The 144179-nt window shown below is 47.9% G+C and overlaps 6 protein-coding genes across 13 annotated transcripts; 4 read left to right on the top strand and 2 right to left on the bottom strand.

Annotated features, from left to right (window-relative positions):
- The first annotated feature begins 11260 nt into the window (after positions 1-11260).
- Positions 11261-53490, top strand: PRLR (prolactin receptor). 2 transcript variants are annotated; one of them, XM_073543925.1, is made up of 10 exons: positions 11261-11675; positions 29247-29360; positions 29809-29941; positions 39887-40056; positions 41083-41252; positions 41437-41578; positions 41694-41793; positions 42913-42982; positions 44234-45076; positions 48574-53490. In XM_073543925.1, the coding sequence occupies exons 2-10, from the start codon at positions 29297-29299 to the stop codon at positions 48604-48606; spliced, it is 1725 nt and encodes a 574-aa protein (XP_073400026.1). In that variant the 5' UTR covers positions 11261-11675; positions 29247-29296; the 3' UTR covers positions 48607-53490. The 2 variants fall into 2 exon arrangements, with proteins under 2 accessions (XP_073400026.1, XP_073400025.1); XM_073543924.1 differs by having other exon boundaries at positions 44234-53490.
- A 2130-nt stretch (positions 53491-55620) lies between these two features.
- On the bottom strand, positions 55621-67729 carry LOC141048445 (uncharacterized). Its single transcript, XM_073543994.1, has 4 exons — positions 67725-67729; positions 56051-56763; positions 55745-55995; positions 55621-55644 (listed from the first exon to the last, which is right to left on the bottom strand). The coding sequence occupies exons 1-4, from the start codon at positions 67727-67729 to the stop codon at positions 55621-55623; spliced, it is 993 nt and encodes a 330-aa protein (XP_073400095.1).
- Positions 67730-69338: 1609 nt separating this feature from the next.
- AGXT2 (alanine--glyoxylate aminotransferase 2) lies at positions 69339-97469 on the top strand. Its single transcript, XM_073543923.1, has 14 exons — positions 69339-69462; positions 82481-82551; positions 82858-83042; positions 83499-83622; positions 84498-84592; positions 84782-84875; positions 87467-87560; positions 88597-88697; positions 90324-90416; positions 91497-91629; positions 92340-92428; positions 93829-93978; positions 96064-96162; positions 97197-97469. The coding sequence occupies exons 1-14, from the start codon at positions 69405-69407 to the stop codon at positions 97302-97304; spliced, it is 1494 nt and encodes a 497-aa protein (XP_073400024.1). The 5' UTR covers positions 69339-69404; the 3' UTR covers positions 97305-97469.
- A 4628-nt stretch (positions 97470-102097) lies between these two features.
- DNAJC21 (DnaJ heat shock protein family (Hsp40) member C21) lies at positions 102098-122403 on the bottom strand. Of its 3 annotated transcripts, none has more exons than XM_073543913.1 (12): positions 122270-122403; positions 117767-117860; positions 117374-117497; positions 116726-116848; positions 115447-115751; positions 114614-114756; positions 114355-114445; positions 112941-113123; positions 112093-112132; positions 108622-108791; positions 107609-107690; positions 102098-105499 (listed from the first exon to the last, which is right to left on the bottom strand). In XM_073543913.1, the coding sequence occupies exons 1-12, from the start codon at positions 122364-122366 to the stop codon at positions 105341-105343; spliced, it is 1611 nt and encodes a 536-aa protein (XP_073400014.1). In that variant the 5' UTR covers positions 122367-122403; the 3' UTR covers positions 102098-105340. The 3 variants fall into 3 exon arrangements, with proteins under 3 accessions (XP_073400014.1, XP_073400016.1, XP_073400015.1); XM_073543915.1 differs by having other exon boundaries at positions 102098-105496; XM_073543914.1 differs by having other exon boundaries at positions 108622-108788.
- On the top strand, positions 122325-128068 carry RAD1 (RAD1 checkpoint DNA exonuclease). 5 transcript variants are annotated; one of them, XM_073543917.1, is made up of 7 exons: positions 122335-122462; positions 122587-122733; positions 125448-125652; positions 126037-126145; positions 126288-126546; positions 126728-126826; positions 127082-128068. In XM_073543917.1, the coding sequence occupies exons 3-7, from the start codon at positions 125458-125460 to the stop codon at positions 127263-127265; spliced, it is 846 nt and encodes a 281-aa protein (XP_073400018.1). In that variant the 5' UTR covers positions 122335-122462; positions 122587-122733; positions 125448-125457; the 3' UTR covers positions 127266-128068. The 5 variants fall into 5 exon arrangements, with proteins under 5 accessions (XP_073400020.1, XP_073400018.1, XP_073400019.1 ...); XM_073543918.1 differs by having other exon boundaries at positions 122587-122766; XM_073543919.1 differs by lacking the exon at positions 122587-122733 and having other exon boundaries at positions 122325-122462.
- Positions 128069-130180: 2112 nt separating this feature from the next.
- Positions 130181-137712, top strand: BRIX1 (biogenesis of ribosomes BRX1). The gene is made up of 10 exons (XM_073543916.1): positions 130181-130444; positions 133537-133648; positions 134004-134047; positions 134450-134520; positions 134607-134656; positions 136077-136150; positions 136253-136303; positions 136383-136484; positions 137145-137273; positions 137383-137712. Exons 1-10 carry the CDS (start codon positions 130304-130306, stop codon positions 137632-137634), a joined length of 1026 nt encoding a protein of 341 aa, XP_073400017.1. The 5' UTR covers positions 130181-130303; the 3' UTR covers positions 137635-137712.
- Positions 137713-144179: the final 6467 nt, after the last annotated feature.

Raw genomic sequence — 144179 nt, 5'->3', positions numbered from 1 at the left:
GTTAGGAATGTAGAGACACTGACTCAGGAGAGTGCAGGAGGTCTCCACTTCCCCGTTTCCCTATCGCAGGGCCACCATTGTTATTGTTACCATCATAATGTTGACAAATAATATCAATATAATGTTCCCAAATAATACCACCATAAAGTTTCCAAATAATACCATCAGAATGTTCCCTCATAATACCACCATAATGTTCCCAAATAATATCACCATAATGTTCACAAATAATACCACCACAATGTTCACAAATAATACCACCATAATGTTCCCAAATAATACCACCATAATGTTCACAAAGAAATAAGAATACCACCATAATGTTCACAAATAATACCACCATAATGTTCCCAAACAATACCACCATATTGTTCCAAAATAATACCACCATAATGTTCCCAAATAATATCACCATAATGTTCACAAATAATACCACCACAATGTTCCCAAATAATACCACCATAATGTTCCCAAAGAATACCACCATAATGTTCCCAAAGAATACCACCATAATGTTCCCAAATAATGCCACCATAATGTTCCCAAACAATACCACCATATTGTTCCCAAATAATACCACCAAAATGTTCCCAAATAATACCACCATAATGTTCACAAACAATACCACCATAATGTTCCCAAATAATACCACCATAATGTTCACAAATAATACCACCATAATGTTCCCAAAGAATATCACCATAATGTTCCCAAATAATATCAACATAATGTTCCCAAAGAATACCACCATAATGTTCCCAAAGAATACCACCATAATGTTCCCAAATAATATCAACATAATGTTCACAAATAATACCACCATAATGTTCCCAAAGAATACCACCATAATGTTCCCAAATAATGCCACCATAATGTTCCCAAACATTACCACCATATTGTTCCCAAATAATACCACCAAAATGTTCCGAAAGAATACCACCATAATGTTCCCAAATAATACCACCATAATGTTCTCAAAGAATACCACCATAATGTTCCCAAATAATACAACCATAATGTTCTGAAAGAATACCACCATAATGTTCCCAAATACAGTAAAACCACCATAATGTTCACAAATAATGCAACCATAATGTTCCCAAATAATACCACCATAATGTTCTCAAAGAATACCACCATAATGTTCACAAATAATACAACCATAATGTTCTGAAAGAATACCACCATAATGTTCCCAAATACAGTAAAACCACCATAATGTTCACAAATAATGCAAACATAATGTTCCCAAATAATACCACCATAATGTTCCTAAATAATACCACCATAATGATTCAAAATAATACCACCATAATGTTCCCAAAGAATACCACCATGTTTCTAAAGAAAACCACCATAATGTTCCCAAATACAGTAATACCACCATAATGTTCACAAATAATACCACCATAGTGTTCCCAAATAGTACCACCATAGTGTTCCCAAATAGTACCACCATAATGTTCCCAAATAATACCACCATAGTGTTCCCAAATAATACCACCATAATGTTCCCAAAGAATACCACCATAATGTTTCCAAAGAATGCCACCATAATGTTCACAAATAATACAACCATAATGTTCCGAAAGTATACCACCATAATGTTCCCAAATAATACCACCATAATGTTCTCAAAGAATACCACCATAATGTTCCCAAATAATACCACCATAATGTTCCCAAATAATACCACCATAATGTTCACAAATAATACAACCATAATGTTCTGAAAGAATACCACCATAATGTTCCCAAATACAGTAATACCACCATAATGTTCACAAATAATACAACCATAATGTTCCCAAAGAATACCACCATAGTGTTCCCAAATAGTACCACCATAATGTTCCCAAATAATACCACCATAATGTTCCCAAAGAATACCACCATAATGTTCCCAAAGAATACCACCATAATGTTTCCAAAGAAAACCACCATAATGTTCACAAATAATACAACCATAATGTTCCGAAAGTATACCACCATAATGTTCCCAAATAATACCACCATAATGTTCCCAAATAATACCACCATAATGTTCCCAAATAATACCACCATAATGATTCCAAATAATATGACCATTATGTTCCCAAATAATACCACCGTAATGTTCTCAAAGAATACCACCATAATGTTCTCAAAGAATACCACCATAATGTTCCCAAATAATACCACCATAATGTTCTCAAAGAATAACACCATAATGTTCCCAAATAATACCACCATAATGTTCCCAAATACAGTAATACCACCATAATGTTCACAAATAATACAACCATAATGTTCCGAAAGAATACCACCATAATGTTCCCAAAGAATACCACCATAGTGTTCCCAAATAATACCACCATAATGTTCCCAAATAATACCACCATAATGTTCCCAAAGAATACCACCATAATGTTCACAAATAATACCACCATAATGTTCACAAATAATACCACCATAATGTTCCCAAATAATACCACCATAATGTTCCCAAAGAATACCACCATAATGTTCCCAAATAATACCACCATAATGTTCCCAAATAATACCACCATAATGTTCACAAATAATACAACCATAATGTTCCGAAAGAATACCACCATAATGTTCCCAAATAATACCATCATAATGTTCACAAAGAATACCACCATAATGTTCACAAATAATACCATCATAATGTTCACAAAGAATACCACCATAATGTTCCCATAGAATACCACCATAATGTTCACAAAGAATACCACCATAATGTTCCCATAGAATACCACCATAATGTTTCCAAATAATACCACCATAATGTTCCCAAATAATACCAACATACAGTGTGCAAATAATGCTGTAATCTAGTGTTCAAATACTACCCCCATACAGTGCAGAAATAATACCGCTGTACTAGTGACCAATTATTGTCACCTTACATCACCGAACCAATACAACTATACAATGACCAAATGTCACCATACAGGGTCTAAATAATTCAGCCAGAATAACACCAACATGAAGTGACAAATTAATGCTGCCATACAGCGCCAAAATAATACCACCATAAAGTGTAAAAAGTATTAAGTTACGTACCGGTAACGGTATTTTTCGGAGGCCCATGACAGCGCCACGAGAGAGGGGATCCGCCCTATAGGAACAGGAAACCTACAGATACAAAAAGGGCGGCACCTCTCCCACGCATCAGTTGGATTACAGAGCTTGAGAGGCTACCATGGTTAGTACACAACATATGATATATACAACCTATCTATCCTATTTAACAGAATTATTCCATACCATCTCCCACATAAGGTGATTCTATGAACAATCTTCTAAGGAGTGCACCCCTATATGTGAACAAGGGAGGGAACTAAGGGTGCTGTCATGGGCCTCCGAAAAATACCATTACCGGTACGTAACTTAATACTTTATTCGGACTCCCATGACAGCACCACGAGAGAATTACAGAGATGTAAACTAACTTAGGGAGGGACTACAGCCTGCAGCACCCTTAGCCCGAAGGTGAGGTTTGAGGAGGCACCCATGTCTAACCGATAGTGGTTAAAAAAGGTGGAAGGAGATGACCAGGTGGCCGCCTTACATATTTGATCAATTGATACTCCAGATCTCTCCGCCCAGGATGATGCCATGGCCCGAGTGGAATGTGCCCTCAGGTTCTGTGGAGCCGGACCGCCACCTGCTGTGTAGGCAAGAGAGATAGCCTCCCTAATCCACCTTGCTAATGTGCGTTTTGATACTCTGTATCCTTTCCTGGAACCTTGGAAGGATAGGAATAATGCGTTCTCCTTCTTCCAAGGATCCGTGGCTGCTAAATATGTCAGTAAGCATCTTCTAATATCTAACGCCTGGAGTTTCTGCTCTTTAGGGTTGGTTGGGTTAGGGAGGAAGGAATGCAGAACTATCTCCTGTGTCCTGTGGAATTGTGTTGCTACCTTGGGAAGGTATGCTGGATCTGGCCTTAGGATTACTCTATCCTGTAAGAACTCTGTGTAAGGAGGCAATCTGGAAAGTGCCTGTATATCGCTCACCCTACGCGCGGATGTTATTGCTACCAGGAATGCTGTCTTAAGAGATATAATCTTTAGTGAGGCGGAATCTAAAGGTTCAAACGGACTTTCTTTCATGGCTGTAAGGACTAAGTTTAAGTCCCACGGTACGCATCTGTCTTTGTGTGTAGGTCTCTATCTGGCCGCTGCTCTGATGAACCTTGCTACCCAATAATCCTTTGCAATATCAGCTGCAAACAGGGCCCCTAAGGCTGAAACTTGTACTTTTAGCGTACTTGTGGAGAGACCCAATTCGAAACCTTTTTGGAGAAATTCCAGAATATGTTTCGTGGGAATTCCATCTCTGATGTCAAAGTGAAAGGTGGACAGGAAGCGTTTCCAGGTCCTAGCATAGATATTAGTGGTGGTTAATTTTCTGCTTCTTAGGAGGGTGTCAATTAAGTTCTTGGAGAACCCTCTATTTTTTAATAGTGACCTTTCAAATACCACGCCGTCAAATGAAGTCCCGCTACTTGTGGGTGGCTGACTGGCCCCTGGTAGAGGAGATCCGGAAGGTTCGGCAGTACCCAGGGATCGCCTACCGACATGATCCTCAACCACGCGAACCAGGTCCTACTGGGCCAAAAGGGGGCAATCAGTATGACTCTTGCCTGATCCTCTCTGATCTTCCTGACTACCAGAGGAAGAAGATTCAATGGTGGGAAGGCGTATGCCAGAGAAAAATCCCATCTTATCAGTAGGGCATCCACCGCCAGGGGATTTTCCCTGGGGTTCAGAGAGCAGAACAATCTTTCTTTTCTGTTTTTTCTGGTGGCAAAGAGGTCTACCTCTGGCTGGCCCCATCTGCGGACAATCTGGCGGTAAATATCTTTGTTCAAAGCCCATTCTCCTTGTCTTAGAGCCTTGCGGCTTAAAAAGTCTGCTCTTACATTGTCCTTTCCGCTGATGTGGAGCGCGGTCAAAGATAGACAATTTCTCTCTGCTATCTGGAGGAGCCGTTCTGTTATCTGCATCAGAGCGCTGGAGCGGGTTCCACCTTGGTGGTTGACATATGCTACCGCTACCTGGTTGTCCGAGTGTATCCTCACATGATGGCCCTGCAGGTAGATAATGAGTTTCTTGACTGCCCGCTCTATCGCCAATAGTTCTCTCTGGTTGGATGAGATTTCAGAATTAGAATCTCACTGGCCCTGTACCACTATGTCCCCCATATGGGCTCCCCAACCGAAGGAACTTGCGTCTGTGGTTATAATACGGGTTATCTGTGTTATCCAGGGCACCCCTGACGCTAGGTTCTCGCTCTCAAGCCACCATCTCAGTGATGTAACAGTTGAGGGGCTTAGACACATCCGACCCTGTAAGGAGCCTCCAAGGGCCCTGCTATTAATCAAGACGTCGTTTTGAAGGGTTCTGGTATGGAACTGTGCCCACCTTACTGCTGGGATGCATGAAGTTAGAGAACCTAACAGGGACATGGCCTGTCTGAGGGTCATAGATGGATTATCCATTGCCCGAAGAACCTGCTCCTGTATTTTTTGTAATTTATCTAGTAGCAGGCACCGCTGAGTGTCTGAATTTAGTATCAACCCTAAAAATTTCTGTGTTTTTAAGGGCTGGAGTCGGGATTTCTCGTAGTTTAAAATCCATCCCAGGTTTTCTAACCTGGATTTAGCTTTTTCTATCTGGGATTTACAATGACCCACTGATTTTCCTACAATCAAGAAATCGTCTAAATATGGAATGATTAAGACGTCCACCTCCCGTAAGTGAGCCATAACCTCGGCCACTAACTTTGTAAAAACCCTGGGTGCTGCTGAGAGACCAAAGGGAAGGGCTCTATACTGAAAATGACGTACTGTGCCCTCTACTGAAACTGCCACCCTCAGGAACTGCTGGAAGTCTGTATGGATAGGTACATGATAGTACGCGTCTTTCAAATCTATGACTGCCATAAAACAACCTTTAAACAATATTTTTATTGTTGTATTAATGGACTCCATTTTGAATGTATGATTAATCAAAAACTCGTTAAGGGAACGAAGGTTTATAATCGTTCTGAATGTGTTATCAGGTTTCTGGATTAGAAACAGGGGAGAGTAAAACCCTCTTCCCCTTTCAGCCTCTGGAACCTCTACCAGAACATTTTTCTGACATAGGCTTAAGACTTCCGCTTCTAAAGCCGCTTGTTCGAGATGAGAAGATCTTAAGGGGGTCAGTTTAAAGGTGTCCCGCGGGATCTGGGTAAATTCCAACCTAAGCCCGGTGGATATTACCTTGCGCGCCCAGTCACTATTCGCAATCTGTGACCATGCCGGGAAGAAGGATGACAGTCTACCCCCCACGGGAACCGCTAGTCATTGATTTGGTTTCTTTTGATCTCTCGACGAGCGTGTAAACATATAGCCCGTACCTCGTCTCCTTCTGTCTTCCCATCTGGGTCGATCTCTAACAGGCGAAGAGTTGCGCCTTCTCCCCTGGCCAAATCTCCTTCTACCAAATGGGCGACGGTAGGACGCTGATGAAAGGTTTGGGAATCTTTTCTTGTCGTCCCCCGCCTTTTCAAGCAGCTCGTCTAGGACAGTCCCAAACAAATATTTGCCCTCACATGGAATCGCACAGAGCTTTGCTCTGGACTGGATGTCTCCCTGCCAGCACTTTAGCCACAGGGCTCTGCGAGCTGCGTTAGAGAGACCTGCTGCTCTGGCGGCCATTCTCACTGCATCCGCTGAGGCATCTGCCAGGAAGGCTGCTCCCTCTTGGATGGTCGGTAGGGCCCCAAGAATTGTCTGTCTTGATGTACCCTGTTTTAGTTGTGACTCCAACTGGTCCAACCAGACCATCATGGACCTGGCCGTGCACGTTGAAGCCACTGCTGGTCTTAAGGACCCGGCCGCCATCTCCCAGGTGTTTTTCAGGAAAGTATCAGCTTTCCTGTCTAAGGGATCTTTAAGGGATCCCATGTCCTCAAAGGGGAGCGAGGATTTTTTTGATGCCTTCGCAATGGCAGCGTCTAATTTGGGGGCTCTGTAACAAAAATTTACTGCCGGATCGTCGAAGGGGTATCTCCTTTTGAGGGCTGGTGGTAGCGACCCTCTTTTGTCCGGTTTTTTCCACTCTCTGTGGATCAGATCCTGTATCTTTTGATTTAACGGAAAGACTCTCCGCTTCCTCTGTTCCAGCCCACCGAACATGACATCCTGCATGGATAAATGGGGCTTAGGCTCCTCTACCTCCATTGTCCCTCTGACTGCTTTGACCAGCTTGTCTACCCGGTCAAGAGGCAGACAAAATCGCCCCGAGTCCTCTTCTCCTGAGGAGGACGAGGGAGATGAAGCCTGGGAGTCTCTGCTTTTTCTCCACTCTACCGAGGAATCAGACTCCGCCGGGACCTCGCCCCTTAGACTTTGCGGCTGAGACAAGGACTTTAGGGTTTCCCTCATTTCTACCCTGACAATGTCTCTCAAACTCGCCGCTACTGCAGGCGACTCTTCTGCCACCGTCTGCTGAATACAGGGGGGGCACAATCTTTTGAGGCACGCGTCCGGTAATGGGCATGCACAGAGTGCGCATTCCCTATGCCTATTTTTACTTGTAGCTTTTTTTCCCTAGAAAAAGAAAAACACAGAAGGGGGGTCCCGTCACTGAGTGAACTTTCACGAAGATCACTTACCAGTGCCACAATCAAGTACCGGAGAACGAGGGGGATTTCTTTCGGTCGATGCTCCTGTCTGCCTGGAGGAGCTCTTACGAGTGGACTGGTCACTTCGTCCCGCATTACTGTCACGGGACCCTTTCTTTTTCTGTTTGACCTGCCGAAGGTCATCCAGGGGCGGCAGTGATGTTTGCCGCTGCTGCCCTTGCTTCTGCCGCTGCTGCTGCTGCTGCTCTCGATCGCTTTCCATTACCACTGCTGCTGCTGCACACTGCTGCATGTAGTAATGTGGCCAAGGCAAGGTACCCTGCCCGGGTCCCGCCTAAATACCCCCTCCTCCGGTCAGCAGTATTCATGCCGCGCCCCTCCCCCCCCCTTAACGGAGCTCCCTACCCCAGCTGGCGCCCGACCCCGCGCCATCGGTGTTTCCGATGGGCGCCGCCATCTTGGAATCGCCGCGCATGCGCAGTGGCGCGCTGACCCGGAAGCGCCTCCTCCGCCCGCCCCCTGACGTCACCGCTACCCCGGAAACGCCGGAAGCCCCGCGGGACGCACGGGAGCTCTGGAGCAGCGCCCGGTCGCAGCCCCCTGCACAGCGCTGCCAACATATCTGCGCCGCCGGAGCCGGGAATCCCCGGGGGGGGTATACTTACCGGCGGTGGCTTAATTCCGGAGACGGACATCCTCCGGACGCCGCTCCCTGCTGTCCACGCCACCGCCGTGACACCCATCCTGGGCCACCGTGGCGCCTTCCAGGAGATCCGAACCAGGCCGAGGTAGGAGACCCCCTCGCTACCGGTGTCGGCTGGCCGGCCTGGGATCCAATTCTTCTGTAGGATCCCGTCCTATAGGGCGGATCCCCTCTCTCGTGGTGCTGTCATGGGAGTCCGAATAAATAATAATATGATAATTTAATGGCAACATATGGTAATATAGCTATAGAGTTCCCAAATAATACCGCCATACAGTTCCAAATTAAAACCACCGTACAGTTCCCAAATACATTTTAAAGGGATCATAACTATAAAATCCAATGCAGAAATAATACCGCTGAACAATGTACAAATAATGGCACTATACAGCTCCCTAAAAAACAGCTTTATAGTGTCTAAATGATACCACCAAACAGTGCCCAAATAATTCTGTTACACAGTGCCAAAGTAAGTCTATTTTAATGTTCTCAACTAATATTGCCATACAGTACTGAAATAAAACCGCCATACAATGCCAAAATAATACCACCTTAAAGTGCTAAATAATATTGGTGTAAAGTGCCAAAATAATACCATGATACACTGTAAAATAATGCTGCCATATAGTGCTAGAATAATACCACCATAAAGTGTAAACATAATACCACCGTACAATGCCAAAATAATAGCGCCATAAAGTGCAAAAATAATACTGCCGTAAAATGCCAAAATAATATCGCCATGTAATGCCAAAATAATACCCCTATAAAGTGTCTTTGCTATATTGCAGCACACAGCGGCTTTGTCTGTAATGTTTCTGAATCTCACATAATCTGCAGCTCCACTTTGGGGCTCAAGTTAAAACTGACAAGTTCAAATACCATGAAATGCCGTTAATCCGTTACCCAGTAACAGGCGCCGTCTGCTAATCCGGCACAAAATCACTATAGATGTGACACTTCACCGTCCAAACAAATCCCATTAGAAATAGTCTGATGTATCAGCAGAGTCACAGCGGAAGTCTCTGTGGGGACATCACTGACATGGTCCTGATCTATTTCACAACCTCTGCTACTGCCAGGGAATGCAAACATTGTCACTATCCCGGAGCTACAACCTCCTCCTCACCAGGGCCAATGCCGGAGCCGGGCTGATGGCAACAGGGATGATACAAGAGCCCATCTGCATCATGTGAGCAGAATAAAGAAAACCCTACACGTCCATCCACCCACCCATAAGCCACTCACCCATCCAATCAACCCTCCCACCCGTCCATTCACCCACCCATTCATCCATCCACCCAAACTTCTATCCATCCATCCAAATCCATCCCCCACCCTTCCATCCACCCACACTTCCATCCATCCATCCACCCACCCGTCCATTCACCCACCCGTCCATCCATCCACCCACCCACCCATCCATCCTTCCACCCATCCATCCACCCACCCGTCCGTCCATTCACCCACCCACCCATCCATCCATTCACCCATCCACCCACACTTCCATCCATCCATCCAAATCCATCCATCCACCCTTCCATCCAACCACCCATCCATCCATCCACCATTCATCCATCCATCCACCCACACTTCCATCCATCCACCCACCCGTCCATTCACCCACCCACCCATCCATCCACCCACACTTCCATCCATCCACCCACCCGTCCACCCATCCATCCATCCACCCACCCACACTTCCATCCATCCACCCACCCGTCCATTCACCCACCCACCCATCCATCCACCCACCCATCCATCCATCCACCCACACTTCCATCCATCCACCTACACTTGCACCCATCCATCCACTCATCCATCCATTCATCCACCTGGCACATCTGATTATGGCGTCACATGTTATCAGTACTTTATTTAAAGGGGCAGTTCCATCAAAAGGGATAGTTCCATAGAGGAATGCTGGTGAACATCCTCTTCCTCTTTTTAGCAAGGATTTATCACAAAATTGACTGATATTTGGATTTGTTCATAATTCCCTCCAATTTCACTAAAGTTCCAGCTGCCAAAAAACAGCCTCAAAGCACAATCTGCCCCCACCATGTCTCACTGTGGGTATGGTGATCTTCTGGTGATGCGCAGTGCTGGCTTTACGCCTTTGGGAATTATGGCCAATAGTACAACGTTGGTCTCCTCAGATGTAACACGTTCCCCACTTGCTTTTGGCAGCTTATTGCTAACACACAGCCGGGTTTTGATGTTTTATTTTTGTAAGAAGAGGCTTCCATCTTGCCCCCTGACCCCACAGGCCGGACATATGAAGAATGTGGGAGATTTTTGTCACATGCAGAACACAACCAGGATCGGCCATAAACTCCTGCAGCTCCTTTACTGTTGCTGTCAGCCTCTCGGCAAAAAATACAACTAAGATAATATTTTAAAAATCCTCCGACAAGATCGGAACACGCTCTGGGGTCACTCCGGATCCCTGCAAGTGACGGCACCACCACACCCCAGCTAGAAGAGGGCGCTCACACTTATGCAACCACATTATTTTAGTTTTTCTCTGGACCTGTACAGATTATGGGCGACATTAATGCTGGGGAAAGTTCCAAAATGATTCTTCCGTGACCAAAAAAAAACAAAAAAAAAAACGACCTTTCAACGGGGGAGTGTAGACTTTTTGTATCCAATGTAGCAGAGTTGAGTGTGCCATTGGGGCGCAATTGACATGACACTATATTATTTGAGGTTTACGTGGGACTGCAGTTCAAACGTCTCCCAATGATGCCAGTCTTATCAGCTGTGATTTTACATGGGACTGCAAGTAAGGTCTTGGAGCATTGTGCAGGCATGGCTACGGTCATCTGTCACACCGGATTACAATACGTTAGGAGTGGTTTACATAGGACTGCAGGCAAACCTACTACATTTTACATTCTAGCTCGGTCTTCTTTCGTAGCCTTACATGGGACTGAAGCTTTAGAGACTGAGCACAGAGAGGAGCCCGGAGACACAGTCAGTTCTGAGGGAGGAGGAGGAGGAGGAGGAGGAGGCTGCCAGCACCGGCACCGGCCGCAGGCTCAGCCCCTCCGCCGAGGAGGATTACACGGGAGGAGCCGGGGGCGGCGCGGGCTCTGCTGCCAGCACTGACGAGCCCGACACGGGCAGAGACAGACCGGGAGCAGCTGGAGGAGGAGAGCCGGCCAGGGAGAGAGCAGCACCGCCGGCCAGGGAGAGAGCAGCACCGCCTGCCAGGGAGAGAGCAGCACCGCCGGCAGCCTGGACATGGGGGAGCCAGGAGCGGACGCAGCCCGGGGTCCTGCGGGGGGACTCGGGGAGGGACGCCCCCTGCTGCCGCGGACAGGTAACGGCGCTGTATCTACTGTGCACGGCCGTGTATACACTCGGTATATAGCGAGGGGGGGATAGCGAGTGTAAGTGTGTATATATATATGTGTGTGTACGTGCAGTGCAGACAGTATCAGGGGGCAGTTTGTGTATTTTTATACTGTATGTGTACATGTACTGTGTGTGTAATCTATAATGTGTCTAACACTCTCAGGTGTATCTATCTATATCTCAGTAGTTACATTTCCTTACACCGTGATTGATTGTTGTGTCCCTGTATCTGTGTGAGACCTGAGAGCAGAGATATAGACTGTGCAGGTGTGTAACATATGTGTCTCCTCCCTGTCATGTGTGTAATATATATATATATATATAATGTGTGTATTCTCTATTTCTCAGTAGTCACATCTCCTTACACTGTGACCGGTCTTGTTCCTGTGTCTGTGTGAAACATGACAGCAGATATATATATATCTAACGGCTGCTCTATAGATCCAGGTGTGTCAGGGTGTATAGGGGTCTGTATACATTGTAACAACCAAGAGTAGAAGTCAGAAAACTTATCCCACCGCGACCCTCCTGCCCCCCGGGACCACCATCTCCATAATACCCCCCGGGACCACCATCTCCATAATACCCCCCGGGACCACCATCTCCATAATACCCCCCGGGACCACCATCTCCATAATACCCCCCGGGACCACCATCTCCATAATACCCCCCGGGACCACCATCTCCATAATACCCCCCGGGACCACCATCTCCATAATAACCCCCGGGACCACCATCTCCATAATACCCCCCGGGACCACCATCTCCATAATACCCCCCGGGACCACCATCTCCATAATACCCCCCGGGACCACCATCTCCATAATACCCCCCGGGACCACCATCTCCATAATACCCCCCGGGACCACCATCTCCATAATACCCCCCGGGACCACCATCTCCATAATATCCCCCGGGACCACCATCTCCATAATACCCCCCGGGACCACCATCTCCATAATAACCCCCGGGACCACCATCTCCCTCCTGCCCCCCCAGGACCACCATCCCTTCCTCCCCTGGGACTATCCCTCCTCGAGCGGACGGACTCGATTATAATATCACGTTACCTAGCAACAAGCCGACTTTGACACATTTTTCTCTTATTTTCGCTCTGATTTCCTCTTTCTCAAGTTTTGGGTCGGATTTGTTCCTGATTCTGGTGCCGGGGACAGATGTGTTCAGTGACCACCTGGGATTAGGGGTCTGCACCCCTGGATTGGGATTAGAATGAGCTGTCTGTGCCTCTCAGACTAAGATTAGTGTCCTGCCCCCCATATTGGGATTAGGGATCTGTAGTCCTTTCAGGGATTACTGTCTGGAACCCTTAAACATTGAGTTCTGCAGTTGTCAGATTAGGATGATCAGACTGTCCGTGATTCTTGGATTACCAATCTGCCTCTTTTCTTGTGATCGGCTGCTTTCGCCTTGTGGTTGGGATTGTTGATTTCCATGACTTTCAAGATTAGTGATCCAGACCCTCAGATTAGGATTATTTGCCTGCACTACCCAACTGGGATTAGTGAAGAATGAGAGAAACCTCTCACACCCCTTAGATTGGGGTCTGTGCCCAGGTGCTTTGGGATTAAACATTTGTGTCCTCAGATTATGATGAGTTGTCTGCACCCTCTGATTAGGATTAATGGCGGGTACTCCGCAGATTAGATTTACTGCATTGCCCCCCTGTATTATGATTAGCAGTCTGCACCCCCGGTTTATGAGCAGGGCTCTGCATCCTACCGTGAGGATTAGGGGCTCACACCCCTTCAATTTCAGATTAATCCCAAAATTGGGATTGGTGATTTGTACGATCAAATGAATATCGGTCTTCACCCCCCTGAGGTTATGCACCTCCAGACTAGGATTAGTGGTCTGTACCCCCAGATTTGCATTAGGGGTCTGCAGCTCTACACTAGGATTAGTGATCTGTTCTCCACCAGATTGGGATTGGGGGTCTTCAGATCCAGACTATCATTAGTGATTGGTACTCCGTCAGATTTGCATTAGGGGTCTGTTCTCCATCAGGTTTGGATTAGGGGTGTGTATCTCCAAACTAGGATTAGTAATCTGTACTCTGTCAGATTTGGATTAGGGGTCTGTACTCCCCTAGATTGGAATAAAGGGTCTGCAGCTCCAGACTAGGATTAGTGATCTGTACTCCCAGATTTGCATTAGGGGTCTGTACTCCCCTAGATTGGGATTAGGTGTCTGAACCTTCAGAATAGGATTAGGGGTCTGTACTCCCCTAGATTGGGAGTAGGGGTCTGCACCTCCAGACTAGGATTAGTGATCTGTACCCCCCAGATTTGCATTAGGCTGTGTGCACACGCTGCGGATTAGGTGCGGATTCATCCGCGCGGAATTTGTAAAATCCGCAGGTGAAACCGCAGGTCAAAATACCTGCGGTTTTACCTGCGGATTGCTCTGCGGTTTTGCCCTGCGGTTCTTCATCTCCTCAATGGAGGAGATGGCAAACCGCAGGAGAATCCGCAGAAAGAATTGACATGTCAATTCTTTCTGCGGATTGAAAACCGCAGACAATCCGCGCGGAAAATTCCGCACCGTCTGCATTGCGGTTTTTGATTCCCATAGGGAATCATTGTACTGTACACCGCAGCAGAAACTGCTGCGGGTCCGCAGCAGCCAAAACCGCTGCGGAACCGCAGCAAAATCCGCAGCGTGTGCACACAGCCTTAGGGGTCTGTACTCCCCTAGATTGGGATTAGGTGTCTGAACCTTCAGAATAGGATTAGGGATCTGTACTCCCAGATATGCATTAGGGGTCTGTACGCCATCAGATTTGGATTAGGGGTCTGCATCTCCAGACTAGGATTAGTGATCTGTACTCCCAGATTTGCATTATGGGTCTGTACTCTCCTAGATTAGGATTAGTGATCTGTACCCCCCAGATTTGCATTAGGGGTCTGTACTCCCCTAGATTGGGATTAGGTGTCTGAACCTTCAGAATAGGATTAGGGGTCTGTACTCCCCTAGATTGGGAGTAGGGGTCTGCACCTCCAGACTAGGATTAGTGATCTGTACCCCCCAGATTTGCATTAGGGGTCTGTACTCCCCTAGATTGGGATTAGGTGTCTGAACCTTCAGAATAGGATTAGGGGTCTGCACCTCCAGACTAGGATTAGCGATCTGTACTCCCAGATATGCATTAGGGGTCTGTACGCCGTCAGATTTGGATTAGGGGTCTGCATCTCCAGACTAGGATTAGTGATCTGTACTCCCTGATTTGCATTATGGGTCTGTACTCTCCTAGATTAGGATTAGTGATCTGTACCCCCCAGATTTGCATTAGGGGTCTGTACTCCCCTAGATTGGGATTAGGTGTCTGAACCTTCAGAATAGGATTAGGGGTCTGTACTCCCCTAGATTGGGAGTAGGGGTCTGCACCTCCAGACTAGGATTAGTGATCTGTACTCCCCTAGATTGGGATTAGGGGTCTGCACCTCCAGACTAGGATTAGTGATCTGTACCCCCCAGACTTGCATTAGGGGTCTGTACTCCCCTAGATTGGGATAAGGTGTCTGAACCTTCAGAATAGGATTATGGGTCTGTACTCCCCTAGATTGGGAGTAGGGGTCTGCACCTCCAGACTAGGATTAGTGATCTGTACCCCCCAGATTTGCATTAGGGGTCTGTACTCCCCTAGATTGGGATTAGGTGTCTGAACCTTCAGAATAGGATTAGGGGTCTGCACCTCCAGACTAGGATTAGCGATCTGTACTCCCAGATATGCATTAGGGGTCTGTACGCCGTCAGATTTGGATTAGGGGTCTGCATCTCCAGACTAGGATTAGTGATCTGTACTCCCTGATTTGCATTATGGGTCTGTACTCTCCTAGATTAGGATTAGTGATCTGTACCCCCCAGATTTGCATTAGGGGTCTGTACTCCCCTAGATTGGGATTAGGTGTCTGAACCTTCAGAATAGGATTAGGGGTCTGCACCTCCAGACTAGGATTAGCGATCTGTACTCCCAGATATGCATTAGGGGTCTGTACGCCATCAGATTTGGATTAGGGGTGTGTATCTCCAGACTAGGATTAGTGATCTGCACTCTCAGATTTGCATTATGGGTCTGTACTCTTTTAGATTGGGATTAGGGGTCTGCACATCCAGACTAGGATTAGTTATCTGTACCCCCCAGATTTGTATTAGGGGTCTGTACTCTTCTAGATTGGGATTAGGTATCTGAACCTTCAGAATAGGATTAGGGGTCTGTACTCCCCTAGATTGGGATTAGGGGCCTGCACCTCCAGACTAGGATTAGCAATCTGTACTCCCAGATATGCATTAGGGGTCTGTACGCTGTCAGATTTGGATTAGGGGTCTGCACCTCCAGACTAGGATTAGTGATCTGTACTCCCAGATTTGCATTATGGGTCTGTACTCTTCTAGATTGGGATTAGGGGTCTGCACCTCCAGACTAGGATTAGTGATCTGTACCCCCAGATTTGCATTAGGGGTCTGTACTCCCCTAGATTGGGATTAGCGTTCTGCACCTCCAGACTAGGATTATTGTTCTGCTGATTTAGGATTAGGGGACTGCACTGACATTTTTCACTGCTGAGATTGGGATTAGAGCCCTGCACCCCCAGATTTTATAGGCCGTTACTGACCTGTAAAACTAATCTGAGAGTTTCCTCCGCAGGACTAATAATCTGACGTCTCGTTCCCCGTGACATTGCAGCAATGTAAACAGACAGGATCCGCCACTCGCCGGCATCAAAGCAACTTTTAATTATGGAGCGAAGCCTGTATTTTAGGGCGATGCACCCACTAATGAGAGGGCGACGCTCTGCGATCAGACGATCAGCCACCCAGAAGTTGGAATAAATGTCGATCTCTTGGGGGGGATCCTCTTTAATTTAATAAAGCGTCAAATGAACGTTGGGATTTCCGCCGCGATGTCTCGTCCTCTGCGCGCTCGACAGACGCCACTATGCCTTACAATATGTCACTCAGCACCTGAGGGAAGGAAGGGGTTAATCGGGCCTCTGCCCAGCAGGCAGAATATCCCAGTGTCTTTGGCGCCACCCGGTGGCCAGTGGTGGTCTAGCACTCTTACAAGAGACAACTCTTGCCGCTCTGCTGTTCCTTGCGCCTTCTTTTTAAGTTCTATTTTCTGTGTTCGCTTTTTCCAGACTTTCGCATCCGATTCATCAATTGCAACTTTTAAATTAAATAAAAACTCGCAATATTTCTGCACAAATATTCTGGATTGATTTTTTTTTTTTTATTTTTTTTTTTATCTACAATTTATATTTTCCACCTTTAAGGCGATAACATTACAAGAAAGGGTTAAAGGGAAAAGTGCAGCGGACGATGGATGGCGCCTCCGCTCTCATTATTGTGATGTTCACATCCTTAGTGTAATTATTAGCTGTAATTAATGATGCGATCCATCCACAGATGTAGCAGAGCCAAATTGTTTTTTATTGATTTGTGCGATAATTGTTGGGTTAATGAAGCTGCGTGCAGTCCCATGTAAAACCATGATGTTTACAATCAGCTGAGCCCCCATGACTGTGGATGGATGATGATTTCGGAGGTCGCCGTTGGGTATTTTCCACAATGTCATCAGACTGCAGATGTGCGGCGCCACATTGTCTATTCCTCAGGTTCTCTGATCTGCAGTTTTCTAAGATGCGGATCACAATCAGTTTTGTTAAATGACATACTCGGCTCTACTACATCTGACGTCTTCTCGGCTCTCCTACATCTGACGTCTTCTCCTCAGCTCTGCTGCATCTGACGTCTTCTCCTCAGCTCTGCTGCATCTGACGTCTTCTCCTCAGCTCTGCTGCATCTGACGTCTTCTCCTCAGCTCTGCTGCATCTGGCGTCTTCTCCTCAGCTCTGCCGCATCTGACGTCTTCTCCTCAGCTCTGCCACATCTGACGTCTTCTCCACAGCTCTGCCGCATCTGACGTCTTCTCCTCAGCTCTGCCGCATCTGACGTCTTCTCCTCAGCTCTGCCGCATCTGACGTCTTCTCCACAGCTCTGCCGCATCTGACGTCTTCTCCTCAGCTCTGCCGCATCTGACGTCTTCTCCTCAGCTCTGCCGCATCTGACGTCTTCTCCTCAGCTCTGCCGCATCTGACGTCTTCTCCTCAGCTCTGCCGCGTCTGACGTCTTCTCCTCAGCTCTGCCGCGTCTGACGTCTTCTCCTCAGCTCTGCCGCGTCTGACGTCTTCTCCTCAGCTCTGCCGCGTCTGACGTCTTCTCCTCAGCTCTGCCGCGTCTGACGTCTTCTCCTCAGCTCTGCCGCGTCTGACGTCTTCTCCACAGCTCTGCCGCATCTGACGTCTTTTCCACAGCTCTGCCGCATCTGACGTCTTTTCCACAGCTCTGCCGCGTCTGACGTCTTCTCCTCAGCTCTGCCGCGTCTGACGTCTTCTCCTCAGCTCTGCCGCGTCTGACGTCTTCTCCTCAGCTCTGCCGCGTCTGACGTCTTCTCCTCAGCTCTGCCGCGTCTGACGTCTTCTCCTCAGCTCTGCCGCGTCTGACGTCTTCTCCTCAGCTCTGCCGCGTCTGACGTCTTCTCCTCAGCTCTGCCGCGTCTGACGTCTTCTCCTCAGCTCTGCCGCGTCTGACGTCTTCTCCTCAGCTCTGCCGCGTCTGACGTCTTCTCCGCAGCTCTGCCGCGTCTGACGTCTTCTCCGCAGCTCTGCCGCGTCTGACGTCTTCTCCGCAGCTCTGCCGCGTCTGACGTCTTCTCCGCAGCTCTGCCGCGTCTGACGTCTTCTCCGCAGCTCTGCCGCGTCTGACGTCTTCTCCGCAGCTCTGCCGCGTCTGACGTCTTCTCCGCAGCTCTGCCGCATCTGCTAGCGTGCTTGGACTCTACATATAGCAATTCCAGCTCTACTGCATTTGACTGACATATTTGGCTCTGCTGCATGCACTGGCTTCCCTACAACCGACATATTGCTACTCCCTGCCATATCTAACGGGACAAACTCAACTCTGCTGCATCTGACATCTCTCCTAGAACTTACATCTTACAAACTCAGCTCTGCTGCATGTGACAGCTGTGTCACCATCTAAACCTGACAAACACAACTCTGCATCTTTCCGCTCTATCACAACCAACATGCATCAGATATAAGTGGTAGCAAAGCGTTTGTCAGATACAGCAGAGCTGAGTTTATCAGATGTAAGTGGTAGTTGAGCATTTGTCAAACTCTGCTCCCCTACATGTGACAAGTCTCCTGCAACTTAAATCTGCTACATCCAACAGATGCTTTACTACCACTTGCATCTGACAAACTTAACTCTGCTACATGTGATGGCTCTGCTACAAGCTACATCTATCAAACTCTGCACAACTACATTTGCCAGTTCCTCTAGGACCTGATTCTGTCAATCTCCACTTTACTGCACCTGACAACTCTGCTTTACCCTACATATAACAGACTTGGCACTTCTTCATCTGACAACTCTGCTACAATCGACATCTGACAATCTCCGCTCTGCTGCATCTGAACATCTGACAAACACAGCCCTGCTGAATGTGACAACGCTACCTCTTCCTTCTGACAAACTTAACTCTGCTGCATGTGACGGCTCTACTACAATCTACAACTAACAAAATCAGCACTACTACATCTGATAACTGTTTTCCAACTTGCTCCTAACAAACCCAGCTCTGCAATGTACCTCTCCCTATAGTCGGCTGCGGTTCCTTGGGTTGTTCTTGTTCTCCTTCATCACCGCTCAGCCCTGTTGTAATGAATGTGTTTGTCGTGTCAGTCAACTCCATTATTAAGTGACGTATGATGGGTGTAGTCGTTCAGTCAATTGTACGGGGAGAAATCTGCAAAGTTTTCACATACCTCCGGCGGTGTAGAGGTACGCACACTCATCAGTTTATGTTCTTAAAGGAGCACTCAAGAGAGAACTGTAACATTGTGTTCTTTATGGTTCCAAAGAGGCGGGGCCTGACACAAGGATTGCACTGGACATGATACATAGTATCACATAGTTTTTATTTTGCTTTTGCAGGGTGTAATAAACCTGCCTCTCTGCTGTGGGGAGCTGATGGGTGTCACCGGTTTCTATATTTCTAGTACTATATATAGGATTTAAAGGGTTAGTCTTCACAGGATACATTATTGGGACATATGGATGTGACAGGGAGGGGTAGGCAGAATACCCTGTAATGAGCAGAATCCGTTGATTTCAGCGGGTACGGCTGACATTAGTCAAATATGTATAGGGGTGGTTAGGTATATACCAGCCTAAGCGACCATTCCTTCTTTTTATTGGCCATATGTGGTCTACCTTTATGGTATAGATGCCTTTTGACTGTGCAAATCCACATTGCCATCTTGTTCAATGGATTTGTCTTTAGCATATATAAGTAATATACTGGAATACATGTTAATGGGCTTCGTACTGACCCCATAGCGGTGCCCAATACTCTGTAAATCTGAATTACCACACAATATTCTTCATCACCTCCATATGACACAGTCTGCTGGCAGATATGTGAAAAGGCTGTTTATACACCAATGCTCAAACCTTTTTCACTATCCATATGGTTAAGGAAGTGTTTTCATAGCTTTCTTCACAAAATTTTCAGAGTTTGACTTCAAAGCATGTAGCTTCTGTACTCCTATTTTTTATGACAATACTTCCTGTCTGTCCTTGTTTTGCTTTGTCAAATGGCAGTTGTGTGTAGGTGCGTACATAGAGCACAGAGGCATCCCTGTGTGCAAAATCCCACCTGAAACAGATTGTGAGTCACAGTCCTAAGGTATAGACTAACCTGAACTAGATTCTTTTTCCTCTGGGTCCTACATGATCAACCCCTATTGCATGGACACCCCCTTAACTATGTAGGTCTACATCACTGTCCATTTCAGAGGGGTTTGTCTGCACTACGTATAAGTAATATACTGCCAAAACCTGTCCATGGGCTTAGTACTGAACCCATAGCGATGCCCAATCCTCTATAGATCACAATTATTAAAGAGTACACCCCTCTATACTTCCATATTTCACAGTCTGCTGGAAGCTATATGAGATTGTAACATTCTCACTAGTCCACTGTCGAGATAGTTTAGGAACTTTTTCGAAAGCTTACTAAAAATATTTCAAATCCCATAGCTCCTTTACGCCAATGTCCTCATGAAAACAAATCCTGTTTGGCTTTGATTGGCCTTATCACAGGAGAAACTTAAGTTCAGGCTCTTATATACAACAGAGATGTCCCCTTATTTTGCAACCTCCATGTAGGACAATAAGAGGGAATTATTCTGAGGTATAGACTGGCCTAAAAAAGTTTCATTTCTTTATTTGGGCCATAAATTATTGAGCTCTGTTGTATGTATACCCACTTTACCATATGAGTTTGGTATTGTCTTCAGTATGTAAAATTAATATATTGCCGTGGGCTTTCTAATGACCCCATGGCGGTACCCAATAATCTACAGATTTTAGTTACAACACACTAGATCTTTCTTTATGATATTGCCTGCTGGCCTCCATAAGCTATATGAAATAACTGCATAATATATACAAATATTTTCACTATTTATGTATCTAGGTAGTTCTGGAAGTATTTTGATAACCTAAATGGAATTGTTCAATTTTAACATCAATACATTATGTGCAGGTGCTTCCATACAACATCATTGTGGGCTCCTGTTTTGCAAACCTCAACTTAGGACAGTTTAGGGACATGACCCTGAGGTACATATTAGCTTAAACTAGATTCCCTTCTTCTAATGGGTCCATGTTGATTCTGTGTTGCTTGGGGTGTAGAAAGAAAGCAGTGATATGGGGTGATTGTATGATGGTCCATTTTCCCCTGTGTCTGTGTAAACAAACCCTCACAAAGTGTTAAAAGAGAATCTCTGCTGTAATCCAGCTTAACTTTATATACATGTATATGAGCTGGGTGTGAATAGCCGTTTGTCTTTGTAGCATTGAATGGTGCAACGGCACCCCCTGGTGTTCACCACAGCTTTTTTTTCTTTGGAAGGAAAAAAATTACTACTATAATAAAGCAGCATTTTTAAATCATTGGATAATACGATAGTATGGTATATGGTAATTGAGCCACGTGATTAACCCTTGTGATGCCATCTGCAGTAGCGACCACAGCCTTTGCATTGTGTTAGAAGGTTCCTTTTGTGACTCAAATGTCAGGCACACTAAATGCAAAAATGAAGGAGGGGTTTTCTGGACTTATGGCCATCAATATCAGTGGGGGTAGAATTCCTGGAACCTTCACGATCAGTTGATTAATGGCGCCATATTTTATTTATATTCTGTATTTATGAAATGAGCATAAATTAATTAGTGCAAGTGCCTAGGCAAATTTTGCAAAAGTTAAAAATATATGCATACTAGCTGAAGAGTGTAAAGCCCCGCCCACTCCGCATAGCCACATTCACTATAATATCCCACATCATCCCATCAGCCAGAGCTACCGGACAACAACCCCTAATTTCCCACATCATCCCGTCAGCCAGAGCCACCGGACTACTACCACTAATATCCCACATCATCCCATCAGCCAGAGCCACCGGACTACTACCCCTAATATTCCACATCATCCCGTCAGCCAGAGCCACCGGACAACTTCCACTAATATCCCACATCAACCCGTCAGCCAGAGCCACCGGACTACTACCCCTAATATCCCACATCATCCCGTCAGCCAGAGCCACCGGACTACTACCCCTAATATCCCACATCATCCCGTCAGCCAGAGCCACCAGACTACTACCCCTAATATCCCACATCATCCCGTCAGCTAGAGCCACCGGACTACTACCCCTAATATCCCACATCATCCCGTCAGCCAGAGCCACCGGACAACTTCCACTAATATCCCACATCATCCCGTCAGCCAGAGCCACCGGACTACTCCCCCTAATATCCCACATCATCCCGTCAGCCAGAGCCACCGGACTACTACCCCTAATATCCCACATCATCCCGTCAGCCAGAGCCACCGGACTACTACCCCTAATATCCCACATCATCCCGTCAGCCAGAGCCACCGGACTACTACCCCTAATATCCCACATCATCCCGTCAGCCAGAGCCACCGGACTACTCCCCCTAATATCCCACATCATCCCGTCAGCCAGAGCCACCGGACTACTACCCCTAATATCCCACATCATCCCGTCAGCTAGAGCCACCGGACTACTACCCCTAATATCCCACATCATCCCGTCAGCCAGAGCCACCGGACAACTTCCACTAATATCCCACATCATCCCGTCAGCCAGAGCCACCGGACTACTACCCCTAATATCCCACATCATCCCGTCAGCCAGAGCCACCGGACTACTACCCCTAATATCCCACATCGTCCCGTCAGCCAGAGCCACCGGACTACTACCCCTAATATCCCACATCATCCCGTCAGCCAGAGCCACCGGACTACTCCCCCTAATATCCCACATCATCCCGTCAGCCAGAGCCACCGGACTACTCCCCCTAATATCCCACATCATCCCGTCAGCCAGAGCCACCGGACTACTACCCCTAATATCCCACATCATCCCGTCAGCCAGAGCCACCTGACTACTACCCCTAATATCCCACATCTTCCCGTCAGCCAGAGCCACCGGACTACTACCCCTAATATCCCACATCATCCCGTCAGCCAGAGCCACCGGACTACTACCCCTAATATCCCACATCATCCCGTCAGCCAGAGCCACCGGACTACTACCCCTAATATCCCACATCATCCCGTCAGCCAGAGCCACCGGACTACTACCAATAATATCCCACATCGTCCCGTCAGCCAGAGCCACCGGACTACTACCACTAATATCCCACATCGTCCCGTCAGCCAGAGCCACCGGACTACTACCCCTAATATCCCACATCATCCCGTCAGCCAGAGCTACCGGACTACTACCCCTAATATCCCACATCATCCCGTCAGCCAGAGCCACCGGACTACTACCCCTAATATCCCACATCATCCCGTCAGCCAGAGCCACCGGACAACTACCCCTAATATCCCACATCATCCCGTCAGCCAGAGCTACCGGACTACTACCCCTAATATCCCACATCATCCCGTCAGCCAGAGCCACCGGACTACTACCCCTAATATCCCACATCATCCCGTCAGCCAGAGCCACCGGACTACTACCAATAATATCCCACATCGTCCCGTCAGCCAGAGCCACCGGACTACTACCCCTAATATCCCACATCATCCCGTCAGCCAGAGCCACCGGACTACTAATATCCCACATCATCCCGTCAGCCAGAGCCACCGGACTACTAATATCCCACATCATCCCGTCAGCCAGAGCCACCGGACTACTAATATCCCACATCATCCCGTCAGCCAGAGCCACCGGACTACTCCCCCTAATATCCCACATCATCCCGTCAGCCAGAGCCACCGGACTACTACCCCTAATATCCCGCATCATCCCCTCAGCCAGAGCCACTGGACTACTACCCCTAATATCCCGCATCATCCCCTCAGCCAGAGCCACCGGACTACTAATATCCCACATCATCCCGTCAGCCAGAGCCACCGGACTACTAATATCCCACATCATCCCGTCAGCCAGAGCCACCGGACTACTCCCCCTAATATCCCACATCATCCCGTCAGCCAGAGCCACCGGACTACTCCCCCTAATATCCCACATCATCCCGTCAGCCAGAGCCACTGGACTACTACCCCTAATATCCCGCATCATCCCCTCAGCCAGAGCCACCGGACTACTAATATCCCACATCATCCCGTCAGCCAGAGCCACCGGACTACTCCCCCTAATATCCCACATCATCCCGTCAGCCAGAGCCACAGGACTACTACCCCTAATATCCCACATCATCCCGTCAGCCAGAGCCACCGGACTACTACCCTTAATATCCCACATCATCCCGTCAGCCAGAGCCACCGGACTACTACCACTAATATCCCACATCATCCCGTCAGCCAGAGCCACCGGACTACTCCCCCTAATATCCCACATCATCCCGTCAGCCAGAGCCACCGGACTACTACCCCTAATATCCCACATCATCCCGTCAGCCAGAGCCACCGGACTACTACCCCTAATATCCCACATCATCCCGTCAGCTAGAGCCACCGGACTACTACCCCTAATATCCCACATCATCCCGTCAGCCAGAGCCACCGGACTACTACCCCTAATATCCCACATCATCCCGTCAGCCAGAGCCACCGGACTACTACCCCTAATATCCCACATCATCCCGTCAGCCAGAGCCACCGGACAACTTCCACTAATATCCCACATCATCCCGTCAGCCAGAGCCACCGGACTACTACCCCTAATATCCCACATCATCCCGTCAGCCAGAGCCACCGGACTACTACCCCTAATATCCCACATCGTCCCGTCAGCCAGAGCCACCGGACTACTACCACTAATATCCCACATCATCCCGTCAGCCAGAGCCACCGGACTACTACCACTAATATCCCACATCATCCCGTCAGCCAGAGCCACCGGACTACTACCACTAATATCCCACATCATCCCGTCAGCCAGAGCCACCGGACTACTCCCCCTAATATCCCACATCGTCCCGTCAGCCAGAGCCACCGGACTACTACCCCTAATATCCCACATCTTCCCATCAGCCAGAGCCACCGGACTACTACCCCTAATATCCCACATCATCCCGTCAGCCAGAGCCACCGGACTACTACCCCTAATATCCCACATCATCCCGTCAGCCAGAGCCACCGGACTACTACCAATAATATCCCACATCGTCCCGTCAGCCAGAGCCACCGGACTACTACCCCTAATATCCCACATCATCCCGTCAGCCAGAGCCACCGGACTACTACCCCTAATATCCCACATCATCCCGTCAGCCAGAGCTACCGGACTACTACCCCTAATATCCCACATCATCCCGTCAGCCAGAGCCACCGGACTACTACCCCTAATATCCCACATCATCCCGTCAGCCAGAGCCACCGGACTACTACCAATAATATCCCACATCGTCCCGTCAGCCAGAGCCACCGGACTACTACCCCTAATATCCCACATCATCCCGTCAGCCAGAGACACCGGACTACTCCCCCTAATATCCCACATCATCCCGTCAGCCAGAGCCACCGGACTACTAATATCCCACATCATCCCGTCAGCCAGAGCCACCGGACTACTAATATCCCACATCATCCCGTCAGCCAGAGCCACCGGACTACTAATATCCCACATCATCCCGTCAGCCAGAGCCACCGGACTACTACCACTAATATCCCACATCGTCCCGTCAGCCAGAGCCACCGGACTACTACCCCTAATATCCCACATCATCCCGTCAGCCAGAGCTACCGGACTACTACCCCTAATATCCCACATCATCCCGTCAGCCAGAGCCACCGGACTACTACCCCTAATATCCCACATCATCCCGTCAGCCAGAGCCACCGGACTACTACCAATAATATCCCACATCGTCCCGTCAGCCAGAGCCACCGGACTACTCCCCCTAATATCCCACATCATCCCGTCAGCCAGAGCCACAGGACTACTACCCCTAATATCCCACATCATCCCGTCAGCCAGAGCCACCGGACTACTACCCTTAATATCCCACATCATCCCGTCAGCCAGAGCCATCGGACTACTCCCCCTAATATCCCACATCATCCCGTCAGCCAGAGCCACCGGACTACTCCCCCTAATATCCCACATCATCCCGTCAGCCAGAGCCACCGGACTACTCCCCCTAATATCCCACATCATCCCGTCAGCCAGAGCCACCGGACTACTCCCCCTAATATCCCACATCATCCCGTCAGCCAGAGCCATCGGACTACTCCCCCTAATATCCCACATCATCCCGTCAGCCAGAGCCATCGGACTACTCCCCCTAATATCCCACATCATCCCGTCAGCCAGAGCCATCGGACTACTCCCCCTAATATCCCACATCATCCTGTCAGCCAGAGCCACCGGACTACTCCCCCTAATATCCCACATCATCCCGTCAGCCAGAGCCACCGGACTACTACCCTTAATATCCCACATCATCCCGTCAGCCAGAGCCACCGGACTACTCCCCCTAATATCCCACATCATCCCGTCAGCCAGAGCCACCGGACTACTACCCCTAATATCCACATCATCCCGTCAGCCAGAGCCACCGGACTACTCCCCCTAATATCCCACATCATCCCTTCAGCCAGAGCCACCGGACTACTACCCCTAATATCCCACATCATCCCGTCAGCCAGAGCCACCGGACAACTTCCACTAATATCCCACATCATCCCGTCAGCCAGAGCCACCGGACAACTACCACTAATATCCCACATCATCCCGTCAGCCAGAGCCACCGGACTACTACCCCTAATATCCCACATCATCCCGTCAGCCTGGGGTCAGAACCAGAATGTTGAGTGGATTTGCCTTCACCTCCGTACTGGGGATCCCTTTAAGAGGCCCTGGGGTCAGAACCAAAGCGCTGGATGGATTAGCCCTGACTTCCATACCAATGATCCCTTTAAGAGGGAAGATGTGCCTATGGATGGAGGATGTGTGATGGGTATATGGGCAGGGAGAGGGGATTCATTTCTGTCATGTGCTCTCTGCTCCTTTCTGGGGGGCAGACAATGGCTGGGAGCTTATGTTCCCGGGGATGCTTGATTTCTCCCACCATGTCGGTGTCAGCTGAGGTGTTGTGGAGAGGGAAAACTGTTGCTCATAGCAACCAATCACAGCTCAGCTTCTTTTGAACAGCTCTGGTGAAATGAAAGATGCTTCGTGATTGGTTGGTGATACACACGCGCATTCAGTTTTTTATATATATATATATATATATATATATATATATATATATATATTTATTAATGTTTGGCATGGTATAGAATCTCAGAATAAAGTTATGTTAAAGAGAACCTGGGACGTGAACGCTGCAAAAGAAGCCACACTTAAAAACAATGTCAGAATTGCTGCTGTTTTCCATGACCCAAAAATAAACCAGATAAACAATTTACACCCACAATGGTTCTGCTAAAAAAAGACGCCGTGTCCCACGATGATAGGCCCCTACATGGCCGCACATCGTCAGTGGGAAGATTCTGCAGAGAGGAAGAGTTACAAAGAAGTCGCAAAGTCAAAAAGTAGCAAACCGGGCGGCATCCTGATGGTTAATAGTGATTGCGCCATGCTTGTGTCTCGGTTCCCCGGTGTTGTCCTCGTGTTTCTGGTTGGGATTAGGGCAGGAATTTTTACAGGACACGGTCTTGTTACTGGAGAGCAGTCCGGGCCCTCCGGAGGGCGCCATCTGCATATTTTACCTTGTGCTGTCTTAGAAGTGACGGATTCTTTTCTTTTGTTTACTTTGGGCGTTTTTTTGGAGTTTCCAGAACCAAATGTTTCTTTTTAAAGGAACAGAAGAAGTATAGGAGGGAATATATTGTGTTTTTATACATTGGACGAATGAGACTAAGCACATTCCTGGAGGCAGAGTTTACAAGGGTCCCGGTCTTTTCATAAGAACAGCTGTAATGTCTCCCATACACCGCACACAGACGTGAGGGATTCCTGCTCTCCTTTCACTATGTAGTACATATGCAGAAGAAGAAGCAGCGCTACTGAGCAGTGTAGTTGTAAATCCAGCTCTGGGGAGAAATAAACCTCTACCAGAAAGCAGCATGAACATGGTCAGGATGCGGCATTTCTGAGCAGTATAGCTGTGAATGCAGCGACTTGGTGAGATAAACCACTTACTAAAAGCAGCAACATGGGAGGCATTATACAGCAGTACTGAGCAAATGTAGCTGTGAATCCAGTATTAGAAAGACACTCACTATAGAACAGAAGCACAAGTCTATGCCTGTACCTCTTTCTCAATCTGCTCCTCCCCTATCCGTAGACTTTAATAAGCAGCTGTAATCTGATCTCTGACAGCTGACAGTTCATCCTGTTTTAACCAAGATGGATTTTAGCTATTTTTTTTAGAGTGATTTAGGAATAAGTAAGAGAGTAGAAGTGGCTCCTAAGTGGAGGAAAAAAAATCAGATTTCTCTGATATGTGGTGGGAACCGGATGAGGGGAATGGCGCTGCAGGTGTTTACCTCTTTCCATTCATTTCTATGGGTGTTACAGAAACAAGCTTCCTGAGATTTTGGAACTCCCATAGAAAAAAAGTGGAAAGTACAGAGCTACCGGGTGAGAAATATTCCTGTAATGCATTTTCAGATAACATCATACTATAACCTGATACTTCATGTCAGACTCCTGACTACACCACATGGGTAAAATACATCCATGGAATCAGTTACTGCTCGAGTGTTCCGCATACAGGTAGCAAAAAACCCTCTTTTGGGTACTTTTAAGTTATTGTCACTAGAGGTCACTGTTTCCAAGTGTAATATGTAGACATTGGTAACAGCAGTGACATCTGTAGGTGGACTAAAGTATTACACCTGAATTTACTATTTAATCTGACGTATAGCCTTGAAACTTTTATTTATTTTTTTCTTTCTTGTCTTTAACATATTTCCATGTTTTTTTTTCTCTTTTAGCGAATCATTAATCGTCCAGTTTTGAACAAGGCTTAAGACTGGCTGCCAAAATGCTGCAGGAGGCGGTCTGTACACTGTTGGTTCCACTTTTAATTACAGCAACCGCTTTGAATGGTAAGTACTTTTCAAAAATAGTAAAAAAAAAGGGCCGTACTTTCCCTCCCCGGGTCCGGCATTGAGTCTACAGCACTGCAGTCAGTCGCTGAGTATTGGCTGAGCTACTGAGCTCTGTGATTGGCTGCAGTGCTGTGTACATTGTCACCACTGCAGCCCATCAACAGAGATCAGGACAGCTGTGGAGACATAGCGCTGGACCTGGGGAGGGCAAGTAAGGCTCAGTTTGTCTGTTTTACACCTAACGGTACCTACGGGAAAAAGTTAAATGAGCCCCTTTAATAAGGGTTGAAATTTTGAAAAGTTTTTGGGGGTTGCGCTTGATCTCTTTAAGGAGACCAGGTGACTTTGGAGTCTTATTTGCAGCGCTCACTGGGAACATGCAAGCGAGCAATCTCCGATAGTGAGACGTCCAGAATATAAACTGGTCCACCTGTATTCCTTACAGCGCACTCGCCACCCGGAGAACCAAGTGTCACCCACTGCCGATCCTACGAGAAGGAAACCTTCTCCTGTTGGTGGAAACCCGGGTCTGATAGTGGACTCCCGACCAACTACACCCTGCTGTACTGGACGGAAAAGTAAGACAGAGCAGTATTATAGTAGTTATATTCTTGTATATAGGAGCAGTATTATAGTAGTTATATTCTTGTACATAGGGGCAGTATTATAGTAGTTATATTCTTGTACATAGGAGCAGTATTATAGTAGTTATATTCTTGTACATAGGGGCAGTATTATAGTAGTTATATTCTTGTACATAGGGGCAGTATTATAGTAGTTATATTCTTGTATATAGGGGGCAGTATTATAGTAGTTATATTCTTGTACATAGGAGCAGTATTATAGTAGTTATATTCTTGTACATAGGGGGCAGTATTATAGTAGTTATATTCTTGTATATAGGGGGCAGTATTATAGTAGTTATATTCTTATACATAGGGGGCAGTATTATAGTAGTTATATTCTTGTACATAGGGGCAGTATTATAGTAGTTATATTCTTGTACATAGTGAGCAGTATTATAGTAGTTATATTCTTGTACATAGTGAGCAGTATTATAGTAGTTATATTCTTGTACATAGGAGTAGTATTATAGTAGTTATATTCTTGTATATAGGGGCAGTATTATAGTAGTTATATTCTTGTACATAGTGAGCAGTATTATAGTAGTTATATTCTTGTACATAGGGGCAGTATTATAGTAGTTATATTCTTGTACATAGGGGCAGTATTATAGTAGTTATATTCTTGTACATAGGGGCAGTATTATAGTAGTTATATTCTTGTACATAGGGGCAGTATTATAGTAGTTATATTCTTGTACATAGGGGCAGTATTATAGTAGTTATATTCTTGTACATAGGGGCAGTATTATAGTAGTTATATTCTTGTACATAGGGGGCAGTATTATAGTAGTTATATTCTTGTATATAGGGGCAGTATTATAGTAGTTATATTCTTGTACATAGTGAGCAGTATTATAGTAGTTATATTCTTGTACATAGGGGGCAGTATTATAGTAGTTATATTCTTGTATATAGGGGCAGTATTATAGTAGTTATATTCTTGTACATAGTGAGCAGTATTATAGTAGTTATATTCTTGTACATAGTGAGCAGTATTATAGTAGTTATATTCTTGTACATAGGGGGCAGTATTATAGTAGTTATATTCTTGTACATAGGGGGCAGTATTATAGTAGTTATATTCTTGTACATAGGGGGCAGTATTATAGTAGTTATATTCTTGTACATAGGAGCAGTATTATAGCAGTTATATTCTTGTACATAGGAGCAGTATTATAGTAGTTATATTCTTGTACATAGGGGACAGTATTATAGTAGTTATATTCTTGTACATAGGGGGAAGTATTATAGTAGTTATATTCTTGTACATAGGAGCAGTATTATAGTAGTTATATTCCTGTACATAGGGGCAATTTTTATTATAAAACCCAAACATAAATACAATTATAATAAAACAAAAATCATCCAGTATTACAAAACACAAACCACTTAGGTAATATATACACAGCACTAATAATCAGATCATATTCATAAATAAATTAAAGTGTCCACACCTGGGGATGGAAAAAGAAAGTTAGAGGGGGAAAAAAAAACAAAAAAAACATTATCATATTTTCTAACTGAATTTTACGTTTCTCCATAACGTTATGTTTCTTAGACTCCTTCCAACTTCTAGTGATTTTATCCACCGGAGTTCTGACATAACCTGATTGGCGGCAGCGGTGTGATCGAACAGCTCATTGTGCAGTGACACCCGGGTTCTCATGTGCCAGTGATAGTATTTGATGACACTGATTATAATGTACATTGTCTCTCTATTGATGTTACTAACAGTGGAGGGGACACCATAGATTATGTCAGGATACTTTAGAGTCCGCAGTCTGGGGATTTTTAGATTATCTGACACTTCCTCCCAGATCTTCCTCCCTCCCCAGCAATCACATATAAAGTGCTCCATAGTTTCCTCCTGCTGACAACCAAGGGGACACGTCCGATCAGAGACACACAAATGTTTCAGGTTCCCTCTGACAAAGAGCCGACTATGCAGTGAAAGCCAAGTGACATCAAACAGTTTAGGAGGTAGCCGTTTCCCGTTTAGGAACCTAAGGCTTTCCTGCAGGGTGGTGGTGACACAATCTCTCAGGGCCAGTGGAGAGTAGAAGAAAGTCCTACATACACGAGCATACAGGTCTCTTCTCGTACTGCTCTCAATGTAAGACTTCTCCAGTCCCCACCTCCTAACACACTTCAGTCCATAGTCCAGATACTGGGGGAGGTGGTCACCTGTCCATCTCCTCCTCTTGAGACTGCCGCCTCGCACCCAAGATTCTGCAAAAGGCAATATCCAGTACCTGATACTATTTACCCACAGGGAGCTACTGTTTGAGTCCATGTTCCCAAAATTCACCTTTAGAAACAAGGAGTCAAAGAAAACCCTTGGATTCAACATATCCAGCCCACCCTCTCTCCGCCGTAGGTATGTTATTCCCCTCTTTATCAGGTTCATCCTATTCCCCCACAAGAGCTGGAAGAACAGGCTGAAGAGCCTCGCCGAGAAGGATTCTGGCAAAGGGAAAATGACAGAGACATACAAGAAAATGGGGACCAGGTACGTCTTCAACATTGTGACCCTTTCTCTGTAGGTCAGCCTCCAGTTCTTCCATCGCTGAACCTTTGCATTTCCGGTTTCCAATTTCTCCTCCCAATTTAGCGTGGCATTATCATCCCTCCCAAATTTAACCCCTAGGATCTTAATATGGGTGGAGGCTTTGGAAAACTGCAGCAGATCAAAGCTGGGCTCAGTATCTAATGTCCACAGAGCTTGACTCTTTTCAAGGTTAACCAGAGACCCGGAGGCTTCTGAGTAGCTTCTGATGGACGCAGATAACATCTGCACCTCACGAGGATTGGAGATCACCAGCGTCACATCGTCCGCATAGGCAACAACATTCAGAGGCGGGCAGTGGGGGACCGGCACCCCCTGAAAATCGCACTCCTGCAGTGACCTCAGAAACGGGTCTAGGGCAAAAACATACAGGAGCGGACTCATTGGGCAGCCCTGTCTCACCCCCGCCCCAACTCCAAAAGTGTCACCCTGCCAACCATTAATCAGAGGAAAGCTCTCCGCCTCTCTGTACAACGTCTTCAACCAATCCACAAATTGTCCCGGAATACCGTACTTTGACAAAGTGGCCCACAGATAGTCGTGATCAACCCTGTCAAAGGCTTTAGCCTGGTCCAGACTAACAACATATCTCCCACACCGCAGAGCTTTACATCTCTCAAACATCTCTCGTATCGAGATGACTGCTCCAGAGATGTTCCGCCCTTTTACTGTGCCAAACTGAGAGCCTGCCAACAGTGCCGGGGACAAACAGACTAATCTAGAAAATAGGATCTTTGCAAGAATCTTCCTGTCCACATTCAAGAGGGCAATCGGCCTCCAGTTCTTGATGTCACTCGGCTCTTTACCTTTAGACAGCAGAATTAACGAGGACACTCTCATGGATGGAGGCATCAGGTGATTTTCTAGACAATTTCTATACACATCCACGAGAATTGGAGCCAGGAGGTCTCTGAATTTCTTATAAAATTCTGCCGTTATACCATCTGGACCTGGTGCCTTCTTCAGATGCAACTTATCAATGGCCTCCTTAACTTCCTCCACCGTTAATTCTGCTGTCAAAGGAGAAAAGTCCAGATCATTAGTATCAGGCACTGGAGTTGCCTCCAAGAATTGAGCCATCTTATCTTTATCCAAAACTTTCCTCTGAAACAAGTCAGCATAGTAAGATCTCACCACCTCCAGGATACCCTCCCGTGAATCCTGCAATACACCCTGGGAGTCAATGAGACCCGTGACCATTTTTTTGGCCACCCTCTCCCTGCAATTCTCAAAGGGATCAGGGGCCCCTAAGGACCCATAATCCCGTTCAAGAACCAGGGAGGTATACCTGCTATACTGATACTGCTTTATCTCAGATTTCAGCCGGTCGATCTTCACTTTGTCATCCCCGCCCGCCGAATACAGTGACTCCAATTCTTTGCGCAGCTTTAGGTACTGGCTGTACTTATTCCTCCCTTTATTAACTGACAGTCTCTTTAAGAGGGATCTGATATCCTCCTTGACGTCCTCCCACCAGTCGGTCATGTTGTCATAGAAGTCAACCCTGTCTAGATGAAGCTGGATAAGGGAGTGAACACGGCTCTGAACATAGGCATCATCCAGGAGACTGGAATTGAGCTTCCACAACCCTCTACCAATGTCCGGACGGTTAGAGGAACCCAAAGAGAAGCACAAGGCGAGGTGATCAGAGTAAGGGACGACCTTCTCACTCAGGGCGCCGACAGCCTCAGTAGGACTGACAAAAGCAAAATCTATCCTACTGCTCCTGTTGGAACATGAATACGTGAATTTTGGCTGTCGCCCACCCTGTGTGAAAACGTCGGTCAGTCCTGCCTGCATTATGACGCTATGCAGGACCTTACCGTCCCTGGTCACTGCCCTGCCCGAGGAGCTGTCACCTGATGTCATTATGGCATTAAAGTCCCCCGCCATCACCACTGGAAGAGAAGTGAAGAGGTAAGGCTTGACGTCATTAAACAGCTGGATCCTGTCCGTCACTGTCTGTGGCCCATAGATGTTAATAAGCCGGAGTCGCCTCCCATGGATAGTGACTTCCAGGACCAGACATCTTCCCATGACCACCTCCGTCATCCTATGCACAGTCACATCATTGGTGTTAAACAGGACAGCGACCCCGGCGTAAGGCTCCACAGCCAGTGACCAGAAAGAAGGACCAGACCGCCATTCCCTCTCAGCCTCTCTCATAAGCCCCAGAGATGTCAGTCGTGTTTCCTGCAGGAAGATGACATCTGTGTCCAGATATTTGAGATGTTCATACACCGCGTGTCTAGTTCTCCTCAGCTTAATGCTATTCACATTGCTCGAGGTCACTGTCAATGAGAACCCTGCCATCACAACACAATATAGAAGGAGCAAAGTAACAGCCATCATCATGAGTCAGAGATGTTCTGTCCACCACTGGTGTCCATGTCAGACTTTACCTGAGGGTCCACAGATAAGGGCTTCCGCTTTGGCGGGGGATGGTCCTCTATGTCCCTGTCACACTCAGCATCAACTTTCCTCAACTCTTCCTCATAATCGTCACCATTGGACTCAGATAAAACTCCATACTTGTTGGACACGACCATCACTCCTGCAGAATTCTGAACCTTCTTACTAGCACTCTGACCAGTGTCATATTCTGCCTCAGGTTTACGGGAGGATGTGTTCTTTTTCTTCCTTTTATTATTATTAATGCTCCAGTCATCAGATACAGACAGCGATGCTGAAGGGGGGGCTATCTGAGGCTGCTGGACCTGATGGACGACCTCCATGTTCCCCTCTGCACCCTGCTTCTCTGGTGCTGCCCGAGTGGACTCCTGGTGGGCATCTGAGCTGGTCAACATCTCTCCTGACATTAAACACTCCTCCTCATGTGTCCCTGCCACCACATCCTCATCCTCCTGAGCCTCTGCCCCTGCCAGCACTAACTCATCAGGGAAGACTCTGCAGATGTTGTGCCAGGCGTCTGGACAATCCCTGTGAGGGTGGCCCATCCTACCAGAGAGGTTGCACCTGACGTCCTGGCAGTCCGCAGCGACATGGCCGATTGCCCCACACAGACTGCACTTCACCACAGTACAGGCGTTAGCCAGATGACCTTTCCCACCACATTTGAAGCACTTTCTGGGTTGCCCGGGATAATAACACCTTCCCTTCTCCCTCCCAATGAAGAAGGAGTTGGGTAAGTGGGCAGTGATGTTATCACATTGCCGCAATTTTACCAAGACCCGCCACCCCATTGTCCAGATACCATCCTCATCTCTGACCTTGGTGAGTCCAGAGACGAGGTCACAGTGTCTCCGGAGCCACACCTCGATGTCCTGTGGAGGAACGGCCTCATTCCAGAAGGTGATGTTTACTGTGACAGTGTCTGGCCTGGAGATAGGAACCAACACAAACTTATTCCAGCCCTCAGCATCTCTGAACTTGGGGTAATTGGCCCAGAATCTATCCAGGTCAGACATGAGCTTGAAGCTGACCTCGTAGCCCTGCCTGTCCTGAAGATTAGACACTGCCAGTATCTCATTTGCCACAAACCCCATCTGGCCGCAGAGCAGCTCTCTCACCACATACCTGCGTTGTGGCAGATCCTCCTTGGCACCTATGTATTTAAACCGCACCACATTAATGCGCTTGAATGTCTGGCCGGTATACCTGGCGCTGGAAGTGAAGGATGGGGCGCCGCGGCTCCAGGCATTCCTGGGGGGCACCTGCCGGGTCACACTGGGCTGACTGACAGGGAGAGGGCCTGCAGCAGGGGGGGCTGTCACACCTTGTGGCCTAGATGGCAAAGGGGGATAGTCACACATATCATGCACATTATCATGAGCAGCATCATTATCATCAGACAGTGCGACGTCCAATACAGAGTGTGAAACCCCTCCAACCCTCGACCCCATGGGCACAGCATCCCCAGCCACAGTCTGTGCCTCAGCCTCAGCCTCATCAGCACAAACAGTCTCACATACACTGTCCTGCTCCTGTGTGGGGCATTCTGGGACCTGTGGTGCCTCTGCTGGAGTCTGCAGTGTATGCTCCTGCTCACACTGAGCTGCCTGCTGCTGCAGCTGTTTCCCCTCCTGGAAGCAGAAGCGGGCAGCCTGTAACACTGGCCGTGTCCGCTGCTGGGGGGTCCCGTCCTGAACATCAGGGGTCCTGGCCTCTACAGCACAGTCCTGCTTATAGGAGGCGAACCGCTCGCGGTTCCTGTAGGTCTCTGCCAGGGGCCCCATGCTCTCCAGCACAGATTCAGTGTCCTGCACAACACTCGCCAGCTGTACACCCAGTGTGTTCAGTCTCAGGTCATACGCCTCATTACTGGCAGGATTAGTGGTCTTTAGACTATAGATGAAGTCTACCTCCATTTGCAGCGCTTTTTTTTGCTGCTGTAACTCACCCAGTTTTCGGTCAAGTCCCGGTATCTCATCCGCTAGCTGCAGCTCGGGTGCACGCGCCGGCTCCACAGGTTTAGTCTTGACCACGGGTACAGGGGTTTTGAATCCTGTCTTGTGCGGGTCCACCACGGATGGTTTTGTGGCCCCTTGGCTGGATGCAGGCTCCGCAGCAGGTTTATCGCTGCCACCTGATTGTGACCGTGTGCGTCCTGACCGCGCCATACTGCCATGCTGCTGTAGGTTCTCCTGCATTGTCTGTCTTTCCAAAGACGTCCGTCTCTGCCTGGGAGCAGGAGAGGTGATCTGCACAGCTGGGGCCGATCTCACCTGTGCACCTGGCAGGAGCTGCTTACTGACTGGGGAGCTACAATGCTTCACACTCAGCTAGTTTCCATCACTCACAGAGACTTTTCCTTCTTGCTTCTTTGCTAGAACTGGAGAAGGTTTTCCTCCCAAAACTTTACTCACAACTGTTTCCTTCTTCATAGAACTGCTGCAGCTTTGACTCGCTGCATTCACTGGACTCACAGCGGCTTTGGGATTAACATTCCCATTAGAAGCCTGGGAGGCTAGTCCCAGTGTAGGCCGGGAAGCCTGGGCCTTGCCAGGGGAGCTTCCCCGCCCAGGGTGGCCCCTCCCTGGGCTTGCTCCAGGGAGAACCACTGACACACAACCTCACAGCTAGGAGGCAGTATTATAGTAGTTATATTCTTGTACATAGGGGCAGTATTATAGTAGTTATATTCTTATACATAGGAGCAGTATTATAGTAGTTATATTCTTGTACATAGGGGGCAGTATTATAGTAGTTATATTCCTGTACATAGGGGCAGTATTATAGTAGTTATATTCCTGTACATAGGGGCAGTATTATAGTAGTTATATTCCTGTACATAGGGAGCAGTATTATAGTAGTTATATTCTTGTACATAGGAACAGTATTATAGTAGTTATATTCCTGTACATAGGAGGCAGTATTATAGTATTTATACTCTTGTACATAGGGGCAGTATTATAGTAGTTATATTCTTGTACATAGGAGCAGTATTATAGTAGTTATATTCTTGTACATAGGGGCAGTATTATAGTAGTTATATTCCTGTACATAGGGGCAGTATTATAGTAGTTATATTCCTGTACATAGGAGGCAGTATTATAGTAGTTATATTCCTGTACATAGGAGGCAGTATTATAGTAGTTATATTCCTGTACATAGGGGCAGTATTATAGTAGTTATATTCCTGTACATAGGGAGCAGTATTATAGTAGTTATATTCTTGTACATAGGAGCAGTATTATAGTAGTTATATTCTTGTACATAGTGGCAGTATTATAGTAGTTATATTCTTGTACATAGGGGCAGTATTATAGTAGTTATATTCTTGTACATAGAGGGCAGTATTATAGTAGTTATATTCTTGTACATAGGGGGCAGTATTATAGTAGTTATATTCTTGTACATAGGAGCAGTATTATAGTAGTTATATTCTTGTACATAGGAGGTAGTATTATAGTAGTTATATTCTTGTACATAGGGGCAGTATTATAGTAGTTATATTCTTGTACATAGGAGCAGTATTATAGTAGTTATATTCTTGTACATAGGGGGCAGTATTATAGTCGTTATATTCTTGTACATAGGGGGCAGTATTATAGTCGTTATATTCTTGTACATAGGTGCAGTATTATAGTACTTATATTCTTGTACATAGGAGCAGTATTATAGTAGTTATATTCTTGTACATAGGAGCAGTATTATAGTAGTTATATTCTTGTACATAGGGGCAGTATTATAGTAGTTATATTCTTGTACATAGGGGCAGTATTATAGTAGTTATATTCTTGTACATAGGGGCAGTATTATAGTAGTTATATTCTTGTACATAGGGGCAGTATTATAGTAGTTATATTCTTGTATATAGGGGGCAGTATTATAGTAGTTATATTCTTGTACATAGGAGCAGTATTATAGTAGTTATATTCTTGTACATAGGGGCAGTATTATAGTAGTTATATTCTTGTATATAGGGGGCAGTATTATAGTAGTTATATTCTTGTATATAGGGGGCAGTATTATAGTAGTTATATTCTTGTACATAGGGGGCAGTATTATACTAGTTATATTCTTGTACATAGGGGTAATATTATAGTAGTTATATTCATGTACATAGGGGTAATATTATAGTAGTTATATTCTTGTACATAGGGGCAGTATTATAGTAGTTATATTCTTGTACATAGAGGGCAGTATTATAGTAGTTATATTCTTGTACATAGGGGGCAGTATTATAGTAGTTATATTCTTGTACATAGGAGCAGTATTATAGTAGTTATATTCTTGTACATAGGGGGTAGTATTATAGTAGTTATATTCTTGTACATAGGGGCAGTATTATAGTAGTTATATTCTTGTACATAGGAGCAGTATTATAGTAGTTATATTCTTGTACATAGGGGGCAGTATTATAGTCGTTATATTCTTGTACATAGGGGGCAGTATTATAGTCGTTATATTCTTGTACATAGGTGCAGTATTATAGTACTTATATTCTTGTACATAGGAGCAGTATTATAGTAGTTATATTCTTGTACATAGGAGCAGTATTATAGTAGTTATATTCTTGTACATAGGGGCAGTATTATAGTAGTTATATTCTTGTACATAGGGGCAGTAGTATAGTAGTTATATTCTTGTACATAGGGGGCAGTATTATAGTAGTTATATTCTTGTACATAGGGGCAGTTTTATAGTACTTATATTCTTGTACATAGGAGCAGTAATATAGTAGTTATATTCTTGTACATAGGGGCAGTTTTATAGTACTTATATTCTTGTACATAGGAGCAGTATTATAGTAGTTATATTCCAGTATATAGTGGGCAGTATAATGTTTGTTATATTTTATTGGTTTTTATGTTTTGCTCGTGCCTCAGCATCTAAAATGTAATTTTGGTTTTATATTTACTATTCAGAAATAAAACGCAGGTTGAGTGTCCAGATTATCAAACTTCAGGGCCAAACTCCTGCTACTTCGGTAAAGCGCATTCCTCCATCTGGATGTATTACTTTGTCGTTGTGAATGCCTCCAATGCTCTTGGATGGAACGTGTCTAAAGTATTTGACTTTGAAATAGTTGACATAGGTAAGATATCTATCTATCATCTATGTATTATCTATCTATCTATCTATCATCTATGTATTATCTATCATCTATCTATCATCTATCTATGTATCTGGCTATTATTATAGGGGCAGTTAGTTGCTCCTTGTGTCATGTGCTCTCTATGGATCCCGTCTCTTTCCCTGTACAGACATTCCCGCTGTCCTTCAGCCGTCATCTTACTTCTATACGCCCTTTAAATAGTCCAGAGCTTATCCGCTGAGCTGCACAATCCTATGTAGCTCGTGTATACTTATACTGTGGATTCTATAAATACGTCCCTGTTATATTAATCTGCATTTTTAGAATGACTTTCCCAGCAGTTGTAAATCTTGAGTAGGACGCCCTCGGATCTGCACATATTTGGCTTAGAGAACAATCTTCTCAGAAAATAAATGATCTTTTACATAGTAGCTAGAAATGTTAACCTGAAACATTCACAGTTTATTTGGGGTTTTGTGACTAACAAGCGATCACCGGTGATCTGCTGGCGATTATCAGTTCAGCCTAGAGAAAATCTGACACTAATTCAAGTGTCCAGTTTTGGTCTCATTTTATTCTCCCCGCTCCTCTGAGTATTTCGGTGTTGGTTTCTCTTAAATCGGCTTTATGGTTTTCGAGATATTGGCTTTTTTTTATTTAGTGCAAATTTTTCCTGGTCTTTTCAAAGTGGGCGTGGCTCATATGGTAATTATGCAGAGCAGCCTATAGACCCGCCCCTGAGGATCCGGTAGGCAACTATATAAATAAAATAGGCCAAATCTCTGGAATCGTATTGCGGATTTAAAAAAAACAAAAACCGGAATACTCAGGGGAGCAGCGGGAATAAAATAAGAGCAAAAACTTGTCACTTTTGACCCGGTGGCAGGTCAGTTTTTTTTTTTTTTTTTTTTTAAAGGGGTTTTCCACTTTTACAAAAGTAGATCTCATCCAATGTAGTATAGAAATTAGAGATCGGCCTAAAAAAAAATAAAACCATCATGAAAAAATCTTTGTTTCTTAATTTAGTGCAACCCTACCCCCCGAAAAACCTGTCCTTCTACTACGAGGGTAACGAATCCAGCGTGCCCTTTCTGATGGTAAAATGGAACCCACCGGAGATGGCCGATATCAAAATGGGATGGATGACCATAGAGTATGAAGTGCGCTTTCGAGAGGAGAAAAAGCAGACCTGGGAGGTGAGGAAAGGGCGCCAGCTCTGTGAACCTGGAAATCTCGGGGGCTCGTCCCGGATGATCATCGTTGTGTGTTGCTGGCTCGTCTTCTGCTTCCACCGGCGGAATCAACTGTTTACATTTATGAGATTTAAATCGTTCCATAACTGCAAATATCGTCTCATTTTTATTATTTTCCCCTTTTTAGGAACATCGTGTTGAACAACAAACCAAGTTGAAGGTATTTAGCTTAACCCCAGGAAAAAATTACATCGTCCAAGTGCGGTGCAAAGCCGATACCGGGAAATGGAGCGAATGGGGCGAGGAGGGATACGCTCAGATCCCTGCAGGTACAGCTGGGCCGTATGTTACGGTATCGGACCGTAAGGCTGTAGAGTTTTGTGACCTAGGTCCTACACAATCCATACAAATATTGATCCATCAATGACATTGTGTCTCCACCAGTCGCAAAGAAACAAGATCTGACGCTCTGGGTGTCGGTCGCGGTGTTGGCTGTCATCATCTGCTTGATTATGATCTGGACAATGACATTGAAGCGATGCAAGTAAGTAGCGGCTGCCAATGTACTAACCACCAAACACCATGAAATTAGAATCTGTGCCCACAATATCCCTAGAGGAAGATATTAAGTTCCTCCCTAACCACTGACCACCAGGGAATATATCCATACTCTATCCTGAATCCCTATGTCATCTGAACAAACCGCCGGACACCATGAAATAATATCTGTGCCCACAATATTTCTAGAGGAAGCATTAGCATTCCTCTCTAACCACTGACCACCAGGGAATATATCCATACTCTATTCTGAATCGCAGAGAAAAGTATTCCTTATGTCCACTGAACAAACCGACGGACACCATGAAAAAAGAATCTGTGCCCACAATATCCTAGAGGAATCTTTTAACTTTCCCCCAGTTCCTCCCTAACCACTGACCTCCAGGGAATATGCTTAAAATCTATCCTGATTCACAGACAAGATGATGGGGTATATCATCCCACTAGACATGAAGGAATATTGTTCTAGATACATAGTAATTCCTTTCCCTCCTGGACACCAGGGCATATAACCAAAGCTTTTCCTTACTACTGAGATTGAGAAATTTTGGGGGGGCATTTTAATCAAATGATAGAGTATATTACCCTTACTTCCCTGCCTACCCTCTAGACACCAAGAAATATTATATGTCTCCACTGTCCTCTCTGCCCACTAGCATCACAGGACATTACTTTCCCTCCCACCGGACACCAGGGAATATAACTCATATATTTTCCTTCTCAACTTGGTGTCAAGAAATATATTCCCTAATAATTACTTTCCCCCTTTTATCTAATCAGAAAAAAAACCTCAATACACCAGGGAATTGTATCTACCCCATTAAAAACACGGAATATGACTTCCTTACCCACTGGCCACCAGGGAATATAATCTAATGCATATTTAAACACTGAACTCTGTGTATAGTGTCACCAGGGAAAAAATTACACAGATTAAGTGAATATATGAATACCTAACCCCACATCCCTCACTATCCACTTAAAACCACCAAAATGGTTCCCACTAGACACCAGGGAAAATCATTTTTAGAATGATATTCGATATAGGTTTATGTAAATACAATCTTTTTAGCAGTCGTGTTTATTTTTTATTTATTTGCATTAGTTGGATGTCCTGTATATGTCCTCCTGTTCCTGGGCCAAAAATTATGGGATTTGATACCCAACTACTTAAGGTAAATGTGTTTTTTTTTTTTTTTTTTTTTTTTACTTTATTGCCAACGTTAAACATCATAAGCTATTCTATATATTTATTAGTCACTTTTTGGCATTGTGGTGGCTATAGAGCAAGGGAGTCCATTTTAGGTTTTGAGACAGGTTTTTGGGTCTTCTGGGGATGGGATCCAGGCTAGACGCCACTTCTATGATATGAACATACTTGACTATATGGTCTACTTATACAGAGCAGGAATGACCGGGGCCCTTGGTGCACCACTTCGTCGGTGACCTAAAGGACCTTCAACATCTATGGTCCATGTGGAGTCTAGTTCTTTGAATCACACCTTAACCAATTGTCTAAGCCCCATCATTCCCCTTGTAGATGTTTGCAGATTCGATTCAGCAAAGAAAGAAACAAGCATGGAAGTAACTTCTTCTGTGAAGAGCATCAGAAGGCCACCAAAGCAATATGTTGCTTTGAGAGGTTGTGTTGTAGTTTGGTGATGAGTCCAGAAGTGAGATGCTGGCCCCACCAAACTTTTTTCTAAGCTGCCACTACCAATCTTGTCCAGCTGCCGGCAGTAAGGTAGTAGGACAATTTGGACTGGATGAGGACCATGAGGTCTTCAGATACATCTATGATTTAAGACTGGTGATAATGTTCAAAAAAACTGTAAGCGCAATGCTTGTTTGGCCAACGGCTTTTCCGCTCAGCCCAACCTCTCCTATGAGCATGGTAAAATCAACGTGCCCATTCCAACACAACTATAAACATTAGATAGTCTGACAGCCCTTCCAAACAGTTAGATCAGCTGTCTACTCCCTTAAACTTCAGTGGAGAAGGTCAGAAGACCACCAAACCAATATGTTCAGGAACTTGTGTGGTAGTTTGATGGTATGACTCCCAGAAGTGAGATACTGGCCACTACCAAACTGTTTTCCAAGATGCCACCACCAATCTCTTTCAACTGCTGGCAGTAAGTGGGGCACCACTATTTGGAATGGCTGAGTACAATGCGGTCTTCAGAAACATTTGTGGTCTAAGAGTGGTCACAGACTTTAGAAAGCTGTTGACCCATTGCTCCCAGCCCAACTTCTCCCATGAGAATAAGAGGATTGCACATGTAGAAAACAACATGCCCAATCCAACACCACCATAAACATGTCTTCCAGCATGTCAAAAATTGGTAGACATTTATCTTATTTTGTGTGTATAACTTTTTTTTTTGTTGTTTGATCTTTTAAAACGTTCCTCTTCTCTTTACCAGAGTGGAAAATCTGAAGATTTGCTGGTGGCCCTTGGCTGCCAAGGATTCCCTCCAACCTCGGACTATGAAGACCTTCTGGTGGAATTTTTAGAGGTCGACGACAGCAAAGAGCACCTCATTTCCAGTCCCGAAAGAGAATCCCAGTGCCAACATATGAAAGTTTCCCCTGTGGATACAGATAATGACTCCGGCCGTGGAAGCTGTGATAGCCCCTTCGCTCCCTCTGAAGGAAATAAAGACCAAAGAGTACCATCACAGGGTTACGAAAGCGTCCAGAACAGTGTCCATGACCATTTGACACCAAAATCTCCGTGGCCCTCAGAAAACAAACCTTTGGATACCGAATTTTCAAATATTAATGATAACAAATCTTGCAGTTGGTCTGATGGCAAAGGATCCAACAACCATTCGCCAAAATCCAATTACCACAATGTCACAGATGTCTGTAAATTGGCGCTTGGGATGATGAATGCCAACATGTCGAAATTTGCAATGCCAACGGAAGACAAGAGGCAACCCATGTACTTCCGAACAATTGAGAACATCGATAATAAAAACTCGGATCAAGAGAATGACATGGGAGATTTGCATTCCAAGGGTGTCGAGGCCGACATGTTGAACTTGTTACTCAACGAGAAGATGCCCTTCATGGCTCCTCCAGCAATGGACTATGTTGAAGTCCACAAAGTGAACCAAAACAGTGCGCTTGCTTTAATACCAAAACACAAAGAAAATGTGAGAACTGACCAATATTCTATACTGGTTCCAAACCAGGAATATTCAAAGGTGGAAAGGGTGGAGGTCGACAATGCGTTAGTGTTAATGCCAACTCTCGAGCCTCAAGTAAGTGGTGGTGATGTCATGAAGGAATTAATTCAAAAGCCTCAGCAAAGCCAAGCGGAGAAGCTCATGGGCTTCATAAAACCTCTTGTAAATGAAGGTGAAATTAAGAATCTTGGAATGGGTTACATGGACCCATCAAGCTTTTTGCCCTGATCCCTTTGGAGGAGAACCAGACCTCTTACACATGGTGGAGATGGCCAAGTTATGGCTTGACTAATCTTCAGCTCACCAGGAACTTCACGCAGTCACTTTATTCCCTTAAGCATCAGTGATGTCATTTGTTTTGGGATGGGCTTAGTTTTTTCATGATGGGCCCACCCATACCTGAGGGGTAGACGGGAGCAAATCATGAAATGGTCTACTCTTTACTGGACTATCGGGTAATGTTATGGAGTAAGGGAAGTGAACCTCCCGTACGTCTAGCTGTTACACCGTGTTTTCCTGCTTTGACCATAAGGTTAATCCTATCTCCACTAGTCCAAGGCAGAACCTATTGTTTTCTGCCTCTTCGAATGTTGTCTTTTTACCATTTTTTTTTTTTTTTTTTTTTTTTTTTTACTGCCTTGTACTTTTTGTCACTTTATGTTTTGCAATATACACACTCCCACAAAAAAACAGGTCAGATCTACGTCATCAGTCCAAGGGTGCCGGCACAACCGTCCTGTTCACACCAGGGTGGGGAGAATTAGATTTCCTGCTGCCGTAGGATTGGTTGTCCTTTTTTTGGGGGCAGATGATCCTCCATAATCTCTCTAACACCTATAGTCTAAGTTTCGTTGAGCATTTTCTTCTTCAGGAGAATATGCCAGATACTTCTTGCAGCATAGAATAAATGATCGGGCATGTTGGAATTCAACATGTCCAAGCCTTCCTTCACCTGACGACGTCTGAAGGAGAGGCGGGATCGGCACACCTCCATACACATATAGTTGAGGAGTCAAGCAGTGGCTCATTTCCTTCCCCCCTACTAGAAATACAAGCACACTCGGCCAAACTGAGCATGCATTTGTATGGGGAGGTCAGGGGGGAAAATGAAGGTGTAATGGGCACTGTTAGTCCGATAAAAGCTGTTATCTGATTGGTTTTCAGTAGTGACTCGCGCATATTGTCCTTATTAATTACCAACTCCCATCTTCCTTAAATGGAGCTTAAAGGGAATGTTGATTTGCAATGAGTCTCTCGTGTGTTCCGTGATGGAATGTTCCAGAATGTCAATGATACTCAGGCTCTTACCCGTATTCTATTAAGTGCTCTAAATATATATTTTATTCTTAAACCTTCTAAGTCACCACATGCAATGAAACTACCAGCTGGATGTATTAACAGAATATTTTTATAAGATGTATAATATTAAGTGTAGCTTACTTTATTTTCTGTGTTCTACTTGACCGCCAACTCAAGGATGTTTTATATTGTTTTGTTTTTTTTAATCTGCATGTTAAAGAGATATGGAAATTTAGAATTTAATTGCTCTTTCCAGCATGCCATAAATTGTGTACTACGTTAAGCAGCAGTGACATCTGTTGGTAGTAAGAAGGTTCTGCAGGGAGTTGTCAATTTTTATGGATTGCTGCTAGAAAATTTGGCAGACGCAACCAACTTTATCCTTTTTCAATCCTTAAAGGCCCCTTAATGATTTGGGACCGTTTCAGAAATGAACCCCCCTGGTTTTTTTCATCTCCTCCCGTTTTGTAGGCACGACCTATTTTTACTATGATGAGGAATAACCGGCAAAGTAATTTATATCTGCCTCCATTGGTTCATGCACTTTATATAAAGTTCTCACATTTATTTTGGACAAGTTGGAAAGAAAAAAATAAGTTTAATTCAGAGTTTAAAGGTGATTACTCCCAAAAGATATTTTCAACTTGTAGGTATAAAGAGTAATTGTATAGTAAGTTCTATGCAGCAGTGTCAGGTATTTTTGCAGTGCGTCGGCTCTATCTCCCTCTCTCACAGCAGGAAGTCCCAGCACAATCTCAGATTATATTCTATCATCTATAATGATGATGATACTCAGGCTATTCCTGTAATCTTTTACTTTTTTTTTCTTAAAGGGATTGTCCAGTTTCACCCCTCCCCTATTATACACATAAACCTTAACAGGATATCCCCCTCTATCTCCCTCTCTCATAGCAGGAGGTCCCAGCACAGTCTCAGATTGTCTTCTATCACCTATAATGATGATGATACTCAGGATATTCCTGTAATATTTTACATTTTTTTTTTCTTAAAGGATTTGTCCAGTTTCCCCCTCATCCATTACACACATAAGCCCTAACAGGACACCCCCCTCTATCTCCCTCTCTCTCCCTCTCTCACAGCAGGAATTCCCAGCACAATCTCAGATCATCTTCTATCGCCGATAATAATGATGATACTCAGGCTATACCTGTTTTCTTTCACATGTTTTTTTTCTTAAAGGGATTGTCCAATTTGCCCACTCCCTACCCCCCATTATACACACAAGTCCTAACAGGACACCCCCCCTCTATTTCCCTCTCTCACAGCAGGAAGTCCCAGCACAATCCCAGATTACATTCTATCATCTATAATGATGATGATACTCAGGCTGCACCTGTATTTTTTTAATTATTTTTTAAGGGGTTGTCCAGTTTACACCCTCCCCTCCTTTATACCTATAAACCCTAAATGAACATCCCCTTTAACCCCTTAATTACTTATTTCACAGAGGCCCTTTTCACATGAACCTGCAAAAAAAAACCTAATGTCTTGTAGGTCATCCAACCATTTTCTAATAAGTGCCTGTATGAATGAGTCTTGTCCAGGATAATACCCCTATAGATTTAAAGGGGGTCTCTGGTTTCCAAAAATTACATTTCGATAACCTGACAGTCTGCTCTTCTTGATATAATATATATTGGAACTTCCTGTTCTCCTTTTGTTTTATCTGCCATGCAGGAGACTGCTTCTATGTCTTACACAGACTTGTTTCAGATTCTATTCCCTAGAGAAACAAAAAAAGGAAAAAGGATAAGAGCGAGATCCACTGATTTATACAGAATTCCTTTAATCCCGGTATCAATGGGACCTGATGGGATCCAGAACTTCCAGATCATCTGATCTGAATCAGGCCTTGTTCTATGCCACTGCCAATAACGTTTCAGCTGTAGCCTTACTGTAACCCAACCTGTCAGACTTTAATGGGTGTATGGACTTTTGCAACCCTCTTTTTATTTACCCCCTGAAGCATCTATTACAAAAAAATGACGCAATCCTAAAGAAAAATCTCCCGTTTTGTGTACACAGCTCCTGTGCAGACCTATGTAAGCTAAATTTGCCCAGGACTGTAAAACGACGGGATGTTTTTAATCAAGCTTCTATGCAAAGTTGGTTATATAGATGTACTGAAGCAATAAAAACATGGCTGCAAAAGTATACACACCCTTTTTTGCAATTATATATAGAGAGAATAGAGATCCATACATTTATGTGTTTTCCTAGTATTTGATTTTTTATATTTTTATTTTTTTTAGATCTTTATTATTACTCTCAAACATCCAGGTTAAGACGCCCGTTGCCTTCGTAGCAAAGTATTTGTTCCCTTCAGGTCGGAAACTTTATTTTACAGATAATTTATCATAACAGAGAAATATCTATATAAAAGTTATATTTATGGTACAGATTATGAATTATACAAATAGATGATATTTTTTTGTGCACAACAGTTATGCATCTTGAAGTAATTCTTACCTTTTAAATGGGTCTTGGGGGAAACTTCACACCTACTGATAACGTCCTAAATCCTAATAAATAGACTTTATTACTTTGATTTTATTCCGCAACTTTATACATTTATATTAGTTTCCCATTACATTTATTGCTACCAGAAGTAATCACTAGGGAGCACTCACTGCACTCATCATGTATCTCTGTATACAGGGAGCTCCCCCTAGTGGTGACTGCAGACAGGATCTTATCATGTATCTCTGTATACAGGAAGCTCCCCCTAGTGGTGACTGCAGACAGGATCTTATGTATCTCTGTATACAGCAAGCTCCCCCTAGTGGTGACTGCAGACATGATCTTATCATGTATCTCTGTATACAGGGAGCTCCCCCTAGTGGTGACTGCAGACAGAATCTTATCATGTATCTCTGTATACAGGGAGCTCCCCCTAGTGGTGGCTGCAGACAGGATCTTATCATGTATCTCTGTATACAGGGAGCTCCCCCTAGTGGTGACTGCAGACAGGATCTTATCATGTATCTCTGTGTACAGGGAGCTCCCCCTAGTGGTGGCTGCAGACAGGATCTTATCATGTATCTCTGTGTACAGGGAGCTCCCCCTAGTGGTGACTGCAGACAGGATCTTATCATGTATCTCTGTGTACAGGGAGCTCCCCCTAGTGGTGACTGCAGACAGGATCTTATCATGTATCTCTGTATACAGGGAGCTCCCCCTAGTGGTGACTGCAGACAGGATCTTATCATGTATCTGTATACAGGGAGCTCCCCCTAGTGATGGCTATAGACAGGATCTTATCGTGTATCGCTCTATACAGGGAGCGCCCCCTAGTGGTGGCTGCAGGAAGACAGTATCATTTCATGCAATTCTATGTCTATATATGGGATTTGGAACTTTATACCAGAAAAACTGGGTTTTGACTGCTGTGAATATTTATGAGGAAATTAATCGGTACAGGATATATATGTGGTGATTTTACCTCTAAAGTGATTGTATAGAGCTGGACTATATGACCGCTCCGTTATTATTTTCTTGGAATTCAGAGGAATGTATTTTCATTCTATTGATTTATTCATGGACCCTGTTTCCTTTAGGCTGAGTTCACACGTGGCTGTTTTTTCGCGTTTTCTCGGCGGTTTTAAACGCGCGATTTTGCCGCGAAAATGCGATAAATAAGCATCACATGCATTCCTATGGGATTACGCAATGTTGTGCTAATGCTGCGTTTTTTTCCGCGGCGGCATCGCTTCACGGTAAAAAACGCAGCATGCTCATTAATTTTGCGGAATCGCGGCGATCCCGCACCCATAGGAATGCATTGTTCTGCTTACTTTCCTCTTGTGGCTGTGCCCACCATGCGGAAAGTAAGCAGAACATTTGCGGATGGTACCCACGGTCCGGAGGAGAGGAGACTGTCCTCCGGGCTTTGGGCACCATTATCCCTGTAAAAAAAATAGAATTTAAAATAAAAAATATTGTTATTCTCACCTTCCGGCGTCCCGCGCAGCCTTCCCGCGCCTCTCCACGCTCCCGGTCCCAGTAATCCTTTGCGAGAATGACCGTGATGACGTCGAGGGAGCACGACGTCTCGCGGTCATTCGCGCAAAGGATTACTGGGACCGGGAGCGTGGAGAGGCGCGGGAAGGCTGCGCGGGACGCCGGAAGGTGAGAATAACAATTTTTATGTTTATTATTTTTTGCATCCTATCTTTTACTACTGATGCTGCATAGGCGGCCTCAGTAGTAAAAAGTTGGTCACACTCGTCAAACACTGTGTTTGATGAGTGTGAACAACCTGTCAATCAGTTCTCCAAGCGATGCTCCAGATCGCTTGGAAAACGCTAGCATTCTGCAAGCTAATTACTCTCGCAAATCGCTAGTTTTTCCGCGGGAAAATCGCGGGCATTTAAAATGCGATTTTTCCCGCAGAATGGAATTCCGGAATTCTCGCTGTAACTTCCGCGACATGTGAACGTAGCCTTAATGTCACTCACGTCTCTTGTGTTTCTGTGCTTTTCTTCTATTAGTCTTGTAACTTTTATTGTGCAGCTCATGACGGCAAAGCTATAACAATCTTTACACAAAAAGGGGTAGAAGGAGACAATCTGTCAGGTAGGAGGCTGTTACTCAGTGGCCATTTTTATTTGCATGGACCCTTTACTTTACACGATTACGCTTTCCTGCCTCATGTGTCTGGGGGTCTTCTTTTTGTTAAATAAAGCTATGAAATGTTGAATATTTTGAGAATAATAGTAAGTTTACGTGTCTTGTTCCATGTGTAGGTCAGAGAACAGAGGAGCAGCCGAGTGCGGTCTGAGAGCACCGTGCCAGGAAGGTGCCAGTAAGCCGCTGCAATTGGCCCATAATACAGTAATTCAGGATTAGGGAAGCAAACTGAATGTTTGCCCATGGGGTAATAGCTATCACTTTGTGAATTTACGTAATGCATGGTATTGTGATAAAAATATATATTTTTTATGTGAATGGTCATTTACAGTCTATAAAACCAGAAAATAAAATTCTCATTTCAAGTCTGATCACATTCTAAATATTTTCCCAAATTTATGATATGATCCATATGAGAGGCTGTAGAATACCCTGTGTTTTTGTCTGGGCAGCCCTGTACTATGCATAGTGATTATTACATTATTAATGAGTGCAATCCTCCACTTCCATCCACCCACACTAAAATACACCACTGCGCATCCGGTTGATTTTCAAATATATGGCTATTTACAATGTTAAACCTTTTTGGAAATGAAAGTGATGTCGTCGATATACCTGCCACACCTAATCTGTACTACTCTGCATACGGGTAACTTCTACAGTTAATGATGTCACAGCAAGTATAGTGTATATAGGATTACATTTTAACAAAAAATTGTTTTTATTTTTATTATTTTTTTTGGGGAGGTGGCACTTTTTGTCTGTATATTTTTGAGCAGATGGTGGCCGATCACACTTGAACACTATGTTGTATTCAATATGGTCCCCGTGCTCTTACACCTGATATATAATGGATTCTTTCTCATGGCTTGATGGGTTTACGAGTAAAGGGATTGGGTAGAGCAAAAATCTGCCTAATCCCTGCCTTTTTTTTCCACAAACACTAGCACTGGAGGGGGGAGCAGAAGAATACGTAGATGCTTCTTAGTACCTATATAGGAGGAGGACGCCATTGTACATGAGATTATATATATATATATTTTTTATAGAGATAAGCTTACTTTTTTGGACTTTAGTTGCAATATGGCAGGCAATGCTCGGCTCCATAGAGGTGACCGGTGCAATCATTGGTTAGATCCGATCGATTGAACCAATTTTTTTCCCTTATATTTTCTTATTAAAGGGATTTTTGCTCCAGGACAGACATTGATGGTATGTGGCTAGCATACGTCGCCAATGGCCAAATAGTTGAGGTCCAATAACTGAGACCATCACTGAGTGCTAGAATGTGACTCTCCTCCACTAATTGGACATTAGTGCATATCCCAAGGACGAGTCACCATGGTCTATCCTGGGACAACCCCTTTAAAGGGGATTTAAAATTAAAAAAATGGTTATTTTCTTCCAACCTGTCCACAGGCTATTCTTGGCATTACAACCCAGTCTCATTCATATTGATAGAGCTGAGCCGCAGTACCAGACATAACCTGTAGACAATAGTGGCGCTGTTTATTTTTGGGAAGAAAGACCTTTTTTTTTCTAACTTTATACAACCCCTTTTAATATGTAGATGACTCCGATTTTATTTTGCTTGTACAGAAAATAAAGGTGACTTTTATTCAGATTGTATAGTATATATAGATATATATGACCCACCCCATTGTCTCGTACCCTACATGGATGTACAATGTCGTTGCCATGCGGACACTTTACTGCAGAACTATGAATGTCGCCGTTTCACTCGATGTAATAATAAAAGGTCATCGGACCGCAGCCAAAGCTTGAAGTGGAAACGTCTGTTTAATTTTTATTTCATAAATCAATAATACAGATGAAAATAAACAACTTTGTGATATATCTTATCGGAGAAATCTGCTTCTTTCTTTTCCTGGACTCGTCATTCATTCTCAGTTAAGTGGTAGGATCTGTATAAAGTGAAGACAGATTTCCCCCATTGCTGAGATAAGACGTGACAGTTGGTGCTTTTAAAATTCGATGGAGGAGGAGGAGCTTGAGTTCCATAGAACTTTATCAGCACCAACTGTCATTTCCTATTTCAGTAATGTAACGATCCGTCTAAACTGAAGACACATTTTACCCATAAAATGAGAATTTTTAGAGCCAACGATCGATCCGGGAGGAGAAAGAAGCAGATTTCTCTGATAAGATATTTTATAAAGTTTCTTTTTTGTACGTATATTATTGATTTATGGAATAAAAAGAATTTAAATGACGGTTACTCATGAAATAAAGCGGTAATAGCACATAGACATTAATGCTATATATATATAGATACATACCGCTGTACGTGTATATAGCATAAATCACAGTATACACGGGGATCGTATGGGTTCCGTATATGTCTAAACTCGCGGTTCTTTGCATAGTTGCATGCATTCTGATGATACCTGATTGTATGAGCCACTAAAGCAGCGGGTGAATGGTTTTTCTGTTTTTTTAATTTTTTTTTTTTTTTTTTTTTCAGAGAAAATTCCAAATTTTATTCCTATTTGTAAAAAAATAAAAACTATTGAAAAATATTTCCTGGTGTTTTATCTTATTTTTTCATAAATTGATTTTTCCTTGCAGAAGAGTTCACGTAGGACAGACGGGACAGAAGAGGGTCGCGCTGTCTTGTGCTGAGCTCTCACGCCTTAATTTGCGCTATCATGTGCTGAGCTCTTGCTCCTTAATTTGCGCTATCATGTGCTGAGCTCTCGCGCCTTAGTTCGTTGGTCTTTCTAACCTTGCTGTCAATCTTTTACCTAAATCTGGAGACTATGTCAGCGGCTAAACTTGATTTAACCCTGACCGCTAATGATTAGCGCCATCCAGGCGAGGCTGCTGGGGTTTTGTTGTTTTTTTTTTTTTGCTTTTTATGTGTTACTTATGCTCTGTTAAAAATTGCATTCGACTTCGGGGGCAAATTCCATCAGAGCTGAATTTCCGTCAGGTCCGAGGCATAGCTGGGGGTCCGGGTGTGAGACACATCTGAGTGGTCCCCCACTAAGAAAATTAATATTTATAACTGCAGAGATGCACCCCAATTATAGGGAATAAAGGGGAAACGACGTCAGCAGCCAAAAGTGGTGAAGACTCGACGCTACACAAAGGCCAATATTACAAACACTGCTGCTCAGAGTGCCCTGCATAGTAAAATTGCCACTTCTTGTAGTGTAATAATGCCTGCTAGAAAATATGAATGCCCTCAACAAGTGAGATAGAAAGTAATACTGCCCGGTAATAACGATGAAAGTGCCACCTAGCGCTAATCTGTTCTGAGAAGCGACGGATCGTACTGTCACTGTTATAAAGATGCTGACTGCTGGCGCTGTTATGAGGGTGCTGACTGTTGGCGCTGTTATGAAGGTGCTGACTGTTGGCGCTGTTATGAGGGTGCTGACTGCTGGCGCTGTTATGAAGGTGCTGACTGCTGGCCCTGTTATGAGGGTGCTGACTGCTGGCGCTGTTATGAGGGTGCTGACTGTTGGCGCTGTTATGAAGGTGCTGGCGCTGTTATGAAGGTGCTGACTGCTGGCCCTGTTATGAGGGTGCTGACTGCTGGCGCTGTTATGAAGGTGCTGACTGCTGGCCCTGTTATGAGGGTGCTGACTGCTGGCGCTGTTATGAGGGTGCTGACTGTTGGCGCTGTTATGAAGGTGCTGACTGCTGGCGCTGTTATGAAGGTGCTGACTGCTGGCCCTGTTATGAGGGTGTTGACTGCTGGCGCTGCTATGAGGGTGCTGACTGCTGGCGCTGTTATGAAGGTGCTGACTGCTGGCCCTGTTATGAGGGTGTTGACTGCTGGCGCTGTTATGAGGGTGCTGACTGCTGGCGCTGTTATGAAGGTGCTGACTGCTGGCCCTGTTATGAGGGTGTTGACTGCTGGCGCTGCTATGAGGGTGCTGACTGCTGGCGCTGTTATGAGGGCGCTGACTGCTGGAACTGCTATGAGGGTGCTGACTGCTGGCGCTGTTATGAGGGTGCTGACTGCTGGAACTGTTATGAGGGTGCTGACTGCTGGCACTGTTATGAAGGTGCTGACTGCTGGCGCTGCTATGAGGGTGCTGACTGCTGGCGCTGTTATGAGGGCGCTGACTGCTGGAACTGTTATGAAGGTGCTGACTGCTGGCACTGTTATGAGGGTGCTGACTGCTGGCACTGTTATGAGGGTGCTGACTGCTGGCGCTGTTATGAGGGCGCTGACTGCTGGCGCTGTTATGAGGGCGCTGACTGCTGGCACTGTTATGAAGGTGCTGGCGCTGTTATGAGGGCGCTGACTGCTGGCGCTGTTATGAGGGTGCTGACTGCTGGCGCTGTTATGAGGGTGCTGACTGCTGGAACTGCTATGAGGGTGCTGACTGCTGGCGCTGTTATGAGGGTGCTGACTGCTGGCGCTGTTATTAGGGTGCTGACTGCTGGCGCTGTTATTAGGGTGCTGACTGCTGGCACTGTTATGAGGGTGCTGACTGCTGGAACTGCTATGAGGGTGCTGACTGCTGGCACTGTTATTAGGGTGCTGACTGCTGGCACTGTTATGAGGGTGCTGACTGCTGGAACTGCTATGAGGGTGCTGACTGCTGGCACTGTTATGAGGGTGCTGACTGCTGGCACTGTTATGAGGGTGCTGACTGCTGGCACTGTTATGAGGGTGCTGACTGCTGGCACTGTTATGAGGGTGCTGACTGCTGGCACTGTTATGAGGGTGCTGACTGCTGGAACTGTTATGAGGGTGCTGACTGCTGGCGCTGTTATGAAGGTGCTGACTGCTGGCGCTGTTATGAGGGTGCTGACTGCTGGCGCTGTTATGAGGGTGCTGACTGCTGGAACTGTTATGAGGGTGCTGACTGCTGGCGCTGTTATGAAGGTGCTGACTGCTGGCCCTGTTATGAGGGTGTTGACTGCTGGCGCTGTTATGAGGGTGCTGACTGCTGGCGCTGTTATGAAGGTGCTGACTGCTGGCCCTGTTATGAGGGTGTTGACTGCTGGCGCTGCTATGAGGGTGCTGACTGCTGGCGCTGTTATGAGGGCGCTGACTGCTGGAACTGCTATGAGGGTGCTGACTGCTGGCGCTGTTATGAGGGTGCTGACTGCTGGAACTGTTGAGGGTGCTGACTGCTGGCACTGTTATGAAGGTGCTGACTGCTGGCGCTGCTATGAGGGTGCTGACTGCTGGCGCTGTTATGAGGGCGCTGACTGCTGGAACTGTTATGAAGGTGCTGACTGCTGGCACTGTTATGAGGGTGCTGACTGCTGGCACTGTTATGAGGGTGCTGACTGCTGGCACGGTTATGAGGGTGCTGACTGCTGGCGCTGTTATGAGGGTGCTGACTGCTGGCGCTGTTATGAGGGCGCTGACTGCTGGAACTGTTATGAAGGTGCTGACTGCTGGCACTGTTATGAGGGTGCTGACTGCTGGCGCTGTTATGAGGGTGCTGACTGCTGGCGCTGTTATGAGGGCGCTGACTGCTGGCGCTGTTATGAGGGCGCTGACTGCTGGCACTGTTATGAGGGTGCTGACTGCTGGCGCTGTTATGAGGGTGCTGACTGCTGGCGCTGTTATGAGGGTGCTGACTGCTGGCGCTGTTATGAGGGCGCTGACTGCTGGCGCTGTTATGAGGGCGCTGACTGGCACTGTTATGAAGGTGCTGGCGCTGTTATGAGGGCGCTGACTGCTGGCACTGTTATGAGGGTGCTGACTGCTGGCGCTGTTATGAGGGTGCTGACTGCTGGCGCTGTTATGAGGGTGCTGACTGCTGGCGCTGTTATGAGGGCGCTGACTGCTGGCGCTGTTATGAGGGCGCTGACTGGCACTGTTATGAAGGTGCTGGCGCTGTTATGAGGGCGCTGACTGCTGGCACTGTTATGAGGGTGCTGACTGCTGGCGCTGTTATGAGGGTGCTGACTGCTGGAACTGCTATGAGGGTGCTGACTGCTGGCGCTGTTATGAGGGTGCTGACTGGCGCTGTTATGAGGGTGCTGACTGCTGGCGCTGTTATGAGGGTGCTGGCGCTGTTATTAGGGTGCTGACTGCTGGCACTGTTATTAGGGTGCTGACTGCTGGCACTGTTATGAGGGTGCTGACTGCTGGAACTGCTATGAGGGTGCTGACTGCTGGCACTGTTATTAGGGTGCTGACTGCTGGCACTGTTATGAGGGTGCTGACTGCTGGAACTGCTATGAGGGTGCTGACTGCTGGCACTGTTATGAGGGTGCTGACTGCTGGCACTGTTATGAGGGTGCTGACTGCTGGAACTGCTATGAGGGTGCTGACTGCTGGAACTGCTATGAGGGTGCTGACTGCTGGCACTGTTATGAGGGTGCTGACTGCTGGCACTGTTATGAAGGTGCTGACTGCTGGCGCTGTTATGAGGGTGCTGGCGCTGTTATGAGGGTGCTGGCGCTGTTATGAGGGTGCTGACTGCTGGCGCTGTTATGAGGGCGCTGACTGCTGGAACTGCTATGAGGGTGCTGACTGCTGGCACTGTTATGAGGGTGCTGACTGCTGGCACTGTTATGAAGGTGCTGACTGCTGGCACTGTTATGAGGGTGCTGACTGCTGGTACTGTTATGAGGGTGCTGACTGCTGGCCCTGTTATAAAGATGCTGGCGCTGTTATGAGGGTGCTGACTGCTGGCGCTGTTATGAGGGTGCTGACTGCTGGCGCTGTTATGAGGGTGCTGACTGCTGGCGCTGTTATGAGGGTGCTGACTGCTGGCGCTGTTATGAGGGTGCTGACTGCTGGCGCTGTTATGAGGGTGCTGACTGCTGACGCTGTTATGAGGGTGCTGACTGCTGGTGCTGTTATGAAGGTGCTGGATGCTGGCGCTGTTATGAGAGCGCTGACTGCTGGCGCTGTTATGAAGGTGCTGACTGCTGGCACTGTTATGAGGGCGCTGACTGCTGGCACTGTTATGAGGGTGCTGGCGCTGTTATGAGGGCGCTGACTGCTGGCACTGTTATGAGGGCGCTGACTGCTGGCACTGTTATGAGGGCGCTGACTGCTGGCAGTGATATGAGGGCGCTGACTGCTGGTGGGTCGCCCTCTCAGGGCTGTGGGGTATTCGGTACTGAGCCGGTGTCAGTGGGATGTGTCACAGCAGCGGTGACCCGGACCGTGGCCCTGGGCACCCAAGTAATAGGAAAATGTGAATGGTGGAATGTAGTTAGATGAATAGTTTGTGACGCCACCTGTGGTGCTCGGCAAGGGAGTTGCTAAGCCGACGCTGCATGCAGATCCGCTGGGACTGATGGTATGGTGCAGCAAACATGTAAAAGCTCCCCACAGGTGAAGCTATAGTCCCAGGGCAGTGTAGATGTGTTTGGTAGCAGTGCCGGAAAGGTAGGAAGCAGACAAGACACAGCGGGGTGCAATTTCTGTACCTTTACTTGACAACTGCAGTCCAGGGTCCTGATTACAGATGGTATTGGAGCAGGCTAGCCTGAAAGCAACTCGGGGAATCTCTCAGCAGACGGGCTGTGCAGTCTCCTTCCTAGCACTTGTTTGCGGGATCTCCAGTACCGAGTTACACTGAAGTTCCTCCTGTCAGATGTTCTCAAGAACCTCACTTGCACGGCAGACAGCTGTAGCCTATCTCGGGGACTCTCTACTCCTAAGTCCCGGCTCTCTATCCAAGCTGCTGTTGTGCCCTCAAGTCTTAGATGGGAGTAGGGCATTTATAGCCTCCTACTCCTCTAGTGTCTGTTGCAGGACCGTAAGTATCCGTACAACCGTGGAGACCAGGCACCAGTTCATGCGCTCTCTCCAGAGATGAGCTCTTCCTCCAGCTCTATCTCAGCGCTCCTTCCACACGTCTGCACACTTCACCCTCTGCAGACTAACTCCTCACTCCTTCCTCTTGGCCCTCAGAGAGCACTCCTCCCCTTAATCCCGGTTCAGAGTTCCCCCTGCTGGCTTGGAGTGGAACTGTGTTGCATGCATGGATTGACTGCGAGAGAGACCCATCATTGCCTCCAAGCCTGGCATTACCCTCCCCTGGAGGAAGGCAAAGCCACTGTGGCGACCATACTCCTGGGAGCGCCACATTCCCCCCTAGTGCAAGTCAGCACTCCTGGGCTGAAAAAAAAAACATGAAACGCATAAAAACAGTTGACAATATTATTTGTACAAGAGTTAAAAATTAAAAAGTTACAAAAACCAAGAGCTTCAAAAATGGTCCTATGATGATAAGTCCAAGCATCAATGTCCATGGTCCATTCCTGGGCAAATGGTTAACTATATACAGGAAAGTCTTTGACCACACAAGTCCTGTGGTACAATGTCCATAAAATAAAACTAGCAATTCCAAAGGAAACTCTAACCGGCTACCTGTAGGCAAAAAACTTGGAAAACAGTTACATATATACACATATAATGTCAACATTTACATTTATCTATATTCGATATCTAATGAGTGGTATCCCTTGTGTAATGCGGGTAGACCTACGTAATACTGGTGTAGTGGGTAATGTACTGGATACACTACTGGGGGTTCTGCATGGCACAGAGATCCTAGATTGTCTGTGAACTCTTAGACTCACCAGGGGCATAACAGGTTCACCACTGTCAGGGCGAGGTTTCTCTGGCTCCACTGCTGGTGTGGCATCTGCCTGATTTACCTGGTCCTCAGGATTTCCTTGAGTCACGTCTTCCTGTGCTACCAATTTGGGAAATATCAACACTGGCACCACTATTGCATCATTTACTTTAGTCCAATTCGCAGGGAATTCCCCAAGTATTGTGCTGACCTTCTCCCCTTCCTCTATGGGTTGGATGTTATCTGGTTCTTCCACTCTTTCCTTCAGCAGGTCAGGACATAGCTTCAGGTGATCTCTTGATATTGCTGCTGAGGTTTCTCCTCCATCTTTGCTAATAAGGCATACCTTGGTATTATCAAAGTTGGAGGGCAGAATGGTATAAAGTTCAGCTTCCCATTGATCATCCAATTTGTGCAATCTTCTCTTCCTTTTTAAGACTTGTTTTCCCGGCAACAAAGGAATGGCAGGTGCATTTTGATTATAAAGCTTTTCCTGCTTTTGTCTTGCCTGGGCTAGACTCTTTTCCACGCATTCTTGAACTCTTCTGTACTGTTGTTGTCTTTCTGTATCCCAGTCAGCATCTGGTGACGTTACTTCGGGTGTAAGGACTCCCATGTCCATGTCAATAGGCAGTTTACCAGGTCTTGCTCTCATTAAGTAGGCTGAGGTACAGTTGGTGGAGTTCACTGGGATATGGTTGTAGAGGTCCACCAGATCTGGCAACTTCTCTGGCCACAGATTCCTCTCCTCCAAGGGCAAAGTCTTCAGGAGCTCAATCACTACCTGGTTCATCTTCTCACACATGCCATTGGTCTGTGGGTGATACGGTGTTGTCCGGATCTTCTTACAACCATACAAGTTACAGAATTCTTGGAACACTTCTGCTTCGAAAGCTGGACCTTGATCTGTCAGCACTCTTTCAGGATATCCATGTGGTCTACAGAAGTGCTGTTGGAATGCTCTGGCTGCTGTCCTGGCTGTCTGATCTTTGACAGGCACAACTACCAGGAATCTTGAGTAGTGGTCCACAATGGTAAGTGCATAGGTGTAGCCTGACCGGCTTGGAACCAGCTTCACATGGTCCAGGGCTACCAACTCAAGTGGCTGCTTGGTGATGATTGGCAGTAGAGGAGCTCTCTGGCTGTTTTGATCCTTTCTGCACAGGTTACATTGTCCACACTCCCGGCACCACCTCTCAATGGCTTTCCTCATACCAGCCCAGTAGAACCTCTCCCGGAGCAATGCTTCCAACTTCTTCCATCCGAAGTGTCCAGCTCTAGTGTGGTATGCTTCCAGGACCATTGATGCCACTCTCTTTGGGACTATCACCTGCCAGACCAGCTCATGAATACGGGCATTGATACTCCTCCGACACAGCTTTCCTTCATAAATGAACAGTCGGCCTCTCTCCTTCCACAACTTCTGGGTTTCTTCAGGAGCATCCGACTCTGGGCATGAGTCAGTTTGTGACAGTAGCTCCTTCACCAGGCGGACTGCAGGGTCACTATCTTGCGTTTCTGCCCAGTCATGATGGGGCAATGGATTCAGGGTGACCTCCTTCAAGCCAGACCGTCTGTTTCTCACTCCTTGAGCACGCTGGGCCGGTGGAAGGGAGGTAACTTTATTTCTTCAAGAGCCTCAGGGTCTTCTCCTGCCTCTGGTAGGTTAGGCATTCTGGACAGCGCATCAGCATTGGCATTCTTGTGCCCTGCCCGGTACTTGACGGTAAACTCATAGTTAGATAGCCGAGCCATCCATCGCTGTTCCAATACACCTAGTTTTGCAGTGTCCAAGTGCGTCAATGGGTTGTTGTCCGTGAAGATAGTGAACTTGGCGGAGGCTAGGTAATGTTTGAACCTTTCGGTTACAGCCCAGACTATGGCAAGGAACTCCAGCTTGAAAGAACTGTAGTTGTCAGGGTTCCTTTCAGTGGGGTGCAGCTTCCTGCTGGCGTAGGAGATCACTCATTCTTTCCCATTCTGTACCTGCGACAGTACTGCTCCTAGTCCCACGTTGCTAGCATCTGTGTACAGCACAAAGGGTTTGTCATAATGTGGGTAGGCCAGAACTTCATCTCCTGTGAAAGCCATCTTCAATCTGGTGAAGGACCTTTCCAACTCTTCAGTCCATTCAAAGGTGGAATTTTTCTGTTTGGTCTTCTTGGACTGCCCCACCAGAAGATTTTGCATAGGGGTGGCTATTTCAGTAAAGCCTTTGATGAATCTTCGGTAGTAACCTACCAGTCCAAGGAATTGGCGTACTTCATGAAGGTTGCTGGGCTTCGGCCAGTCCCGGATGACTGTGACCTTATCAGGATCTGGTGCCACACCTTCTGCACTGTCCACATGACCGAGGTACTGCACCTTGGGCTTCAGGAGGTGGCACTTAGAGGCTTCACCTTCAGGCCAAAATTGGACAAAGCTTCAAACAATTCAGCCAGGTGTTCCAGATGATCTTCATAGGTTTTGGAGAAAACAATGACATCATCCAGATACAACAGGACCGTCTCAAAGTTCATGTGTCCCAGGCAGCACTCCATCAGCCGCTGAAATGTTCCTGGGGCTGTGCAGAGCCCGAATGGCATATAATTGAACTCACAGAGACCTATTGGAGTGGTAAATGCTGTTTTCTCCTTGTCTGCCTCTGCCACGGGAACCTGCCAATACCCACTAGTGAGATCCAAGGTGGAAAAGTAGTTAGCAGTTTTAAGTGCAGTTAATGATTCCTCAATTCTAGGTAATGGGTAGGCGTCTTTATGTGTAATGCTGTTAATTTTCCTGTAATCAACACACATTCTCATGGTACCATCCTTTTTCTTTACAAACACTATTGGAGCTGCCCAGGGGCTACAACTGTCTCTGATGACCTCTGCCTCCTTCATCTCTCTCAACATACTCTTAGCACACTGATACTGTGTTGGGGGTATAGGTCTGTACCTCTCCTTTATGGGTGGATGGTCTCCAGTAGGGATATGTTGAACCCCTTTTGCCTGCCCAAAATCTAGTGGGTGTTTGCTGAATACCCGCTCATACTCTTGTGTCACTCTGTAAACCCCATTTTTCTGGTAGGAGGGTGTAGAGTCAGTTCCCACCTGCAGTTGCTGGCACCACTCCTCCATCTGCTTCACAGAGCCATTGTCCTCCACCTGCTCGGATGAGACCAAGGGCTCTGCTGCCTGCAAAGTGTTGTTATTGACAGTGAGCAGTTTAGCAACTGTGGCGTACCGAGGTATTGTGGCCTCCTTCCCACAATTCAAAAGGTGTACAGGCACTCTCCCTTTACGTACATCAACCACCCCTCTGGCTGTCAGGACAGTGGGCCTGCTATCGGAGTATACTGGTTCTACCAACGCCTGGTAATCTCTTCCTCTAAGACCTATAGCTGCCCGACACCAAACCAACATTTCACATCTGGGGGGGTATTGCAATGGGGAAGGGGTCACTCAGTCTGACGCTGCCAATTTCTGCGCCAGAGAGTTCTACCTGTTGTCTTTGCATCAGGGCTCGGATCTCCTTCTGCAGGACTCGTTGTTCACTGGAACCAGCAGTCTCAGCCACCTGTTGCAACAAGACAATAACCTCGGAAAGACAGTTTTCAATTACATTTGTATCAAGAGTCATCATTGGATTACATTCACGTCAATCAATATCAACAACTATTAGACCCTGAGACTTTAGCTCTACCCGACCCACTTTAACAGTAATTTCTTTACATCCTATCTGCGGCAAAGACTGACCATTACTGGCAACTACTGTCAGTTCATCAGTTGGGCCACGGGTGAGTTCAGAATCAGCCCAATACCTCTTGTACAGAATGTAGGGCATAGTGGTCACCTGGGAGCCAGTGTCCAGCAAAGCGTTCATGGGGATACCGTCAATCACCACAGGAAGGATCGGTCTCCCTCCCACATACTTGGCTCTCCAGTTCCTTGGGCCTGGGGATCCTACTCCTGGGGGATGGCCCTCTGCCCCAGGGATTGCTCGTTTAAAGGACAAAATCTTGCAAGATGCCCGGCCTTGTAGCAGCGACGACAGATGGGACGTCCATCCTGGTCATAGCGATTGTTGGTCCTTCCACGAAGTGGCGGGGCTCTCCTCCTCCAGAGCCACAGGACATCCTCTGGACTGGAAGCAAGCTGGATCTTTTCCTTGGAGGACACCTGCAGGGACTGCACTGTTTTGGTAAGTGCAGCCATCCCTTTGGTCAACTCCTGGACCTGAAGATGCAGCTCCTCAGTTGGATCTTTATCCAAAGTCTGTGCATCAGCCTCTACCGGGAGGGAAGGGAAAAATGTTGCTTCCTGATGGTAGGTGATCGCTGGGCGCCTAGGGGGCGCTGGACGGCTGTCAGTGGACTCCTGCAGTACCCGAATAGCCCTGTCCTTAAAATCAGCAAAGTCCAGATCAGGGTTTTGCAGGGTTATAATACGCAACTGTCCTCTGTGGGTGCTGGATAGGAGTCCTTCAATGAACTGCTCCTTTAACAGCTTATCCTCGTCCTTCACACTATCAGGATCAACTTGCTTAACTGCTCGCAGAGCCTCCTGCAGGTTGAGAGCATAATCCCTGATACTGTCCTGCGCTCCTGTGCCTTCTGTTTCCAGCCAAAGAACCTCATCTTGATTTCAGCTGCAGTGCGTGTGTCAAAGGTGCTTCTCAGCTTGGCCAGGATCTTTGCAACAGTCTCTTTATCAGTGTCCTGCCAGGCTTTCACCTCTATCAGCGCTGCACCCATTATCTTATCTGTCCAATCAGGATATTCACTTTCTGGTACTCAGAGGGTAGACTTTAAACAAACTGCACAGTCTCTCTTTAAATTCACTCAGGGTGTGTGATTCACCCGAGTACTGCGGTAGCCAGGCCGCTCCTGGTATGTTTTGCATTGACAGAGGCATTATGGGGACCGCTGCGGCGGGCGCTCCTCCTTGCGGTGCGGCCGGGTTGGCGGTGGCGTCCGCCGCTGCATCGCCTTGTGGCGCGGACATTCTCTTCCTCCCCCCCCAGTTAACGTTAGCCAGGGCCGGGGGTTGTGTGAGCTCACCGGCGGCCGCTTCGCAGGCCCGATACTCTGGGCTGTAGGCCTCAGCTCCTCCCCTTCTCGCGCGTTGTCCTCTCTTCCCGCACGGCACTTCTCTTCTTCGCGCTCTGTGGCAGGCTCCACCCACGAAGGCCTGCCCCCCCTTCTTCCCGCACACGCCAAGCAGCGCGGCAACTGGCACCAATTTCGCACACAGTCTTTTACACAAATACAGGCTATGGCACACAGGACCCGGGGGATACCGGGCTCCGTAAGCATGTTTGTGACGCCAAATTGGGTCACCCTCCCAGGGCTGTGGGGTACTCGGTACCAGGCCGGTGTCAGCGGGATGTGTCACAGCAGCGATGACCCGGACCGTGGCCCTGGGCGCCCAAGTAATAGGAAGATGTGAATGGTGGAATGTAGTTAGATGAATAGTTCGTGACGCCACCTGTGGTGCTCGGCAAGAGAGTTGTTAAGCCGACGCTGCATGCAGATCCGCTGGGACTGATGGTATGGTGCAGCAAAGATGTAAAAGCTCCCCACAGGTGAAGCTGTAGTCCCAGGGCAGTGTAGATGTGTTTGGCACTGGGATGTAGCAGTTCCGGAAAGGTAGGAAGCAGACAAGACACAGCGGGGTGCAATTTATGTACCTTTACTTGGTAACTGCAGTCCAGGGTCCTGATTACAGATGGTATTGGAGCAGGCTAGCCTGGAAGCAATTCAGGGATTCTCTCTCAGCAGACTGGCTGTGCAGTCTCCTTACTAGCGCTTGTTTGTGGGATCTCCAGTACCGAGTTACACTGAAGTTCCTCCTGTCAGATGTTCTCAAGAACCTCACTTGCACAGCAGACAGCTGTAGCCTATCTCGGGGACTCTCTACTCCTAAGTCCCGGCTCTCTATCCAAGCTGCTGTTGTGCCCTCAAGTCTTAGATGGGAGTAGGGCATTTACAGCCTCCTACTCCTCTGGTGTCTGTTGCAGGACTGTAAGTATCCATACAACCGTGGAGACCAGGCTTCAGTTCATGCACTCTCTCAAGAGATGAGCTCTTCCTCCAGCTCTATCTCAGTGCTCCTTCCACACGTCTGCACACTTCACCCTCCGCAGACTAACGCACTCCTCCCCTTAATCCCGGTTCAGAGTTCCCCCTGCTGGCCTGGAGTGGAACTGTGTTGCATGCATGGATTGACTGCGAGAGAGACCCATCATTGCCTCCAAGCCTGGCATTACCCTCCCCTGGAGGAAGGCAAAGCCACTGTGGCGGCCATACTCCTGGGGGCGCCACACTGGCACTGTTATGAGGGTGCTGACTGCTGGCACTGTTATGAGGGTGCTGATTGCTGGCGCTGTTATGAGGGTGCTGACTGCTGGCGCTGTTATGAGGGTGCTGACTGCTGGCGCTGTTATGAGGGTGCTGACTGCTGGCACTGTTATGAGGGCGCTGACTGCTGGCACTGTTATGAGGGCGCTGACTGCTGGCACTGTTATGAGGGTGTTGTGACCCATACTGCAGTTGCTAACCTGACCTCGTGGTTGAGATTTCATCACTTTCATCTTCTGACTGTGACCGGAGTTCGAGGTTTAGGTAGAAAAATCATAGATTCTAAATATCCCAGTAATGGGGATGACATTTATTATGATCTGCAGAGTACAAAATGCCCAGTTCTTGGCCCTTTGACATACAGTTTAGGGGCCGCAAAGTGGCCAAAAATAAAGGAATTGTACAGGATTTTAAAAAAAAAATTCTGCTTTCTTATAGCAACAGCGCCATACATGTCCTCAGGTTGTATCTGGTAATGCAGCTCTCTCTCATCCCCTTCTTTGAAACAGAGCTGCACTACCACAGGCAACCTATCGACAGGTGTGGCGCTGTTGCTGGAAAAAAAATGTGTCATGCTTTTTTTAATATCCAGAAACTACTTTTAGCTTAAATTTTTACAGTAAAGCTTTAAAAAAACGGTTTTGGAAGTGACCAGAACAGGAAATGAATGAGAAGTGGACAGATGCATTTTTGTTTTTATATAACTTTCCAATCTTGTAAATGGCACAGTTTGGATTTCCCGTGTCTTTAACCCTCTTATAACCAGTGATGGATACATCCATTGTAATGATCTCTGGGTGCTGTGATTACTCGGCGGTCTTATGTCTATGACCCAATCACTGCGACCACATTGATCGATAGGAGGAGTCTTTTTATATCACAGTTCCCTAGAACTGCCCTATGCAACTTCCTCAAAAAATGCAAAAAAAAAAAAAGAAAGTAAAAAAATTCAAAGTGCAACAAATATAATTTATGTATCAAAACTCATAGAAATATAAATAATTAGAAATATAGCAGCATGACTTCCACATATTTTGCGTCCTCCTGATGTTTAATTTAGGTTTGTAATAATTGGGTCGGAAAAAACATCAAAACCAGATTTTTAAAAGAAAAAAAGTTGAAAAAAAGTGTGAGCTGCTCTGCATTCCTGTTCAGCCGCCCCGGCTCCATGTTATTATGGAGAACACAGCACTTGTCTCGTGATACGGCTGAACTAAAAGGAATTTCCAGGCTATAGTATACGACCATGAGTATCAAGGTTTCAATTGTCAACATCAGTTTTACAAGTATGGTAAAAGTACATACTACATACAGAGATGTGAAAATGTGTTCGCCCCCTTCCTGATTTCCTGTTCTTTTGCATGTTTGTCACACTTAAATGTTTCAGATCACCAAACAACTGCAAATATTACACAAACATAACAAAAGTAATCAAAAAATGCAGTTTATAAATGGAGGTCTTTATTATTAAAGGAAAAAGAAATCCAAACCTACTGGGCCCTGCGTGAAAAAGTGATCTCACATACACACTCTCAAAACACAAATTACCAGTGATTTATCACATCATTAGGAAGCTGACTTCACATTCACTGGCCACACGCAGGCCTGATTACTGCCACACCTTTTCTCAATCAAGAAATCACCTAAATAGGACCTGCCTGACAAAGTGAAATAGTGCAAAACATCCTTAAAAGCTAGACGACATGCCGCGATCCAAATAAGTTCTGGAACAAATGAGAAACAAAGTAATTGACATCTGACAGTCTGGAAAAGGTTATAAAGCCATTTCTAAAGCTTTGATACTCCAGAAAACTACAGTGAGAGCTATTATCCACAAAGGGTGAAAACATGGAACAATGGTGAACCTTCCCAGGATTGGACGGCTGACCAAAATTACGCCATGAGCGCAGCGCCGACTCGTCAAAGAGGTCACAAAAGACCTCACAACAACATTCAAAGAGCTGCAGGCCTCACTTGCCTCAGTTCGGGTAAGTGTTCATGACTCCACCATAAGAAAGAGACTGGGCAAAAATGACCTGCATGGCAGAGTTCCAGATGAAAACCACTGCTGAGCAACAAGAACAGAAAGGCTCATCTCCATTTTGCCAGAAAACATCTTGATAATCCCTAAGACTTTTAGGAGAATATTCTATGGACAGATGAGACACAAGTTGAACTTTTTGGAATGTGTTTGTCCCATTACATTTGGCGCAGAAGTAACACAGCATTTCAGAAAAGGAACATCATACCAACAGTAAAATATGGTGGTGGTAGTGTGATAGTCTAGGGCTGTTTTGCTGCTTCAGGACCTGGAAGACTTGCTGTGGTAAATGGAACCCTGAATTCTGATGTCTACCAAAAAATCCTGAAGGAGAATGTCCGGCCATCTGTTTGTGACCTCAAGCAGAAGCACACTTGGGTTATGCAGCAGGACAATGATCCAAAGCACCCCAGCAAGTCCACCTCTGAATGGCTTAAGAAATTCAAAATTAAGACTTTAGAGTGGCCTAGTCAAATTCCTGACCTTATTCTAAATGAGATGCTGCGGCATGACCTCAAAAAGGTGGTTCATGCTCAGAAACCCTCCAATGTGGCTGAATTACAGTAATTCTGCAACGATGAGTGTTTAAAATTCCTCCAGAGCGTTGTAAAAGACTCATTGCCAGTTATTTCAACACTTGACTGCTGTTGTTGCTGCTAGGGGCGGCCCAACCAGTTATTAGGTTTAGGGGCAATCACTTTTTCACACAGGACCCTGTAGGTGTGGATTTTTTTTCCCCTTAATAACAAAGACCTTCATTTACAAACTGCATTTTGTGATTACTTGTGTTATCTTTGTCTGATATTTACATTTGTTTGGTGATCTGAAACATTTAATTGTGACAAACAAGCAAAAGAATAGGAAATCAAGAAGGGGCAAACACTTTTTCATACACCTGTATATGGAGGGGCATGCAAGTCTAGATGCTGCAATTGGACCTAGCTCCAATCACATCAGCTTAAACGCTTAGATGCCACTGCAAATTGTGACTGCAGCATGCAAGAGGTTGAATATGGGTAATGTGTTCTTTCTGCCCCTCATTGGTTCCCAGCCAACATGATGACGGTGAAAAAGATGACTTTGTCATGAAAATCTAGAAAAACTTGTATGAAAAATTTAATGAAATACCAAAATACTTTTCTCACACTGAATGCCAAAAAAATGCAATTGAATTAGCAGAATTTCTGTTTGCTCGGTCACTTCGCCTCCCAAGAAAATGATATTAAAAGAGATCAGTCATCGTCAGGTAATAAATCGCAGGTCTCCTTTAGAGGTGGTGTGATTTGTGCCACTCTGGTAGGAGGACACTTTGGTTTCTTGATATATAGATCCTGTACAGTATAAAGTCTTGGCACGGATCATTAGGACTCAGGAATTCCATATTTCCTCTTCCATGTGTGACAGCTTCTCCTAAAGTGTCAGTGAGCCCTTCATTCAGTGGGGAGGGATCTGCCTTCTCCTCCCTCTTCTCCACCTCTTTCCCAATCTCAAGAGTGAAGATCTTTCTGCCTGCTAAACACAACGGTCGCTGCAATTATGAGACCTCTATCTTCACGTTACTGTAAGCTCTTTGCTCCACGCCGCCTCCGCGCAGGTAAGTGACATTCTAGAAGGATAGCCTCCGCTGGAGCGGACTGCCCTCAGTCTTCACTCGTAGGTATGTGAGAACATCAGGATCAGAAATGGTCCAAGAAGAAAAATCATCACCAGCGCCGTGCTCCCAGATCAGAAGCAATCACAGATGAATGACGAGAAACAAGTTTATTCCTTTTTCTTGATCGTTCAGTAAACGCGTCACTATGTGATCAAGTCATAGAATGGACCAGGGGCGGACACTGACAGCTTGGGGCCCCTGTGCAAGAAATGTATCTGGGCCCCCTCCTTTTATGGCGACAAAGCTATGTATATATAAATATACAGTATAATATATACATATATATATATATATATATATATATCCACACACACATGTATATATATTACATAGTCTCCTTTATTATGTATATTGCTGTCCCTTATACAGTGCCCTCTCTTGTTATGTACAGCACCGTCCCTTACATATTGAATTATATAGAGCCCTGCTTTTTATTACATACCGTCCTCTCTTGTTAGATATATAATGCAATGATGGCTAATGGAACATGGGAAAGCTTCTTTTCTAATGAAGGAGCTGATGGACTGGTTGTCTGGTCACCGGCTCTTCCATCAGCCGTCATTTTATATCTAACAAGAGAGGGGACTATGTAATAAAAGAGGGCACTGTGAATAACAAAAATAACAAGAATAAACTATGTAAGAGACAGCACTATACATAACAGCAGAGGAAGCTATATAATTAGGGACGACAACATATATAACTAGAGAGGAATAGTATGTAATAAGGGACGGTGTTATACATGATAAAAGGAAACTATGTAACTAAGGATGGTCTTATACAGTACATAATAAGTGAGTACACTATATACTAAGGGACTGTGCTATATATATATATATATAAAAAGTGTCAATATATACTGAGGGATGGCGCTATATATAATAAGCGAGTACACTATATACTAAGGGGCTGTGCTATACATAATAAGTGAGTACACTGTATACTAAGGGGCTGTGTTAAACATAAGTGATTATAATGTGTTCCTCCACCTCCCCCTGTTCCTAAATCCATTATAAATCCCCCTTCCTCCCTTCCCAATCCCCCACACCCCTCATTGTCCTCCCCCCGCTTCCCATCATTGCCTTCTCCCCCAGCACCCCCATCATTGCCCATTCCACCGCCTTCATCATTTCCTCCACCCCTATCACCCCCATCATTGCCCTTTCCACCATCATTGTCCTTTCCACCACCATCATTGCCTTTTCACCACAACCCCATCATTGCCCGTTCCATCACCTCCACCATTGCTTTCTCCCCCACCACCCCATCATTGCCCTTCCCACCACCCATAATTGTCCTTTCCACTGCCATCATTGCCTTCTCCCCCACCACCTCCATCATTTCCTCCTCCTCCTCCATCATCCCCATCATTGCCCTTCCACCACCTCCATCATTGCTTTCTCCGCCACCACCCCATCATTGCCCTCTCCCCCACCACCCCCATCATTGCCTTCTCCCCCACCACCCCCATCATTGCCTTCTCCCCCACCACCGCCAGCATTGCTCATTCCACCACCTCCATCATTTCCTACTCCCCCCCATCCCCATCATTCCCCTTTCCACCACCACCATCATTGCCTTTTCCCCACCACCCCATCATTGCCCATTGCACTACCTCCATCACTTCCTCCTCCCCACCACCCCATTATTGCCCTTTCGACCACCTCCAACATTGCCCTCTCCCCCCATCATTGCCCTCTCTTCCACCTACACACACAGACACACACAGCACCTCTCACCTCTCCGCACGGTCTCCCGCAGCCACAGCATCACCGTCGCCTGCAGGCTGCAACTTCCTCTTACAGGCACAGCGGCCGCGGTGCTGAATGATGATGTCATCCAGCTGTGCCGCTGACTGCTGTGTGAGACAGGAAGTGTGGGCAGGAAGCAGGACAGATCGCTGCAGCTCCACTGCTATTTTCTCTTGTAGGCAGCGGAGTTGCGGGGATCTCTCCCTGCCCACAGCACATGAGGGCAATATGGCCAGGGGCCCCCGAAGCCTCGGGGCTGGATAAAGAGGCCAGATTGCCCTCATTATTAGCCACCCTGCAGAGTCCTCCCTGAGCGCCTGGGCCCTGGTGCAGCCGCACAGGCTGCACATGCGGTATGTCTGCCTCTGGAATGGACTTTGTTGTCATCGTACAACTGTGATTCTTCATCGGATCTTCTGTTGATGCATTTTCTTCTCGGACCAATTCTAAGCAATCAGTTCTTGATGTTGATGATTTGGAAGCATGAAAAAGGGGTGAAAGGACCAAATAGAGAGGTTTAGATGACCGGTCAGCGCATCTGCAAAAGAACCATCTTCAAATGTCTTGTGGGGTGTTCCCGGTAAACAGCGGGTCTTGTGGGGTGTTCTAGGTATATGGCGAGTCTTGTGGGGTGTTCCTGTTAACGTCAGGTCTTGTGGGGTGTTCCCGAATATGGCAGGTCTTGTGGGGTGTTCCCGCAATATGGCAGGCCTTGTGGGGTGTTCCCTGTATATGTCAGGTCTTGTGGGGTGTTCCCGGTATACGGCAGGTCTTGTGGGGCGTACCTTGTATAAGGCAAGTCTTGTGTGGCATTCTCAATATATGGCAGGTCTTGTGGGGCATTCCCGGTATACGGCAGGTCTTGTGGGGCGCTCCCTTTAGATGGCAGGTCTTGTGCGGTGTTCTCGGTATATGGCAGGTCTTGTGAGATGTTCCCAGTATACGGCAGGTCTTGTGGGGCGTTCCCTGTACATTATATGGCAGGTCTTGTGGGGTGTTCCCTGTATATGGCATGTCTTGTGCGATGTTCCCTGTATATGGCAGGGTTTGTGGGGTGTTCCCGGTATATGGCATGTCTTGTGCGATGTTCCCTGTATATGGCAGGTCTTGTGGGGTGTTCCCGGTATATGGCAGGTCTTGTGCAATGTTTCCGGTATATGGCAGGTCTTGTGCAATGTTTCCGGTATATGGCAGGTCTTGTGCGATGTTCCCGGTAAACGGCAGGTCTTGTGGGGCCTTCAACTGTATATGGCAGGTCTTGTGCGATGTTCCCGATATATGGCAGGTCTTGTGCGATGTTCCCGATATATGGCAGGTCTTGTGTGATGTTCCCAGTATATGGCAGGTCTTGTGCGATGTTCCCGATATATGGCAGGTCTTGTGCGATGTTCCCGGTATATGGCAGGTCCTGAGCGATGTTTCCGGTATATGGCAGGTCTTGTGCGATGTTTACGGAATACAGCAGGTCTTGTGCGATGTTCCCAGTATATGGCAGGTCTTGTGGGGCATTCCCTATATATAGCAGGTCTTGTGCGATGTTCCCGGTATATGGCAGGTCTTGTGCGATGCTCCCAGTATATGGCATGTCTTGTGGGGCGTTCCCTGTATGTGGCAAGTCTTGTGGGGCGTTGCCTGTATACGGCAGGTCTTGTGAGGCATTCTTGGTATACAGCAGGTCTTGTGAGTTGTTCCCTGTATATGGCAGGACTTGTGGGATGTTCCCGGGATAAGGCAGGTCTTGTGGGATGTTCCCGGTATACGGCAGGTCTTGTGGGATGTTCCTGGATCGCCCTCCCAGGGCTGTGGGGTACTCGGTACCGGGCCGATGTCGAGGGGAAATGTGTCACAGCAGCAGTGACCCGGTCCGTGGCCCTGGGCGCCCAAATCAATGGTGGTTTGTGATATAGTTTGTGAACAGTTTGTGACGCCACCTGTGGTGTTTGGCAAGTAAGATGTTAAGCCAACGCTGCATGCAGGTCCACTGGGACTGATGAGATGGTGCAGCAAAGATGGTGTAGCTCCCCACAGCTGGAGCTGTAGTCCCAGGGCAGTGTAGATGTAAGATTAGAGGAGAGGCACCCAGGTGTAGTGGTGCTGAAGATGTTAGTGCGCAAATGAATGGAGGACACCAGGGCTTGCAGTTTCAACGCTTTACTCACAGTTCATGGTACACACTGGTGCCCGCTTCCAGGCCGTGTCCTCCGGGGCAGAGACTCAGTCAACCTCCCGGGCAAGTCAGGGCTCTCCTTTCCAACACTCCGCCACCATGTACCTTTCCTGAACGACTCCGCCAATGCGCCTTTTAGTGTGAAGCTCTTCAGCACCGTGGTACTCTGGAGTTCCTCCTGTCAGATGTCCTAGCAATTCTACTCATATGGCAGACAGCTGTAGCCTCTGTCGGGGACCCCTTTCTCCGGAGTCCTGGCTCTCTATTCAGTTGCTGTTGTTTCCCCCGAGTCTAAGTTGGGAGTAGTGCATTTACAGCCAACTACTCCACCGGTGTCTGCTGCTGAACCATAAGTGTCCATACAACCTCGGGGACCGGGCCCCGGCCTTGCACTGAGAACCTATAGGCAGGGTTCCTCTTCCAACCCATAACTCCTCTCTGTTCTCCTACTCCTTCGTTCCGTACTGATTCTTCTCTCTCTTATGGAAGCTTAGGTTGCAGTTCTACGTCTTTCTCCTTCTGTTCCTTTCCCGTGCCAGCTGGCTCAGATCACTGATGCAGCTGCAGCACTTCTTCTTCTCTCCCTCTTCTAGGGATCTCCTTCCTCCCGGACCCGTCCTCAGACTCTCCTGACTGACTGTCCTTCTCTCGCCTGACCTCCCGCCAGACTGACCTGTAATTCTAAACCTTCCCCATCTTTTATATGTCTTAACTCCACCCACCTCCAAGCACCTCCAGTGTTCCATGCAGGGAGCCACCAAGGCACTCCTAATGTCTAGGAGGAGAGAGAGACCCCAATGTGGTTGTGCAGAACTACCCTGTTGTGTGGGATGCGAGTGTTGGAGTGTGGAAAGGAGCTCCCAACTTACCTAGGCGGTGGGGCACCACACCATAGGAGAAGGTGCAGTGCCTCTGTGGCGACTGAGCCTCAGGGGCACCACATACCCCCCGTTAAACACAGCACGTCCGCGGGCTGCAAGGTAAACAAAGTTGACAGCAAAGAAACATACAAAAAATTTTTGCAACGCAGAACAAACTTTTCTTATACTAAACTTCCTAGTATAGGAGGTACTTATTATTGAACGTTACAAACAATTCTTATTTAACTATCTAAATTTCAAGTCAAAAAGTGCAATTTCTCATCCTAAGTGCCATGATCTGTGACTCACTATCACTTCAGTATTATTCAGCTTTCCTTCTCTAGTACACGTTTCTTTATCATTTTTCTACTTTCACTGTCTCTTCTAGACGCAAGACGCTGACCGCAAGTATCGGGTCCGTCACCTGTCTACTTTCAATTCTTTATTCTTAATTCTGTATCAAAACAGTCTCAATTCTCTGTAAAAGCCATTTCTCAGTTACTAATACTCTTATAAAACACATTATCAACAATAAAACATTTCAAAGATTCTTGTAAGTGCTGGACACCGCTCCCTGCCGGGATTTCTTGCAGTGTCCTTTGAGGTAGACATCATCTTCGAAAAGTGTCCATGCAAAACATCATCTTCGCAAAGTGTCTTTATGTAAAACATCATCTTCGCAAAGTGTCTGTATGTAAAACCAAGAGAAAGCACCTAAAGAGGCGCAAACTATGTACAAGAGAGTTTGTGATACACTCCAAGTTCATGATCACTGTAGTTCAAAATTGAAGAACGCTGCCACTGCAAAAATTGGGCAACAAAAGTGCTACCAGAAAAACATGATAACAACAAAAATAGAAACAGGCACAACAGTGCAAACAAACCCTACTGGGTAACGAGATTTACTGTAAATTTTCTAATTGTGGTCCCCTCCTGGGGTTCTGGAAGCCGAACTGGAACTGTCACCACACATGAGGTATTCATTGGCCATCTTCAAGTATTCCCCTTCCGAAGGGGTCCAGTTGGTGACTTTTGACTTTGGCTGCTGCAAGGGCAGCCGGTTTCCTGGGAGCAGGTGCCTGAACAGGCTGGGTGACAACTGTGGGTGGAGGGACAGCAGGTCGCTTCAGCCTGTACCTCTCAACAAACTCCTCCGGGATACGGCGTATATTCAGGGCATACCACCCCCTGAGCCCCTCATGCCAGGTGAATGTCACGTACTCCCCAGGTTGCATATTCCGGGCCGGGTGTCCCTTACTCAGATGGGACTCAACGTCTCTCCGGCTAAAGAACAGGTCGGAGATCCATTTGGGGTCAGAGATAAACCCGAACCCCCGCTCCTGGTTCACGTTGAGAACCTGGCCCCATCCTGCTGAATCCCGGGGACCAAAGTGACCAGCACTGTTTTTCTCCTTTCCGGCTAGATCTGGGCCCAGCACAGCCATTTTTCTCTGCTCCCTCTCCCGTTATTCAGCTGACAGCTGCCGGATGGTGGCCTGACAACTGGCCCAGTCCTCTTCTTTCTCCTGCTCCTCCCGGGACCGCTCCAAACTAGTCTGACACCGCGGTGCCACCGTCAGGGTTTCAGGTGTTTCCCCCTGGGGACAATCATCCCGGTCCCAGACCAGATCCAGTACGACCTGGCCAGCCGCTGCACCCGCAGTACACCCCAGGGCCTTCCCAGGTGGAGGGACATCTGACGTACCTGGGGCCTCCTGGCGGTGCGGCCTCTGCTCCGGTGCAGGCTTGACCACCGGAATGGTCGGTCCGGGTGCCGGCGGTGGTGATGCCGATGTCGGCTCCGGGTCCGCGGGGGGCTTCAGTAGGGACCTGTGCAGCCGTGACAGGTCCAGGCGGGAGCACGGTCTCATCCCTCGGGCCTTCCGGTAACTTTCTCAGGCAAGCGGCATTCAGCCGCACGGACAGCGTGGAAGTATAGATCCGCACTGCCTGAGGACAGTCCGGTGGAGCGGGTACTGCAGGCGTAGGCCCCTCCTGGGCATGTTGCCTGCTCAGTCTCTCTAGGGCCTCCTGTCTCAGCTGCAGCCGGGTGGTCAGCTCGACTATTTCTTCTTCCAGCTGCCGGCGGTTCATCCCGGAGATCAGGTTGGAGCCGTCAGCCATGGCGCCAGGGAGAACCGTTTCCCCGCGCTCCGCAGGCCTCCTTCCCTCTCTCTCCAAAATGGCGTTCTGGCGTTTTTCTTCCTGTCTCTGCCCCTTTCCCGCCACTGGCTTCTTCTGCCCCTCCTTCCGGGGGCGGCGTCTTCTTCCAGCGCCTCCATACCAAGCCAGTATACGAACCCCTCAGCGGGTGGGCCATGTCGCTGTCACATAGTAATTCAGGCAGGGAAGGCCCAATACTCTTCGCAGTCTTTTCCTAGGACCTCCCATCTCTTCACGCCCTTCTTCTCCGCGCCAGCGGCCATTTCTAATGTCCATTTTACAGTCTATTAATTCAGGTCTTCTGCACATTTTCAAAAGTATAAAGTCTCACAAATTTCAGGCGCACAGAACCCGATGGCATCGGGTCTCGTCATCCTGTTCGTGACGCCAAAATTGGATCGCCCTCCCAGGGCTGTGGGGTACTCGGTACCGGGCCGGTGTCAAGAGGAAATGTGTCACAGCAGCAGTGACCCGGTCCGTGGCCCTGGGCGCCCAAATCAATGGTGGTTTGTGATATAGTTTATGTGAACAGTTTGTGACGCCACCTGTGGTGTTTGGCAAGTAAGATGTTAAGCCAACGCTGCATGCAGGTCCACTGGGACTGATGAGATGGTGCAGCAAAGATGGTGTAGCTCCCCACAGCTGGAGCTGTAGTCCCAGGGCAGTGTAGATGTAAGATTAGAGGAGAGGCACAAGCGGTGAGGGGATTGGTACCCAGGTGTAGTGGTGCTGAAGATGTTAGTGCGCAAATGAATGGAGGACACCAGGGCTTGCAGTTTCAACGCTTTACTCACAGTTCGTGGTACACACTGGTGCCCGTTTCCAGGCCGTGTCCTCCGGGGCAGAGACTCAGTCAACCTCCCGGGCAAGTCAGGGCTCTCCTCTCCAACACTCCGCCACCATGTACCTTTCCTGAACGACTCTGCCAATGCGCCTTTTAGTGTGAAGCTCTTCAGCACCGTGGTACTCTGGAGTTCCTCCTGTCAGATGATCCTAGCAATTCTACTCGTATGACAGACAGCTGAAGCCTCTGTCGGGGACCCCTTTCTCCGGAGTCCTGGCTCTCTATTCAGTTGCTGTTGTGCCCCGAGTCTAAGTTGGGAGTAGTGCATTTACAGCCAACTACTCCACCGTTGTCTGCTGCTGAACCATAAGTGTCCATACAACCTCGGGGACCGGGCCCCGGCCTTGCGCTGAGAACCTATAGGCAGGGTTCCTCTTCCAACCCACAACTCCTCTCTGTTCTCCTACTCCTTTGTTACGCGCTGTTCCTTCTCTCTCTTATGGAAGCTTAGGTTGCAGTTCTACGTCTTTCTCCTTCTGTTCCTTTCCCGTGCCAGCTGGCTCAGATCACTGATGCAGCTGCAGCACTCCTTCTTCTCTCCCTCTTCTAGGGATCTCCTTCCTCCCGGACCCGTCCTCAGACTCTCCTGACTGACTGTCCTTCTCTCGCCTGACCTCCCGCCAGACTGACCTGTAATTCTAAACCTTCCCCATCTTTTATATGTCTTAACTCCACCCACCTCCCAGCACATCCAGTGTTCCATGCAGGGAACCACCAAGGCACGCCTAATGTCTAGGAGGAGAGAGAGACCCCAATGTGATTGTGCAGAACTACCCTGGTGTGTGGGATGCGAGTGTTGGAGTGTGGAAAGGAGCTCCCAACTTACCTAGGCGGTGGGGCACCACACCTTAGGAGAAGGTGCAGTACTTCTGTGGCGACTGAGCCTCAGGGGCGCCACATTCTCGGTATACGGCAGGTCTTGTAGGGTGTTCCCGGTATACGGCAGTTCTTGTAGGGTGTTCCCGGTATACGGCAAGTCTTGTGGGGTGTTCCCTGTATACTGCAGGTCTTGTGGGGTGTTCCCTGTATACGGCAAGTCTTGTGGGGTGGTCCCTGTATACGGCAGGTCTTGTGGGGTGGTCCCGGTATACGGCAGGTCTTGTGGGGTGTTCCCTGTATACGGCAGGTCTTGTGGGGTGTTCCCTGTATACGGCAGGTCTTGTGGGGTGGTCCCTGTATACGGCAGGTCTTGTGGGGTGGTCCCGGTACACGGCAGGTCTTGTGGGGTGTTCCCGGTATACGGCAGGTCTTGTGGGGTGTTCCCAGTCCATATATGGCAGGATTTGTGAGATGTTCTTAGTAACTTCTCTAATCCCGTGATTACCATCAAACTTTAGGAATTAACAGGAGGAGGGTTGGCGCCTGAAACAATAAAGCTTTGAACTGATTTGCCTCCAAATTGTAGAAATTTCCTTTTGGTGATACGCACCAACATTCTTCCACCTTCTAAAGTGCTGATTTTGGAGGGAAATTTTTTTAAAATATGGGTTAGAAAATGCTAACCCCCCTCCCATCATCTTTTCCTCTCTGCCTAATTTCCAACCTCAACCTTAGGCAGACTGGTCCTCATCTCCATATCAATTGTCAAAATGAGCTATTACCTTTATGGATATACCGCTGCAGGGTCCACATTGGCAAATTAAAATGTAGACACACAAACTGCCTCTTCAGCGAGGACTGGAACTCTAGTGCCACGCATTGGAAGTAGCAGTTCTAAAACTCAATATTGACCCTTTAAAAAGCCTTACCACATGACTTAGGATAAAAGCCAAACCAGACACATGTTTTGGGGTGTTGCCCCTCCTCATTGCAAAGCAAGAGATCTGAATTGACTATATGAGAGGCCTCTGACTAGGGTCTAAAAGGTAAAATCTCTCCTTGTGGAGCCTCACATGGCAAATGTAAGGAGAATTATTCTCCATGCAATGCTCCAAAAAGGAGCCTTGCATGGCCTATAAGTCTCCTTGCACTGTCATGTCACTATAAATGAAGAAGATAAAATAATTGTTCCATCCATATCATTTTAACCTAATTGGACTTGCCCACTACGTATAATGGTATCGCGGACCATAACGCCATCTTCTGTGTAGATTTATCTACCAGGGGAACTAGGTTCAATCTCTCACATTTGGTCCAATTAATGATCAGTCCCCAATGTTGCCCAAATGTGTTAATAACATCCATTGAGAGGTCTCTGCATTAGCCGGAAATACTGTAGTAAGATGTCTTCACGTAAAGCGCAACTTTTTCTTCCAAGCTGCCACGTTTAAATCTGACTATTCCGTAGAGTCTAATGATAGCCACCAGAGGTTCAATGGAGGGTCGGAAGGGCAGAGAACACGGGGCAGCCTTGTCTGGTTCCTCTGCCCAATGCAACGGCTTACTCGGCAGCCATTAATATGAAGCCTGGCTGACCAATTTCCATATAAGTTCACCAGTAGCATATCTACCAGGGGGGCACAGGGCCCCTTGCTCTGAGGGGGCCCATCCAGAACTACTGCCACTGTGTTCACCACCTGAGTTGCAATCAGGGTTACTGGTTAGGGGCCCACTCAGATTTTTCACCCTCCCCCCCTGAGCTGAACCCCTAGCTACGCCTCGTCACCCATGATACAAAGAAAGGTCAGATGCCCATTATGGCCCCATCCATCTCCAAAAGTTCCTACAATGGGCTTGTGAGCATCCGAACTGGTCCATGGGGCAAAGCAACAAGGTTCCTGGTCTGATGAATCATGTTTTACATAATGGGGACGGCCGGGAGCATCAGTCATTCACCTGGGGAAGCGGTGACACTAGGACGAACTATGGGAAGAAGACAAGCTGGCAAAGGCGGAGTGATGGGGTGATGTCCCGCTGGCATCATGTGAATGTACCACCAACCTAAACATTGCACAGTGCCAAGTCCATGGTCAGGAATAACCTGAGAACCATCACCAAGAGAGGAGTATTAAAACAGACTATATATATATATATATATATATATATATATATATATATATATTTTTTGTAAAGACATACTTTGTGCATGCAGTAATGGTGCCCCCGGGAGCTGCCCACGTCCGCGCTCCCCGCCATTACGGAGACACAGACACCCAGCTCCTGCATTCTCCAGAGATTCAGCTTACTTATTAACGTGTACAGTGTTTGTGGAAGGTTTTCAGCAGTGAGCTGAGATTATGACCCTGGACATCTCACCCATTAAATACCAAGAAAAACAAGCGGACTTGTATTTTAACTCTTTGGGGCTGCAGAGTGGAGCAAGGACAGGGCCTGGGAGGACGACAGAAACGCCCCCCGGTTAAACACAGCGAGACCCCAGTATTGGAAGGTAGAGTCTCCGGTACAGATTATCTACTGAGTCCCAGGAGATTTAGGTCATGTCTCTGCCCGCCAATGTATACAAATATCAAAAGACTGACCGTCACTTCCAAACAGAAATCGGGTGTGAACAGGTGCTTACTGTGGGTGCGCGGGATGCACATGAATTGGCCAATTTATGCGATAAATATTCTCAACTTTTCAGATTTTCTAGAGAAGTAATACAATTGAAATGTCATATTTCATGTTTGCATGCTATAGCGCTACAGAGTGCTACTTCATTGGTGATATATGGAGATGGCTGCGCTTAGTAAGAACCTGTTCACACCTCATTTCTGTTTGGAAGTTATGGTCAGTGCTTTGACATTTGCTCTTAGTCACGTACTCCTGACGCACTGCGCAGAACCTCTGCACTGACACAGAAGGAAGGGAAACCGGCCCCTAAATGACTTCTGTCACTCCCAGCCTCGGCCCATCATCTCCTCATTAGCGTGGCTCTTCGGTGCTCACAGGCACCGCACATAGAATGGAGGGCTGGAAAGGCACAAGTAAAACCTAGACAAGTGCACTGAACATAAGTCCATGTGATGACTACAAAAACAAAGCTCACCATCTCCCCCCAACATATAGAACCATACAGTACAAAATAACAGCGCAAAATCATCGGGGCAACGAGCCCAACATAATAGTATTTGCCTCACTGCAAGAGGGTGGGCTCCACCCTTCCAGAATCCTTTGTCCTCTCAAGACATCCGTCACTCAGACACCTCTGTCCTGCTCTAAATGCCTCTGTCCCCTCTGAAAATCTTTGTCTTGTCCAGACACCTCTGCCCACGCCAGACATCTACTGTATTCTCCAGATTCCTCTGATGCTTAAAACATCTGAAGTCCACTACAGACCCTTTGTCTCCTCCAGTCATCTCAGTTCCTTCCACACTCCTCTGACTTCCCTCAGACACTTCTGATTGCCACCAGACTCCTCTGTCTCCTTCAATCTTCTCTGTCCCGCTCCTGACTACTCCTCCACCACAGACACCTCTGTCCCGTTCAGATTCCTCTGTCTCTTCCAGACTCTTCTGTCACCCTTCAGACAGCCCTGTCCTATCGATACGTCTCTGCCCCTTCCAGAATCCTCTGTCCTTTCTAGACTCTTCTGTCCTTCTCCAGACTCTGCTGTCCTTCTTCAGAATCCTTTGCCCTGTCTCTCCCTTGACTCCTCTATCCTTCTCTAGAATACTGTCCTTTCTAGACTCATCTGTCCCCGCCAGACTCTGTCATCTTCCAGAATCCTGTCCTTTCTAGACTTCTCTACTCCTCCAGAATCATGTCTTTTCTAAACTCCTCTGTCTCCTCCAGACATCTTTTTTTTCCTCTTCCAGAATCCTCTGTCATTCTCCAGACTACTCTTTCCTCTCCTCACACCTTCTTTCTCTTCCAAACCCTTTGGTCCCCTTTAGCCTCCTCTGTCCTCCTAGAAACCCAGACACCTCTATCCTGTGTAGACTCCTCTTTCTTCTCCAGTATCTTCTTTCCTTTCTAGACTTCTCTGTCTCTTCCTGACATTTTGACTCTCTCTAGCCTCCTCTGTTCCCAAGAAGTAGTAAGCTGGAAATTTCCTAGAGATCTCTTGGGCTTTCACTGTAGTCAACAAGATGTCCACGCAGGGTCTTCTGGAGTAATAGGCCACATTTGTAGCTTCATTCTGCACTTTTTATACCATGAAGAACGCCAAGTACCAACCTACCCGGTATTACGCATTGATGTGTGGTCGTATAATCCATGGATGGAATCGTATAGCTTTATAATGAAGCATATCTATAGACAGATGACAGATATTGATGATTCTATCTTTCAGTGTCTGGCAGATGTTTCTCAGGCAATGAGCCCAGGATGCCGCCCTGTGACTTCGTACCGGACAAATATGAGGTGAGCAGGTCTGGATTGGGGTTTTTAGATTGGGGTCTGTGTTAGCTTAGGGTCCGATTTAAGGAATGAATGAATTTAGGGTCCGTACCGGTTTATGGCCTGGCTTGCACTCTGTATGAGTTTATAAGGTCTGCGTTGGGGTCGTTATTTAGGAGGTCTGGGGTCTGGATTTTTTAGTGGATATGGTTCTGGGTCTGTTAGTCCTACAAGTAGGGCGCCCGGCCTGATACATGGACACCGCCTCCGATGTCACTCGTGGATATAGTGAGAATAATACACATGTATCCATAATCCTTCGCTCCACAGTCTCTTCCCTATGAACACATGGCGGAGCTCCGCAAGAAAAATCTGTCCGCATTGTCCTTGTCGTACTACAAGAAGCCCCTCCTGCTGCACCAAGGACACATGCAGTGGCTGTTCGATCACGAGGGACGGCGCTACCTCGATCTCTTTGGAGGAATCGTCACTGTCAGCGTCGGACACTGTCACCCGTATGTATCCCGTAACTTGCCCTTTATACATACACCGGTGGTGTTTATAGCGCCACCTATCACAGAGTTTGTATCAAGTGCTCAGTTTCTCTACAGCACCCCCGCAGGGGAGATGAAGCATTACATGGCGCTCAGTGTAATGAATAAGCTGCCATGTTAGGTCCTCCGGAATAAAAGGGGCACTTTCTAGCTGCGCAACCTCCAATTAATGGGGATGTGCCATGAGCAGCATTTATCATCTCCATGTGAATGGAGTGGTAATGCACATACAGGACCGCCACGCTGTTCACGGTCTACGCTGGCTGTGATCACGCTTGCACCCGACCGCTCCCACAGATACATAGAAGTGAATGGAGTTATTAGAGAGCAACTTTCTATCCATGCAAAATCCGGCACCATAACGTGGCCCCGTAATGTATGTCACTGGTGCCACGCTTTATATTTGTCTCCATGCAGGAAGGTGACAGACGCCGCGAAGAAGCAGCTTGATCGTCTCTGGCACACGACCAACGTCTATTACCATTCTCCACTCTATGAGTATGCAGAGAAACTGACGAGCCGGCTGCCCGGGAAGCTGAAGGTACCACGGCTCTGCCTGGTCACACTGCGCTACATGCACTACACAGGACATAGACAACATGGATGGATGGTGGATGATGGATGGTGATTGGGTGGATGATGGATGGACGATGGATGGTGAATGGGTGGATGATGGATGGGCAATGGATGGTGAATGGGTGGATGATGGATGGACATGGATGGTGAATGGGTGGATGATGGATGGACGATGGATGGTGAATGGGTGGATGATGGATGGGCAATGGATGGTGAATGGATGGATGGTGGATGATGGATGGACAATTGTTTGTGAATGGGTGGATGATGGCTGGTGGATGGTGAATGGATGGATGGTGAATTGGTGGACGATGGATGGATTGTGAATGGATGATTGATGGATGGATGGACGATGGATGGACGGATAGATGAATGATGGATGGATAGATGATGGATGGATGATTTATGGATAGTTGAATGGATGGATAGATAGATGATGGATCGATGATGGAGGAAGGATGGATGGATGATTGATGGATGGAGGGAGGATGAATAGATGACGAATAAATGGATGGATAGATGGATGATGGATGGAGGGATAATGGATAGATGGACGGATAATGGATATATGGAGGATGGATGATTGATGGATGGACAGATGATGGATGGATGATTGATGGATGGAGGGAGGATGGATGGATGATTGATGGATGGTTGGAGGGAGGATGATGAATGATTGATCGATTGAGGGAGGTTGGATAGATGATGAATAGATAGAGGGAGGATGGATGAATGGATGATTGATGGAGGGATGGATGGAGAGATGAATGATGGATGGATAATGGATCATGGATGTATGATGGATGGACATTATCGTAAGATGTGTTTTTCTTATTCCAGGCTCTCTATCTCACTAACAGTGGGTCAGAGGCGAATGACGTCGCATTGCATATGGCAAGATTGCACACCGGCCACTATGATATCATCAGTTTAAGGTAAGTTATAGGCATCCCGCCGGAGCAGCGCTCCCTGGAGTTATAGAGGAGTGGGACCCCCAGTGATCAGACATTAATGGTCGATCCCAGATAACCCCATTAATACTTACAGTAGGGATGGAGTGATTTCCATGCAGTGACCCTGTAATGACCGTGTACTTGGTTAAGCATCATGTTATCATTCCACAGGAGCGGATACCACGGCTCCAGTCCTTATACCCTGGGTGTGACATCTGTTTCTGCATATAAACCTGACGTGGCCCATGGTTTTGGGTGTCATACGGTAAAGATAATTTTCCTTCTCAGCTCAGATTTCACATTTTTATAATGCCCATAGCCAGTAAAGCCGATCTTTATATTGCACTCTGCCGGATTTTGACATAAAATATATATATATATATATACATTTGCCAAGATTTTAGACCAATCCCTTCCACTCAGGAGCCAAAATTTCACAAACAGGGTCCCCAATAAAATAAAAATTACTAAAGTAAATAGTCCCTCCATCATTGGGTCCATGAAGTTCATGAGACTTGGCTACGGATAGGGGACCACTCTCAATTCTGGAAATAAGTGAAAGATATTGAGTTGCAATACCAGACACAGCCACTATTAACTGTATGGCGCTGTGCCAGGAGATCACAGCACTTGAGCTCTGTCAATCAGCTGATCGCAGTCTTGAGATGGATCCCCACTAATATATCATCAATTTTCACCTCTTGCCTCTGCTGCCAATTTTCAATTTTTTCATTTTCATCTTTCCTTCTCCCACTTCCATTAGCCATAACTTTTGTTATCTGTGCCTCCACATCGCCATTGAAAAAAATACATATAAATTTGCTCTTACCGCATCATAATACATTACCTTAACAATAAAACTAACCTTTATATATATAAAGCTATCAAATAGACAACAAAAATTGCACTAAGGAAATCTCAAGCATGTCCCATGGATAAGATAATAAATGTCTAATTTTGGGACAACCCCCTTTAAAGACAATAAATCACTAGGTTAAAACTTAACCAGTTTTCACTCTTATTTTATTCTCGATGCTCCCCTGAGTTTTCCGCTTTTAGTATTTTTTAAATCCGTCATATGGTTCCAGAGATACGTGCCTTTTTAGTTAGTGCTAATATTTATCGTCTTTACTAAGGGGCGTGGCTCATATGGTAATTATGCAATGCAGCCTAAAGACCCGCCCTAGAGGATCCTGTGATTGAAACAAGAAAGGCCATATCTCTGGAACCGTATGGTGGATTTAGTAGACACAAACATCAGAATACTCAGGGGAACGGTGGGAATAAAATGAGAACAAAACTGGTCAATTTTGACCAGTTGGCAGGACCTCTTTAAGAACATGAGCAAAGTACGGTAATAGTACAGAAGACACAGAAAGTAACCAAAATGATTGGTGAACTTAAAGGGGTTTTCTACTATTAGGACAACCCCTTCTCATACTCCACACTGGTCCCGATAAAAAAATCTTATACTTGCCATTCCCACGGTGTCAGCACTCACGGTCCCGGGACTCTCGTGTGGTTGTTTGACATGTGGTTCCCGGCACCCAATCAGCACGGGCGTCACTGTCTTCGCCTTCAGACAAATTGAACATGAAGCGGAAGTCTATGATCAGCTGCAGCCCGGACTTCCTCTTCATGTTCAATTTGTTCGAAGGCGGAGACGGTGATGCCCGCGTTGATTGGGTGCCAGGGTCACGTGTCAGAACAACCGCATGGGAGCCCCGGGAGAGCAAGTGCTGACACCGCGGGAACTGCGCCGGCACAAGAGGTGAGTATAGGCTTTTTTATTTTATCGGGACCAAGCAGGGGTTATGACAAGGAGTTGTCCAAAGAAAACCAAAAGCAAAACACAAAACAAATATCCTGGAATAAAAAAGTAAAAAAAAAAAGTAAAAAAAGTAAAAAAAATAAAAAATAAAAAAAAAATATATTGCAAAAATTGCATGAAGGTAGTAATAATAGTAATAACAAGGGTATTTAGTTAACATAATTTTGATCAAAATAATGTAGAAGCCATCCCGCCACGTCACGGCAACCCTTGTGGGACAGTCCTAACTCTTGTATTTAAAACCTTTCCACTTGTCAAGTGACGTAAATGTGAACAAGGACAGAGGGACTGAACCACCAGTAATAGTATAGGCCAGACAGAATGGATTTTCCAACTCAGAAACAGGGCGGTCACACCCTTATATGCACAGAATGCACAATGAAACAAATGAGAAACTGGGTCTGAGCAGAAAAAGTAAATTAATGTGCATGCAAAATGTAATTGCATATGAACACATGACCTTTACACAGAGAAAACCAAAAGCAAAAACACAAAACAAATATCCTGGAATAAAAAAGTAAAAAAAAGTAAAAAAATATATTGCAAAAATTGCATGAAGGTAGTAATAATAGTAATAACAAGGGTATTTAGGACTGTCCCACAAGGGTTGCCGTGACGTGGCGGGATGGCTTTTACATTATTTTGATCAAAATTATGTTAACTAAATACCCTTGTTATTACTATTATTACTACCTTCATGCAATTTTTGCAATATATTTTTTACTTTTTTTTACTTTTTTATTCCAGGATATTTGTTTTGTGTTTTGCTTTTGGTTTTCTCTGTGTAAAGGTCATGTGTTCATATGCAATTACATTTTGCATGCACATTAATTTACTTTTTCTGCTCAGACCCAGTTTCTTAAGGAGTTGTCCAAGTAGCGGACAACTTCTTTAAGTACATCTTCACCTGGCACTGCGGAGTCACTGGTGGCTGGCGCTTACGTGGTAAATGTGGAATGGATCACTTTAGGGAGGGGAATGTTTTTTTTTTCTTTTGTATCATTTCTGTAATGTCTCCTTTGTAGACGATGTGTCCCGATGTTTTTCGAGGCATTTGGGGTGGAAGTCACTGCAGAGATTCTCCAGTTCAGACCACACGGACCTGCTCCTGTTCTCCAGGTAGGAACCATCTCCTGACAAGATGATGAGAAATAAAGGACCACAACCCTCACCATTACCCAGACCAAAGAGGTGGAGGAATCGGCTGTCAACACATTGTATAGGCAGCTCATGGATTTTAACGATCACCATGTAATACCTCATTTTTCCTGTGGTGGCGCTGTTTGGCCAGGTCACAGATGATTTCTACCGGTACTTTCTGATCCACTGATTTTTAATGGATTCATCAAACAAAAAAGGAACAATCCAAATAAAACAGACCCTTTAAGGAACTTCTGTTATGTTATCACACTGGCGGAACCAATGTTTTGTCACTTTCATTAACCCATTCCCACCACGGCCAATATCAAATTTTGCCATTTTATTTTTTTCTTCTCCTTTCAAAAGGTTAATGCATTTTCATGGATTTTTTTTTTTTTTTGTATTTTTAATTTTTATGGATTTTTTTGTATTTTAAAAATATTTGTAACATTTTTTATTATTTACTTTATTTTAGTTCTCGCAGTAGATTTGAACCTGTGACCGCCTGTTGTATGTACTGAAATAGCACAAAATATAGTGAAAACTACATTCTTCTATGAAGCTTCAGGGAGTGAGTGGTAAGGAAATACCGCCACTTAAAGAGGACCTGTCACCCGGTCAAGAGTTGCCTCTTTTTTTCCCCTCTTCTCTCCTGAGTGTATTCCATTTTTTGTTATTCTAAAATCCAACATATGGTTCCAGAGATATGGGACACTTTAATTTCTGCTAATTGTTATGGTATTTTCCAAGGGGGCGGTACTTACAGAGTAATTATGCACAGCAGCCAAAAGACACGCCCTAGAGGATCCCGAGAGTTTGCAGTTCCTGAGGAAGCACCGTACATGTGGTGTGGGCCTGACATGTTTGACAGATGTCATGAAGTGGTTAAAAAAGTTTACAAAAGTTATCTAAACTTTTGGAAAAGTGCATAAAACTTGTGGAAAAATTACACGACAATGTGGACACTAGGTGGCGCTGTTCCACTGATCGATATGACCCCTTCTCTGTCCTACAGGCTCCTGTGAAGCTAAAGACAGATATATCGAACAGTTAAAGGACACCCTGGAGACCAGCAGCGCCAGCAGGATAGCCGCATTTATAGCCGAGCCAATCATGGTAAGAAATGCAACAAATATAAAGGTGGTGGAAATAGAAAGTGTTAGAAAGGCGCAGTCACCCATACTGGGGAGTGTACAATTAAAAGTTTTTTCCCAGTATAAATTTCTTTGCTTCCTCGCACATTGCAGGCTGCATGAGTCAACTGAGGATCTGTCAGAGAGCTTGTCCTTGACGGGAGTTTGTAAGTCTTGTGTCTGTCAACTTTGATGTAGTCTGTGATCATAAATCATCTGAGAGACATAAAAAGACAGATTCTGTATCCAGCAGAGACCGCATGAAAGTTGAGCCAAACTTTCATGGCTTCATGGTGGATACAGAATGAGTTAACTGATAATCCGGCAGTGAGCTTGATCTGCTGGGAATTTGTAACTCTTTATCTGTCTTTTTCTGAGCTTCTTCCAGCTGATTCATGACCACTGATCACATCAAAGTTGAGCGGAACTTTGGTGTGGTCATAAAACAACTGAGAGGAACTCATAATCCGACAGTGAGCTTGTAAGTTTTTCTCTCTCTTTCTAATTTAACTCAATCACAAAGTCATCAAAGTTCAGCTCGACTTTCATACGGTCTGCGGTGGAAACAGAATCTGTCTTTCTTTTCTCCCTCCTCTCGGCTGATTTATCACCACAGACCACATCAAAGTTGACCTGAACTTTGATGACATCATAAATCAACTGAGAGGAGCTATACAATAACACAGATACAAGAGTTAAAAACTCAAAACGAGCTCACTGACAGATACCCAGTTCACTCATTCTGCAGCCTACAATGTGCAGGGAAGCAAAGAGACAGTAATTTTTTTTCATTAAATTTAAAATTGGAGATGACAACTCAAAAACCCGAAAGAAAAGGCATGCCCGTAGTCATTTAAAACTAAACGTTGTTTTAATTTTTATTTCATAAATCAAAAATACACAAGAAAATAAAGAAACTTTGAGAGAAATCTGCTTCTGTCTCCTAGTGGACTGATCTTTCATTCTCAAGATTCTGGATTCATTGGGAGAAATCTGATTTCAGTGAATATAGACTTTCCCCCATTACTGAGATAGGAGGTGACAGTTGGTGCTTATAAAAATCTATGGAGAGGGAGGAACTAGAGGAACAAACAAATTCTGCTGCAAGTTCTCCTGAAAGGTCAGTTAGGCCGGGATCACATATGCGAGAAACACGGCCGAGTCTCGCATGTTAATACCCAGCACTGCCGCCGGCACTCGGGAGCGGAGCAAGTGTCTGAATGTATTGCTATGTGGCCGCACGTTCCGATCCGAGTGCCGGGTATTAACATGCGAGACTCGGCCATGTTTCTCGCATTTGTGTGATCCCGGCCTTACATTTTTTTACACCATCGATTTAAAGTGTAACTGTCATTTCAGAATTTGCAGTAGAATGTCCGTGTCTGATTCTAGCTCCTCCCCTCTCCATAGAATCTGATCAGCACCAACTGCATCTCCTTTCACAGTAGTAGGAAAGTCTTCATTCACTGAAGAATTCTTGTGAATTGACAATTTGGAGAATCAATCAGTCCAGAAGGAGAAAAAAAAAAGGATTCCTCTAATAAGATACGGGGTGAAGATGTCATGGTGTTTCTGTTTCTTGCAGTATTATTATTTCCTTTTCTTCCAGGGGGTCGGCGGAGTCGTTCAGTATCCCAAAGGATTTTTAAAAGAGGCCTACGAGCTTGTCCGAGAACGAGGAGGGCTATGTATAGCGGATGAGGTAAGTCTCTATCTGTAGAGATCAGCTCTCTGTGCGGAGCCTGCGCAGGGCTCCTGCTTATGAACAGCAGCCAATCAGAAGAGAACGAGCTGCAGACAGGAGAGAAAGAGCAGCTGCCTGAACCAATGAGGAGGCAGTAGGCGTGTCTTCAGTTACTGTAGACTCTTGGTAGGCGTTGTAACCTCAGCTGTAGTCACAGATCAGAGCTCTATTCTATTGGAAGGAAGGTGGCGAAATCCACCAGGAAAAAAAAATTGTGGCGCGCTCCATCATACGTACAGGGATATACAAAAACAATGCGTAATGCCGTTTATGAAGCACCATATTGCAGCACACAGGGTCACTGCGCTCTTTAACTTCCATCAGGTTTTATGGAAAATCAGGTCATAGTTTGAGTTTTATCCTTAGTGCACATAAGACCGCCATATAGTGCCAAGAGAATAAAAGCTGTATAAGACAGCCCCATAGTGCCAATATAATAAAAGCTGTATAATACCGCCCTATGGCGCCAAGATAATAAATGCTGTATAAGACTGCCATATAGTGACAAAAGAATAAAAGCTGTATAAGACTGCCATATAGTGACAAAAGAATAAAAGCTGTATAAGACCACCCTCTGGCGCCTAGATAATAAATGCTGTATAAGACTGCCATATAGTACCAATATAATAAAAGCTGTGTAAGACCACCCAATAATTGCAATATAATGCAAACTGTATAAGACTGCCCTATAGTGCCAGCATATTGAAAGCTGTATAAGACTGCTTTATAGTGCCAATATAATAAAAACTGTATAAGACCGCCTTATAGTGCCAATATCATAAAAGTTGTATAAGACCGTCGTATAATGCCAATATAATAAAAGCTTTAAAAGTCCGTCCTATAGTGCCAATATAATAAAATCTGTGTAAGACCGCCATATTGTGCCAAAAAAATAAAAGCCATATAATATAAACCATACAGGGCCTATATAATATGCAGAATCTCAATATTTCTCTCATTATAATTCACAAATAATACCGCCATACACTGCTAAATAATACAGAGCATGGGTGTTAGTTTCTTCTGTTTTACCCATAGGTCCAGACTGGCTTTGGAAGAACAGGAAGCCATTATTGGGGATTTCAGGGTCATGAAGTCATGCCGGATATCGTGACCATGGCAAAGGGAATTGGTAATGGATTTCCTATGGGCGCCGTTGTGACAACAGAAGGTAAGTGACATATTACATCATCGGCGCCCTCTATTGGTGGCAGCAGGTAGCAGTTGCACCAGGGACCTAGTGACAGAGGGGCCAAAAAATAACTTCTTAGAGAGTTTCTCACAATTCGAGGCCACATAATACCGCCACATAGTGCCAAAATAATATGCAGAATTCTAAAAAATGCTTCCTGAACTTCCCGGCATGTGAAGTACAAGTACAGTGACACGTCAAGTGCGGGTGTAAGGAACGGTCGCAGAAGTTAAGGGAAGTGCCTGCAGTGTTGTACAGCCAGCGCCTACAGCTGACAGGAGCTGCGCTTCATAGGAGATGAGTAATATTACTAAATACTGCGATACTCAAGCATATAGTAAATAAACAAGCGCAGGCTCAAGTTCCGAAGAAAAAAAGGTTTAAAACATAAAGCAAAAATTAACAACAAAAAAAACTTAGTAAAAAAATGAAGCAAATATTAACATAAAATTTTGTACAAATTGACACAAAAAAAATTGTAAAAATGTAGAAAAAATTATCAAAAACAATCGAGTAAAAATGAACTAAAACTGAGTAAAAAAATGAAGCAAAAATGAAGAAAAGAAAATCTGTAAAAGATTAGGTAAAAATTAAGAAAAAAAAATAATAGATAACTATTTAATAATTATAAGTAAGAGAATAAAAACTTTTTCCCCATTTTTGAGTACAACATATGGTATTTATTTCAGAGATCGCCGCCTCCTTGACTCGTTCTCTGCATTTCAACACTTTCGGGGGGAATCCGGTGGCGTGTGCGGTCGGCTCGGCGGTCCTCGATGTAAGAATGAAGCGTCTCCCCTTTACTTCTCACAATCCCTCTTCATTCCTCTGCTTTCTTAGAGGGAGGTTAGATGCTATTACACCATATTTTTTATGACAATTTTATGACATAAAAAGTTTGTTTTATTTATACAAAAAATTATTTCATTTTTTTATTTTAATTTAGCTATTTTTTTCTTCTCTTTTTATGTCCTATTACATCTTTTTTTATTTATTTTAGTCCTATTAGGGTTACTATTTTATTACAGTGTAGATATTAAGTGGGTCTCAAGTTTGGAAGTTATCCCTTATCCATGAGGGTCCGACAGCTGTAACCCCTTCACCCATCCTGAGAACCAGGGCTCTCCAACGAATGGTTGATCATGTACAGATCCATTCCATTCGTTCTTATGGCAGTGCTCAGTAATCTGCCCGGCAACAGACTACAAACCCATTGTAGTCAGATCTCACAGATCACATCAGCAGAAATGGTGCACGATTACTATTACAGCACCAGGCAGGAAGCAGCTTCTTTGGGAAAGTTTGGGCACTTAGAGAGACGTCACTCCTTACCAAGGAACTTAACATAAGCATGAAAACCCCCATTTCCACTGAATTTCATCCATGCCCCAAAATTACCCACTTACATAATTTCAGTGATCTTCTCCTTAGCTCCAGAGAAAGTATTAACAAGGACAAGGTGGCTGATATCACTGTGTCAGGCAGGCTGATTGTATTATAAGAGTAAACTGGACTAGTACTTGAAATCATTGTTTTCTTCTGTTACCTCCAAGGAAACATGTGCAGTCACCATCGCTTTGCATCAAAAGGGCTTTACAGGCAAGGACATTGCTGCTTGTAAGATTGCCCCTAAATCAACCATTTATCGGATCATCAAAAAATTTGTCCACGACTGTATTAAGAAAATCATCCCTAGTGTTCTAGATTTTTTTTTTGCCATGCACATCCTTGGGGCATGTTTGTATCTTTGGGCATTTAAGATGTTCCATTGCTTTGCATCAAAAGGGCTTTACAGGCAAGGACATTGCTGCTTGTAAGATTGCCCCTAAATCAACCATTTATCAGATCATCAAAAAATTTGTCCATGACTGTATTAAGAAGATCATCCCTAGTGTTCTAGATTTTTTTTTTGCCATGCACATCCTTGGGGCATGTTTGTATCTTTGGGCATTTAAGATGTTCCATTGCTTTGCATCAAAAGGGCTTTACAGGCAAGGACATTGCTGCTTGTAAGATTGCCCCTAAATCAACCATTTATCAGATCATCAAAAAATTTGTCCATGACTGTATTAAGAAGATCATCCCTAGTGTTCTAGATTTTTTTTTTTTGCCATGCACATCCTTGGGGCATGTTTGTTTCTTCAGGCATTTAAGATGTTCTCTTCCCCCTCTCCGTAGGTGATTGAAGACGATGGTCTGCAGGACAACTGTAAGATGGTGGGGACCCATCTGTTGCTGGAACTTTCCAAACTTCGGGATAAGTTTGAAATAGTTGGAGATGTTCGTGGGAAAGGGTTAATGATCGGGGTGGAGATGGTGACGGATAAGGTAAGAACCGTGAGGTCACGCAATAGGTCACTGCTCTAGATGGGGGTTTTTTTTTTTCCATTCCTTCCACCCTGTAGTGGTACTATTCAAAACTAAAGGGGTCCTTCACTTTGGGTGATTATTTTTTCATTTTCCAATGTAAAGCCGCCAAAATAAGCTCACTGACAGATCCTCAATTGACTCATTCTGCTGCCAGCAATAGAAAGTGCAAAAAAAAGAGGCCATGGTGCAACATTTTTAACGGAACTGCAAATGATTTTTACCCCCAAACACATGTGCGTTTAAGTAAAAAAAAAAAATCCCTTTAATGATGGGTCCTCCAGAGAGAGTATTTACAGTCATGGCCAAAAGTATTGACACCCCTGCAATTCTGTCAGATAATATTCAGTTTCTTCCTGAAAATGATTGCAAACACAAATTCTTTGGTATTATTATCTTCATTTAATTTGTCTTAAATGAAAAAACACAAAAGAGAATGAAGCAAAAAGCAAAACATTGATCATTTCACACAAAACTCCAAAAATGGGCCGGACAAAAGTATTGGCACCCTCAGCCTAATACTTGGTTGCACAACCTTTAGCCAAAATAACTGCGACCAACCGCTTCCGGTAACCATCAATGAGTTTCTTACAATGCTCTGCTGGAATTTTAGACCATTCTTCTTTGGCAAACTGCTCCAGGTCCCTGATATTAGAAGGGTGCCTTCTGCAAGCTGCCATTTTTAGATCTTTCCACAGGTGTTCTATGGGATTCAGGTCTGGACTCATTGCTGGCCACCTTAGAAGTCTCCAGTGCTTTCTCTCAAACCATTTTCTAGTGCTTTTTGAAGTGTGTTTTGGGTCATTGTCCTGCTGGAAGACCCATGACCTCTGAGGGAGACCCAGCTTTCTCACACTGGGCCCTACATTAGGCTGCAAAATTTGTTGGTAGTCTTCAGACTTCATAATGCCATGCACACGGTCAAGCAGTCCAGTGCCAGAGGCAGCAAAGCAACCCCAAAACATTAGGGAACCTCCGCCATGTTTGACTGTAGGGACCGTGTACTTTTCTTTGAATGCCTCTTTTTTATCCTGTAAACTCTTTGTTGATGCTTTTGCCCTAAAAGCTCTACTTTTGTCTCATCTGACCAGAGAACATTCTTCCAAAATGTTTTAGGCTTTTTCAGGTAAGTTTTGGCAAACTCCAGCCTGGCTTTTTTATGTCTCGGGGTAAGAAGTGGGGTCTTCCTGGGTCTCCTACCATACAGTCCCTTTTCATTCAGATGCCGACGGATAGTACGGGTTGACACCGTTGTACCCTCGGACTGCAGGGCAGCTTGAACTTGTTTGGATGTTAGTGGAGGTTCTTTATCCAACATCCGCACAATCTTGCATTGAAATCTCTTGTCAATTTTTCTTTTCCGTCCACATCTACGGAGGTTAGCCACAGTGCCATGGGCTTTAAACTTCTTGATGACACTGCGCACGGTAGACACAGGAACATTCAGGTCTTTGGAGATGGACTTGTAGCCTTGAGATTGCTCATGCTTCCTCACAATTTGGTTTCTCAAGTCCTCAGACAGTTCTTTGGTCTTCTTTCTTTTCTCCATGCTCAATGTGGTACAAACAAGGACACAGGACAGAGGTTGAATCAACTTTAATCCATGTCAACTGGCTGCAAGTGTGATTTAGTTATTGCCAACACCTGTTAGGGGCCACAGGTAAGTTACAGGTGCTGTTAATTACACAAATTAGAGAAGCATCACATGATTTTTCGAACAGTGCCAATACTTTTGTCCACCCTCTTTTTTATGTTTGGTGTGGAATTATATCCAATTTGGCTTTAGGACAATTCTTTTTGTATTTTTTCATTTAAGACAAATTAAATGAAGATAATAATAACAAAGAATTTGTGTTTGCAATCATTTTCAGGAAGAAACTGAGTATTATCTGACAGAATTGCAGGGGTGTCAATACGTTTGGCCATGACTGTATGTGGCTCTTCAGGCCAATAGGTGACAGTCTAGAATGTGGACCCCCCCTCTATTAATCCAGATAATTCCCATTAAGTTTAATATTATTAGTTTTTAAACTTTTACTTCTCCAGAAAACCCGGCGTCCACTCCCTGCAGAGCAGCTGAGCGTGATCTGGGAGCAGTGCCGCCACCTGGGGGTGCTGTGCGGAAAAGGAGGATTGTACAACAACGTAAGTTACCCCTCTAATCGCGTCTCGTGAGAAAAATGTACAATACCCATCTGATAAGGGGGTCTCACCCCTGACCTCGGCTGCTTCCGTCACTCCTTTAGGAGGGGAAAGGGACGCAAATATTTTCCTTCTTTCTTCACCAGGGGGTTAAATTAAAGGAGGTGAGCTGTGACATCACCTATTGTGAATGGTGGATCCCGTGTTATCTACTGTATATAGAGGTGTTATCAGTCATTGTACAGGAGGAGGAGAGCTGTGACATCAGCTATTATTAATGGTGGATCCTGTGTTTTCTACTGTATATAGAGGTGTTATCAGTCATTGTACAGAAGGAGGAGGTGAGCTGTGACATCACCTATTGTGAATGGTGGATCCTGTGTTATCTACTGTATATAGAGGTGTTATCAGTCATTGTACAGAAGGAGGAGGTGAGCTGTGACATCACCTATTGTGAATGATGGATCCCGTGTTGTCTACTGTATATAGAGGTGTTATCATTGTACAGGAGGAGGAGAGGAGCTGTGACATCAGCTATTATAAATGGTGGATCCTGTGTTATCTACTATATATAGAGGTGTTATCAGTCATTGTACAGAAGGAGGAGGTGAGCTGTGACATCACCTATTGTGAAATGGGGATCATGTGTTATCTACTGTATTTAGAGGGGTTATCAGTCACTGTACAGGAGGTGAGCTGTGACATCACTATTGTGAATCGTGAATTCTGTGTTATCTACTGTATATAGAGGTGTTATCACTCATTGTACAGGAGGTGAGCTGTGACATCACCTATTGTGTATGGTGGATCCTGTGTTATCAGTCATTGTACAAGAGGAGGAGGTGAGCTGTGACATCATCTATTGTGAAAGGTGGATCTTGTGTTATTATCTACTGTATATAGAGGTGTTATCAGTCATTGTACTGGAGGAGGGGTAGGTGAGCTGTGACACCACTCATGCTGGATGCTGTGCTATCAACTGTACATACATATATACTGTATATATATTTGCAATTTTTTTTTTTTTTTTACAACAGACATTCCGTATCAAACCTCCAATGTGCCTCACAAAGGAAGATGCGGATTTTGTGGTGTCGGTGTTAGAGGCTGCAATAGCCAAATACCTGGACACAGCGGCCAGATGAGACGGTGCACAATCAATCTCTAACATATTTACTGCAAGGAAAAGAAAAAAAAAACTAGGACTTTTTTTTATTATTAAACACTATAATCTATACGGCAAACCTCAGCACAAGCGGATCGTCTGCAGCGCTAGTTCATTATTCTGCTAATAAATCTTGTAGAAACTCTTCTGAGCCTTTCCGTAGAGACACAGAAAGCTTCCAGTAGTGTAAGATGGAGGCGGACGGAAATTTCTGAAACTTTTCAAATTACTTTTATTAGGGATGTGTTCATTACTTTAAACGAAATCACATGTAAGCGACTTCCAAATTCTTGTACTCCCTCAAACGGTTTGCAGATTGCACTTATTTGGAGTACAGATGATCGCAGTCAGCGCCCGGCTCCTCCTCTGACTGTTCTGCTTACTAAATCAATCTCCTTTTTGCAGCTCCTCCCCAAAGTTACGGAGACACAGGGGCTGACCCTGTCACTGTCATCATCTGTACTCCAACTGACTACATCCTGATATGTACCCTTTAAAAATCCACAGTTTGGAAGAACCTGACTTGCATTTTTTTTGTTTAAAGGAATGAAAAGAAATTCCCTAATAAAGTTATTTGCAAAGTTTCATAATGCGTTGACAAAATTCTATAAAAAAAAAGTTACTTTTTAAGAATCTCTTAATGTTTTGTTTCCACGGTTCTAATGCAAACCTGTGGATCTCCATGGTAACAGACTACAAACCCTGTGTTGTCAGATCTCATATCACTGCAGTATAAATGACGGCTTTAATTAAACGTTCATGCAGGTTTTTTTTTTATATATATATATATATATATATATATATATATATATACACACACACACACACAGTGTATATATATATATATACACACACATATATATACAGTATATATATATATATATATAGTATATACATAGATAGATAGAGAGAGAATTATGAAGCGCATCTGCTAAAAAAAAAAAAAAAAAAAGCTGGCTCCAAGATCAGACTACACGAGGTTTGTTTGTAGTCTGTTACTATGGAAACATCTGTATAGAACAAGAAAATAGCAGACTCTAGAATACCTAAACGCCTTTCCATCTGAGCCAGATAGAACGTTTCTTTTTTACTTTTTTTTTTTGTGAAACTCACCATACGATGAGACGACTCGTAGTTTTGAACAACACAATTCACTTTACCTTATAATGTCCTTCTAGAGGAACCGTCACTTTACTTTTTTGTGTCATAAATCAATAATACACATGACACTAAGATACTTTGTAATATATCTGATCAGAGAAATCTGCTTCTTTCTCCTCCTGGACCGATTTTTATCCTTGAATTCAGGGGCAACATCAGATCTTCACAATACTGAGATGAGAGATGACAGTTGGTGCTTATAAGATTTTATGGAAGAAGTAGGAGCTATAGGCCGACACAGGTATTCTAGGGAGGAGAAGCTAGAGGTCAACTGTAAGGAAAGCACACGAGAAGAGAGGAGCCGGGGCTTAGACAGTCACAGCTCTCTGGCGCCCCCTTACCCTCAGGTCAGTCAGGGAACTGCACCTAGGATAAGTAGTCGTCAGAGAGGCTGCCCTGTCACATACTGGTTATCGGGCACTCTGCAGTGAGGGCAGTATGTCACCAGTCCCAGGCCGGGAATACCTTATAGATTGTAAGCTTGCGAGCAGGGCCCTCATTCCTCTTGGTATTTGTTATGATCTATGTGATTATTCTTATGCTGCAATGTCTATTGTCTGTATAAGTCCCTCTGAAATGTAAAGTGCTGCGGAATATGTCGGCACTATAGAAATAAAATTTATTATTATTATATATATATATATATATATAAACCTCCAATCCGTCACCGCCAGGATTCCCCAATAACACCAGACCGGTATGCTGCCACCAGTTCATTAGATATAAGTCCGGTCCGTTATCAAACTTATATCGGGTCAGAAACCAACCCCAGGTAGCGTATAAGTACTAGCCGAACTCACGGACATGGGAAATCGGGTTTAGAGATAAAAGAGCAGCCCAAAATTAATTGATATTTTAATTGCTGAAAGGCGCACTAGATACTACAGATATATACAGAGTATTATACAGAGATTACAGCCAGAAGTACAGATAAAGGGAGAAGACAGGTATGGGATAGCAGTGAGCTGGATGTGTCACGTTACCGTTCCGTGTAACTTGTGGATGGAGGGAAGCTCTCGTATCCACAGGCACCTTCTTAGGTTCTGGGCCGTCTCCACGCGTGACGTAATGCGGCTTCCACGGCAGGACAATGATAAAGGCTAAATATGTGTAGATAGCTTTTAACCCCTACCTCACCCCCTACCATATTTGCCACCGCCCCTCTGGGTTGGAATTCTCCTCCCTTCACCTCTTAGCTGAAATAAGTCCCAATATCTAGGATGGGTCATAACTTCCTAGTGAGAGGTCCAAATGGGACGACTGACGTCTCAACGGGTTCATTGCAATATGGAGAGTCCAAACTTGGGTCGGCTAAGTGGTTCTGGAGAGACAGTCTCAATAGCTCGGTATCTGGGACCGCTAGAGAAAGATGAGATGCAAGGTTGCGTGCGGAGGGCTCCTAAGGTTCTGGTGGTATATTGGATTTACCCGAGATGCACGGTACTCTCGTAATTCATCTCTAGGTGTCGGTGCCCAAGTATCTAGACCTTCCTTGATGTTCGTCTCCTTGCACAAAAGACAGCAGGGGGTCTCAGCTCTGCTCCTCCTTGCCTTCATTAACATGTGGCCTCTAATTCTCTGGCCAAATGGCAAATTTCTGTTCTTTTGGGGATTTGTGTACTTATCCCAACGGCGGGAGGGGCCACTTCAGGAGTGGAGGAAGATCTCTGGACAATATATTGGGCCTGAATTGATAAATCCAAAATGGAGTCTCCCTCGTCTCTCACACCGACACAAACATTCTAGGGAGGAGGAGCTAGAGGCCGACACAAGCATTCTAGGGAGATGAAGCTAGAGGCCGACACAAGCATTCTAGGGAGATGAAGCTAGAGGCCGACACAAGCATTCTAGGGAGATGAAGCTAGAGGCCGTACAAGCATTCTAGGGAGATGAAGCTAGAGGCCGACACAAGCATTCTAGGGAGATGAAGCTAGAGGCCGACACAAGCATTCTAGGGAGGAGGAGCTAGAGGCCGACACAAGCATTCTAGGGAGGAGGAGCTAGAGGCCGACACAAGCATTCTAGGGAGGAGGAGCTAGAGGCCGACACAAGCATTCTAGGGAGATGAAGCTAGAGGCCGTACAAGCATTCTAGGGAGATGAAGCTAGAGGCCGACACAAGCATTCTAGGGAGATGAAGCTAGAGGCCGACACAAGCATTCTAGGGAGGAGGAGCTAGAGGCCGACACAAGCATTCTAGGGAGGAGGAGCTAGAGGCCGACACAAGCATTCTAGGGAGATGAAGCTAGAGGCCGACACAAGCATTCTAGGGAGATGAAGCTAGAGGCCGACACAAGCATTCTAGGGAGATGAAGCTAGAGGCCGACACAAGCATTCTAGGGAGATGAAGCTAGAGGCCGACACAAGCATTCTAGGGAGATGAAGCTAGAGGCCGACACAGACATTCTAGGGAGAAGCTAGAGGCCGACACAAGCATTCTAGGGAGAAGCTAGAGGCCGACACAAGCATTCTAGGGAGATGAAGCTAGAGGCCGACACAAGCATTCTAGGGAGAAGCTAGAGGCCGACAAAGGCATTCTAGGGAGAAGCTAGAGGCAGACACAGACATTCTAGGGAAGAGCTAGAGGCAGACACAGACATTCTAGGGAAGAGCTAGAGGCTGACACAGACATTCTAGGGAGACGCTAGAGGCAGACACAGACATTCTAGGCAGGAGCTAGAGGCAGACACAGACATTCTAGGCAGGAGCTAGAGGCAGACACAGACATTCTAGGCAGGAGCTAGAGGCAGACACAGACATTCTAGGCAGGAGCTAGAGGCAGACACAGACATTCTAGGCAGGAGCTAGAGGCAGACACAGACATTCTAGGCAGGAGCTAGAGGCAGACACAGACATTCTAGGCAGGAGCTAGAGGCAGACACAGACATTCTAGGCAGGAGCTAGAGGCAGACACAGACATTCTAGGCAGGAGCTAGAGGCAGACACAGACATTCTAGGCAGGAGCTAGAGGCAGACACAGACATACTAGGCAGGAGCTAGAGGCAGACACATACATTCTAGGGAAAAGCTAGAGGCCGACACACATTCTAGGCAGGCGCTAGAGGCAGCAAAGAGCAAACAGATGAACGGCATACTAGGGCACACAAATCACATTAACAGACGGAGCTATTTATCTGAAGTATTGCGGTATATATTTCAGTCAAAAAACGGAGGTGCTTGCATGAAAAAACATGAATATTTCAATGTGTAGCAAAAAAAGAAGAAATATGCAGCACTCACCTATGTAGCTGAAAAACTGTGCGTCTTTATTTCAGATAAATTCCATCAATAGATGTGTGGACATGCAGGACGTTAGAGGAATGCTAGGGGAGGGAGGTGCCGGACACCTCCCTCCCCTAGCATTCCTCTAACGTCCTGCATGTCCACACATCTATTGATGGAGCTAGAGGCAGACACAGATATTCTAGGGAAGAGGTAGAGGCAGACACAGACATTCTGCTGCAATTTCTGCTGAAACTATATTTTTAAAATGTAACTATGGCTGAAAAGTGTTACTGTTTCAGAACTTGTGTCTGCCCCCCACCGCCGTGGATGGATCCTCAGGGTCCAGATGTTGGAAGAAACTACCAATTAATACTTCCCAGGCAACTCGTGGTAGTAAAATAATTTATTTTCAGCTGTACAAGGTGGAAAAACTGCAGAAATACAATAAACTGACAGAAAAGATGGATGCAGAAGAAATGTGGAGAGATCTTAGTGTCGGCCCGAACTGACCGTATTCACTGAGCAAACAGCTTGTAGGGAATATCAAGCCTTTAATGATCTAAATGGCTTTCCCTTCTCTGCATAGACTGTTCCAGTGCTCGGTGCACCCCGGGTGTGGCCAAGAGGATCAGTGCACCATTCTGTCCACGGGTTCTGCATGCCCCGCCTCTCGTACTGGTGATTGACAGCGCTGACTCACAAGCTTTGCCTGCAGAGAAAGCTCTGGTTAGTGCTGTCAATCACCAATAAGGGAGGTGGAGACATGCAAAAACCAGTGGGTGGAACGGTGCACTGAGCCTCTCGGCCACACCCAGGGTGCGCCGAGCAGCCTTATTATATTTAGCGGTTAGATCACTAAAAGGTGAGATTTTTATAGGGGAAGAAAACGCCGACACGGCAATACAGATCACACTGTCGGTTTGGGCCGACACTCTCCCTTTAAGGCTAAGCAGTGAAATTCTTATCCGCAGCACCTAGCGATAGTGAGCGACACATTAATCCTGGGGTTGGGAGTGAATAAGCCGTGAACTTTCTCCCGCTAGGTCATCAATAAGCCTTTTACTACTTTTACACATTAAGAGGACAGCTGAGAGTTCATCTCCGAGGTGTAAATCCGAGAGGATTACTGACAGGCAGCTGCATCAGAGCGCGCAGATGCAGCAGAGCTGAGTGCAACACTTTGCCAGTAACCCTAAAACATGTTCCTGCAAATAATAAATTAAAGGGAAAGTATGTAATCCCCAAGCAGGTGATTCATATTTGTAATTGTGAAAATTATGTTGATTAAATCTTATCTCAGGGATCAAACCGATCACGTGACACTGATACTTAAAGGACATGTCCACTTTTTCTAACCCATTTTTTTTTTTTATTTGTCCTGTTGCATCTAAAATGAGAGACTAAGCTGCCTGATTAAAAGTCGCCCACTGATTTTAGGGTTTTCATCTTCTATACAGACCAGGAAGTATGACTGCAGGATCAGACTACAGAGGGTTTGTTTGTAGTCTGTTACCATGGGGACACGTAGGTCTGCACAGGAGCTGTAGACCTAAATAATTACCATATTTTTTGGATTATAAGACGCTCTGGATTATAAGACACACCCCAAATTTTGAGGAGAAAAATAAAAAAATATTTTTTAATACAATGGTGGTGCTTCTTATAATCCTTGCATATTATTGCTTACCGAGGGTGGTGGCTGCGGTGAAGCGGGGTCCCAGGGTCGCTGCTGGAGGAGGCAGGAGTGGGGTGATGCTGCAGGTCGCAGGCAGGGATGAGGGGGGGATCCAATGTGCAGAGCGCTGCTGCAGGGGTCTTCTGCTGCCGGGTGTCTGGCGGTGGCTGAAATCTCATCTCTCGAGAACTTGGTTCCGAGATCACCATCCGCGCATGCGCCGTCCCTGGCGGCGGCCATATTCCTGGAGACCACGGCACATGGAACCGTGGAAGTGCCGGGTCTCTGGCCTGTCACAAAATGCTGGCAGAGCCCTGGGCAGCGCTGGACACCCACGCAGCACTACTGGGCACCATAGATACCCGCAGCACCAGCCAGCAACCGCCGGGCATCTGGAGACACCCGGACACCCCCTCATCCCAGCCTGCGGCCTACACCCACGGTATCGGTAATGCATGTATGCTTTCTAAGACGCACCCCCATTTTCCACCCAAGTTTGGGGGAAAAAAAAAGTGCGTCTTAGAAAGCGAAAAATACGGTAAACATTCTTTTTAAATGAGGATTTAATGAAAAATTGGTTTATTTTATTTTTCGAATTTGTTGAGCCAATAAAAATAAAAAAAATTGGTTTGCAAAGCCAACAAAAGGTTTTCAAGGCAATATAAAATGCATGAGGTCTTCTCCATAGGACAGTAAAAGGGTTGTCTGGAACTAAAAAAAATAATGAAACATTAATTTCTACTTTCCTACTACCACTCACCTTGATTCGGCACAATGGAGACTTCACCGATCCACCATCCGCAGGACCGCTGCACCCTGTGATTGGTTGCAGCGGTTAGGTACCTGAGCAGCGAATCATTAGAATAACATCCAACGAGAAGCGAGCAGGGGATCATAGAACAGTGAAGTCACCATTGGCAGCGGGGAACCACAAAGAGGCGAGTGGTCGCCAGTAAGTATCAAGTATCTCTGCACGGCTCCCATTATAATCAATGGGCTGCTCACAAAATGCACAAGTAACACAGGAGAGTGACAAAGAAGCTCTGCCAATCTGTCCCCCCCGGGGTAAGGTCTCAGGTTTTACTGTGTGTGCCGCCATATGGTGCTCCATGGGAGAATAGCCCTATAACAGCGGTACAACAGTCCTAAAACTTGGAAACGGGATACGACCAGACCAGACGAAACTTCACCAGCGCTCGCCGCATAATAGATTTGCCTCCGTACCATAAGCCAGTTCCATACTTTGCTTTTCCTTACGTCACCCCCTTTGCCAAATAAAAAAAAATGCATTAAAAAGGGATTAAACTTTTTTTTTTTTTTTTTTTTTACTTAAATGCATGTATTTGGGACTAAAAAAATCATTTTTGCAATCGGGTTTCATTAAACATTTCGCACCGTTTTGCTATTACAGCCTCTTTGTTTCGACGTCTACGCAGATTTAATGCGATCTGTGGTCACAAATCGGCTGAAAGGAGCTCAGAAAAAAAAAAAGACAGAATAAAGGAGTTATGAACCCTGCCCTGCAAGAGCGAGCTCGCTGAAGGATCCTCACTTAACTCATTCTGCAGCCAGCAATACATTTTTTTTTACTGGAACCCAAATGCAAAAATTATTTTTATAAAAATACATGAATTTAAATAAAAAAAATAAAGTATTCGAAAGGTGAACAACCCCTTTAATGATTTTAGAGGAATTTTGCATCCTCCGCTTTGTGCGAGAATGTCCTAGCAGCAATTATATAGACTTTTGCAAGCATGCGCTCCTCCAGGCACACAGGGCGTCTGACAATCCAGACGGGATGATGGGACTCCACATGTTTAGGATGATGGGGAGTGTAGTTCTCACCGTGCGTTAGCGGACGGTGTGGAGCGATTGCAGGCCGGTCTCGTGTTCCTGCGCCGGGTCCCTCGGCTCTGCAGTAGTCAGTCCGTCTGTCTCCCCCCCCACCAGGTCGGGTCATTTATTTTTCCGCTTTTCCTTCTTAGATTTGGCGACGTGTGTTGGGGGGTTAGTGACGGCGAGCGCGTGTCCCGTGTTCTTCAGGTGGGTAAAGAGTTTATTGCGAGTGGAAAAGTCGGTCCCGCAGGTGTTGCACTTTAGCGATAGTTCTGTCTGCTGGGAAGAGAAGAAAACGTCGACTTATTAAAAGGGACGGCTGCAAAATTACTTTCGGGTGCCCTTTCCCCTTTTAAAATTTAAATCACTGAATAATCAAAAGTTTTGCAAGTTTCCAAAATCCTTTGTATTTCTATTCTTCACCACTGATAACATCTCTGCTTGCTGCCACGTTCAGGTTTACATTAGGAGGCTGTTTACGTTTCCACAGCAAGTCCACGCAGTGTGAACATGGCCCTGAACTCCCACCGCTGTGATTACCCCCCATGTAGCAAGTCCACGCAGTGTGAACTTGGCCCTTAACTCCCACCTCTGTGATTACCCCCCATGTAGCAAGCCCACGCAGTGTGAACATGGCCCTGAACTCCCACCGCTGTGATTACCCCCCATGTAGCAAGTCCACGCAGTGTGAACATGGCCCTGAACTCCCACCGCTGTGATTACCCCCCATGTAGCAAGCCCACGCAGTGTGAACATGGCCCTGAACTCCCACCGCTGTGATTACCCCCCATGTAGCAAGTCCACGCAGTGTGAACATGGCCCTGAACTCCCACCTCTGTGATTACCCCCCATGTAGCAAGCCCACGCAGTGTGAACATGGCCCTGAACTCCCACCGCTGTGATTACCCCCCATGTAGCAAGTCCACGCAGTGTGAACATGGCCCTGAACTCCCACCGCTGTGATTACCCCCCATGTAGCAAGTCCACGCAGTGTGAACATGGCCCTGAACTCCCACCTCTGTGATTACCCCCCATGTAGCAAGTCCACGCAGTGTGAACATGGCCCTGAACTCCCACCGCTGTGATTACCCCCCATGTAGCAAGCCCATGCAGTGTGAACATGGCCCTGAACTCCCACCGCTGTGATTACCCCCCATGTAGCAAGTCCACGCAGTGTGAACATGGCCCTGAACTCCCACCTCTGTGATTACCCCCCATGTAGCAAGCCCACGCAGTGTGAACATGGCCCTGAACTCCCACCGCTGTGATTACCCCCCATGTAGCAAGTCCACGCAGTGTGAACATGGCCCTGAACTCCCACCGCTGTGATTACCCCCCATGTAGCAAGTCCACGCAGTGTGAACATGGCCCTGAACTCCCACCTCTGTGATTACCCCCCATGTAGCAAGTCCACGCAGTGTGAACATGGCCCTGAACTCCCACCGCTGTGATTACCCCCCATGTAGCAAGTCCACGCAGTGTGAACATGGCCCTGAACTCCCACCGCTGTGATTACCCCCCATGTAGCAAGCCCACGCAGTGTGAACATGGCCCTGAACTCCCACCTCTGTGATTACCCCCCATGTAGCAAGTCCACGCAGTGTGAACATGGCCCTGAACTCCCACCGCTGTGATTACCCCCCATGTAGCAAGCCCACGCAGTGTGAACATGGCCCTGAACTCCCACCGCTGTGATTACCCCCCATGTAGCAAGTCCACGCAGTGTGAACATGGCCCTGAACTCCCACCTCTGTGATTACCCCCCATGTAGCAAGCCCACGCAGTGTGAACATGGCCCTGAACTCCCACCGCTGTGATTACCCCCCATGTAGCAAGTCCACGCAGTGTGAACATGGCCCTGAACTCCCACCGCTGTGATTACCCCCCATGTAGCAAGTCCACGCAGTGTGAACATGGCCCTGAACTCCCACCTCTGTGATTACCCCCCATGTAGCAAGTCCACGCAGTGTGAACATGGCCCTGAACTCCCACCGCTGTGATTACCCCCCATGTAGCAAGCCCACGCAGTGTGAACATGGCCCTGAACTCCCACCGCTGTGATTACCCCCCAAGTAGCAAGTCCACGCAGTGTGAACATGGCCCTGAACTCCCACCGCTGTGATTACCTCCCATGTAGCAAGTCCACGCAGTGTGAACATGGCCCTGAACTCCCACCTCTGTGATTACCCCCATGTAGCAAGTCCACGCAGTGTGAACATGGCCCTGAACTCCCACCGCTGTGATTACCCCCCATGTAGCAAGTCCACGCAGTGTGAACATGGCCCTGAACTCCCACCGCTGTGATTACCCCCCATGTAGCATATCTGCCATATACGAGCTTATTACACGGCTCCAGTGCCGCAGTTCATCCATAAGACCCCCAGTTACCTGCTCTGGGATTTCCTGTGCGGCGGCCACCTTGGCGGCTTTTTTAAAGTCTTTTGCCTTCTTTCCCTTCAGTTTTGTTGTTCTATAAGAAATAAAAAAAAATATATATATATTGTACAGGAGCAACTAAAAGATGCTGGCAATGCCGACCGGACTAATGGGGGTCTCTGGTTTCGAAGACGATGTTCATATACCCAATTATTGACATGGGTACAATATCCAGAGCAGCAAGCCTCCCCCACTCAGTCCTGTATTACACGCACAACCCACCGATATAAATGAGATTGTGTAATACTTCATTTATCCTATGGGAGCGCTGCAGGGAAATTAACCACTTCACGACCGAGCCACTTTTCCCCCCTATTCCTGACCAGGTGATATAGTTGTATATATATATATTTTACACACTGTGTCCCCTATAAGGTCTTAAAAGACCTTTGGGGTAATTTCCACATATTAATACATTTTTCATATTGCAGATTTCCCCTGTAACTAATCCTGGTATATTAGCCCCAGTTACATGCTCCCTCCTTACACCCGGTGATTACATGACCGAATAGTCCTGTGGATAAGGCATTGTCATTGCCTCCCAATCTACAGTACATACACAAGTGCTGGTCCCATCTTGTATGTGGTAAAGGTGATAATAAACCATATATATTTATCTTCTGTGGCTGTAAGATCTCGTGCAAGCTGTTTACACTGTACTAATGTTTTATAATGTCAGTGCAGAGTAATGTGTGGAGCAGCCTTACATTGTCACTGCAGAGTAATGTGTGGACCAGCCTTAGAATGTCAGTGCAGGGTAATGTGTGGAGCGGCCTTAGAATGTCAGTGCAGAGTAACGTGTGGACCGGCCTTAGAATGTCAGTGCAGAGTACCGGATGGATAGCCCACATGCAGTTAAACACTTACTGCTGGGATCTTGCACAAATCACAGGTTATTGCGGAGTCTCAGCAGATAACAACCCACTTTCATCATCCAGCTACACAAAGAGGGAGGGGAGACTTACGGTTTCCCCTCATCAGCTGGTGTGTCGATTGCTCCTGCACTGTCAGTGTCTGGTACGGGGTGTTCTTGCTGCTCTGTCGCGCCGTTCAGCTCTGCTTCGTCCATTTTGGCTTCAGTTGCTGGAGTCGCTTCTTTAACACCCTCCACTGTAACACTGTCATCCGATGGCTGCTAGCAAAAAAAACAAACATTACAACTAATTAAATGGGATATCCGGCTTTTTCTTCAGTGTTTCAATACCCTGTGTTTTGTATTTTTCACAGCTGAGGATTTGTTACAGTTGTACGTAGTCCGGACAATCCTCGGAGCGGAGAACGTCAGCAGCACAGCTCACTGCTCAGTCCTGATAGTCTGTTACAGCGTGTCAGTCGGGAGTCCAGGAGGCTTATTTCTAGGGCTTGTGCACACATTCCAAATTTGTTGTGGACTTTTTTTTCTACCACAAAACCTGAAGGGTTTCCTGATGCCAGCAGAGTGAATGAGAATCCTGAGGTCTCCTGCACACCGTGCTTATTTTTTCCTTACAGATTTATTTCTGCAAGATGTCAATTCTTCCAGCGATTGTGCTGTAGATTTCACCCATAATAATGAGTGGGGAAAAATCTGCACCAAAAATGCATCAAAAACAAGGTAAAGATGAGCCAATTTCACTCAGCGGTTTTTTCTGCCAAGAAATGGTACAGAAATTACTGCAGATACTTAACGTGTGCACAGAACATTAGGCTGCATTTACCATTGGTGGATCGTGGCCACTATATGACTGTCAGCCACATCTGCCGGCAGTCATCAATAGCCAGCTTAGACCGGCTGACTTCAATTTCTAAGCTCACAGAACGATCGCTAATATGATCGTTCTGTGCGTGTATGCTGTCATTGTTCTTGGCAGCACGTCCCATTGACACGTGATGATGTGCTGCCGAGGACGACGATTTGGCACCCTGTTCAGACAGCTGAATAATGAGTGTTCCTAGATAGAGTCAAGACTGGACCCAATTGCAAGACGCACCCAAGCATTAGGTCTGTGTGGGCTGTCTGTGATGTCCATATGAGTGCGACTGGTGGGAGCGTGAATGCACTCAGACTATGACGGCACGCGCCCCCGGCGCCCAGACTACGACGACACACGCCCCCATGCCTCAGACTACGACGACACGCGCCCCCGGCGCTCAGACTACGACGACACTCGTTTCCATGCCTCAGACTACGACGACACGCGCCCCCAGCGCTCAGACTACGACGACACTCGCTTCCATGCCTCAGACTACGACGACACGCGCCCCCGGCGCTCAGACTACGAAGACACGCGCCCCCGGCGGCCAGACTACGACGACACACGCCCCCATGCCTCAGACTACGACGACACGCGCCCCCGGCGCCCAGACTACGACGACACGCGCCCCCGGCGCCCAGACTACGACGACACGCGCCCCCATGCCTCAGACTACGACGACACGCGCCCCCATGCCTCAGACTACGACGACACGCGCCCCCGGCGCTCAGACTACGACGACACTCGCCCCCGGCGCTCAGACTACGACGACACTCGCCCCCATGCCTCAGACTACGACGACACGCGCCCCCGGCGCTCAGACTACGACGACATACGCTCCCGGCGCTCAGACTACGACGGCACGCGCCCCCGGCGCCCAGACTACGACGACACACGCCCCCATGCCTCAGACTACGACGACACGCGCCCCCGGCGCTCAGACTACGACGACACTCGCCCCCATGCCTCAGACTACGACGACACGCGCCCCCGGCGCTCAGACTACGACGACACTCGCCCCCATGCCTCAGACTACGACGACACGCGCCCCCGGCGCTCAGACTACGACGACACACGCCCCCGGCGCTCAGACTACGACGGCACGCGCCCCCGGCGCTCAGACTACGACGGCACGCGCCCCCGGCGCCCAGACTACGACGACACACGCCCCCATGCCTCAGACTACGACGACACGCGCCCCCGGCGCTCAGACTACGAAGACACGCGCCCCCGGCGGCCAGACTACGACGACACACGCCCCCATGCCTCAGACTACGACGACACACGCCCCCGGCGGCCAGACTACAACGACACACGCCCCCATGCCTCAGACTACGACGACACGCGCCCCCGGCGCCCAGACTACGACGACACGCGCCCCCATGCCTCAGACTACGACGACACGCGCCCCCGGCGCCCAGACTACGACGACACGCGCCCCCATGCCTCAGACTACGACGACACGCGCCCCCGGCGCTCAGACTACGACGACTCGCCCCCATGCCTCAGACTACGACGACACGCGCCCCCGGCGCTCAGACTACGACGACACGCGCCCCCGGCGTTCAGACTACGACGACACACGCCCCCGGCGGCCAAACTACGACGACACACGCCCCCATGCCTCAGACTACGACGACACGCGCCCCCAGCGCTCAGACTACAACGACACTCGCCCCCATGCCTCAGACTACGACGACACACGCCCCCGGCGCTCAGACTACGACGACACACGCCCCCGGCGCTCAGACTATGACGACACATGCCCCCGGCGGCCAGACTACGACGACACACGCCCCCATGCCTCAGACTACGACGAGTGAGGCAGGGTTACACGGAGGCGAGCGAGGCAGGGTTACACGGAGGCAAGCCAGGCAGGGTTACACGGAGGCAAGCCAGGCAGGGTTACACGGAGGCAAGCCAGGCAGGGTTACACGGAGGCGAGCGATGCAGATTTGCCGTGGGGGTGTTGACCATCTCTACATGATAACATAATGGCTGCAATCACAGTTTGTCACTCATAGGAGAGCGAGACGTGTGAGAAAATGCAAATCACCAGTAATTATACAAGAGGAGAGGTCCGGGGTCAAATTCTCCGTCAGTCAGGCCAAAAACTGGAGAAAAGTTAGAAGGAGCCGGTCAGGTGATTCACACCGTGGGCAGCATGAGTCAGGGGTCCCGGCTGCACGGCTGTGGACATCTATTGTGGACATCTATGATTGGCTTTGAAAAACTTTCATGCTTCAGAGAAAAGTTGAAGATCTGATCGGGGACTACAGCCAGAGACAAGACTAATCAGGCCGACTACTCTCAGCGCTGCTTCAGGCGATTGCTGGGTCCCTACTCTGTTTATACATCAAAAAGGAAACGTAACATAGATTATGTGGAGAGACACCGGTCGGGGCAGTATTGGACTTGTCTCGTCTCCAGCTGTGGTCCATGACCGGATCGTCAACTTTTCTTTTTTCTGTAACTACGACGCATTTCAGAGAAAAATGTGCTTGGCTGTGATGAAGCTGCCAGGATCTGATTAATGATGTCAGGATCTGATCGAGGCTGCTGGGATCTGATTGATCATGTCCACGGTTTAGACAGCAAGAATCCGCTGACAAGTTCCTTGTAAGAAATACTACTCTCATCACTTTCACATGTGATCGGGGGATTACATAAAACATTGCTCTATTCCGGAAGGACGATAAATACCTTGGATGATTTTTGCTTCTTCTTTTCCTTTTTACTAAGCCTATAGAGAGAAAGGCAAATATTAATATAGTGATACCCAGAAATGAAAGCATCCGATCGGTGCAGCATCGCGGCCTCCAGAGCTGGACAAATTGCAGTGATTACGGCTGTAAGAAAGCGACTGCTGACCACCAGGCGAGCACAGGGGAGACATCGCCAGCAGCCGCTGCTGACAATCACCAGAGGAGCGGATGACACATGTATTATTCTGCTACAGTTCACTCTTCAGGCGATTTCTCTTTTCGTAAACGCATCTGTTTTGGGCTAAAAAAAAAAAAAAACAAGGAAACATTTTTTCTAGTTGGGATTCATTACAAATGTTGCACCTTTTGCCTCCTGTAGACTGTACTGAAATAGTGCAACATTTCTAATGGAAACCAACTGCAAAAAATGTGGGGTTTGTTTTAGCCCCAAAAAAGGTGCGTTCTGGTGATCTACAGTTACTGACTAGGTGAGAACTACAAGAGCAGTCAGGGTGTGACCAGGACGCCCCCATGGATTACTGATAAGGAGCGGTGGTAGAGCGGTGTACGTGACATTACTCCTCAGCCCCACTGACTGTGAATGGAGCGGCAGTGACAACGTGTGACCTCAACGCTATCAGAATAAAGGATGTGGGACCCCAATCTGGATACGCGATAACTACGAGGACTGTGAGGGGTCCTACTATGAGATCACCGCCGATCAAACGATCGTCATCCATGTGATGTATAAGTGATGCTCTGATATTACCAGGGCACAGACTTAAGGACCCATTTCCAGCATAAAAGTCAGCTGCCTCCACCACCATGTGCAATGTGTGTAGTTACTTGGGTTTGGGGGTTTCCTCTGCTTTCTCCTCCTCTTCTTCAGAGAGAATTGTGTCTTCCCCGTCCACCACACTGCCCTCCTCTCCTACGGACGTGCTGAACTCTTCCTCCTCTGCCTCTAGCTGCTGCCGGAGGAGGGCGACCATCTCCCTGTGCTTCTTAGACTTCTCATGATTTCTCATCCTGGTTCATTGAAAGCAAAAAAATTAATGGATTGAAAAACAGGAAAACCAAAGAGGGTCAAAGCTCGACCACACACAGGGGCGCCACACACAGGGGCGCCACACACAGTGGCAAAGCACGACCACACACAAGGGCGCCACACACAGTGGCAAAGCACGACCACACACAGGGGCGCCACACACAGTGGCAAAGCACGACCACACACAGGGGCGCCACACATGGGGGGAAAGCACGACCACACACAGGGGCGCCACACACAGTGGCAAAGCACGACCACACACAGGGCGCCACACATGGGGGGAAAGCACGACCACACACAGGGGCGCCACACACGGGGGGAAAGCACGACCACACACAGGGGCGCCACACACAGTGGCAAAGCACGACCACACACAGGGGCGCCACACATGGGGGGGAAAGCACGACCACACACAGGGGCGCCACACACGGGGGGAAAGCACAACCACACACAGGGGCGCCACACACAGGGGCGCCACACATGGGGGGAAAGCACGACCACACACAGTGGCAAAGCACAACCACACACAGGGGCGCCACACACGGGGGGAAAGCACGACCACACACAGGGGCGCCACACACGGGGGCAAAGCACGACCACACACAGGGGCGCGCCACACGGGGGCAAAGCACGGCCACACACGGGGCACCACACACAGTGGCAAAGCACGACCACACACGGGGGCGCCACACATGGGGGCAAAGCATGACCACACACACTGAAGCGAAAAATACAGGGGAAAAGCACGAGTACACAGGGGAGCCATTAACCTATTGATATTCTACGGCTGCTATATATAACATTTCTCACCCCCAATATTTTATATAAATCCTTTTCTCCTAAAACAGGGAAAAGATTTGCAGGATTCGTACTAAAGTCAGTTGTGTCTGAGCCATCATCGGCAGCCGTCGGCTGTAAATTACAAGAGGTCTGCCTTGGCAACTCCATTAGCATCACACACGGTCAGGGGGGCCAACAAGAAACCATAGGAGCGAGGGGCCTAGATATGGCGCCAGGTCTGCGGTGCACGACTATTGGGCTGTGCCACAGGTGCTACTGCGGTCACCATTCACAGCCCGATAGAAAGTTCTGGAGAATTTATTAAAATGGTAAACTAATTGTCATATTGTATTTCATGGAGGAGGGCGGCAAGGAGAAAGGATTCACCCCTTTGTGACTAACAGTGAGGGCGCGCGTTGGGGATATACTCACGCTTTTTCGGACTGGCACACTTTGTCACACGCCGGACAGTACAGATCGTCGTACAGTAACTCTTCTTTATCGTCCTCATCGCTGCCCCGACCTGCAGGAGGGAACAGAATGGAATAAATGGGGGCTCTTGGTCGGTAAAGGTCCCAATGCGGGTGCACTCTCCAAATACTCCTGCCTTCTCCGGAGGGCCGCTGGTCTGGATTAATCTCCCCCTTATGTCTTTTGAGGGACCCTTTAGCTGTCCCGCAGTGATTCTTACCGTTCTGCTGTTCTTCCATCTCCTCCTCGTCATCCTCTGAGCCGTCACCGAACTCCTTGTCATACTGAGCCTCCATCTGCTGCAGCGCCTTCTCCAGCTCGGACGTGGCCACCCAGCTCTGCTCCTTGTACTGTCCGGCCAGCCTGTAATACCGAGCGCTCATATTAATGCCTGAAACCCAACGCTTAACCCCTTCACCACTTTGCGATTTTCCATTTTTGCGCTCTAGTTTTTACACTCCGCTTTTTCCCAGAGCCAAAACTTTTTTAATTTTCCATCCTCATAACTGTATAGGACCTTGAAGCTGCGATCATCTGACCACTTGGGCTGCATATAGTGATGCTTCAGCCCTGATATGTGTAACCGAAATCAAGATCTCCTAAGAAGACCAGCCACGAGTCGGCACTCATAGAAGATTCATGATGACAGGCACGGGGGTCTTCTGGCTGTCATGATAACCCATCAACGCCCCGCAATCATGTAACAGGTGCCCGATCGGCAGTACCATTAGACAATTGTAAATATGTATCCTGCCATCACATGACACTTTACCGCTAGAGTAAACTCATGTCCCAGTACAGTTTCAGAAATAGACCTGTGTGATAAATCCATGAGGAGTGGGACAGGACTAAACATTGCACCAGAAAAGCATGACTTGTGTGTCCCTTCATTTACAGGACTCCCTTAGTTTGGACTCCACCAATGATAAAGTGGTGGCCATGATGGCAATAACCTTCAGCTGCACAACGGAGGTGACTACAAGTACTGGGTATAACGCAAAGAGCAGGCGGAGGAGACGCTCGCCTCCATTACCCCCTTCTCACCCGACTTACTTTGCGTTCTGTATCTTCTGCTGCCTTCGCATCTCTTCCACCTTCTTGGCCTTCTCTGCGTTCTGCTCTTCCACCAGTTTCCTGTGGGCATGGACTCTCTTGTCCCTCTTCCTGACGAAGGCCACCAGTTCCCGGACTAGCTCGTTGCGCTCTCGTCGCGCCTTGTCCCGCGTCTTCTTGTTCTCCTTCTCCATGGCTCTCTTCTCCCAGCGGTTGGAGGCCTGCCTGGTGTCGTACTCTTCTTTCCAGGCAAAGTTCTTCGCCGTACAGAAGCTCTGCCAGTAGGCGTAGAACGGGTGCACCACCTGCGCTCACCGACAAGGAGCAAAACCGAAAGTAGTGAGTGTAATAACCCAACAATACAGGAGGGCAGACAGAAAAGAATAAAAAAATATTGGCCGGCACCCTCACAGATCAGCTGAGACCATGTTGGCCAGAAAGACGCAGCGTACAGAGGAGGAATACCAGTGCACCATTTATATACGGTGGCCATAGCACAAGCTTATCGGTGAGGGTACAAGCTGATCGTCAGGGATGCCGGCTGTCAGCCCCCCACCAATATGACATTGATGACCCATCTTTAGGAAAGGTCAATCAATCTATTACCAGACTACATGACAGGAAACATATGGGCTCACATTTGTGTCTATAACTGTCGAGGTTATGTTTACTTTACCAGGTGACTTTTGGCTCCAAGTCATGGGAGCCAGACAGACCACAGTGTATGGCGTATAACGTAACGGGTCGTAGTGCCCCAAGAGGCCCCGACGGGGTGCCACAATCCCCCCAAGAGGCCCCGACGGGGTGCCACAATCCCCCCCCCCCCCAAGAGGCCCCGATGAGGTCCCACAATCCCCCCCCCCCAAGAGGCCCCGACAGGGCGCCACAATCCCCCCCAAGAGGCCCCGACAGGGCGCCACAATCCCCCCCCCCCCCCCAAGAGGCCCCGACAGGGCGCCACAATCCCCCCCCCCCCCAAGAGGCCCCGACAGGGCGCCACAATCCCCCCCAAAGAGGCCCCGACAGGGCGCCACAATCCCCCCCCCCAAGAGGCCCCGACAGGGCGCCACAATCCCCCCCAAAGAGGCCCCGACAGGGCGCCACAATCCCCCCCCCCCCCAAGAGGCCCCGACAGGGCGCCACAATCCCCCCCAAGAGGCCCCCGACGGGGCGCCACCTTCCCCCTCAAGAGGCCCCCGACGGGTCGCCACCTTCCCCCTCAAGAGGCCCCGACAGAGGGCCACATCATGGGAGGCAGATGGACCGCAGTGTAACGTACCGTGTCATAGTCACTCTGAGAGTCTCCAAACCTCGGGTATTCCTCTCCTTCATCGTTTATCTTACTTTCTATTTCTTCCTTCACTATCAGGTCAAAGATGTGTCTGTAGACGGCGTAGAAGCCCTAAAACAGAAGAGCGTAAAACAATAAGGAGAAATGGAGTCTCACATCCAGCATCTCACACAGGAAAAACACTGCAAAAACGCCACATGTGGCCGTAGGCTGATAATACACAGAATTACAAAGGAGTCACTGTGGGTGAAGGCTACATTGCTATATGCAGTCTGCAGGAAATGTGCAGCAGTAATGTAGCGCCCTTTGATGCATTTTTTTTTCAAAATTTACTTAAATGCTTCTATTTTGGGCTAAAAAAAAACCCTTTTCTATTAGTTTTCATTAAAAATGTTGCATCGTTTGGCTTTTATGAGCTCACTGATGGATTCTCAGTCAACTCTGCGGCCAGTTATGGGCAGGGAAGTGAAAAAGCCACAAACGGTGCAAAATGTTTAATAAACCAGAATTCTCCCCCCAAAAAAAGATTTTTTTTTTAACCCAAAATGAAAGGGTGTTTTACGCCTCCATCATTGAGCTGCAACCTGGGATTCATTAAAGAGTCGCTTCCATCTTCCCCAAATCCCCGGCCGTTACCTTCTCGTCATCTCCATAACCGGAGTAACAGGTGACTGTGAAATACTGGACCAGGTCTAAGCTGTCGTCCTGGTAGTCGCCGTCCACGCCGCCTTTTAACAGCGCATCTCTGTGGTTGTCGTACCTGGGGAAGAAGATGAGACATAGAGGGAATGAAGGGACCGGGAGCTGAGGAACCGTGCTGATCCCGGGAGAGGGGCACACAAGTGATCGGTGGAGGGGGTCCGATGCCCGCACCTCTTTAGGGGATCTCATCAATATGCGAGTCCTGGACAGCCCCTTTAATAGAAGTTTTCCTACTTTACCAGACTAGAATAAATGCCAGAAGTGGACGGACGTCTTCATGTATGTGGGTGTGCGGCTCCTGTACCCCGGATCCCACACATCACGTACCAGGCGCGCTCCTGGGGGTCACTGATCACGTCGTAGGCCGCCTGGATCAACTTAAACTGTTCTGCTGCTTCCTCCGGGTTATCCAAATTTTTATCTGTAAAGAGACGGAGACCGAGCTCAGAATGATCATAGATAGACACACATCACACACACACCACGCACGACCTGATACATCACCGCGGTGTCATCTCCACATAATGGGGAGAGAACAATGAAAATCCTCTTTAAAAGGAAACAAAAGTCAACAAGGAAATGAGAAGATTAGAGAAAATACTGGGGGTCAAATTAACGTCCCACCGTAAGATTGAGCCAGGGAGGGAGGCCCTACAGCGTCCGTACAGACAATCGTGTTACAGCGTCGTTTTACAACATCAAACTCTCCGGAATCACAACACGAAAGCGATACAAAACTTCACTTTTAATCTTGAGCAACATGGTGACAAGGCCCACCGACCCCAGAGGGGGTCCCCCACACCACCCCACTGACCCAAGAGGGGATCCCCCGCACCAACCCAGCGACCCAAGAGGGGATCCCCCGCACCAACCCAGCGACCCAAGAGGGGATCCCCCGCACCACCCCACTGGCCCAAGAGGGGATCCCCCGCACCACCCCACTGGCCCAAGAGGGGATCCCCCGCACCACCCCAGCGACCCAAGAGGGGATCCCCCACACCACCCCAGCGACCCAAGAGGGGATCCCCCGCAAACGCCCCACTGACCCAAGAGGGGATCCCCCGCACCACCCCACTGGCCCAAGAGGGGATCCCCCACACCACTCCAGCGACCCAAGAGGGGATCCCCCACACCACCCCACTGACCCAAGAGGGGATCCCCCACACCACCCCACTGACCCAAGAGGGGATCCCCCACACCACCCCACTGGCCCAAGAGGGGATCCCCACACCACCCCACTGACCCAAGAGGGGATCCCCCACACCACCCCACTGACCCAAGAGGGGATCCCCCGCAAACACCCCACTGACCCAAGAGGGGATCCCCCACACCACCCCACTGACCCAAGAGGGGATCCCCCGCAAACACCCCACTGACCCAAGAGGGGATCCCCCGCAAACGCCCCACTGACCCAAGAGGGGATCCCCCGCAAACGCCCCACTGACCCAAGAGGGGATCCCCCGCAAACGCCCCACTGACCCCAGAGGGGATCCCCCGCAAACGCCCCACTGACCCCAGAGGGGATCCTCCGCAAACGCCCCATTGACCCAAGAGGGGATCCCCCGCAAACGTGCCACTGACCCAAGAGGGGATCCTCCGCAAACGCCCCACTGACCCCGTGCGACTATTTTACAGCTCTGATTTTACTGATAAATTTTGCATTAAGTACAACAGCCAAACTGCAGATGTCGCTTGCTGCAGCTTGCGTCGAGATCTAGGGGAAGTGACGGGACCTACGGGAAGCGTCGGGAGCGTCTCGCGTCGACATCTACGGGAAGCGTCGGGAGCGTCTCGCGTCGACATCTACGGGAAGCGTCGGGAGCGTCTCGCGTCGACATCTACGGGAAGCGTCTCGCGTCGACATCTACGGGAAGCGTCGGGAGCGTCTCGCGTCGACATCTACGGGAAGCGTCGGGAGCGTCTCGCGTCGACATCTACGGGAAGCGTCGGGAGCGTCTCGCGTCGACATCTACGGGAAGCGTCGGGAGCGTCTCGCGTCGACATCTACGGGAAGCGTCGGGAGCGTCTCGCGTCGACATCTACGGGAAGCGTCGGGAGCGTCTCGCGTCGACATCTACGGGAAGCGTCGGGAGCGTCTCGCGTCGACATCTACGGGAAGTGTTGGGAGCGTCTCGCATCGACATCTACGGGAAGCGTCGGGAGCGTCTCGCGTCGACATCTACGGGAAGCGTCGGGAGCGTCTCGCGTCGACATCTACGGGAAGCGTCGGGAGCGTCTCGCGTCGACATCTACGGGAAGCGTCTCGCGTCGACATCTACGGGAAGCGTCGGGAGCGTCTCGCGTCGACATCTACGGGAAGCGTCGGGAGCGTCTCGCGTCGACATCTACGGGAAGCGTCGGGAGCGTCTCGCGTCGACATCTACGGGAAGCGTCGGGAGCGTCTCGCGTCGACATCTACGGGAAGCGTCGGGAGCGTCTCGCGTCGACATCTACGGGAAGCGTCGGGAGCGTCTCGCGTCGACATCTACGGGAAGCGTCGGGAGCGTCTCGCGTCGACATCTACGGGAAGTGTTGGGAGCGTCTCGCATCGACATCTACGGGAAGCGTCGGGAGCGTCTCGCGTCGACATCTACGGGAAGCGTCGGGAGCGTCTCGCGTCGACATCTACGGGAAGCGTCGGGAGCGTCTCGCGTCGACATCTACGGGAAGCGTCGGGAGCGTCTCGCGTCGACATCTACGGGAAGCGTCGGGAGCGTCTCGCGTCGACATCTACGGGAAGCGTCTCGCGTCGACATCTACGGGAAGCGTCGGGAGCGTCTCGCGTCGACATCTACGGGAAGCGTCGGGAGCGTCTCGCGTCGACATCTACGGGAAGCGTCGGGAGCGTCTCGCGTCGACATCTACGGGAAGCGTCGGGAGCGTCTCGCGTCGACATCTACGGGAAGCGTCGGGAGCGTCTCGCGTCGACATCTACGGGAAGCGTCGGGAGCGTCTCGCGTCGACATCTACGGGAAGCGTCGGGAGCGTCTCGCGTCGACATCTACGGGAAGCGTCGGGAGCGTCTCGCGTCGACATCTACGGGAAGCGTCGGGAGCGTCTCGCGTCGACATCTACGGGAAGCGTCGGGAGCGTCTCGCGTCGACATCTACGGGAAGCGTCGGGAGCGTCTCGCGTCGACATCTACGGGAAGCGTCGGGAGCGTCTCGCGTCGACATCTACGGGAAGCGTCGGGAGCGTCTCGCGTCGACATCTACGGGAAGCGTCGGGATCTACGGGAAGCGTCTGGAGCTACTCGTCGAGATCTACGGGAAGTGTCGGGATCGACTCGCGTCGAGATCTACAGGAAGCGTCGGGAGTGACTCGCGTCGAGATCTATGGGAAGTGTCTGGAGCATCTTGCGACGGGAGCGACTCGTCGAGATCTACGGGAAGTGTCGGGATCTACGGGAAGCGTCGGGAGCGACTTGCGTCGAGATCTATGGGAAGCGTCGGGAGCGACTCGCGTCGAGATCTATGGGAAGTGTCGGGATCTACGGGAAGCGTCGGGAGCGTCTTGCGTCGGGATCTACGGGAAGCGTCGGGAGCGACTCGACTCAAGATCTATGGGAAGTGTAGGGATCTACGGGAAGCGTCGGGAGCGACTCGCGTCAAGATCTATGGGAAGTGTCGGGATCTACGGGAAGCGTCGGGAGCGACTCGCGTCGAGATCTACGGAAAGCGTCGGGAGCGTCTCGCGTCGACATCTACGGGAAGCGTCGGGAGCGACTCGCGTCGACATCTACGGGAAGCGTCGGGAGCGACTCGCGTCGACATCTACGGGAAGCGTCGGGAGCGACTCGCGTCGACATCTACGGGAAGCGTCGGGAGCGACTCGCGTCGACATCTACGGGAAGCGTCGGGAGCGACTCGCGTCGACATCTACGGGAAGCGTCGGGAGCGACTCGCGTCGACATCTACGGGAAGCGTCGGGAGCGACTCGCGTCGACATCTACGGGAAGCGTCGGGAGCGACTCGCGTCGACATCTACGGGAAGCGTCGGGAGCGACTCGCGTCGACATCTACGGGAAGCGTCGGGAGCGACTCGCGTCGACATCTACGGGAAGCGTCGGGAGCGACTCGCGTCGACATCTACGGGAAGCGTCGGGAGCGACTCGCGTCGACATCTACGGGAAGCGTCGGGAGCGACTCGCGTCGACATCTACGGGAAGCGTCGGGAGCGACTCGCGTCGACATCTACGGGAAGCGTCGGGAGCGACTCGCGTCGACATCTACCGGAAGCGTCGGGAGCGACTCGCGTCGACATCTACCGGAAGCGTCGGGAGCGACTCGCGTCGACATCTACGGGAAGCGTCGGGAGCGACTCGCGTCGACATCTACGGGAAGCGTCGGGAGCGACTCGCGTCGACATCTACGGGAAGCGTCGGGAGCGACTCGCGTCGACATCTACGGGAAGCGTCGGGAGCGACTCGCGTCGACATCTACGGGAAGCGTCGGGAGCGACTCGCGTTGCTGAACTGGCAGCAGAGGTGCACAAAGGAATTAAGGAAAGGGAGCCTGTCAGCAGGACTAACCCCGGGGCAACTGTCATTTGCTGTATGCAAATGAAGCCTCATGTATTCAGTGGGCGTAGCCAAGTGTCTCCCTCTATAGTAAGCTCCTCCCCTGCTGCGTTGATTGACACAAAGGCCACCAATAACCTCAGAGGAGCGCTGGACGCGTCACATGACACCACCATGGCCGGCAGCAGGAGCTGGGCTTCTGGGAGAATGTAATTAATTATCAGGGGAAATAAACCTTCCATGTAATTACACCGGCGCAGCCTGAGCAGTGCACTGCCCCTTTAAGAGATGTCCCTTTAAGCCCGCCTCACCCGGATGCCACCGCAGCGCCAGCTTCCTGTACGCCCTCTTCAGGTCATCGTCCGTGCAGTCCCTGCGGACCCCGAGCACCTCGTAGTGACACCGCATCGCTCGCACAACTCGCCGGCTGACCCCGCAGCGAGCACACGTGGGCCCTAACCCGGAAGTGGAAAGCCACAGCTCCGCCCTCTGCCTATCACCTGGGTAACCGTTTCAGTATTCTCCCAGAATTCACCTCACTGAGTCCTTCTCTGCGCCTGCGCAGTTACATCACTTTCTCGAACCTTGCTAGGGGAAAAACCTCAGTTCATTGGTGTCATCATTGCAGGCGCCATGTTTGCTGCGTCTGATGCAGGTTCTCTGCAGCGACTGCGTCTTCTTAAACATGGCTGACACCGACTAGTCGTGCTGACATCGTGTTGTGGAGCTCTGGGGCTGATGAAAACCGCCCTCTAAGTGGAGGAGACGGTGAGAGGTGCGTGCCGCCTGCGTTACTGCTCTGCGTGAAGTGAGAGCGCACTGCTGGGACTTGTAGTACTGCTGGCTTTTATACTTATTGCACATTGTTACTGGGGTCTAGGGGGCGCCGATGTGGAGCCGTAAAGCGAGAAACGGATTGGCCAAAGTGTCGCAAAAGATTGCACCAGAGGAGAAAGTGGCGACCTGTGTGCAGGGAGTTCTGTTATTTTTCTTTTCCATTATTGATCGGCGGCTCTGGTGTCAGCGCTGTCAGTGAGCGGAGCCGGGGGGGAACGGAGCCGCGGATTGTCAGGGGACGGTCGGTGGGAGCCCGTGCCTGCGGTCGGTGGGAGCCTGCGGTCGGTGGGAGCCTGCGGTCGGTGGGTTCCCGTGTCGGTGGGAGCCTGCGGTCGGTGGGTTCCCGTGTCGGTGGGAGCCTGCGGTCGGTGGGTTCCCGTGTCGGTGGGAGCCTGCGGTCGGTGGGTTCCCGTGTCGGTGGGAGCCTGCGGTCGGTGGGTTCCCGTGTCGGTGGGAGCCTGCGGTCGGTGGGTTCCCGTGTCGGTGGGAGCCTGCGGTCGGTGGGTTCCCGTGTCGGTGGGAGCCTGCGGTCGGTGGGTTCCCGTGTCGGTGGGAGCCTGCGGTCGGTGGGTTCCCGTGTCGGTGGGAGCCTGCGGTCGGTGGGTTCCCGTGTCGGTGGGAGCCTGCGGTCGGTGGGTTCCCGTGTCGGTGGGAGCCTGCGGTCGGTGGGTTCCCGTGTCGGTGGGAGCCTGCGGTCGGTGGGTTCCCGTGTCGGTGGGAGCCTGCGGTCGGTGGGTTCCCGTGTCGGTGGGAGCCTGCGGTCGGTGGGTTCCCGTGTCGGTGGGTTCCCGTGCCTGCGGTCGGTGGGTTCCCGTGCCTGCGGTCGGTGGGTTCCCGTGCCTGCGGTCGGTGGGAGCCCGTGCCTGCGGTCGGTGGGTTCCCGTGTCGGTGGGAGCCCGTGCCTGCGGTCGGTGGGTTCCCGTGTCGGTGGGAGCCCGTGCCTGCAGTCGGTGGGAGCCCGTGCCTGCGGTCGGTGGGTTCCCGTGCCTGCGGTCGGTGGGTTCCCGTGCCTGCGGTCGGTGGGTTCCCGTGCCTGCGGTCGGTGGGTTCCCGTGCCTGCGGTCGGTGGGAGCCCGTGCCTGCGGTCGGTGGGAGCCCGTGCCTGCGGTCGGTGGGAGCCCGTGCCTGCGGTCGGTGGGAGCCCGTGCCTGCGGTCGGTGGGTGCCCGTGTCGGTGGGAGCCCGTGCCTGCGGTCGGTGGGAGCCCGTGTCGGTGGGAGCCCGTGCCTGCGGTCGGTGGGAGCCCGTGCCTGCGGTCGGTGGGAGCCCGTGCCTGCGGTCGGTGGGTTCCCGTGTCGGTGGGAGCCCGTGCCTGCGGTCGGTGGGAGCCCGTGCCTGCGGTCGGTGGGTTCCCGTGTCGGTGGGAGCCCGTGCCTGCGGTTGGTGGGAGCCCGTGTCGGTGGGAGCCCGTGCCTGCGGTCGGTGGGAGCCCGTGCCTGCGGTCGGTGGGTTCCCGTGTCGGTGGGAGCCCGTGCCTGCGGTCGGTGGGAGCCCGTGTCGGTGGGAGCCCGTGCCTGCGGTCGGTGGGAGCCCGTGCCTGCGGTCGGTGGGAGCCCGTGCCTGCGGTCGGTGGGAGCCCGTGTCGGTGGGAGCCTGCGGTCGGTGGGTTCCCGTGTCGGTGGGAGCCTGCGGTCGGTGGGAGCCCGTGCCTGCGGTCGGTGGGAGCCCGTGTCGGTGGGAGCCCGTGCCTGCGGTCGGTGGGTTCCCGTGTCGGTGGGAGCCCGTGCCTGCAGTCGGTGGGAGCCCGTGCCTGCGGTCGGTGGGTTCCCGTGTCGGTGGGAGCCCGTGCCTGCAGTCGGTGGGTTCCCGTGCCTGCGGTCGGTGGGAGCCCGTGCCTGCGGTCGGTGGGAGCCCGTGCCTGCAGTCGGTGGGTTCCCGTGCCTGCGGTCGGTGGGAGCCCGTGCCTGCGGTCGGTGGGTTCCCGTGTCGGTGGGAGCCCGTGCCTGCGGTCGGTGGGAGCCCGTGTCGGTGGGAGCCCGTGCCTGCGGTCGGTGGGAGCCCGTGCCTGCGGTCGGTGGGAGCCCGTGCCTGCGGTCGGTGGGTTCCCGTGTCGGTGGGAGCCCGTGCCTGCGGTCGGTGGGAGCCCGTGCCTGCGGTCGGTGGGAGCCCGTGCCTGCGGTCGGTGGGAGCCCGTGCCTGCGGTCGGTGGGAGCCCGTGCCTGCGGTCGGTGGGTTCCCGTGTCGGTGGGAGCCCGTGCCTGCGGTCGGTGGGAGCCCGTGTCGGTGGGAGCCCGTGCCTGCGGTCGGTGGGAGCCCGTGCCTGCGGTCGGTGGGAGCCCGTGCCTGCGGTCGGTGGGAGCCCGTGCCTGCGGTCGGTGGGTTCCCGTGTCGGTGGGAGCCCGTGCCTGCGGTCGGTGGGAGCCCGTGCCTGCGGTCGGTGGGAGCCCGTGCCTGCGGTCGGTGGGTTCCCGTGTCGGTGGGAGCCCGTGCCTGCGGTCGGTGGGAGCCCGTGCCTGCGGTCGGTGGGTTCCCGTGTCGGTGGGAGCCCGTGCCTGCGGTCGGTGGGAGCCCGTGCCTGCGGTCGGTGGGAGCCCGTGCCTGCGGTCGGTGGGAGCCCGTGCCTGCGGTCGGTGGGTTCCCGTGCCTGCGGTCGGTGGGTTCCCGTGTCGCGCCGCCTCCTGTATTCACTACTTTCTCTCTTCTTTCGGTCCAGGTCTCCGGCCATGTCGTTCTTCTCTCAGTCGGAGGTGGATGAGGACGAGTACGTGTTCGCCTGCAGCCTGGACAACGTCCGCAACCTCTCCAACATCCTGAAGGCCGTTCACTTCAAGGACCACGCGTCCTGCTTCGCCACCAGCAACGGCCTCAAAGTCACGGTGGAAAATGCTAAATGCCTGCAGGCCAACGCCTTCATACAGGTGGGAGCCGCCGCGTTATTCTCTACTGTATCCAGACAGTGAGCAAAACGACTGATACACTGTGACAAACCAGCAGCGAGATCAGTGCACGGGCAACACTGGATACTATTCAGATTTCTGTCCCTTAATGGAAAGTTGTGTTTGATTCACTGACAGCAAGATGAGGTTTTATAGACATTGAGGAATTTGAGAAGCGCAGGCGGCAGCCACACAACACCCGGCGGCAGCCACACGACACCCGGCGGCAGACTTATGACGCCCAACTCCAGGCACACGACACATCGGCTGGCGCCCACCAGCAGACTTACAACACCCGGCAGCAGCCACACGGCGCCCGGCGGTCTTGTCCGTGGTGTCACTGACTTTTCCTCCTTTATCCACCAGGCCGGGATATTCCAGGAATTCAACGTCCGGGAGGATTCTGTCGTGTTTCGCATCAATCTCACCGTCCTCCTCGACTGCTTGACAATTTTTGGGGCCGGTGCTGTACCAGGTGATTATACTCAGGGTAGAGAGAGGGGACGCGGAGACCCCTCTATATTCCGGTGTGTCAGACACGTTCGGTGCTGTTCATCCTGATCCTCCTGGTTCTTCTGATCTGCTGCATTTCCTATATGTCCTCTGTCTTATTCCAGCCACCTGCACTGCCCTGAAGATGGGCTACCGGGGCTACGGCCACCCCCTGACCTTATTCCTGGAGGAAGGCGGGGTGGTGACGGTGTGTAAGATTCACACCCAGGAGCCCGAGGAGACGCTGGACTTCGATTTCTGCAGCACCAACGTGGTGAATAAGATCATCCTGCAGTCGGAGGGGCTGAGAGAGGCGTTCTCCGAGCTGGACATGAGCAGCGACTTCCTGCAGATCACCATGTCTCCGGACAAGCCCTACCTGAGGTGATCCCAGAGGATTGTCTGCACTGGATGCAATTGTAACAACCCCTCAGCTCATTGGTGTATGTAGATATCCTGGGACCATCTAGCAAAAGTCAGACCCTTAAAAAATGCTGCAAAAAAAAAAAAAAGTGTTTTTCCTGCCTCCCCCGTATTAGATCCTGATCCGTTATTCTCCTCGCAGACTCTCCACGTTCGGGAACGCCGGCAGCGCCCACCTGGATTATCCCAAGGACTCCGACCTGATAGAAGCGTTTCACTGCAGCCAGACACAGACCAACAGGTGAGATGGCGGAGCGAGGATCACCGGCGGTCACCGCTCCTCACCTGCGGCACATGCAAAAGAATCCGCAGCTGATGCCGATGTTTGTCCTTCGCTGCCTGCCTAGTGGCCATTCTCGGTACTGCATCTCAGGTCACATTCACAAGAGCCGAGCTGCAGTACCGGGAGCGGCCACTATACAGTGACAGAACCGGCAGCGCAGGACATCCACTGCCACCAAAACAGACATGTTGTGTTTTCTCTCTTCTGCCGCAGGTATAAGATCTCTCTGCTGAAGCCGTCCACCAAGGCGCTGGCCCTGTCCTGCAAGGTGTCCATCCGCACCGACAGCCGAGGCTTCCTGTCTCTGCAGTACATGGTCAGGAACGAGGACGGCCAGATCTGCTTCGTGGAGTATTACTGCTCTCCAGATGAGGATCTTCAGGAAGGAGACTCCTAACGGCACGCCGACTCTCTAAAGGGGTCGGCCGGAGACTGGGATCTGTAAGAAATAGCAAATTATGTGGTACTTGCCTGCCGGCTCTGTGATCTGAGACGTCACCCATCAAACAGCTGACAGACCGCTGCAGCCAATCACAGTCTGGTCATCCTAAAACATCCAATAATGTGTTGCACAGGTTGGCGGTCTTGCGTCTGCTTGTGTGGAACATTCTCTCTCTGTTCTTACAGTTTAGGTTTTGTTCCAATTGCATCCCGTATGGAGAGTTTTCTGTGCGCTTTCAGCTCTGCTGGTTTCAGGACCAATTTACTACCTGGTGTAAAGGATGACTGAGCCGTTGTTTTAAAGGGGACGTCCAAGACCAAGATATTGATGACCTAATGTTAGAAAAGGAGGTCTGATGCCCAACAGTCCCCCATCATCAACTGATTGCAGCACAGTGTATGGAGCCAAAACAGCACAGCGCCATCCACTTTGTGGTGCCATTGTTGGTACTGCAGCTCAGCAACTATTGACCTGAATGTGATCCGAGCTGCAGTACTGATTATGGCCACTAGACGGAGTATGGCGCTTTGATGTCTCAGCTCAGGACATTGTGTAGTTTGGGGGCTGGAAACAGCTGATGGGTGTCGGACCCCCACGATCTGATCGATGCTGCAGGGCTATTAGGGCGCCCCAGATCTGTGGCTGCCGTATATGACAACCTCCCTTTCTGCGCTAGTATATATATTTTTGTATATTATAAAAAGTAATATTTTTCAATGTGTTTTTCTGTCAATATATATTTATGAATGAATCTTTGATACCTGTAGTAAGGTATTTTTATGTTTTGCTCCCGCTTCACAATTACATTGTACGTATTGCTGTCTCTGTCCCCCATGCTTTACCCTGCAGCAATGCTTGGGCACATTAGCTGCTGTTTATAAACTACTGAGCTTTAAAGGGATATGGCCATTTTCTAAGGCCATCGCGTTTATCACTTTAGGATATGCCGTCACTTCATGTTCGGCGCGGTCTGACCGCTATGACCCCTCTAATCCTGAGAATAAGGGACTATTGTCCCTGGGGGCCCAGAAAGTATATTGTCACGGATCACCTAGAATGGAAATAGCCTTGCGCAAAAGATGAGTCTGTGACAGCACAGCGCCACCTGTCGGGGAATGGAAAACTCTGGGAGGTCACCCATCAACCCGCCGACAGACCGCTGCAGCCAATCACAGACTGGTCATCAGTGTCAGATCGGTGGCAGCATGGACTGATCAGCTGTTTTCCGCTCCCGCTGTGGCTGGATGCAGGGCCGATTTTAGCCAAATTAGGGCCCTGGGCTAAAGTTAAGGTGGGGCCCCAAATGCTGACATATCGCACCATCACACAGAAGCATTGCGGTTGTATTTACGTGCGCTGAGTTCAGGACGCTAAACGAGTGCGATCGCCAATACTGAAGGCATTCACTTGTTTCCCGGCCTCTTTACACCAACTGAGAAAGAATGATGGGGACAGATAGTCCTCGATACTGTATAATGCAGCCCCACACCCACACAGTATAATGCAGCCCTCTCAGGAGTTGAAAGTATCCCCCGCAGAGTATAATGCAGCCCCCCTACACACACAGTATAATTCAAACCCCCCACAAACACAGTATAATGCAGCCCCCGAGTATAAAGTAACACCCTCGTAGTATAATGGAGCCCCCACACACAGTATAGTGCAGCCCCCCACAAACACACACACAGTATAGTGCAGCCCCACACACACAGTATAGTGCAGCCCCCCACAAACACACACAGTATAATGCAGCCCCACACACAGTATAGTGCAGCTGACACACACACAATGCTTACCTCTCCTCCTCCTACACCCCTGCTCTGGCTTCTGCAGGGCGTCTCAGCTCGCCTGCTGGTACACGCTGAGGCAGAGGGGGAATGATGGGAGCGTCACCAGACGTCCTAGGCAGCTGCCTGCCCCTAATTCCGGCTCTGGCTGGATGTGCACGGTGCATAGACACGAATAGTGCAGCGCCACACTGTGTAGTGACTGTTCTCGGTACTGCAGCTTGGCTGGTCGGTGGGGCTGCAGGGTGTTGGACCCCACTGAAGTGATATGTGCCGAACAGCCCCATCGATATTTACTCTGTGGAAAGGCGATCTAATGACTTTCCAAGGACTCGATTACTGGAGATCCCGGGATCTATTCTCATCGTCTGATCTGGAGGCAGAAAGGATTTTTTTTTTTCACTTTAAGGTGATGAAATATTAGATCCCATCAGTGAGCGAATAATACAGGACGGACGGCGGCTGCATCCGACCGCCACGGGACACTACAACTCCCAGCATGCCAACTTCAGTGTAATTACAGCTAATTATTGTAACTCATTTAAATGACTCTATCTATATATATATATATATATATATATAGAAACGACCAGTCCGAGGCGATCACCAGCCGGAGTCTCTGCCGCACATCTCCCCGCAGTCTCCAGCAGAGGGCGCTCCGCCGCACGTCTCCCCGCAGTCTCCAGCAGAGGGCGCTCCGCCGCACATCTCCCCGCAATCTCCAGCAGAGGGCTCTCCGCCGCACATCTCCCCGCAGTCTCCAGCAGAGGGCGCTCTGCCGCACATCTCCCCGCAGTCTCCAGCAGAGGGCGCTCCGCCGCACGTCTCCCCGCAGTCTCCAGCAGAGGGCGCTCCGCCGCACATCTCCAGCAGAGGGCGCTCCGCCGCACATCTCCAGCAGAGGGCGCTCCGCCGCACATCTCCCCGCAGTCTCCAGCAGAGGGCGCTCCGCCGCACATCTCCCCGCAGTCTCCAGCAGAGGGCGCTCCGCCGCACATCTCCCCGCAGTCTCCAGCAGAGGGCGCTCCGCCGCACATCTCCCCGCAGTCTCCAGCAGAGGGCGCTCCGCCGCACGTCTCCAGCAGAGGGCGCTCCGCCGCACATCTCCCCGCAGTCTCCAGCAGAGGGCGCTCCGCCGCAGCACACATACCATAGAGCTTTTCCTTCCTGCTGTACAGACAAACACTTCCGGCGTAGACAAGCAACATGGCGGCGTACCGGAGAAAACGTGGCTCCAATGTGGAGTCTGAAAACCGGAGCAAAAAGCCCAAATTACAGCAGAAAGAAGCGGAGACTGATGAGGCCGGAGCAGGGGACGAGTTCACCATCCCGGCGCCGGTGTCAGAGGTAGGAGCGCGTGTAGATTGTGCGGTTATTGGTCCGGCTCTTGTGGTCGTGATGATAATCCTGCACACGGTCAGAGCCGGAGGTCCCGGGGCCTCCTGTCACCATTACTGCACTGGAGCCTTTATGTGATCCCTGAGGAGGCGCCGCACATAGCTGGGCGCAGACCGTGCAGCCGGTGATCGGTGGCAGCGGTGTGTGCGGCCTCACAGCTGGAGTGACGCCGGCCCCTGTACTCCGCTCCTGGGTCATCGCAGCAGCGTCTTCAGTCCCTCTTGTATCCGGCTTATTCCTCGGTGCGTTTCCCCCTTCACGATGAGCCGCACGGACGCCGTGACTCTGATTTACCGCCTGACGTGCCCTCGATTACACCGATCACGCCGTCTCCATTGACACCATAGTGTCGGGAGCGCCGGAGAAGATGCCGCCATGTTATAAGGTCATTACCGCAATAGTATAACGAGTCGTATGTATTGGATCGGGGTCACACTAGAGAGGAATACGGACGAGTGCTGTGTGATAACACCTTGCACCGCACTCGGACCGGTCTTCCTCTATGGCCGGCTCCCATCTGCATGAATCGGCCGTATTCAGCGTGCGAGAGAGATCATCAGTGACCATAACCATAGATACCTAATGCCCTGCACACGAGGGAAGAGACGTAGCGAATCAGAAGAACTAGACCACATTTCTAATATGACGTATTTGCTAATATTATTATTATTACACCTACAGTCATGGCCAAAAGTTTTGAGAATGACACAAATATTATATTTTCACATGATCTGCTGGCCTCTGGTTTTTATGTGTGTTTGTCAGATGTTTTTATCACATACAGAAATATAATTTCAATCATATTATGAGTAGCAAAAGGTTATATTGACAGTTAGAATGAGTTAATGCAGCAAGTCAATATTTGCAGTGTTGACCCTTCTTCTTCAGGACCTCAGCAATTCTCCCTGGCATGCTCTCAATCAACTTCTGGATGAAATCCTGACTGATAGCAGTCCATTCTTGCAAAATCAATGCTTTTATTTTGTCTGAATTTGAAGGTTTTTGTTTGTCCACCCGTCTCTTGATGATTGACCACAAGTTCTCAATGGGATTAAGATCTGGGGAGTTTCCAGGCCATGGTCCCAAAGTCTCTATGTTTTGTTCCCTGAGCCATTTAGTTATCACCTTTGCTTTATGGCAAGGTGCTCCATCATGTTGAAAAAGGCATTGTTGATCGCCAAACTGCTCTTGGACGGTTGGGAGAAGTTGCTCTTGGAGGACATTCTGGTACCATTCTTTATTCATGGCTGTGTTTTTAGGCAAGACTGAGAGAGAGCCCATTCCCTTGGCTGAGAAGCCACCCCACACATGAATGGTTTCAGGATGCTTGACAGTTGGCATGAGACAAGACTGGTGGTAGCGCTCACCTGGTCTTCTCCGAATAAGCCATTTTCCAGATGTCCCAAACAATCGAAAAGGGGATTCATCAGTGAAACTGACTTTACCCCAGTCCTCAGCAGTCCACTCCCTGTACCTCTTGCAGAATATCAGTCTGTCCATGATGTTTTTTCTGGAGAGAAGAGGCTTCTTTGTTGCCCTCCTTGAGACCAGGCCTTGCTCCAAGAGTCTCCGCCTCACAGTGCGTGCAGATGCACTCACACCTGCCTGCTGCCATTCCTGAGCAAGCTCTGCACTGCTGGTAGCCCAATCCCGCAGCTGAAACACTTTTAAGAGACGGTCCTGGCGCTTGCTGGTCTTTCTTGGGCGCCCTGGAGCCTTTTTGGCAACAAGGGAACCTCTCTCCTTGAAGTTCTTGATGATGCGATAGATTGTTGACTGAGGCGTAATCTTTGTAGCTGCGATACTCTTCCCTGTTAGGCCGTTTTTGTGCAGTGCAATGATGACTGCACGTGTTTCTTTAGAGATAACCATGGTTAACAGAAGAGAAACAATGATGCCAAGCACCAGCCTCCTTTTAAAGTGTCCAGTGGTGTCATTCTTACTTAATCATGACAGATTGATCTCCAGCCCTGTCCTCATCAACACCCACACCTGTGTTAATGGAGCAATCACTGAAACGATGTTAGCTGGTCCTTTTAAGGCAGGGCTGCAATGATGTTGAAATGTGTTTTGGGGGATAAAGTTCATTTTCTAGGCAAATATTGACTTTGCAAGTATTTGCTGTTAAGCTGATCACTCTTTATAACATTCTGGAGTATATGCAAATTGCCATTAGAAAAAATGAAGCAGTAGACTTTGTAAAAATTAATATTTGTGTCATTCTCAAAACTTTTGGCCATGACTGTAATGCCGATCAGGATTGGATCCTGGAGACAGAACTATTCCTTTAAGTCTCTGTTCTTAGAGGATTGACATCAGGATTCCGTATTTTAGGAGTCGATACGTTTTATACTGACTCCAGCTCCCCGGCCCCGCTATGGAGGGGAAATAATAATCGGCATTTCCTGAAGCGTCGTCCTCTCCAAAACCTCCAGATTCTCACGAGAAAAAGGCGCCGTGTGCACGGCCCCCAATAGAGCTGGTGGTAGACTGGAGCACCCCGTATACCGCCCTATACCCTGGCGCTCCGGGGCCGACCCCTGGAGTGTGGTTTATGCATCATCCCATGTATATCCTGTATACTCGTCTTTTCCCCAGCCTGTATACTCCAGCACAGGGTCATACATGTGTATACCAGGCCCGTTTCATCATTTTTGGAGCAAACACATATGAAATTACTTTTAAATAGGCGCAAATTTAAAAAGCAGGTGAAAAACATCCAAAAGCTAGACAAGAAAAAGTCCAAATAGAATAATAAATGGCCGCCTCTGCCCTGAGGACGAGGTCTGGGGAGCGCGCAGCCTCCGGTATGTATCTGCTGGGAACGATCGCCCTAAACTCCTGTCATTATTCTGGGGGATATTAGGAAGCAAAACCGCCGGCCACTGATCAGCCTCGGGGTGAGGAGCAGGAAGCAGAGGTCCTGGAGCGATGGCTGATATAGCGCCCTCCAGGTGAAGGTGGTCCCGTGCCCCTACATTAATGGCGCCAGGTACCTGCACACGTCCTGGATCTTATGTGTCGCCATCTTGTTGTTGCAGGGCAAATGGATGAACAAGGAGCGGGTGCTGATATTTTCTTCCCGTGGAATTAATTTCCGAACACGACATTTAATGCACGACTTGAAAACGTTAATGCCGCACGCCAAAGCCGGTAAGTGCCGCTGCGACGCTCCTCGTAACGCGCCGCTTCCTCCAGGCTTTATGATGGACCGGAAGATAAAGGGGCAACTGGGAATGGAAGGATAGGAATAGTAGAGATCTGGTCACACACCATAACAATACCCTACGATGGTGCAGGGACCCTACATTACTGCCCCCCCACTGCAGGAAGTTGTGGTGGTCTGTGGGGTCCTTAGATCTAATCCCCAAAAATCAGGACGTAACGGCAGCTCCTAGCGATGCAGAACAGACTATGATGGGAACGTGGAGGCTTCGTCACAGGGCTCGTGTGAAAGTTTTCATCATTCTCATTCTTTTTCACCTTCTTTCACTTTTTATATTTGTAGATACAAAAATGGACCGGAAAGATAAACTGTTCGTCATTAATGAGGTATGTGACGGCCGCTGTGGACACTTCGAGGGTGCGTCCACGTCGCATGGCAACTGAGCTGAAAAAATCGGCTACTAATCAGCGGGAAAAAAGTGCACGAGTTTCATGCTGATTTTCTAGGATTTTTTTTTCCTGTGTCCCTCAAAGCGTGAAATCAAAACCTGCAGCGCAACTCGACGTCTTTGCTCAGATTTTTTTACGCAGCGTGTGGATGATATTTTGTGACCATACCCATAAGCGAGGCTTCCTCCTCGGCTTCTGCTCCCCCTTTTAAGAGCAGCTGAGCGCCTGTTGCCTCCGTGTAATCTTCTCCGACCCCCGTTGGTGTTGCTGGTTTTGTGCTGGCGCTGAATAAATGGCGCCGTCACCTCGTCGCTCTCTAACGGTTTTCTCATCTCGCAGGTTTGTGAGATGAAAAACTGCAACAAATGTATTTATTTCGAGGCGAAGAAGAAGCAGGATCTGTACATGTGGTGAGTGACCCCTCGCTGACTACCCGGCTGCTCTCCTCAGATAATCCCTCTAGTGACGGCTTCAATACTTTTTTTTTATATTTTAGGATATCAAACGCCCCCGAGGGACCATCGGCTAAATTCTTGGTCCAGAACAGTAAGTAACAAATAAGTGAGAAGGATGGGAAGTGGAGGGATGATTGGTCCTGACCGGGTCCTAGATACAAAGTTACTCCTGATCCAAAAGTGTCTGATATCTTGTCTTTTAATTTCATTTTTTTTAACTTAAAACATCGGTCCCTTTTCTGAGCACTCTATTATAGCATGTGGATGTCATAGGGCGAGGGTCTCTTGTAGCCGTAGTGCGGACTATTTCTTGCAGAATGTGCGGCACAATATATTAGATCTGATGCTACAGGCAGCACAGTAGAGCTGTCATTTACTCCCTCCACCTTCTAATTGTAATGAAATGACCCCATCCTGTCCCAGTCTATACAGCAAAGCTAAGTGAGCTGCAGAAACCAAGAAGCATCAGCTAATTGTGTGTTTAGTTTTGAGCGAGACATGCAGGATTTCAAGATATTTTTATTAATTCCCTGCACCTACCAATTGTAATGTAAAGACTGTTCATCTGTCCCCAGTCTATACCGAAAAGCGAAACTTCTACTTGTATTGAAATGACTCCGCTTATTCTGTCCCAGTCTATACAGCAAAGTTCCGTAAGCTGCAGAAATCAGGAAGCATCAGATAACCATATGTTCTAATGTTCATGCAATATTTAAAGATCTTTTTAAAATACCATGTTTTGTGGATTATAAGGCGCACTGAATTATAAAACGCACACCAAATGTCAGGGAGAAAAATAAAACTTTTTTTTTTTTTTTAAAAGCTAAAATGATGGTGCGTCTTAGTTGCTTTTATGGTAGCTTAGCTGGGCGGCGGTTGATCGGGGTCCCAGGTGGGAGGGTCGCTACTTGCGGCGGTGGTAGGAGATGCTGCAAGTCCCAGGCTGGTCGGAGTGGGGCGATGCTGATAGGAGGTGGAATTCAGCGGTGCGGGGGCTCTGCAAGCATTTATGGGAAGTACAGGAGTGCTGGGCTTTCACAAAATGTCGGCGGAGCCCTTGCACCGCCGAACACCCCCTTCTACCAGCCTGGGGTCCATAGCATCACCCCACTCCTGCCGCCGCCAGAAGCTTCCTGTAGCAGCGACCCTGGGACCCCGCTCCACCGCAGCTGGTAAGCTACATTCAGATTATAAGACTTACCCCCATTTTCCCCCAAATTTGAGGGTGATAAAAGTGATAAAATATTGTAAATGCATAAAAAATAACAAAAAAAACTTTTCACATTTTATAATTTTCTGAGGCCAAATCCACGTGGCCAGGACCGTGCAGCTCTGTCCGTATCTGATGACATCAGACAGATGTGCACACGTGTATGTAGTCGTCTGCTGTCCACACCGACCTCACATTGCGCCCAGGACTAGCAATGAAAATGCTTTATGCTGTATACTGTCATTTTCTGTGGATCCGATGCAGGTTTAAAAAAAAAAAATCTCTTCTTCCCTTTTTCGAGTTCACACGCTGGCAGAGCTGAAGATGACTGGAAACTGCCTGAAGGGCTCCCGTCCGCTGCTCTCCTTTGATCCGGTTCGTATTTAAAAAAAAAAAAAAACTAATGTATTTGGTATAGAACTACAAGTCCCAGCATCCTTTGCTGCAGCTTACACACCCCCTCTCCTCCCCCCGCAGGCTTTTGATCAGGATCCGTACCTCTCGTTGCTGAAGGAGCTCTTCATTCAGGTAACGGCGACTTCTGCGTCCGTGCGTTTCGGTTCTCGGCGCCATTTCTTCACGTAATATCTCGGTCTCTCGATTGCAGATTTTTGGAACCCCGAGATATCACCCCAAGAGTCAGCCGTTCGTGGACCACGTCTTCACCTTCTCCGTAGCAGATAAGAGGATCTGGTTCAGGAATTATCAGGTCCGTCCTTATTCTTCTCTTTAAATTCTTGCACCTCCATATAGGTGACATAAACTCGCAGGACGAGTCACAAATGAGTTTCGCCGTCTAATCCTCCTGCATCCTGGAGCTGACCCCCGCTGCACACAAGAAGGGTCCAGCTGTGCTAAATATCTAAAATCAGTGATCAGAGGCTTGTGCCAGTCGCTGCGGTTTAACCATTTCAATGCTGCAGCACATAAGCGGGAGGTCTGTTCAGGTGCACATCACCCAACCTCCCCCTCGCAACACGACCACGGGAGGCCACAGCAGCCGGGAGTTTGCGGAAGTCCACCATACATGGTACTCCTGTGAAGGCCACCCAGAAATTAGTCTGATCTATCGAAATCTATAAATATTTAACCCTTAAATAAATGGCTTAAAGTGGGGGATGAAATAAATGAAGATTGGCCGACCTTGGCGTCCTTCACCGAGCTGACATAAAGACCACCTCGCTGTCTGCCGGTGCAGTTTTTCCAGCTCCTCCTAGTGCACAGTTCAGATTGGCACCGCTTTATGCGCCAGCGCTGTAGACATGCAGCTGACGGTGCCGAAGTGTTGCCTGCACACAGTGTGTGACCATTGATCGATCCTTGGCTTTGGATTCGTCTTGTAATTCTGCATCTCGTCCTGTTTCCGCAGATCATAGAGGAGGACGCATCTCTGGTGGAGATCGGACCGCGATTTGTGCTGAATCTCATCAAGATTTTCAAAGGCAGCTTTGGAGGTCCGACCCTGTACGAGAACCCTTACTACCAGTCCCCGAATATGGTACGTCCCCCTGCAGTTTTTATGGACATGACTATGCTGGTCTTTGTCCATTACGTTGATCTTTTTCATGTGACTTTCCTGCACAATTTGCTGACGACTTCTCTTTCAGCATCGGCGCATTATCCGATTAGAAACGGCGGCAAAGATTCGGGAGAAGCAACAAGTGAAAGAACTGCAGAAAATGAAGAAGACTGAAGGGGTGGTGGTCGTTCCTCACGACCCCACGGCTGACGTGTTCACCACCAAGGCTGAAAAGAAACCTCAAGTTATTGAGACGCAGCCACCGGTCCTCAAACCCAACAAGAAACGGAAAGACAAAAAGTTCAAACGCCAAAGACTGAGCCAAAAAGGACGCGTATGAACTGTGGCGGGGTGCACTTACCAGGTCGGGGCCCGAGGATCTGTTTTATAAAATAAAAGGAAAAGTCTTCGTCTGTTACCTCACTCGCATTTATAATCAAATTGACGTTTATACTGCGCCAAACACCAGGGTGTGAAAGGGGACCAACCAGAGGAAAGGATAAGACGCCAATAATGTACATTAAAGACCCCTAAAACTGCAGCTGCACCACTGAGACTGGGACTAACCAGGGGCAGCGTTCTCATAGAGAAGTCAATGGTTACACGTCCAGTCTCCTTCAGCTTTTGGACTTTGCTCTTTTCACATCTACTCCCCCTTTCGGCGCTTTGGCCTCCCTTTTCACTCTTCCAGTATGAGGTGGGGGTCAAGCAGCCACTGTAGCCCGATGGATCCGGTCGACTGTAGACGAGGCTTATAGCAAATGACAACCCATTCTTTTTGTTTTGTTTTTTTTTGTTAGTCCCCATAGACAACTTGGAGGCATTCCCATCTCCAAATCCTATCCCAATATGTAGTAGCTGTAATAATATTATTAGCAAATGTCAATTAGAATTGTAGTATAGTTCTTCTGATTCGCTATGTCTCTTTAATCACATGCAGGCTCTGCCCTCTGGTAATTTAGATGCTGAGACCGTGGCATCTAGAGGGTTAAATTAGAGTTCACTCCGACCCCAGCGCCTGCTTACATGTGCACGTAACATACTGCATTTGTTGGAAATGGGTCACTGGGAAACCTTATAGTGCACTTTAGTAAAGCAGAATAAACACAAAAACCGCAACACTTGTAAGTCGCAAGTATAACGTTTCTCCTAATCCCGGACCTCCACAGCTGATAAACACGGCCACCTCCCACCCCCCAGTGTTTCTCCCTCCTATCACTGCTCACCTGCTAGAAACTACCGATGTCTCTGACATATAAAAAAAACCTATTCCCCCTCTCCACCGGGCCTTCTTCCTGGAACACTCACTTCATCTGTAATAAGCTATGTTTTTCATGATCCCTTCATCCCACGCAACCAATCCTTCCTTGGCCTCACCAAAACATGGCTTATGCCCTCCAACATGACCTCTGTTACGGTGACCTACACCTCACCCTGGCAACAGACATGGTGGAGGAGTGGGTCTTTCTAACACCTGCACCTTCAACCCAATCCCACCTGCACCCTCCCTTATCCTATCCTTTGAAGTCCACTCTGTCCAGCCCTACTCTCCCTCCAACCTCCAAGTGGCCGTCATATACCCCCCGGGCCTAGCCATTGTCTTTATTGACCAATTCTCCGCCTGGTTTCTGCACTTTCTCTGCTGACATACCCTTCATCAATATGAGTGACCTCAATATCCCCACTGTCACCCAGCAGTCCTCAGCATTAGTGATGGGCGAGTAGCATTGCTGCTCGGGTGATCGAGTATTTTGGCGTGCTCAGAGATTTAGTTTTCGTAGTCTCAGCTGCATGATTTGCGACTTGTAGACAGGCTGAATACATGTGGGAAATCCCTAACAAACAGGCATTGCACACATGTTTTCAGGCTGTCTAGCAGTCGCAAATCATGCAGCTGAGACAACGAGAACTAAATCTCCGAGCAATGGGTATACTCGCTCATCACTACTCAGCATCTAAACTACTGTCACTTGCCTCGTCGTTTGGCCTCACACAGTGGTCCGCAGCCACGCACACAGATGGATATACATTAGACCTGATCTTCACCCAACTCTGCCCCCTATCCAGAGCCATATTTAGAGTTTATGCTGCCCTAGGCACTTTTAGGTTCGCCTCTCCTCCATCTGGCTGCTCCCGTCTCCACGGCACAGTGTGACTCGAAATCCTCTCTCCACCCCTCCTGCGCTTCTTCGGGAGGGTAAAGCGGGGCGGAAGCGTGCGGCCGGGGTCATGCAGCTCCCCGGCGTCGTCCTCCCCTGGGTACTGGAGTCCGCGCTCACCGGGAGTGACGTCAGTGCGCACTTCCGGTTTTGCGGCCTGATGCATTCCAGGCTGGAACGCACGCGCTGCTTTGCAGCCCGGGGTGGCTCCGGTACTATAGCACTATAGGGTCGCTCCTCGGGTTCCTCCCTACGGACCAAGCGGGAGGAGGGGCACACAATTGACGCTGGACCTCGATCCCTTCATATCCTGGTCGGGAGCCTCCAGGTAAGACGCAGTGTCTCTGACTGGTGACAGTTCTGACCATGGATGGCGACAAATCTCCGGTAACTGCATCAGCAGAGCCCAGCATTAACCCTTCTACTGTAAGTAGCGGGGTTGGTTCCTTATTGTCCAGCCATTTAATAGCTATGGGTCACTTAGTATACCTTCTCTCTCTTTTAGGGAGAAAACCCGCAAGAATAAACCCAGCCACAAGTGTGGTGTTTGCGGTTCCAGGCTTCCCTCTGCTTATACAAAGAAGCTTTGCCAACCTTGCACAGATGACATATTATGTGCCGAGCAGCCCTCCCTCCTGGATAGTATTAAAACGCTCACTAAACATGAGGTGCAGACCTCCATGGCGACCTTTTCCCAAACCCTGACGCCACATCCCACACTTTCCCTAAAAAGAGCAAAATGGCACCTCCCGAATCTGACTCAGACTAGGGTGAGGTCTGTACCGCGGGGTCGGAGGATATTTGGGAAGATGAGGGCTCCACATCCACCCCTAAACCTGAAAGCAAAAAGCACTATTTCTCCTCTGAAGACTTAGAGGAGCTTGTTTCCATGGTGAGAAACACCATGGGGGTTGAGGAGGAAGTGAAGCTTTCGGTCCAAGATGAGATGTTTGGGGGGCTAAAACCCAGAGGTAGGAAAGGGTTTCCCATTCATGAAAATGTCCAAAACCTTTTCCCTTGATGGTGACAACTCTACTTGGGAAATCCCTAAGATAGACGTCCAGGTCTCCAAGGTGACCAAGAAGACGTCTCTCCCGCTTGAGGATACTTCCCAGTTAAAAGATCCCATGGATCGAAAAATAGAAAGCCACCTGAAGAAATCCTGGGAGGCCTCCACCAATTTGCTCAAAACAAATGTGGCCTCTACCTGCGTTGCCAGAGCCCTTTTTTTCTGGCTTCGCACGTTGGAAGAGCACCTCTCGCAGGGAACTTCCAGAGAGGAGATTCTGGACTCCCTACCACTCCTCCAAAAGGCAACAGGCTTCTTAGCCGATGCCTCGGGAATCTGTTCGGGTTGCGGCCAAATCTTTAGTCCTCTAATTCGGCCAGGAGAGCCCTTTGGCTGAAATCTTTGAGGGGTGATATCACCTCTAAAGCTAAACTTTGTGCCATCCCCTTTCAGGGACATGGCCCTGGAAGGTCCCTTACTCCTTCCCCAAAAAAGAACGACCTCTTCTATCAAGGTCCCTTACTGTGCCCAAACCTCAACAGACTGAAACGTGCGGCTTGGTTACTGAAGCCACCATCCTGAAAGCCAGGGGTCTTTCGGACAAAGTAATCCAAACTCTCCAAAAAAGCAGGAAACCGGTAACCAATGCCATCTATGGCAAAGTATGGAAGAAGTTCTCTTCCTGGTGCCTCCCTAACATCCCGAACACATTCCATCCCAACATCGCACAGATCCTAGACTTCCTCCAGAAGGGACTTGGAGCTAGGACTTACCCCAAGCACACTAAAGGTTCAGGTCTCCGCGCTTAGTCCCTTTTTTTACCAAGATCTAGCCAAACACCGTTGGATCAAACGGTTTATGACCTCGGCAAATAGAATACGCCCTACACTTCCTAGTAAAGTTCCCCCCTGGGAATCTAGTTTTCAATAGACTAACACAGGCCCCGTTTGAGCTCTTGCCTTCAATATCATTGAAAACCCTAAGACTTAAGACAGTGTTTCTAGTGGCAATTACCACAGTTAAACGCATAGAAGAACCCTACCTATCCCTGAACTGTGATAGTATAGTGCTGCGCTTGGACCCCTCCTTTATGCCCAAAGTCGTCTCAGACTTTCATAGGGGTCAGGATATAGTGCTGCCCTCATTTTGCCCGAATCCTTCTAATCCGAAGGAAGATAAATTCCACACGTTGGATGTCCGCAGAGTGGTTCTCCATTACCTCAAGCTAACTAAAGACTGGAGAATTGACCAGAATCTCTTTATTCCGTACAAAATAAAGGGATGAAAGCGGCAAAAAAACACTATTGCAAACTGGATCAAACAGGCCATTTGCTTGGCATATTTGGCAAAGGATCAGTCGCTACATCATGGGCAGCAAGAGGGAGCGCATCATCTGAGCAGATCTGCAGAGTCGCCACCTGGTCTTCTGTTCATACTTTCACCAAACACTATAGATTAAATTTCGATAGGGATCTAATATTTGGCAGATGAGTTCTGCAAGCCGTGATCCCTCCCTTAGTGTTGGTATGACTCCAAGGTGACTGTCGTGGAAGGTGACTGGAGAAAATAGAATTAGACTTACCGGTAATTCGGTTTCTAGGAACCTTCCACGACACCACTAATTTCTCTCACTATCTGATGTTCCTACGGGATGATTCCTACGCTCTGGTGGTAACTATACGTACATGCTATCTGTGTCCAGAAAAAAACACTGGAGGTAGCAGGAAGGGGAGGGTTATCTAAGCTCTTTTGTATTTCCTGTCCCCCATTAGGGCGGGGAGACATCCTCCAAGGTGACTGTCGTGGAAGGTTCCTAGAAACTGAATTACCGGTAAGTCTAATTCTATTTTCTGCATCTGCCACATAACATCACTTATGGCAACACTGCATTCAACCTCATTCATTCCCTATCCCGATATATAGGAAATATATAGGCTGAATCGTATAGAAACGATTAATTGTAAATGAGAGGTATTATCTAAGCATGCTCAAGATGAAAAAATAACGTGATGATGTACAAAAACTATTCGATAAAAAAATAAATACTAGACATATTTGAGATGCATAAGGAGCCTGTGATAATGTCCAGCTATTTCTATTACCCTTACATAGGCTCTAATACATAGACTAGATGGCATCTCCACTATAAGCCTGATATATGGGCATTAATCAATATTTAATGGAGATTACCATTTAGTCTACTGGTATTTCTATAGTTGAAGCATTTGTCTTCGTATTTCTAATATATAAGAAATGGTTTGTAGTGTTATTATCTTTTAGGATTATAGTCTATTGATATAATATCGGCTTTGGACATTATCACAGGCTCCTTATGCATCTCAAGTATGTCTAGTATATATTTTTTTTTATCTAATAGTTTTTGTACATCATCACATGTTATTTTTTCATCTTGAGCATGCTTAGATAATACCTCTCATTTACAATTAATCGTTTCTATACGATTCAGCCTATATATTTCCTATATATCGGGATAGATGATTGGATCTTTTGTTTGCTATACGTATACTAATAAGTGCAGCTATATAAATTTATAAATAATATCTAGAAATTTTATTATTACTACCGGTATAACAGATCTTGTGCAGAGGGTAGCCCGGAGACGTTTTTTCTGTCTGGCATTATATTTGTCAACCACTTACTAAGCCATTCTGTGAGTTGCTTTAATTCCATCTACCTCATCATTAGCACTGTATATGTCTTTATAATATATGTATATATAATAAAATTTGATACTTTTGAATAAATCCTCTCTTTTTGTGCGGTGACTCTTTTTCACTAGCTATTATAGCCTGAAATTATTTATAGCCTCATGACCTTTGGGTCTTTGCATTGGGGTTTTTTTTCTGTTTTGGTTGTAGTTGAGGCCTGAGAGGTATATCCGTATGGCCACGGAATTGTTTTAGGTTTATAAATGCTAAATCTGAGCTGCTATTATGATTCTCCCGGTCATTACGAGTTCACAGACACCAAACATGTCGAGGTTCTTTTTTATCTAAGTGGTGAAATCAAATTCCAAAGTTTGTTAAAAAAAAAAAAAAAACGCCATTTTCTGAGATCCATAGCATCTCCACTTTTCGTGATCTGGCGTCGGGTGAGGGCTTATTTTTTGCGTGCCGAGCTGACATTTTAATTATACCAATTTTATGCAGATAGGTTCTTTTGATCGCCTGTTATTGCATTTTAACCCCTTTACCCCCAAAGGTGGTTTGCACGTTCATGACCAGGCCAATTTTTACAATTCTGACCGCTGTCCCTTTATGAGGTCATAACTCTGGTACGCTTCCATGGATCCCGGTGATTCTGACATTGTTTTCTCGTGACATATTGTACTTCATGTTAGTGGTAAAATTTCATTCAAATAACTTACGTTTATTTGTGGAAAAAAACAAATGTAGCGAAAATTTTGAAAATTTCGCAATTTTCCAACTTTGAATTTTTATGCCCTTAAATCACAGAGATACAGCACACAAAAAACTTAATGAGTAACATTTCCTACATGTTTACTTTACATCAGCACAATTTGGGAACCAAAATTTTTTTTTTTGTTAGGAAGTTATACGGGTTAAAAGTTGACCAGCGATTTCTCATTTTTACAACACCATTTTATTTTGACGACCACATCACATTTGAAGTCACTTTGAGGGGTCTATATGATAGAAAATACCCAAAAGTGACACCATTCTAAAAACTGCACCC

Source organism: Dendrobates tinctorius, unplaced genomic scaffold, assembly GCF_039654945.1.
Source record: "Dendrobates tinctorius isolate UK_male_01 unplaced genomic scaffold, ASM3965494v1 ptg000135l, whole genome shotgun sequence".
Taxonomy (NCBI): domain Eukaryota; kingdom Metazoa; phylum Chordata; class Amphibia; order Anura; family Dendrobatidae; genus Dendrobates; species Dendrobates tinctorius.
Note: the sequence above shows the minus strand (reverse complement) of the source record. Positions and strands in the feature narration are given on the sequence as shown.

Coding starts and splice junctions, on each gene's coding strand:
- PRLR (XM_073543924.1), top strand. CDS start 29,297: ATGCTGCAGGAGGCGGTCTGTACACTGTTGGTTCCACTTTTAATTACA. Junction 40,057..41,082: donor CTTTGAAATAGTTGACATAG/GTAAGATATCTA, acceptor TTCTTAATTTAG/TGCAACCCTACCCCCCGAAA. Junction 41,794..42,912: donor ATGACATTGAAGCGATGCAA/GTAAGTAGCGGC, acceptor TATTTGCATTAG/TTGGATGTCCTGTATATGTC.
- LOC141048445 (XM_073543994.1), bottom strand. Junction 55,996..56,050: donor AGCAGTCAGCACCCTCAACA/GTTCCAGCAGTC, acceptor CCCTCATAGCAG/TTCCAGCAGTCAGCGCCCTC. Junction 55,645..55,744: donor CCCTCATAACAGCGCCAGCA/GTCAGCACCCTC, acceptor CCCTCATAACAG/TGCCAGCAGTCAGCACCCTC.
- AGXT2 (XM_073543923.1), top strand. CDS start 69,405: ATGAGACCTCTATCTTCACGTTACTGTAAGCTCTTTGCTCCACGCCGC. Junction 83,043..83,498: donor AGCGTCGGACACTGTCACCC/GTATGTATCCCG, acceptor GTCTCCATGCAG/GAAGGTGACAGACGCCGCGA. Junction 90,417..91,496: donor GGCTATGTATAGCGGATGAG/GTAAGTCTCTAT, acceptor TTTTACCCATAG/GTCCAGACTGGCTTTGGAAG.
- DNAJC21 (XM_073543913.1), bottom strand. CDS start 122,366: ATGCGGTGTCACTACGAGGTGCTCGGGGTCCGCAGGGACTGCACGGAC. Junction 117,861..122,269: donor GGCGCTGCGGTGGCATCCGG/GTGAGGCGGGCT, acceptor GTCTCTTTACAG/ATAAAAATTTGGATAACCCG. Junction 117,498..117,766: donor GACCCCCAGGAGCGCGCCTG/GTACGTGATGTG, acceptor CTTCTTCCCCAG/GTACGACAACCACAGAGATG.
- RAD1 (XM_073543919.1), top strand. CDS start 125,458: ATGTCGTTCTTCTCTCAGTCGGAGGTGGATGAGGACGAGTACGTGTTC. Junction 125,653..126,036: donor AGGCCAACGCCTTCATACAG/GTGGGAGCCGCC, acceptor TTTATCCACCAG/GCCGGGATATTCCAGGAATT. Junction 126,547..126,727: donor CCGGACAAGCCCTACCTGAG/GTGATCCCAGAG, acceptor TTCTCCTCGCAG/ACTCTCCACGTTCGGGAACG.
- BRIX1 (XM_073543916.1), top strand. CDS start 130,304: ATGGCGGCGTACCGGAGAAAACGTGGCTCCAATGTGGAGTCTGAAAAC. Junction 134,048..134,449: donor AACTGTTCGTCATTAATGAG/GTATGTGACGGC, acceptor CTCATCTCGCAG/GTTTGTGAGATGAAAAACTG. Junction 134,521..134,606: donor AAGCAGGATCTGTACATGTG/GTGAGTGACCCC, acceptor TTTATATTTTAG/GATATCAAACGCCCCCGAGG.